The following is a 144,179-nucleotide window of genomic DNA, read 5'->3' on the forward strand; positions in this document are numbered from 1 at the left end:
CCCGGATTACACGATCAGATTTAGACTGCTAACTTGATCACTTAAGGTGAGCACAACATAAACATAGCAGGCTAAATACTTCCTCCCAAGTCAGATGGACAACCCATCAACCATATCTCAGTCTTGTCTGGATTAAGCTTCATCTTTTTATTGGATTTCATCTAGTTACTAATTTAGCACATCCACAACTTCCTATGAATCTGATGAAAAAGAGAAGTAGAATTGGGTATCAATAGCATACTGATGACATCTCATTCTAAATTCCCAGGTGATGTCACTTGGCACCCTCATGTAGAATGATGGACAGAACAGTGCCATGCAGAATCCCATAGCATAATTGCCATTGGATAAACCAATAGTCCCCAATATCACTTTCTGAAGTACTTAGGTAAGAGTGGAACCACCACAATGAAGTGCCTCAAATTCCCATCCCAGACCATTGCTTCAGAAAAATCCCATGGATGAATAGTACTGAAAACCACTGAAAGGTCCAGAAGTAATAAAAAGATCCCACTGACTTCTGACCTTCTCCTGCACCCACCAGGGCAACCAATATTGTTTCACTGCCAAAACCAGGCATGAAACCAGATTGAATGGATCCAGATAATCACTGAGATCCAAAGAAAACTTTAAGGAGTGGCTGCATGACCATCTCCTTCAAGACAGCCAGGGCTACCATTTATTACCTTTAGGATACAACTGGTCAACCCCTTTCCTGCTAGATGTTAAAAGCTAAGATGGGTAAGGGTAGAAAAAACAGGTGACAAGCTCCACTCCTACAAGCACCTTGTCCACAACCAGGACCCTTCAATAACTGAAATCCATCCAATAACATTTGACAAGTCATTTGAAGATCATGTACCACAGTGTATATCCATGCATACACAGAAAGACTCCATTCTAGCTCTAGCTAAGAGGCTTGCATGTGAGTAGTGACCACTGTGTCACAATGGAGTAAGTGTTGCTTGTCTGGACTATGTTTATATAAGGGCTAAATGGACCCACAATCACTTATGAAGTATTTTCATCTCAACCATTACAATAGCTAATGTGTTTGCTTAATATACACCCTGAACTAATTTATTCAGCAGAAATGAAATGATCTGGAAGCCTTCCAAGATTTAAGACTATATCTGTGTTTTATGAACACTGTATTGATCATCTTGATATACTGTATTTCTTCGATTCTAAGACACACTTTTTTCTCCATATAAACATCTCTAAAAACGGGGTGCGTCTTAGAATCGCGGGTGTGTTTATTATTTCTTGGAATCAAAGCTTTTTTTCTGTTGATGGTACTGAAATTAGTGTGCGTCTTACAATCAATGGCGTCTTAGAATCGAAGAAATACGGTATATCAAAGACATATCCAGGACTTTATCATGGCTACATAAAAGAACTTTTAAAAAATTGGCATCATTTTAGTGACCTAATGAGTTTTCTAAAGTACCAATTTAATATGTTTTGACTGCAAGCACTGAAATAAAACAATGAACATGTCGTCAAAACCCCTAGAAGCAACCACTCCTAACAATAAGATGTGCTACACAAGGCCTGCAGTAGTTTGCCTCCCTCTGCCACCCGTGCACTTTTACAATCCCCCCTGGTCCCCTGAAATGTTTTATGTTACAAAGGAAGTGTGCATACTCAAGATCACAAAATAGGCAAGACATAAATAATCTGTGTGGTGTGATCCTGAGAAAGCATTCTGGTTTAAGAACACCAGGGTCAGCTCCAGGTCTTCAGGGCCCTTTGACAAGATATCCTCAATGGGCCCACTCCCTCAGTAAGTCTATCTTCTCACCACCATTGTCAACACTAGCTGCTCCTGCTTCTCATTCTGTCTCATCACTGCTGCCACTTGCTTGCTTGACAGGCAAAGAGCCAGTGGGCAAGTAGGCAGTGGCATTTGATGCTCCTTCATCTCACCACCATTGTTGTCTGGCCAGAAGAAGAGGCAGGTGGACAAGATGGTTCAAGTGATGAAGAGAAGGAGTAATTCCAGGGGGCAGTTGCCTGTGGGCCCTGCTAGGGTGTGAGCCCTTGGCATGAGCCCAACATACCTAACCTTGGCATCAGTCATAAACATAACAATTGCTTTGGTAGATCCACTTATGGTCCAACCTAGTCCAGCACACTTTGCATGATTCCCAGCAACTACGAGGATGAATGTGGTCCATCAGAAACTGGTCCACCAGTAGACCACAATTGACCCTCTGCAGGAACTTGGACTAAGTAATGGCATTTAATACCTGTTTATTTTCAACAAAACAAAAAGAACCAGACACAACACTAGTACCTTTGCATTCTTACTTCATGTTATATGTGTATAAATAAGAAAAGCCCAATCCCTGATATTCTTACGGATTTGGAAGAGAAGGTACCATGTGTGACCTTATGCACATGTGTATGCGTAATGATTTCTAGGAAAAGCAGCTGTTTAGGTTCTCTTCCATGCATCTGTGTTGCAATACATAGTTATGGCTCTTTAGAAGCAGCTCTTGGAAAGGGAGTAGAGAGCACTCATTGATGGATGGATGGGGAATGCTGGGAGTTGTAGGAGTTTTTTTCTGACTAAACATGCATAGGATTGCATTCTAAATTAAATAAAATGTGTGCACATTTTTCAAACTCCCAGTGAAGACAGTGCTATTTACGAACCAGTTTGAACTCTTGAGATTGTATACACATGTGCACGCATGCACACACACACACACACCCAAAGCATGAAAGAGCTCTAGGCACTAGCTTTGAATGTTTAAATGCTGGCTGAAAAACACCAATATGCATGAGCCTGCAGCCCTTATTGCATTTTTCAACAGAAACAGATGATCACCGTACACTTGCCATTTTAATATGTCCCTTGGGCACATTTTGGCCATCTGTCGATGTTGCAGCAGTGCAGTAATGTTCAAAGCAGTGTATGGCCGGAACCTACCAACAACTGGCTCTCCATGAGGCAAGAACCACCATACAGGACATGATGCTAGGCAGCCATAACTATTACTAGAGGAAAACAGAAGGCAAAGCACTCATCAGAAACAATTAGGGACGAAACATGTAATGAAATATAAGCTCTTCCAGCTGCCCCACTTTTTTTTCTTTCAGTGACAAGTTGATATGAAAACGAGCTGCAGCAGATATAACTAAGGTGACCATATGAAACGGAGGACAGGGCTCCTGTATTTTTAACAATTGTATTGAAAAGGGAATTTCAGCAGGTGTCATTTGTATATATGGAGAACCTGGTGAAATTCCCTCTTCATCACCACAGTTAAAGCTGCAGGAGCTGTACTAGAGAGACCAGATACAAAAGAGGGCGGGGCTCATGTAGCTTTAACTGTTGTGATGTAGAGGAAATTCCACCAGGTTCCCCATATATACAAATGACACCTGCTGAAATTCCCTTTTCAATACAACTGTTAAAGATACAGGAGCCCTGTCCTTTTCATATGGTCACCCTAATATAACCCTGGTGCCAAAGAAGCTGGGACCAGATATGTTCCCAGATTCAATCAGACTTGCTCATGTGCTTGCATCAAGGCATTTGGCAATATGTATTGCCATTTAATGGATTTGAATATATACATCACTTTATATTGTGCTATTCATAACCAGTGTGAATTGCTGTGTACACATGCACAAAGGCATGTCACCCCTTAAAAAATGGCCATTTCCTGACATCCCTTTTTGTTTCAGAATGTACGAGGGCTCCCACTGTCAAATTAATTCAGGCACTGCCCATGAAACTTAAAAGCTACATCCACTATAATAAATAATATATGTGTGATAAAATATTTAGAGGCCAAAGTTGATATTTACATGAAAGCAGGCTGATTTGTGGAAACAGTGTTTTCTTTCAACATTGTTCTCTAAATTTTTCATAGAATAATAATCAATGTAGATAAATACAGAGGCATGAGTAAAGAAGAGGGCATCCAACCAATAAGGTTTTCAAAAGAGCTGAGGTAATTCTCATCAGCTTTACTCCTTGTACATCCTCATGAAACAGAATCTCTTAAAAAAAAATTCAAGAGAAAGTATAAATTATGCTCTTGTTTTAAGGCTGCCTTAACCACGGGGAAAGTTTGTGTATTATCTGAACAAAAATAAATAAGCAAATTAAAACAATAACTTTTATCAAATCATGTCTTCAGATAAATAATCAAGAAACGAAGTGTTTCCCCACACAATCATTTTTTTCAGTACAATAAAGACATAATTATTACTCATTTGTTCTGACAGATTCAAACATCTTCCATCAAGGTATCATGGCACCTCAGCTGTAGAGTTATCACATGTTTTGACTATTTACAGCATAATATTCTGTACTTAGGAAAATGTCAGTGCCAGTGTGGTGCACTGATTAGGCTTCAACAAAGGGTAGGCAATCTGGTGCCCTCCAGATGTTTTGGATAGAATTCACATCAGCTAAGCCAGCATGGCCAATGGCCAGGGATTATGGGAGTCTTGGACACTGACCAGGGAAATCTTGGTTCAAATACCTCCTAAACCAGGAAACTCATTGGGACATGGGTTATCTCTCAGGGTTGCCAGAGAATAAAATGGGTTAACCTCCTAAGCTCCTTGGAGGTACAGCCTTATAACCACTGCCATTGTTATCGTAACTGTAGTGTGGAATCAAAATGTCACAGGACAGCACACTTTTATCTGATTCTATCCTTTGCACTGCTGCATAGGCGAAAAGAACCCTGACGACCCACTTGGGGGATGTTCACAAATGCAGTGCCATCGGTGACTGGGTTCTCTTTGATTGCCCTTCCCCTGAGTCTTCTGGCATGTGGAAAGGGCTAGCCTCACACTTCATGCCAGGCTGGGAGATTGCAAATGCATGTTGCTTCTCCATACACATCGGTTCATAATCCTCCATTCCTCTAACCTTGGTTAAAATGTGGTTTATGCGCTAGGCCAGGGGCGACTTTAGGCTTATGGGATTTAGTTTTATTTTCCCTAGAAGCCCAAGGTCCACTAACTGGAGCTTCATGCAAAATAGTGTCTCAAGCAGACATACCTAGAATTGGTGCTTCTCAGTATATGCTCAGCCCAGAAATTTGTTTTCACTACCAAAACTGGAGCTTGCACAAACATCCTTTTATGCGCAAATTTACTCCTATTTTCCCCACACTTTCTTGATTTCAGCAGCCTATTTTAGCAGTGGGGGAAGGGGGGTTGCTATTGTTAAACCATTAGGAGTTGGAAACTTCTGCTGACCTACTGCAAATGATCTAGAAATCTACCAGTAGATCCCAATCTGTCTACCCCCTGCTCTAGTCATCCCCAACCTTGACTACCACCTTTTTCTTCTTTTGGGGGGGGGGGCTTTCCCTGCCACATCTCAGCACTCTCACCTCTATTCGAAACTCTATTGCCACAGCCTTTCACTAGTCTCTACAGTCAGACTCCATGACATTTCCACATCAGATCCCATCACTTATCTTTCAAGTTTGTTGTGTTCAGTTCAGTTAGGTCTTTGTAAGGGGCGGAGGGGGGGGGGAGAGAATACCATATCCACCTACTGCGACCCCTTGGCTCCTTCGAACATTACCTTTCCTGCCCTTCACCCTACCTGCCCCAATGGGCACCAGCCATCAGTGGACAGACACTTAATTTTGCTTATGAAATTCTATAAAACCTCTTACATAAACTAAAAGAATAAATAAGAACACAAAACAAAACAGGATAATTTCCATTCCCAGGAGTGTAGAAATCTTGTCAAATTTTAGGTACCTAGGCAATGGGAATTATTGCCCAAGTATCCTAGCTGCCATAGCAGTTTTTGATGAAATTGTAAAAAACGTGTTCTATTGCCAGATGACTGAAGATTAAATTTTTTGGTTATGACCGCCAGAAGATTTTTCACCCCTGAGGACAAATGCAATATAAGATAAGATTGGAACATCAGTTCAGAGAACTTTTTAAGCTCTGCATAGGATTAATTTCTTTACCCAGAAAAATATTTTCTGTTACCTTAAATGACTCCTTATTTCTGATGCAAGCAATTCACAGTATTCCATTAATATTAGTGAAGGCAGAATCATGTGCAAGACAAGTTAATTTCATAGCTGGGTGACTGAGGTTTTTAACTTTTATTTTAATGAGCAAGGTTTGGTATTAGAATATGTGAAATATGTTGGAAATAAATTTATCTAAACAATAACTGCTGACACTGGAGGTTTTAAACAGAAATTTGCCTAATTTAGGCTGCAATCCTGTACAAAAGTACCAGAGAGTAAGCAGTCTGAATTCAGTGGGACTTACTTCTGAGTAGACATTCATAGGATTGTATTTTAGATGTAAAGGTGTATGGTTCTTGATTTTGAAGCAATTGTCTACAAAGATAACTACTGATGGAGATGAAACAAAGGAAGGACACGAACATTTAATTTATTACATTTCTATAGTAGCCAATAGCCAAAGCTCTCTTGTGGCCTATCTACACCAAGCAGGATATTGCACTATGAAAGTGGTATATAAAAGACAGGCGCCACACCAAGCAGGATAAAGCGGTATATGGTATGTGTCAATGGGTCCCACAGTTGTCAGTGCACTTCAATACCGCTATAAATCAGTAGTGTGGCTCCTGCCTCTTATATACCACTTTCATAGTGCAATATCCTGCTTGGTGTAGATTAGGCCTCGGTGGTTCACAAAATAGATCTTAAAATTACAAAATAAAAGAACATAATAAAACAAAACACAAAAACACCTAAAATAATTAAGAACAGCTACAGAATAAAATCTGAATAAAAGAAAGTTAACATGCTTTGGCCCAGTTCCAAGAGGCTAAAAACATCAGACTGATTCTTTCCAAATGTTGGAAGATACTGCGATGAAAAAAGTTTGCCCAACTTGCGAGAACAGTGAGGTTTCTATGGTGCATTCATTAGCAGGTTGTCGTTATGGCATGGGGGTTTACACTTCAAAGAAGAGTTTGGTTTGGTTTTTTTAAAAAAATCCCACTGGTTTATAACATAGGGAAAGCAGGCTGGGATAAAAATATTAGCCCATTACTCCAGGAGTGGACGACTTGTAAGCCAAAACCTGTAGACCAAAACATTTTATTTATTTATAGTATTTATATATCTAAAACAGATTCCGGAATGAAGCACATAGGACAACATGGCCAGGATTAAGGTTTTGGTACTAGTAAAAAGCCCTTCTCCCTTACCAGCCTTCCTGGTCACTGAGGTCATGCTCCTGGTGGTTCCACATGGACCTCTGGCCCGATTAGAGTCCACCAGAAGAAGAGCCTTTAGTGTCCTGGCCTCTTCACCATGGAATTCCCTGCCTCTGGAGGTCAGGCAGGCACCAACACTAGGGTGCTTCCAGAGCCTCTGGAAAACAACTCTATTCCAGAAAGCCTTCCTCAACTGATCAGCCAGTGTTTTTATTGGTCCTTTGTTTTAAATTGAACAATTTTAATTTGCTGTTTTTAACCTTCTTTCTTTTTACTGTTTTATTCCTACGTGCACTGCTCCGAAATCTACTTTACATATAGAGTGGTATATAAATAGTGTAAATAAATAAATAAATAATAATAATGATGATGTTGGTATTCTCATAATTTTCCCAGAAAGGCAATTATTAACATCTCCATATTGCAGATGAGGGGAGGAGAAGTTAGGGAAAGTGGCTTGTGTGTAGTCCAACACATCTGGATGGTGCCAGGTTGGCAAAAGCTGTTCTACTCAAACAGATGTGTCCGGGAAGTCCCCCAGACATGGCATGAAGTCAAGAGCTCTACCCCCATGGAGGATGACCTATCCATGGAGGATAATCTATCAATGCCTAACATCCCTTTAAAGCCATCTGTGTTAGTAGCCACCATCACACCTAGTGTCAGTGAATTCCAGATATTACAGGTTGTGTGAAGATGTACTTTCTTTTGCCTGCCCTGAATCTATTGCCCATCAATTTCACTGAGTGACAAATAGCGTTATGAGAGGATTCAACCCAACCTGGATGCTTCCCAGCTCCTGTCAGCTCCTGCACCAGCGCAGTCTGGTTCCATTCTGCTTCAAGTGGAGCCTGTCCCTTTTGTACAAGTCGTCATGTTCCAAAACATTCCCCAGTGCCTGACAAATCTAAAAACCATCTCACTACACCACCATCTCATCCACACAATGAGGCTCCACAGCTTGTCTTGTCTGGCTAACTGTGCATGGAGCAGGTAGCATTTCACACAACCTGCAATATCTGGAATTCACTGACAGCAGGTGTGATGATGGACACTAACTTAGATGGCTTTAAAGGGATGTTAGACAAATCCATCGAGGACAGATCTAACAACCGGTATTGGGCATCTTCACAGGCAGTATACCAGTGAATATCAGTGACTGGAAGTAGGGGTTCCATCTCCGAGCTTCTTTCTGTGCTGGCTGTGAAGGGGGGTAGGTAGGCTGGAGATCCGATTTCCCGCCCTCTGAGGTCGGAGTGGTGACTCTGATCTGAGATCGAGGAATCCAAAATATCCTATGGCCCCTCAGACATTGTCTAGGGGCCATAGGATTGCTCCGTTATGCAATGCCTTCTACCATTCTACACATCTGGGCTCAATGTGAAGCTAAAAGAACTGTAATTTTCCAGATCCACTCTGAATCCCTCTTTAAAAATTGGTGGTAACATTGGCTACATCCCAATCCTCTGGTCAGAAGTGAAAGTTCCATCTTTTTGTTAGAAAATCAAACATTTCACATTCAAATACGTTAGCAATACTCAGGTGTGTGCCATCTAAACCTGGTAACATTTTTTTAATTTGTTGACATGCCATTTCTCTTCATCTAAACATGTCCATTTCACTTAGTTCTTTTCAAAATCCTCCAACCCCCAAAAAACAATTCAGTCATGGGAACCATTGCTGAGTTGAACTAGAAGACCTTCCTTCCATGAACATTTCATATACTGAAGACAGGTTGCAAACAATCCCCCTGCAGTCTATCTTACCTCATTTCTCCTTTCATACCTTTATAGTATAATGGCCTAATAACCTACCTACCCAGTAGGAAATTAGGCCACACTGAAAGATGTTATTGTCTGTCAATGTTTTTAGCAATATGCTCCCCAGTTTTCAAAACCTTACTTGAAGTCTACATTTTTCCATAGTTTGTACTCCTTTTTATTCTCATTTGGCCAAACTTTCTATTAAAGCAGCGGTTTTCAACCTGTGGGTCGGGACCCCTTTGGGGGTCGAATGACCCTTTCACAGGGGTCGCCTAAGACCATCGGAAAACACATATTTCCGATGGTCTTAGGAAACTGTATTGACTGAACTATGTCATGTATCATCTTTTGTATTATTAAAGCTATTGTTATGTATTATTTTCACTAGCAAACCATCCCATGACAATGGATCGTGTAGAGAAGAACAAAAATAATTTTATGGTTGGGGTCACCACAACATGAGGAACTGTATTGAGAACTACTGTATTAAAGGAACTCTTCTTGCATTTGCTGCTTTCCTCTATGCTGAATAACCATTCTGGGATCCTCATGGAATTGTTTTCTAACATACAGTAGGGTATATTATTATTATTATTATTATTTATTTATATAGCACCATCAATGTACATGGTGCTGTATACACTCAATCTAATCTTCCATTACTATGTTTTAAAATAGCTTCCAAGCACCAGGCTGTCCTGAGTGTGGTGCCAAAAATTCTAATTTTCAAAAGAACTTAGAAAATAATTCATGTGGTTTATAAAGGCTTTTTCACACATTCTGAAAAGGTCTTTAAATAACCTCTCTATTGTTGTCTACTGTCACGTATTTGTCTTCCAGGATGCCAAATGTGATATCACGAGCAAACAGGCTTGGTCCCCTCCTCCATTTTATCCATATTGTCCTTAAATTTGCTTTAGGAAAAGGAAAACAAACTTCCCACTAATAAAAGCAACAATACTTTGCTCAAGTTCAACATAACTCAAATTGCTCCATTTTCTCTGGAATAAAGTTGGATAGGCTTTGGAACCATCATATCTTAGAGATCAGCAAATCAGTCTCTTTTTGTTCTGTGTCAGTTTAACACATTCAACTGTAAGTCTCTTCTATCCAATTTCCACTTCAGTCTTTTTTTTTTAGACTTCATGAAATTTTTCATTTGTGTTAATATGCAATTTCTCCAAATATATGCAGTTTTATGCCAAACTTTCCCTATTATACTTATTTCTGTATGCAATGTTTGAGCTGTGAGATGTATCACAAAATTCAAAAAGGTGCATAGACTGAAACTGTGTTCCACTCCCCATATTAAGTCCAGGAAGCATGAATTAGATTGGTTTGAGGAGCAAAGTTTTCCCCCTTCCCAAATCTGAGTTTTAATGGCTCCATTACAGCGCAATCCTATGTATGTTTAGACAGAAAAAAGGACTACAACTCCCAACCTCCCCCTTCCAGCCAGCCATGCTGGCTGAGCTATACTAAGAATTGCATTACTTTTATCTGTCTAAATATGCATAGGATTGCACCCTAAGTCAGTTGGTTACATGTCTCACAGGGACACTAGCTTCCTTAGGCTGCAATCATATTTGTTTCTAATCAGAAGTAAACCCCATCAGGTTCAATAGGACTTACTCCCAGGTAAGCATGGATAGGACTCCAGCCTTAAGCATTTAATGATAGAGCCATAATTTCAGTAGGGCAGCAGCAACTCCTTGAGCCTCTTGTCCAAGAACAACAGAATTAAGACTGCTTATGTGTTCTGTTCAGTTAGGACTATGGTGCCTCAAGGCTTTAGTAATGAGTGTCTGAAGAAGTCCAATATTATGCTAACATCAGCTACTCCTGATTTCAATCATTAAAAATACAGGTTCACAACAGAGCTTCAAGCACCAAGCCTTACGTACTTAATGTGGGAGCATTTACAATGCAAAGCTGATTCTAGAATCAAGTCTGAAACACGGCCACATTTTTGGGTATGCTACTGCCAGGCAGGGTAGAAATTACACATTTTCTTGCTCAACAGACTATGCCAAAAAAACCACCAACACACCCCAGTGAGCTCATAGATTTTGTCAGTCACTGAAGGGGTTTGGACATACACTAGCCATTATGTTCTAGATGCAATCATGAATTTGCTGAGCTTACCAGATATCACCTACTACCTATAGCATAACCTTCCAGCTCCTGACCTATTTCCCCTCTAAAATGCACTGAATATCTGAATAGTTGAGAGAAAGAGAGAGAGAAGCCCACAGTGAATTAAAAATAAATTCTGATTAGAAATTAAAACTATTATTTGCCATTAGAAAACGTAGACAGATGTGCAGAAGCCAGTACTACATCTTTGCAAATTAGATCACCAATGATGCATCACAGATCACCCGATGCGTAAGTTCCTTGTTGGATGTGTCATTCACTATATATATTTGGGTCCATGCCAAATAAGAGCACAAGAGCAGTTTTTAATTTAAAGTCCAGCATTTCTGCTGACATACAATGCTAAAATAAAAATCCAGGTAGAGAGAAAATGTAACATAAAATGATGCACAACGCATTTTTGAGCTGCAGAAGATTCAAAGCCTTTTCCCCTTCCCTGCTTAAACAACACCACTCCACCCTTCAAACCAGAGGCATCTTCCATGAGTAAAGGAAGATATTTTCCTTTCCATGGTTTCAGGAGAATTGTGAAGGAAAGTCTAGTCACAATCTGCCAAAGGAGCCACTTTCATATCAGCTTTAAAGTATAGCAGCTGCTGCTCTAGGGGAGCTATTAAATCCCATACTGGGGAGAGAGGAGCAACCGGAGGGCTAATTCACATCCCCAAGAGACAAGAAAGCCGCTTCATTAAACACACAGTAGCCGAGACCCTTTCCCCAGCAACACTATCCATAAATAACAAGCAGCACATGCACGTCTAGGGCGCTCCTCTGGGAAAAGGGGGAGAGACTGCAAGATTTAAAGGCACAGAACGAAGGGAATCTACCAACTGGGGAATCAGCAATAGACAGGTGCAGCTTTAGAGGCCAAAAGGATGGTGTTGATGCAACCGATGAGGGCACATACAAACAAGGTGGCAATTAAATAAGATGAAACTAATGGTGTAGCTAACCAAGGAAGGGATGGGATTCTCGCGGTGGAGAGGGAAGCAGAAGGCAATGTTGGGTGGGGATACGGTTTGGGCAGGCGCACCGATTCCTCCCACTGCAACTGTACCCTTGTTTTCCTGGGGAGAAAACACGGCCCGTTTGCTTTCTCCCGATCCATAACCATCATTTCGCCCTTTTGGCGCATGCCAAATGTGTTTCACCACTCATCCGAGACGGGTCTGATAGTAAAAGTCGGGAAAGAGAGTGATGCGGCTGGCGGCGGAGGGAGGGAGGGAGGAAGCCGATCTGGGTTTGCTGCAAACTCTGCGAGAAAAACAAGGCGAACGTGGACATAATTCGGAGCAATGCACCGGTGCAATTCTTGAGCCTTCCGAGAGAAACGGAGGGCTCTCTCGCTGCAATTCATTCATTCATTCATTCATTCTGCTGCGACAAACCTCCCGAGAGCTCAAAAGGTGGCAACAAGCCATCGAAGCGAGGCGATAACGATGTTGAACGAAAGAGGCGAGCAAGCGGGGCTACTCCCGATGACTACAGAGGGACGAGCGTTGCTAAGTCATAAACCTGAAGGAAACAGGAGCGACTTCTTGACGAGCAGGAATAAGGGGTTGGGGTCAGGGGGTGCGCTGCAAGCGCCGTGGCGGGCATCTAAGCCAACCTGAGCCCTACTTAAAGTAGACCCATTGAAATGAATGGGGGCTGAAGTTAGATTAACATGGCATGCCACCCTACGGCGGGAGAAAAGTAGGTGCGTTGCAATAGGAAAGGCATCGGTGCGTTGCAATAGGAAAGGTTCCGAGAGGGCGCATTTGGGTCTAAGCTGCAACTGTTTGCACGTCGTGCGGAGCGGAGGGAGGCGACGTACCTGGAGTAGCCACGGAGGAGGAGGAGGAGGAGGGAAGAGAAGCCCCCGGCGGTGCGGCTCGCTGCTGCTGCTGCGGAGCCCGCCTGCCTGGGCTCAGGTCCGCTGCGGTGCCCGGCCAGCTCTTCAGCAACAGTAATAGCAACAACCCAAGCCGCCCTGCGAGCGAGGAGGACGGCGGCAAGCGCCCGCAAAGCCCCGCCATGGCGACCAGCCAGAGGGCAGCGGAGGCATATTGCGGGCGAGGAAGAGCGGCCGAGAGGAGGCAGCACGCGGGCTCCCAGCCGACGCTGAGGAGCCGCCGCCCGCCGCCGCGAGAGCGGGTCTCTGTGATGCCCACACCCGGGCGCGCGCGCAAGCTCTCCCGCCCATCGCGGGGCAGGAGGAGGCGACTCCCCTGCGCCCACGTGACGGAGAGGGGGCGGAGGAAGGAGGAGTCGGGGGAGCCGCGCGACCTAAGGGCTTCCCTCGCGACCCTCCCCCTGGCGCGCGCAGCCGAAGTGGCCTCCCCGCCGCGGCTCTTTCCTCTTGGAATGAATGGGGCCGTGCCCAGCAAGGCTGCCCTTCTCCGTCCTCCCTCTCCCGGGTGTTTGTTTCCAAAGCGCGCTCTGGGCTTGTCCCAAGAGGCAACTTGCCCCGAGTTCTCCTCGCCTTGGCAAAGGAGCTGGCGACGACTTCCAGGCCCGGGGGACTGCCTTCTCATCTGGCAGGGCTCCTGCGCGTTTGTTTGTTTATGGCTTTTCATTCTAAAATAATCCCCATGAGGGATACAAGCGATCCCCCTCAAAGCAGGGTGGAGAAGAAGAGAGAGGTCTTTGGCATCTTAGGACGCAAGGCTTGCTAACTTAGACAGAAAAAAAGTCCTATAACACCCAGCCTGCGAGAATAGTTGTTTTTAAATGAATATTGTCTGTTTTTATGGTTTTAAATTATGCATATTTGTTTTTAATGTTCAGTTTTTAAGCTTTGTAAACCACCTAGAGAGCTTCGGCTACGGGGCGGTATATAAATGTAATAAACAAGGGAGAGGGCCTTTTCAGTGGTGGCCCCCCAATTGTGGAATGATCTTCCTGACGAGCCTCACCTGGCACCAACATTGTTATCTTTTCCGCGCCAGCAGTTAACAACATATGCTGAGATTTTAACTGACCCCAGAATAGTTGTTTTAAATGGATATTGTTTTTATGCTTTTGATGGTTTTAAAATTTTGTATATTTGTTTTTAATGTTCACTGTTTTTAACCTTTGTTAACTGCCCAGAGAGCTTCGGCTATGGGGGTGGTATATAAATGTAATAAATAAATAATAAATAAATGAATAAATAAATAATAATTATCTGGGGAATACTAGGAGTTGTAGGGCGTGCACACTGCAGGAGCACCTTCAGAAAATAAACCCTGGTGAGGAAAGCCCTTAGGGGCCCCCACACTCTATTAAAGAGGCCACCATCTTTCCACCTTGTCCTGTGGCAAAACGAAGAATAGACTTACCAGTTCCACTAGCTATTAAGACTGTTGCTTTGAAATGCTTGGACCAGGATCCTGAACTTTGGAATGTCACTCCCAGGTATTTGTAGCTGCCAGCGATATTAGTTTTGTCATAGTTGACCTGAAGGGCTTCCCTAGTACAATATGAGCTTAAAGCCCTTAGGAGCCTACACATCCCCACCTAAGTGTATGACAGGAGTAAAGCATCATCTGCATATAGTAACACAGAGATGCTAACTTTTCTGTCCTTGCATGCATGACACCCAAAATCAGTTGTCCCACTATGCCTAAAAGTATTTGTATCATCCAAATGTTTGTATTACCCCAATATGGATTTTGGAATTTCCCGCCAGCTGTCTGTTGCAACAAAACCAGCAGTTTTGTCTTTAAGATGCCACAAGACTCTTTATGGAGTTTGGAATATTTGTTGTAGACTTAGCTGCATTATGTGTTATCATGCATCTAAGGAATATCCCACACAAAGCGGGGTGGAGAAGAAGAGGTCTTTGGCATCTTAGTCCACAAAGCTTATGCCACAATAATTTTGCTAGTCTTTAAGGTGCTTTAAGATTGTGTACAGACATGCATGTGAGTATTTTGCTGTAAGAGACTAATGATGATTATGCCTTAACTGTGAGGTAAACAGAAATTTGTCAGGTGAAGGTTTTCTTAGCATGGAGTGTTCAACATAGGAATGTTACATTGGTTGGCCATCAAACAAATGATTTCCTGGTGGTTTTGTTTGTTTTTGTTTTTGTGGTCAAATTATTATTATTATAATGGTGGAAGTCAATCAGAACACAGGCTGGAGGGATTCAATAAGTGATGCTTTAGCAGTTCTCTTTTGTAGCCACACTGAGAAACATTTGTCTTATTAAATTATTAAGGATTAATTCTGTTATTTGTTAGATCCTTTCAGTATAGCTGGTTCCACTTGATACATAGCGTTTGGTCAATTTCAAGTGAAAATGAAAAAAATGCTTTTGATGCCATTCTAATATTTAATAATAATAATAATAACCCCTTCCCCCGTGATTGTTCTATTCACTCTCCCCACTAGCATTGAGATTGCACCACAGCAAGGCTGCTCAACCCTGCTGGTAGGTGTTAAGGTAATCTTATCCAGTGATATTTAAACTGATCCATGGACTATTGGTGGGTAGCATGGAGAGAAAACTAAGAGAAGAATGAAGAGATGGAGGTTTCTTTGAAGTATCAGCCACAGCCACAAGCAGTAATGAAAACTGAATTTAAACTTCACTTCAGCTTTCCATTGCAGCTGTAGTAACATAGTGGGGTGAGAAGAAAGGGTGTTTCTAGGTCGCACATGCTCCAGTTCACGGAGATAAAGCACTGTAATTCATGTCTAGTTCCTGTATTTTGGCTACCATGTGGAAGCATCTTGAAAGGGTTCTGTGTGACAGCTGCTCCATATGGTCACCTTAATGTGTGAGAACTATTTACTATCTCAGCAGTTTACATGGTAATGTCTCAACTGAAAAATGCCGTCTTTGTTTTATTATTTATTTAAAACAATACATCTAGAGATACAAAATAAATTATCATTGATTTATCTGATACATAGATCCAAACCAATTAAAATAAAGTGTATGTATCGCTGAATACCATCCTGGAATTTATCATGTTTCCAAAATGTGACTTCATTTCGCAAGAAATCTGCATTCAAGCATTTGTTTCTCTCTTGCCTTTATGTAATAAACCAATTTCATCATAACAGAAACATCCCATATCCTAAACAAACAATCAGACAAAGGAAGGAAACTACTCTCAGTACAAGTTTTAAGTTTTGGAGGGTCCTTGGGCATCTATTCTTCCAGGTTTCCATGATGAGGTAGGTATATTAACTTCAGATATATTCTCGTCGAGGCCAAAGTTCTGAAGCCACAGCCACAAAAAAGAAAACAGACCTTAGTAGCTCCCATCCTTCTTCCCTTCTGAAGTGGCACTTTCAAAGTGACGGGCGCCCTCCATGTTGGGGCACTGCATCCCAGACTAGAGTAGATCTTTAAACTGGTCATGGCAAGGTCCCGTGCACTTCCAAAGAAGTCTAGAGAAGCAGCAGCAGCAAAACACATCTCTGCTGAGGTCCAGGTGAGGCAGTGATTTGCCTGGAGAGGCAAACTAGAGAGAGGGTCAGGTATTCTCTATGAGACTACAAGTCAATAGTGGTGACTTCTCTTCCACCTGCTCTTCCCTCTGGCAGAAAAATGCCTTTGGCACAAGGCAAGTGCAGACTTAAAAACACCAGACCTACTAACAACTTATCCTTCTCTCTGCACCTTATGTTCATTGTTTTGACTGGTACTATAGACTGGTACTTAGAGTGCAAAAGACGATGAGCTTTAATGCAGAAGCTTTTCAAACAACCTTCCAACACCAGGGTATATATAAGGAAATGTAGAATGCAAAGAAGCAAACCAGACTTTATCTGACTTTATACTGTTAGTTTTACCCTACCCAGTGCCTGTTTACCCTGTGCCTGTTTGCATTCTCTTCCCCTCCTTATTGTTTTATTATGGTTTTATTAGAATGTAAGTCTATGCGGCAGGGTCTCGCTATTTACTGTTTTACTCTGTACAGCACCATGTACATTGATGGTGCTATATAAATAAATAATAATAATAATAATACAGAGCAGCTGTATGCCATATGACATACATTGTACATCTACTCCAACCTTCTGCTCAGAAGCCTGAACATCCCAAGCAATTCTGAAATAATATTTGTTCAAGATTATTACTGATGTTACACCTCACAAAACAATCTAAGCAATCAAGGCTTAGCTCAGCCTTCCCCAACCTGGTATCCTCTAGCTGCGTTGTACCACAACATTTATCCCCAACCATGCTGGCTGGGAATGATGAGCATTATAGTACAACACATTTAGAGGGCACCAGGTTGAGGAAGACTGGCCTAGACCATATTGAGACTTCAGTGTGTCTGTACCAGAATCCACTTGACATTGATGGAATGATGGCATGAGCACTTAAATTGCTCAATCCTTTTTGCCCAGCACTTAGTGGTTAGGATGCTCTGAGCCTAAGAATGAATCCTTTAAACTTTCAGGCTATTAGACACTAATGGCCCTATGACCCGGGCATTTCCTTAAGCATTTCGAACCATGTTTTCCCCTACAGAATTTGGTGATTAGAGCTTCTCAAACATGCCATTTTAAGATGAAAGAGGCAACAAAATGATCCCTCAAAGCAGGCACAGTTGTTTTAAGCTTCAGGCACAGAAGCAAATCGAAAAGGAAGACAGTACAGTCTGACAGTTTTAGGACACCAGGATTTTGAAAAGATGCAAATGATAGCATGCGCACAGCCTAGAGCTCTGCACATCTGCATCATCCTGACAAACTGAGTAATTTTTTACTATATGTCCCCTATCTGATAAAAGTTCTCCTTGCTCCTATAGGGCAATACTGAAAACAACTAGCTTAGCAAGGGGCTATATGCGTACTGTGCTTATTACATTTACTGTATTTCTTCGATTGTAAGACGCACACTAATTTCAGTACCACCAACAGAAAAAAAGCTTTGATTCTAAGAAATAATAAATGCACCCGCGATTCTAAGACATACCCCGTTTTTTGAGATGTTTATAAGTCAAGGTGGCCTACATGGTTCTCTCCCATTTTATTCCTGCCGCAACCCTGTGAGGTAGGGAGTGAATGGCCAAAAGTCATTCTGTGAGCTTCATGACTGAGGTGGATTTGACCCTGGATCCCCCGGTCCTAATCCGAGACTCTACTCCCTTTCTACTCTTTAACTTACTGTAGAAAGTTACCACTCAGTAAATGGTTACCTGTAGGTCATCCCTCTATCCACCAATCACCACCTCCACACACACAAATTTGAAAGAATCTTACTTCAGTATAATGATCTGTGACAAGAGGCAATTGATTCCACCAACAGCAGACAACGATATAACTAGGATTGGACCTTGGGACCAAAGTCCGGCACCCCTCAGCCTCCCCTACCCCAAACAATCAGACAGTGGCAGCTGTTGAGGGCATCAGTACCGCAGAAACAAACACCATTTTTATTCCTGTAGTCATGGTGGTGGTAATTATTTAAGCGAGTTTAGAATGCAAAACTACACGTACTCAGTTTTTAAAAAAATATATATATCAAAGTTTGCAAACGGATGTAGAAGCCGTTTCAGAATATGGAATAGTGGTTGGAAGTGGGAAGAGAAAGATTAGTTGTGTGCTTTCTTCACAACTGAAGAAATAAATGCATGTAGCCATCTAAAGCCCACTGCACCCCCATAAGGCCATACATCTTGAGTCTACAATTACCTAGCTGCACCACTGACTGCAGAGCAGAGGGCAGATGACCTTACTTCATTTAGTTCCCTGCAAAACTACATTCACTCATGTTCTCGTTACATCAATGGTGGGTTACAAATTTCAGGTGGAGGCATGAATTACGTCCCATTTGGACACACCACTGACACAATTGCCCTGCCCGTATTTTCCTTTCTCTTTTCTGAGAGAGGCTCGGAATTCCATGCTTCCCTCAGCATGGACAAAGGGACTCAGCTAGTGCTGTGAATTCATCATCCACATAGAAGTTTACATACATCACTCTCATGGGGATGGAGCGGTGGACTATGTTGGAATTGGGCCATAATGTTTGAACTCAACATACATAGGCCAGCATGATAGTTGCACAGTGAGCACCTCATTCTCTCCCCCCCCCCCACCAGCTACTTATCAGTCTGAGCTTCTAAAATAGTTTCATTTAATTTTCTCTGGGCATTCCCACATTTAACAGATCCAAGGCTAGTTTTAACTTGGGTAAAAATACAAAGCATCATTGTGAGCTTGAAGGCATACCCTGAAACTTTGTGCTTTGCAATATAGAGACACATTAAATAATTCCAAATAACAGAGTGTGAGAGGTATTTTATTCACTATTTGAAAACATCAGTTAAGGTACTATTTACAAGAACAAATGGTTAATTGATTTATGTGAACAATTAAAAAATATATCTGATTTTCTTTTCCAACACTAATAAAAGTTTTAACATCAATGGATTTGTGGGATTAAGGAAAGACCAATTTGGAAATACAAGTAATAAAGTTTATCTGCCATAGGCTATTTTGACCGCAGTTGTGTGCTACAACATAGATTTTTATTATTTGTTATCCATAGTTAAAAACTATCCATTCACACAGCTTTATAAAAGGCATTAAGTGCTGGTTGATTTTGCTTATTGTTTCTTCTATAATGTTTATTCCAGAGCATTACCAGTGTGACCATGCTGTTCAGACTAAATCAAACCCCAGTGAACATATCTGAGGTCTCAGAATATTGATCCTTACATATCCTTTTAATTTCTAAAAAATTGAGGATATAAAGTGCATTGAAGATTTCGCAGCCAAAACAAGTGAACACAAAATGTTTTTGGATGTATCTGCTACAGACTTAAACTGGGTTAACAGTCATTCTGTCTTCTCAGGGAACTATGGAAACTGGAGGGAGGTTTTGTAGGGGAAGAACTAGGGATTTGTAAGATCATTCTCAGTACCCTAAATAAACACATACATAAATAATAACCATTCCCAGAGTTCTTTAGGGCAGTCATGACAGTTAAATTGGCATAACTAAAAGCAGGTTTTCAGTGTAGAAGTATCCTTTCAGTTCATAAACTGTACAATCTTGCATATTGAAATAGTATGGGAGACATATGAAATGTTTGGATAAACCCAAGGATGTATTATTGTACACATCACACAGTCATAAGCAGACACAGGTTAATCAGGAAATTCATATTATCAATGTATGTCCATCATATGAATGACAGGGGGTGGAGGTCCAGCAAAGAGTTCTACAAATGTAGAGCAGTTACTTTGTCACAATTACCAGCTTGTCTAATCAATGCTATAGATGTTTAAGCACTACCTATGCATAAAAATGAATATTAGGAAATGATAAAATAAAATATGCTTACTAAAAATCAAGATCACTAATTTAGGCTGGAATCTAAAGATTTCTTTTGGACTAGCTTGTACTCACCCATTTGGATTTTTTTAACTTTTATTTTTGAGCTACAGACACCCCACCCCCATGGTATATCATAAGAAGCTTTTTGCTACTCATTGAAGAATTTGTCAGGGTTACAAGAAAGTCCCTCTCTCCTTCCTCTTTATATCTAGGTAAACACAATACACTGATGTGTTGTCATTGCAGTGTGTTGTCACATAACTGGCTATTGGCCAGCCACAGAGAGGCAATGCATGGCACAATAAATTATTGTATCATTACAAGGAAGAAGGGAAAGAGGGACATTGAACTCCAACAGCTCTATATTGTAATGACTAATTAATCCCCAAGTTTGAAAAGTCTTTTACAGTGCAGCATGGGCAACTGGTTTAAAAAGTCCAAAGCAAACATACTTAGGCATACAGAACTACTTGAGCAAATATTTGGATTCAGCCCATAGAAAAGGCCACTATTAGTGTTACACAATAGTGTTAACGTTAAATAAAACTTTCCTTGCTGTTTTAAATCACGGGCTAATTTATGCTGAAATGACATTGAACATCATTTTACAGAGACAATACATTTAGATGAATATTTATTTGACACAAGAGTAGCACTGCTGGTCAGCTTAGTTACTTTACAGTCACGAGTCCACTTGCAAACATGTGCAAACTAAATCGTAACACTGGCAACTAGCAAACTTTATAACATACATGGTGCCTTACCCAATGTGGGCAATCAGAACACTTTCTGGAACAATTACATAGACACACAGGTTGCAATCCTAAGCACTCTTACTAGTAAGTTCCACTGAAATCAATCAGATTTACTTCCGAGTAAACCTGCTTAGGCTTACACTGTCTCTTTAGTTATTTTCTCTCTCTGCCTAACAGGTCTTGACCTCTGGGAGACATATATGCTACAAACATTTCAAGCCAACCCGAATAGGCTGTACCACATTTTATGCTTTTCCTGGGCTTGGCTTTGGCATCGTATGTCACACTGGTACCGATTCATAAGGCGAGACTCTTGCACTCTGCTAGTACAGCATGTACTATGGCAGGGAGACATAGGGAAAGGGCAAGTGGAGGAGATTGATCTACAATCAAAAGGGTTGTATCAGGTCTCCAGGAAGCCCATGAGGGGCGTTAAAGTGCAGTCACCTCCTTTCTGGGACCCTGGAACTCTTTATGCTCGCAAAAAAACCATTCGTAGAGTGAATTCACATATGCATGTTCAACATCAGTGATGATTTGCATGAACAAAAGAGGTACCACATAATGAATAATTAAAAAATGGAGCTTTCTTCACAGAATTGTTAATAATCAACACTACACAGCAATTTTCATCTGAGGCATTTCACACATTCAGGATGTAGTTCCTACATTTAGCATACACGTGTGTGTTTATTGGGTACATTCACACATGGATACATTCCACATCAAGTTCAAACCTGTAACATTAATATTGAATTGTGACTTGATATTGCCTTTGGAATTGCCATCACAGCTTGAACAGGATAAAGGTTTTCATATGCCCTCAGACACAATGTTTTTAATGATTGCCCTATGGCACTGAACAGTGAACCTGCATGCATGAATCACCTTTTAAGTGACTGGAGATTATTCGTAACAGCTGCCTCCATAGGAAAGAGTATGCCAGTAGAATTATAGGATCAGTTTATTGGTTTTTTGGGCCTGAGAGTGTTGATGATAATTTGTCAAGTAGTTAATTAAAACCAGTTATAAAAGATGTCTTGCACGTGTTTGTTTGTTTTAAATCAGGGAAAGAATGCCCCTCCCCCTCCCATTCAATTTCAATAGCATTAAATTTTGGTGACATCAAAGGGAATTGAATTAACTCCATACTTTAAGATTATGCTATGAAGATGAAGTAATTGTGCACCAACATTATAGAATAAACTCAGTATCAAGAAAGAGATACTACTCCATCTACAAAATTAAGACAGTATTTTAAGGAGACTGGTTAGTGTTGATTACTGGAGTTTTTTTATGAAGAGATACATTTGTTCTGGGGCAGTCCAAATAGCTCTGTACAGATTATAGTTTATTAGAAATTTGAAGGGGGCATCATAGAACCACAGCTGCCCACAGAACACATACTTTCATTTTTCCACCCATCCTGCTGTTGTTTCTGGTCAAACAGATTTTTCATATTTTTATAGTGCTTCAGAAGCCAACAAAACTTGATTAACCATAGTTGACACCAGGACAAAAATAATGATTACAAGTAGCAGAGCAAGAACAGCTGTCATACTGTTTGTCTTTGAATAACTAACCCCTGTAGATAGTTCATCTGAGCATTAGGGAGTCCCTTATTAGCATCATGTATATCTTAGTACAGAGCACTGAATTTACAAAATAATACCTTTCAAAATGCAAAACCTCTCTCACGCCTCACATTAACATTGAAAACATTGTTCAGTCATGTTTGCTACCTAACCTTAATTTCTTTAATGCACTTTTGTTGGCTTCCTAAATCTTGCCGTTTTCGGGGATTTAAATGGAAAGTGTGAACATTTCAAAGTGTGAATACCCCAAACCTATTGGGTTATAGCTCTTAAGTACTACTAATAGATAGCCATGAGAATTCATGCCACATGAACTTCCCTCATGCATTGGGAGCATGCATGATGGGCTCACACTGTTGCACCAGCTAGCCCCACTCTGGCTACTATTAGCGAGCTGTGCTTCACTGCCAGCTGCACATTTGGCAGCTGTGTGAAGTTGCACCTTGCACATACCCTCCATGTGAAGAGGAATCCTGGACCAATCATTGGACAAAACAGGGCTTACTTCTGAGTAGACATGCATAGGGCTGTACTGTTGAGAGGGCGTACTGACAGCTATCTTTAAATACAGGGCAAAATAATATTTTGCATTTGGAAGGGTCCTGCTCTTTGTACCTTTTGATGGATTGGGTTCTACTTTGTACAAGATATATATTCTTTACGAGAAAATGTTAACTGTAAAAGACTTATCACTATAAAGGGACGTTTTATTTTGCCTACTTTTGTGACCTTTTTTCCCTTTAAAAATATTTACATAAAGTACAAGCTCATTCCCCTGAATGGCCTGGGAGATATCCAAGAAAGAGGGCCTTTAGGTAAACTAGACTGCTATTTACATAGAATTACAGTGTGAATGTGGCAGACCAAAAGTATTAAATAACTCAAAACAGAAAGTGATAGGGTCACTGCATTTTGCAAATGAGGATTATGCCTACAAAATAAGATCCTTTTTCAATAGAGGTATCTGTAAGATGGGTTACTTTGAGCCAGAACAGTTCGTCTCATTGTCTTGAAGCTGTTCATACATGCATGTTCATCGCTTGATATACTACAGTGTCAAGTGAGGACTTGCCTCTGTGAAAGGGGCATGACAAGTCTGACACTGCAGATAAAATATCATCTCTTCACTCCACTTCAGATCCAATGTTTTCCAGTGCCAGTTCATACTAGTTATCAAGTATATAAAAATACACAGTAATCAGTAGCAGAAAAATCAAGTGATGTACGTGCATGTGTGAATTAGGCCCAAGAACAACGTTGGAATTCAGTACCTGAATAATTTTCCTGTTACACAAAATACAGAAGACTATTAGGAAACCAGGTAGAATTTCTAAGTGATTCAGAATCACATACCTTTGATAAATGGCCTTTGATAACTGTGGCAGTTATCAATAGTTGTTTATTTCTATACAAAGGCATATCCTTATAATTTCCCAGTAAATTGCCTTATGACACTTGGAAGAAAAAAACAAACTTAAGAACTCAGCTTTATAGTCAACTTTTTGTACTTGGCCTTCTCAGTAAAAGCTCTTCGTGAGAGCTCTTGAATTCCTGGTCAAACTTTCTCCCCTAAGTTTTAGATCTCCTTGCATAGAGCAAATCCTGGCAAAAATCCCAGAAAATTTAAGATTACGCTCCATGGTCTCTGAAGTCCATGGCAATACACTCATTATAAATCAGCCTTTAAGGCTCTTTGTCGCTAAAAGTCAAATGGGTAACATACCCATACATTTCCTACAAGCTATTCTGGAGGAAAGCTCTTGCCCTTCGTTACTCCGTTGCTTTCAGCTACTGTGGGTTTTTAAAATGAACTGCATTTTTTTCCTGAATTTTACCGCTTGGTGATGGCAGTTAGAAACTGGCAAATCTCCTAGTATAAAAGCCATGGAGCGGGATTCCTGTGAGGTCACAAAGTCCAAGAGAAGCTCCAACATAGACAGTATCCCTTCATGTCCCCCACTGGGTAACAGTTAGGACTGTGTGATCACTACCATCACCTGACTACTCCCTTTTTGCCTTAGTTCTAGACTGGGATTTATTTTTGCATATCTGAGAATGCATAATCCAGGATCTGGTACAGTATCTGTCCTCTTCAGCTTTATTTTGAAGGAGGAAGAGGTTTCTACTCCTATGGTTGTGGAGAAGAACAGGAAATTGTGGGGCATGTCTGATATGGGGCAGAGCTGGGTGTATAGTGGTACAGGGGTGTTCCTTTACTGCTCTGCACAGATTCCTAACACTTTCCATAACTACAATTACATCTCATTCAAGCATCTTCTTCTTCCCTCCCCCTATTCCCCTCTTGCTTGTCTTCTAATAAACCTAGTTTTGCTAAAAACCTGGATTTTGAAAAGCAGAATTAAGTTATGCAAAGTAAAAACAAAGCAAATATATAATTTGCATAATTTATTCTGAATGCAGAATTTAGGTTTGGGTTTGAGTTTTCTTAAGTGCAGAAACTATAAGGAACACTAGAAAAGGTATCAGAAGATTGTTGCATGAATCAATCAATTCCCTGATGCTACATAGAACTGGTATATTAGTGCCTAGAAAAGGAGCTAATGATCTCCCATAAAAAACTGGAAGCCAAAGTATATCTTCCCTATGAAAGACTCTACGAAGCGGACAGCAACTCCTTGAATGGATACCATACTACAGAGACAGCATAGTCCTCTTCTATGACAGGCTCATCGACAGAGACAATTGAAGCAGATCTGTGCAGCAGTCCATTGTGTGTTTTGTATAGTTAGATATTTCTAGTTTGAAAATGTAGTTCCAGATAAGTATTTCAAAGAGCAGGTAAGTACCTTGGGAAAGTCCAGCTGGGAAAGTTCATCAGCAGGTCATCAATTAGTGTCCAGGTAGTTCATTAAACAGATGTAGTAGCTGCAGGCCTGCAAACTCTGTAGCAGTTCAAGTTGTACCAATCAATACACATTTTTTTTAAAAAAAACCCAAACTTTTGCTTTCTGGAGCTGGATAAGCAAAATTGCGGCACTAAAATATGCTCATCAGTGCACATGTATTAGTCACATATGTGAACGTGATTAATATGAGGGAAGCTAAAATATATTGCTCTCATTTTGCAGTTACCTTTAGACTATTGTCAATGCCAAAAGACATTTGCAGTGCAGTTCTGGACTGTCTGTCCCTCAAGGCGAAAGTACACATTTTAAAAGGAAAATGTTGATCACACTAAACCTTTTGGTAAATGACACGGCTAAAACACTGCTTAAGCCTCTGATATCCCTTCTCCATTTTCATGGGGTTGCAGCTGTTCCCTTTCTTGTTCTTCCTGAGGTGGCCGCACACGTTTGAAGAAACCCATCTGTAATGTAGAGAACATAAAGTGCAGATTGGGAACAATATAACATTTTCAAAAGCATAATAATAGAAAATCTCAATGTGCAAAACCATTTTTTTCATTTGATCTCTAACATGAACAAAAAATGGAACCAAAGATGGAGCTGTGAAGTTGAAAGGATTGTCCCTTTTACTAGCCATAGAATCACAGAATAGTAGAGTTGGAAGGGGCCTATAAGGCCATCAAGTCCAACCCCCTGCTCAATGCAGGAATCCATCTTAAAGCATCCTTGACAGATGGCTGTCCAGCTGCATGTTGAAGGCCTCTAGCCAGTTCTGGTGTTGGAAGCTGCAGCAATGACTTAACGATTTTAATACCTCCATTAGTCAGTCAGCGAGTTTGTGAGGCCCTAGGATATTTATGTAAAGAGATATTTAACTTTTGATTTAGTATTGTATCAGAACTGTGGCTAAAGGAACATGAACTGTGGCTAAAAGAATATTCATTAAATACACCACTTACCTTGTGCATTATAAAGACTAGAAGGCCCAAAAGTAACAATCCTGCTAGGACAGCCAGTGCAATTACCCATGCTTGCACTGGCATGGGTGCTGGCTGAATACCCCACAAAATATTTGTGGTAACCTAAAGGACAAAAAACAAAACAAAAAAAACTGTCAACATATTTTGCAGAGAAACTATGTAGAACTGTATCAGCAATATGCTTTGGAAATTCATCATGATCCAATGCAAAATTTGTCAATCACATGGAATATAATATTGGTAGCCTGAAGAGCAGGGAAGGAGGGTTTACAGGTCTATGAGTGAGACTGCTTAAATGCTTGGATTCTGCAGGAGCAGAATCTGTTATTGTCTGCAGAATTCAAATTTCTGAGAATCTCAGTAAAGAAAAAAGAGCAAGTTACTAGTCCCTGTGGCAGCCTGTGGACTACGCCTGCTGGTTGAACATGTTAGAAACTTTGCACACTATCCAATGTTAGTCCTACTTAGAGTAGACCAGACTTATTATTATTTTACTCCAGGGCACCAATAAGTCTATTACTGAGCAAGTGGCCAAGTTTCTGAATCTGGCTATTCTCATTAGACCACTCATGGATGTTTGATCATTTCTTTAAATCTATTGATCAGCATTTTTACAAATTTTGTATCCTTCCTTTTCACCATCATGTATTTTTTTAATGTGTGTGAACTTACATGCTATAATAATGGTCTGTTGACTGCAAATAAAGGTTGACTGATTAAGTAGATCTGCTGAAATAAATGGATCTTAAGTTAGTGCCATCCATTTCAAGGGGTCTACTGTAAGTAGAATTAACATTGGATACTACCAGTTGACACGTTCTGGGTAAATAATAGCTTGATCATTGCCTGGTACAGTGCAATCCCATGCATGTCTATTCAAAAGTAAATCCCAATGGGAGTTAGGTGCGCATAGGACTGAAGCATAAAAAGCTTATTTACATAGCATAGTACTATAGACGACGCAGTCAAGTTGGCCCATCAGAGGCTGGAATACCATAATTATAATCCTAACATTTCTTCAGACTTGCATTAGGATATGGTGGCATTTGCCTGATGCAAATCATTACACAGTGTATCCTGGTATGCATGGCCCTATTCCACTTGTCTGTATGCTGCCCTGAGTTCCTTGTGATATAGGGCGGGATACAAATGTTGTTGTTGTTGTTATTCTGTAGGTACATCAGCCTGGATCCTGAGTTTGCTCCTGCCTATAGACTCTTGTGTTCTAGAGGATTGGGGGACCTTCTGGAATGGGGAGTGGGGAATCAGCAAAAAATGTTGCCTGTGGGGTCCTCCGCTTGACTGAAAGCTGCTACACTGAGAGCCTCCCATCAATGACAGGAGCTCTTCCTTTTGCAGAAGATTGTATTAAGAGCTAAGCCATTGGCATGAATGAGGGCCATCCAGAGACTGCTTAAGATGTCACATTTTCAAGTTTGGGCCCATTGACTTTGACGGAACTAAATTTGCTAAAGTACATGATTGCCAGTTCAAAGCTGCATTCCTATCTACATTTATCTGGGAATTAACATAACTAGATGGTCTTCTGAGTAAACGTGAATAGAATCGTGCTGCATGTGATTGGTAGATTGCACTGCCCGGCTACCACAGTCCTGTGCTAATGTTAATTTCTATGTCAATGCCAGTCCTACTGAAACAACAGAGTCCGATGTAATGCAGCAGTGTGAAGACTACATCTAAAGCTTTTAATTGAAGGCTAAAATTTAATTAAAAGCTTAAGCAGCATGCAATCAAATTGAATAAGCTGAACAATCAACTATTTAATATTGCCTAGTAAAAACGACGGAAGCTGTTCGGATGTGCGTTTCATTTTGCCTACTCTGTTCAGCTTAATTATGCTGTCCTGGGTCAAGCTCATTTTAAATATCAAGCAGCTTACTATTGTAGAATTGTGGACATCTTCAGGAAAGGGAAGATTCTTGTAGGGGAACTCGATAACGCTGAAAGAAGCAGATGACTTGAGAGAATAGGAATGGTTCTGATTTTCTTTCTGTGATGGGAAAAATGAAGAAGAAATGTCAGACCAGAGCCTATATCTGACAGGGACAGGCAGAAGTTGTGGAAATAGTAACAGATGCTCACGTTCATGAAAGTCTGAGCCCAGAGGCGAGATTTTAAATACAGGATTGCAGTCTTCCCCCTCTCCAGACGACCAACTTGGCAGAGTATCTTTAAACATTCTGCATTTCCACACCCCTAAAATTAAGAAGAGACAGGGGTAGTGTGGGGGAAAGGGGGAGAGGATGAGTCAGCCTAAACTTCCACATTTTATTTTCCAACAAAACTGATAACACACATTTATCCACACTTCCAGCACTTCTGGATTTATTGCTTATGTCTATGGGGATTAAGATAGCTACATATTTAAGCTATGAATTTCTTACAAAAAGTGTAGGCTTCAAGTTCACGAAATGAAATAACAGCAACAATAGTAACATGATAATAGCTCATTTCTCTTGCAATTAAGGCCACCAAATGAATTCATGGTTGTGGTGAGTTCTAAACCAGGGATTTGCCTGGCTCATGGTGTACCATCTAAGCCACTAAACATGCCCTTAGCTGTCATCTTGGTAGCTGCTTATAATGCCAAAGTTCCTACAGTGGTGACTCAACATGTTCTCTGGCATTTTGCTGGTGTAAGTGTTCAAACACACCACTTATATACAGGTTAAGCAAGTCATGGAATATTCAGACTAAAATGTTGAGGTCTGGGTGGATAGATGAAGTGTGAATTAAAAGTAGGAGCATTAATTCAGGAGTACTAGCAGAGTCTAGAAAGGACCAGGACCAGTTTTAGCAATGAGATCTCTCTCTGAGTATAGGACATTTACCTATACTTCCACTGTAGCATTCATTAAAATGTCTGGGAACATAGTCAACTTCATTTTACAATGACGCAGAAAATTTCATTTTACAAAGACAAGCAAGCTACCATCAAATAACATTTTGACCTGGAGTTTTTCTGCTTTTTCTGCTCCAACTTTATTGGATAGAGAACAGACTTTCAGAGCTACTCTGATGTTTCAACGAAGCAGCGAGAAAAGACATGTGTTACTTGGGCCACCTCTTTCCATGTTTCCAGGTCTTATCTGTAGATGCATAGTCTGTCAATGCAAGGGAAGAACGCACTCTCCCAACTTTGGATGAGACATGAACACATGGGAAAAAGCAGCTCAAATCACTCCTGCTTTCAAAAACCCGCTTCACATAACACAGCAGGTTATCATGGGTTAAATAATCTACAGTGAGCTGCAGTGTGCTGCTGTTTTGAATTGACAACCCCTCATCAGGGCGATGGGGGGTTGCACCGTGTGATGCAAACCTAGCCACCAGGGATATTGGATTAAACAACCTTCGTATAACCCTCAATTAGTAGTAGGGTTATGGGAAGACTGTTTAACCCGTGGATAACCCAGAGTCAGGTTCACATAACTCAGTGCATGATCAGGGATTGCATATTCAAACTAATGGCAACACATGACCAGCTGTGTTGTCAGAACTGGCCCAAAGCATCTCACGGTATAGAATGGAACTGTTTTTGTAAGGGACACTGTGGAAGTTCAGAATGCAGATGAGTTTTGTCCATTTTTCATCCTTGAAATTCTGTGTAATCTTACGCATGTAACATGACAAGGAGAGAAGAGCAAGGGTGCCTCTTTTCCATGCTTTTCCCTTTCATCTCAACTACAACAATGATGCCTTTTTTTTTTAAACACAGGAGACATCACACTTGAAAGGAGAGAGCGCAAGGTAGAAAGATAAGCCATCAGCACATTCTTTTAGAATCCCAGTGTCCTTGGCTTTACAATTCCTGGAAATGCTTGGAACAATTAGTTATTTGTCAAGCCAGCAAATCAATTGTAGTGGCTTGCACATCATACATCACAGGCTTCTGAAGTGTAATAAACAAGCCGCATTAAATAATTTCTAGCAAGGGCCATTACAGTCCAGTACTTGCTACCTTACAGTTGCAGAAGTAATGCTGTGCTTCCTCCATTTCCTCTGATCATGGAAAAAAGATTGAGGTGGTTGCAGATACGCATGTTGCATTTCAAATTGCCATTAAGATACAGAGGAGAAGGAGGACTTGCCAGTATCGAAGGAAATATTATGAACTGGATGTGACAGAAGTGTGTCACTTGTGTGTGTCCTGTGTTAGGATTTTGTTGTTCTTGTTGAGGCAAGTCATATGTATGCTGAAACTCATACTGTGCAAAGTCTGTACACACATGTAAGCTTCCGAGTTACACCCATGTATTCGGAGAACCCAGAAGTGTCTTTGCATGCTCCTTCTGACTCACATGGAGTAGTGATTATTAATCATCCATCGTAAGGGTTTTCTTGGGTCACAGGAATCATGAGTGGAGCACCTTAGGGAACTAGAACTGCAATACTCAGGACCTAAGGGTTTTTGAACTGCAGAAAAGTAGTACAATAAGCAATATATGCTATGCCAGCATCACTGTAAAATGCCCTCAAAAATCTTTCAGAGAATCTTACAGCTAATACAGTCCCAACTAGCCATTTGCTTCGACCCTTGGCAAATACCGCTGACAACTTCCTGCACTGCTGGTTGGGCGATTTAGGACAAAAGCAAAAGCAGGGACAGCAAAAGAAGGGGTGCATAGTTGCTGGCTGCTTTCCTCAACAATTTGGACTGCGTCCCCCACCTTGCTGATCCCACTAATTCACTGAGCTGCCATTCAGAATGGGAGTTTACTAGTTCTCTGTGTAATTCGCAGGTTTCAGGAGTGCTCAAATATCACAACCTGGCACCACACATCCAGAAGCACCTGAAGGCAGAGTTATCTGTACTTCATATGTCTTCCTGACAGGGGGACTTTTCATGTCAATTATCTAAGGAAGGGGGCTATAGGATTTTCTGCTACATGCAAAACACACACACACACACACACACACAGCACAGGAAGCTGGGTTGGCCAAAAGAAAAAATCTAAAAAGAAAACGTTCCAAATCCAATATCACTACGATACCTTTATTAGACCAACTCAAAGGTCACAAAGTACTGTGCAAGCTTTCGAGTCCTCCAGAATTCTTTGTTAAGCAAATTGGTAAACAAAGCATGGGGGTGAGTGAAAAAAAGAAAGAGAAAAGGAGGGGGAACACAAACTCAGAATCAAATGTGGGGGTCCCCAACCACCTTGGATAGGTGGTCACATCTGTAATTTTTAGTGTTGTGGGTGCTCTCACAAAATGGCACAGAAGACAACTAGTAAGTCTAGAAGGAAACTAACTTGCCCAAAAACCTCAGCACAAGGCAGAGGTGGGATCTGAACTCCAAGACACAAAACAATTCTTTTGAACCCAAATAAAGATGGCGCTGGGGCTCAGCACTTCACTTGGGAGCATGTTAGCCTCCTAATTAAAAAATAATTAAAGAATCTTAAGAAATAAAATAAAAATTAGGAGGAGCAAAGAGCCTGGTGGGGCCCAAGGGCGGTGTCTCAGGAACATTAGTGCTATCTACATTGGAGACTCCATCCTCCTTGCATTCTTCAAGCAATGGTGCATGTTCTTAGCTGCTACTGGAAGCCCACCACCCAAGCTCAAATCCAAGTGTGATTTAAGGACCATTTAGAAACATGCTTCCATGTCCCATTTTGAAGTCTTTTATTAGTCAAAAGGCATTGACCTACAGGTGTACCAAAATTTCAGAACTCTACTAATTGGAAAGCATCCAAGCCATGTCAGTCTCCTGTGACTGAGTGAGTCCTTCAATGGGACCCAGGCATCTTATCTGTATGTACAAGAGACAGACCAAGACAAAGAAAAGCTTCAGCAGCGATTCTAGCAGTTTGGTCAGCAACGGCCATCTCACCATTTTTCTTATTCCTAGCCCCATCTATCCCTCAAGGTGAACCAGGCCAACACATCTATAACAGTATTTGCTTTATAGAACAATTCCTTATGCTGCAGTAAATGTTTCTGAAATTCTCAATCGTTTCCTAAAACAGTGGCAAGCAACCCATTGCAAAGAAACTGGAATAAAGACATTTACCAATGTTTGCACATCTTCCTCGGCAGCACTTAGATCCCTTCGGTGGATATTGTGAGCACGGTTATCTTCTCCATTAACTGTTTCATTCTTTTCATCTTCTTGCGATGACATCTATAGCATCAAGAACGGTTCAGTTATTGGTACAGCTCTTGAAGCATCCCTAAACACTTTGTGAATTGATGAACAACAATCATTGAAACTTCCAAGATAAAACAAGATCCAAATGTCTGTGAACATGGTTTATCATGACAAGAATGAGTAGGCAAGCCTCAGGCCCAAGCGATCCCTGCTCTCATTTTCCCCCCAGCATGGCTGAGGAGCAGGAGTTCAGAAGCTTTTGCTTCTATTTCTGATTAACTGCAGCTTGTCATGTCATCCAAATCTGACAAACTGTGGTTAATCTTTAAAATGTAGTTTGCTTGAAACAAGCCAACTTCAAACTATGTGTTATAAAGCTGGTTTGTTTCAGCAAACCATATTTAAAATTAATCACAGTTTAGGGTTCAGATGAAATGCTAAACTATGGTTAATTTAAAGCAGAAGTGGAAGCTTTTGATCCTTGCAGACATACTGGAAGGGAGGTAAAGAGGGAGTGTGCAAGGCTAGGTTTATATCTGTCATGATAAACCATAGTTTATCGTGACATTATTATTATTATTATTATTTATTATTATTTATCATACTTATACCCCACTCCTCAGCCAAAAAAGGCTCTCGGCGCGGCTTACAATTAGCAAAAAAGACATCCAAATGCAGTCATTGGATTGTATCCAATGTTAGTCCTTCTTAATGAAGGCAACCCATGATGGCATGCTAGACCATAGAGGCTGCAGGGCAGAAGCCTAGGATCACAAACAGCTTCAGACATCAGCATCTGCAGCATGCAGCCCTACTGTTTCCACATAGGATCCTCCATTGAATCTCAGGGGATGCTGGAGTGCACCTTTCCAACGATGCACTGAAGCTGCTTCAGATAGATCTGTGCACATATCAACATGATCAGTTACATTTATCAACACAGTGCTGGAGTTCTGCAAACTGACGTCCGATTAAAATGCCTGATTTCCCCTCCCCCCCAATGAAGTTTAATATTCTTTATCTTCATAATCATCCATAATCAACCTTAAGATGTATAAGGCAGATTGCTCAGTATCTAGAGACTTTCATCTTACCTTAATTTTTAGCGGGTTAATCACCATATCAGAAGTGCAGTTCATAGGCCCATCGATTTCATATTTCATAATGTACAAAAGGGTGTCATTGTTGTACTTATAAGGCCACTGAAGACTGAGCATCACCTTGCTGAAGGCACTTGGGCCATTGTTTCTGAGCTGGTGAGAAAAAGAAAAAGGAAATGATTGTGAAGAACTCTGGCCTTTTCAGCCTTGAAATGCTATCCTACCTCTTCTGGTGGTCATTATATACCCACACACCCAAGAACTTGCCTATATGCATACCTAGACACATCTACACCTTTTAACTCTTAAAGTGAGGGCAGGCACTCTTGCTATAGCTCAGTCTTCTCCAACCTGGTGCCTTCCAGATGTGTTGGACTAACTCCCACAACTGGATACTGCCAGGTTGGGGAAGGCTGAGCTATAAGTCCTAACTATCTCAAAGCTCTGTAGCATTAGTGAGGAATTATGCTGTCTCATTCCTACAAGCTTTAGAATGGTGCACTCCTGTGCACCACTTTTACTGTGTGAAATTCCCTCTGGATCAAGGGCTGCAAGTGTATTAATTCATGGCATGAGATTAGGCATGCCACTAAAATATACCAGTAGTCTGTGCTATGTTGCACAAAGCTGATAAAGATGAGTTCTTAATGGTCCATTAAGGCAGACATCGCCAATGTGGTGTTCTCCCGATGTTTTGGACTACAAGGACAACTCCCATTAGCTCCAGGAAGCCTGGCCAATGAACAGGACTGTTGGGAGACACCATGTTGAGGAAGGGGCTAGTGCTGTAAGGGCTTGTGCATTTGAGGAACTTGACTGGAATGAAAAGATGGACCTGATACATCTGAAATATTTCTCCTTTTTAATGTAACCAGAATTTGAATCACCATCATGATTTAAGAGATATGAATTATGCTTCACAATAGCAAAACCTAAAGGATTATTTTTTTTAAAAAAAAAAGCAAAGTAATAGTTGGTTTTTAAACACAGACACCTGCTGTTAGTGATGCTTTTTGTATATCCTGTGAGCCAGCGTGGTGTGAGAGCCAGCGTGGTGTAGTGGCTAAAGTGTTGGACTGGGAGTCAGGAGATCCTGGGTTTGAGTCCCAACTTGGCCATGGAAACCCACTGGGTGACTTTGGGCCAGTCACCAACTCTCAGCCCAGCCTACCTCACAGGGTTGTTGTTGTGAGGATAAAATGGAGAGGAGGAGGATTACGTATCTCAAAGGCAAGACACACTCTCAATGGAGCCCCTCTTTTCAGTGAGTCTATCTTCTCACCATCATTGTTACCAGCTGATCCTGCTCCTCATGCTGTCCTCATTGCTGCCACTTGCTCCCTTGACAGGCACAGAGTCAGTAAGCAAGTAGGCAGTGGCACCTCCTTCTCACCACTAACATTGTCTGGCCAGAATGAGACGCATGTAAACAAGCAGGTTGCAATGGTGAAGAGGGCAAGCAATTCCACGTGATTCTTGCCAGTGGGCCCCTGTTTGGGGGTGGACCTCAACAGGTGCCCACCTATGATGCTGGCCCTGGGCAGAAGGGTTGTTTTGATGCATGAGGACACCAGGATGCAAGATCACTACGAACAGGATTCAAAGAGTAGATATCTCAGCCTTCCTCGACCTGATGCTCTTCAGATGTGTTGAACTGCATCTTCTCTGGAAGGCACCAGGTTGGGGAAGGCTGCGGTCCTGGTGAAATGAGTCTGTGTGGTGGACATGGCTCTGCTTAGCCTTTGAAAGCAGGTTTGTTGCCCACAAGGTCACCAGTTAGCTCAGTGTTGCTCCAAGAGAAAAGGAAAAATGCTTCTGCATTTCCGGCATGCCTGATGCCTTGGTCCCAGTCTTGAGCACCAGCTTACCTCGTAGATGTGTTGAACCAGAGGCCCTATGTCATCTTCTGTTTCTGGATTCTCCTTGGATTGCCAGTTGGGAATTGGGAGAAAGATGTGATCAGGAGAAGAGACCCTAAATTGTGCAAGGAAGACACAAAGGTGATTGGACGTCGAGTATGCGGAGCAAACCATGCAACGATAATGAAAGACGGTGGCTGAATTAATGTCAGGCTCAGCCAGCACTCACCCCCTGATTTCAACAGCTGCTAGGATGGCCAGGTCTGCCTGATACGATGCCACTGGGCTTAGGTTGTTGAACAAGTTCGAGCTGTAAAACAACGCAATTGCACAGCGAGGGTCAAGGCATAAGAACATAATAATCCACGCTGGATCAGACCAAGGGTCCATCTAGTCTAGCACTCTGTTCACACAGTGGGCAACCAACCATCAGCCAGGGACCAACAAAGCAGGACATGGTGCAACAGCACCCTCCCACCCATGTTCCTCAGCAACTGGGGCACACAGGCTTACTGCCTCGAATACTGGAGATAGCACACAACCATCAGGGCTAGTAACCATTGATAGCCTTCGCACTGTTTCTCCCCCCACTCCCCCCTCTCCTCTACCCCTTTGCATTGCTATTTCACCCTGCCTCCCAGCCTCTAGCCTCACTATTTCCTTTTCCCCACAATCACCACCTCTTCAGCTCGCTTTTAACTAGCCAGGCCCTCTAATGTAGCCATTAGGAGACTAGTTGCATCCGCCATGGGAGGCATTTTGTGCTGGTGGCCACAGGGGTTCCTCAAATTTCCAAATGTAACAACAAAACCAAAAAGGCTGGGGACCCCTGGGTTGGAGTGTTGGACAGGGACTCAGGAGACCCTGGTTCAAGTACCCACTCGGCCATTAACTTTACTGGATTACTTTGGGCCAGTCACTGATCCTAAACTTAACCTAACTCACTGGGTTCTTGTAAGAATACAATGAAGAGGAAGAGGATTGTGTATGCCTCCTTGGGCTCCTTGAAGCAAGGTAGTATATAAACATAATAAATAAAATATTTAAGAAAACAAATAAATAAATCAGCCTCCATGTGTCAGAAAAAGAGCCATCCCTACTGTCAGGCAGAGGACATAATGGCATAAAAAAATACCCCTGGAAGCCAGCAAGCAAGATGTGAAGGAAATAGCCCTCCCTGCTGATGGCTCCTCATCAAATGACCAAGAGTCATGCCTTTGAACCTGGACATTGCTTATAGCCATCATGGCTCATAACCATTGACAGATTTCACTGAGAATGAACCTCTCTCTCTTACACACTCCACCCTCGGAGAGGGAGATTTGAAAAATCCTATGCCCCCTCGACCAAGGGATTATGTGCTTGGTGACTATATTGCAGGGAGCATCATTTGGAGATTTTGCTTCAGGCACCAAAATGTGTTAGACTGTCTCTGGCCAGATGTTTCATTTTCATTGGACTTAAGACAATAATTCAATCCATTACACACACACACACACACACACCCCACTCCCTCCCTCTATATAGCTCCCATTTTGGAGCTGTGCAAATCAATACCTTCCTTTTACAGTGTATGTGGACAGAGATGTTGAACATCTAAATCTTTGTGGTTAAAAATAATGTATTAGGCACACAGGCCTGACTGATGTTACACATGGTACAAGTTTTAGAACAGAGATAGTGGCTAATCCCTTTAAATATAAAGACTATCAAAGGCCACCAGCACAAGAAAAACATATTCCATTTATGACACTAATTAAAGTGGAAATATATGATTATTAAAGTGGAAATATACGAGTCTAATCTTAGTCATACTTGGAGTCATACTCAGGCATTTCACAGCACATAAGGTCAGCAGTCTTTATCAGGTGCTGTATCTTACTGAGATGATTTTAGCTGTTTCAGTTGTTTAAATTCTGTAAGTTAAAAAGTTTATACTATGGTTTTATTATCTTGTGTTTATGGTTTGCAGTTGTTGTGAACTGCCCAGAAACCTTTGACTGTTGGGTGGTAGAGAAATCAACATCATCATCATCATCATCATCATCATCAATACAAAAATATGTTAGTGTAAAGCTTATCACTAGAGATCTAACAGACCAATTTTGCTCATTTAAAAACAACAACAACTTTAAAACTTCGAAAAAGTTCAGAGCTCAAAGTTTAATAGCAAAACAGTATATTTATTTGATCGGCACCAAACAATCCCTTATTGCTCTATGGTTCAGTGCCATTTTATTTGCTTTACCCCAAACAGTAGCTCATCTGACATCATGTGCTTTCAACCTGAAACTTAAAGAACATCTTTTTGTAGATGTTTTCACCTTTGAGAAATGGCCAAGCATATTTTCATCCAATCATTCTCAGAGTTCTAGCACCCGTGTTGACGCGGGATTTACAACAACAACAATAACGATGTTTTTGCCTCTTTGTCAACCCACCTCAGTAACACCTAGACCTACTAGGCTGGTAAGAAATTACACACAATATAAATGCCTCTTACCTACGGATCTGCAGGTCAAACTTCACGAAGGTGTCCATCTCAGATTCCTGATGAACGCTAAAATGAAGACCAGCTGAAAGCTTTAACACAAAAGAAGATGTACAGGGATTAATACACAACAGACACAGAGAGAGGTTGGCTCAAACTCACTGTGTGATTTATCTAACTAACCAATGTCAAAATATGATGCAGCCTCTTTATAGATACTGTCCTCAATCCAGCAGACCCCTTTGTATGTACAGACTTTCTTTTGTTTTGTTAACAACAACAAGCAAGTAATTCACTCGTTCTTACTTTTGTTCCTGCTTTCATAGGATTTCCAAGGTCACAGACAACCAGCCGAGTCTGATTCTCAGTTTTAAATGCACATGAAAGTCTTGCTAAAGCCTGCAGTGAAACAAAGTGGAACATTTTCAAAGGACAGCACAATACTTTCATTCCCACAAAAGAAGTTCACAAAAGTCTGTACACAGTTTTCCAATCTTGTTAAGTTTGGATTCAAAAAGATCTTCACCGGCATGTATAAGGTGGTAGAAGATATTATTATTATTATTATTTATTAATATTATTATTATTATTATTAATTTTCATGTATGCCATTATTTCCGAAATTCCACATATATTTTAAGATAGTAATGGGGTCTGTCATTTACTCTAAAATAAATCCTGAATATGTTGTGGCAGAATTTAGAGGTAAATTCATTGAATTTTACAAATGTAATTATTGTCATATTAGGGAGAGAGTACTGACAGCTCGACACTGGTGCTGGTCTCTTGGGATTGCTCTGTTCATTTCCCAAGCTCTAAGAGGATGAGCCTGAATTAATTTAATTACCAAACGTGTGGCTTGAAGCATCTCAACAGAAATAGCTTTGTCTTAGCAGCCTGGCTTGGTCTATGCAGACTGTGCATTCTTGCCAGACAGACACCTCTTGCCCAGTTTAGGGTGAGGATCATCCAGCTTTAGAGTTCCAGCTGGCCAGAGCACCATATGATTAACTAAAGGGATGAAATAAAATAGCTGTGACAGTTAACGGCAGAACCAGCGACGCTCTAACGGAAGGGCATTAGCTCACTTTGTCTAATAGTTTCCTTACTTAAATGCTTTGTAGGCAAAAAATAATAAAAGGGAAAATATTATTTTATTCATATGTTTGACTGTCATGAAGACACAGGACTCAAAGCGTTGGGATGTCAATATGTGGGTTGCTTGAAAACATTATTGTCATGGTGTCCTTCTTGAAAGGTATGGGATACCCTGAACCAGCACTTAATGTGAATGTGTGACAAGGTGGGCAGAGCACTGGATTTGCACATGGAAGACCCAGGTTCAAATCCCTACTTCAAAGCCTGTAGTTCACTAAGGGTGCACTCCTTTGCATGTTTAGACAGAAAGAAGCCCTACAACTCCCAGAATGCTCCAGCCAGCCATGCTGGGAGTTGTAGGACTTTTTTCCTGCCTAAATATAGCATGTACCCTTAAGTGGCCTTGTCAAAAGCCCATTCTTGCCATTCCATATCCCCACCCTAAAAGAGGGCAACATGCAGATATGTGCTAGTCACATGTTTGAACTGGGGCTTTATTTGTAAATTAGTCCTGCCATTTTATACATGAGGAATTGAGGCAAACACATATTGATACACCCAGTGGATCCAGAGTTGAGCAGGGGCTTGTATCCAGATCCTCCCTGCACAAGTCTGTCTCCTGGACCTGTCTTGCTACCATAGGCAACATGATTATAAGTCATCAGACCAACTCATCCCTTTCATGATATTATTTTTGTCAACCAGACTCCCAATATCAAAAACTCAAGGAGGTTGCAATAAACAGAAGCATACTCTGAATTTGGTTTGATAGTACAGGGCTGATTTTACAATAACTGCCCTGCCGAATGGCTACAATAATGTTACTCACACGTGTTCGCTAGTCTTACCTCATTGTTGCGAACTATGCCGATGAAGTCGGCTTGAAGTGGGATGGTTACGAAGAGTTCAGCTTCATAGGCTCCCTCTCCTAGGTTCTCGGCATTGACAATCAGGGTTAAAGGATTGTCATCTCCAATATAGATTTGCTTCTGATCACTGCAAAAGACCAATATGGGACAAAAGTAAGACCAACATGGAGCAAAATGAGCCCTCTAGATCAGAAGTGGGCAATCCTTCCAGGGTCAAGGGGGCATATTAGTCCCTGCAGAACCCTTTGGGGGCTGCATGAATGGGTGGAGTTTAGTGGGGCAACACAACTCCCAGCCCTCTCATACACACATTGTCCCCCACAACAGCAAACTTGATGAGGACCATTGATGGGGTGGAGGAGAGACACAGTCTCCCATTGCCCAGTGATCCTACTAAAGATCCTCAGGATCTTTTGGGGGAGGTTAAAGCCTCCTGCTAAAGATTGCCGTCTTCCTGTTCATAGCACCATGGAAACAGTAAGCTGTTCCCTGTAACCCAGCTGATCAGCTAGGCAACAGGGAACCCAGGCTCTGTGTGCTGCACAGAGAGCAGTCAATGGCCAATGGGTTGTCCACATATCCCCTAGATCAATGAATGCATTTTCTTGGTTATGTTAAGCCCTTAGTATAGCATAACTCTAGCACTGCACTTCCTAGATCAGCAGAGTTCCTTTCAGGAGTATATTGAAGCTCAGAAGCAGAATGGATGTTCCCCAACCACAAATACAAACATCACAGACAGGGATCCACTCAGTGCCATATGCTGTCCTTGAAAGGCCCATTCTTCATGACACACAAATTCCATTTCTCTGACATCCGAGCATTACCTACCACAGCACATTGTCCTGGTGAAAGGCAAAAGCCTAAGCATGTAGTATTTGAATAAACTGTGGCACATCCTCCCTAGATGTTCACAGAAATAGCTTCACTTGCAAACTAAAGGAATGTTTATACAAGCAGATACAAAAACAATTTAGGGATCAAAATATAGCACAGGACAGAGCTCCTGCACACCAGCCTATCTCCTCTACCTTTCCGCTTCTACCAGCAGACAGATGCTTCTGAAAGCTGTCAAGCACAGCATAGATATTGTGGTCTTCATTGCCTCTTCTCCACAATGAAGACCACCACATGTATGTGTAGTTTGTCAAAGGTGTAAGTCCTCTTGACTTCTATTGTATCTGGTCACTCTACTTTATTCTATTTATAAAGAGCTAGGCCTTGGAAAGCATACATATACAAACAGTGCTGCCCTCTGCTGGATAAAGCTAACAAGGCCATCCCTGTAGTTAGTGGGAAGTAATGAAGATGTAACCGAAGGGGATAATTACACATCACATGCAAATGTATGGTGGAGTGTCCGAATGCTTAAAGCAAAGGCACTTCAGGATAAGTAAATTTAATCTGGAGAAATGGCCAAGGACGAATCTTTCAGATGCCTGCTCCAAATTCTGCCCCCTCCCCCTACTAGTTCTTACCCCTACAGGGTTCAAGATTCATGGTTCTGGTGGTAAATGTGCATTTGAAACCTTTCCAGAGGAAAAGCTACATGAGCAACAATTTGTAGAATAAATATAGCAGGTGGTTAAAGGGTTAAGCATCCGTCGCTTTACTTGCCATTTCTTTGTGCTAAATTGCCCCTCTTTCAAAATGTTTTCCCCCATTTAAATAAATGCATAAAAAATACAGGAGAATTTTGTACATATTAGCATGCAGTGTATAGTTTATCCCTAACACTACAACACTGGAGCTGAATATCCCAAATTCACTTTTCTCTTGCATCAGAACAGGCTTAGCTAACACTCCACCACAATGGCTGCATTCAGATGATCCTATCTCAGCTTAATATGCCAAGAAATGAATAAGCCTTTTACCCACACAAGCAGCTCCTTTGCTCTAGCAAGCCTCTAAATTAACCATTGCTTTTGGTTTCATCTGAACCGGGAAACCATGGTTACTAGCTTCAGAACAAGCCAGGATATTAAACCATGATATGGAGTTGGTTTGATATCCTGCCTTGCTGTTAAGCTGGTATCTGCGGTTTCCTGGTTCAGACAAAATGGGGAACTATGCCTAATTAGAGGTTTCTTGGTTTCATTGCTTATGCCATGAAGGGAGGAACAAGGGGGCTTGCACGCACAGGCAAAAGCCTCCATTTATTCCTCAGCTTATTAAGACCAGGTCAATGATCTTTACAATCATAACTGTTAAGACTTTACCTGTCAACTCTCACTTTCAGATTTGGCCGGCAGATATTGTCCTCACCACAGTCCAGAAGAATATGAGCCTAAAATTGGCAGGGAGAAAGTGAAATAATTCAGGCTTTATTTGTTCAGGCTCTGACAAAGGATTTATGGGTGACATATCCTCACCACCCCGCTTTTTACCCTAAGTACTAAAATAATTAATAACATGAAAGCCTTTCCATGTGGGAATGAACTTAAGCCTTAGCTAGACCTAAGGTTTATCCCAGGATTGTCCCGGGGTCATCCCTGTTCATGTAAATGACACACAGGATATCCCTGGAGCAGGCAGGGATGACCCCGGGACGATCCCAGGATAAACCTTAGGTCTAGCTAAGGCCTTAGTGGTAATGGGGAATAGCGAGATGCGATTCATTGCTTGCTTGTTTGCTTTTTTAACCAAAGAACAGTGTACATGTGGAAGGTACATATACACTTTTCAGCACTCAAAAGCTGAGAACCTTTTTTTATTCCTTTTAAAATGTATGATAGAGTGAAGAATCTATACCACACTCCCTCCAAGGAAGTCAGGGAAGCAAACATGTTTTTTTATAAGTTGATATGCCTTGTTAGCTGCCCAGAAATTTGGGGGGAAGGTTGCTGTGATTTGTTAAGGATCACTTTCTTCTCAAGTGAACTGTCCAGAAAGCCTCAGCTGATGGGCAGTAAATAAATAAATAAGTGTGGAAATTGGACTACTTCAATCTCCATTTCAATACCACCTCCAAGGAACAAAAGAACCTGTATTGGTCAGGTCATTTAAACATACGTCTATTTCAAAGAAGTATCACAAGGATTAAGTTCAGGAGAACTTGCTGGTGCAGTAGTGCATTCGGTCATTACATCACTCAGCATTGTACCTGTCTGCTAATGTTTGCAGGAGTAAATTGATTGAGGATTGGCTGTAAACCAGTAGTATCCGAAGATGTTCTATAATCCAGCTGATATTCCATGAATATGGTGATTGGAGTAAGCTTGTCCCTAAATTCAGATTCATCCTAAAAGGGAACAAAAAGGGAGGTTGCTTTGGCATGACAAAAATTTATATTTTAAATTTGTATTTTTGCATTGCTGCTGTTTTTATCTTGGTTGTGCTTTTATACTGTATTTTATATTATGGTTTTATACTGTTGTTTTATACTTTTGAATTGTCTTAATTTTGTAAACCGCTCAGAGAGCTTCAGCTATTGGACGGTATAGAAATGCAATAAATAAATAAATAAATAAATAAATAAAAATAATAACCAGGACTGAAAAAATTATACCTACATCTAGCGAATATGAATTCTATCAAATATCTACCAGGAAGGTTTGTGACTATCCACAATTTTAATGGAAACTGTATAGGAATGAAAATCAGTATTTCAGCGGATGATATTCCACCTTTCTATAATTGAAATTCCTGGAAACAGCCATCAAGTTTTAGAAACGTAGGGGTGGGGGTGGGGTGGGGAAACTTTCCATGGTAAAAATAGGCTGGTAATTGCCTGTCCCTCATTCGAGATACCCCAAAGTTTAAAACCATGTATAGGAAGAAGGCAATGCGGTGCAAGGAATCAGGTGTGCATTCTTACCCTTAAAAAAGCCTGAAGTTCTTCACAGCTCATTCGACCCCCTTTTGCGACAGTCATGTTCTTGGAGTGAGTCGGTTGTCTGCTGTGGAGAAACAGGGCTCTCCGGATGGCGCCTTTTTGTTTAAGTTTGTCCAAAAGCAGCTCCACATGGAAAGCTGTCACCAGATACAAAAGCATGTTCGTTAGGCAGCCTTGAGGTCTATGTGGCCCTGCAGAAGCAGCTGGTGAGGCGGTGCGCTGGAGGCCAGAGGTGCCGCTGCTGAGCAGCAACCAAAATGGACCCAACACTCTTATGTGTATGTTGGGCAGGAGATGCAGAAGAGATGAGATTCACCACCATCCAGGTCTGTGGCTGCCAACATCTGCACCCGTATATCCACTCAAGTGCTCCTAGGCAAACAGCAGCTGCACACATGCATGGTTCAGACTCCAGCTTCCAGTGCTGCCTCACACCTCCCAGCTTAACTGCCACTCAGCGGACATGGCCTCTTCTTAGGTCCTCTCTCCCAGCGCACCATTTCCCTGCTCACCGCTTTTGCTATATGTGTTAAGATGCCTCCATCATTTTCTTATTGTGAACCGCCCGGAGAGCTTTTTGTGAACCGCCCAGAGAGCTCCGGCTATTGGGCGGTATAGAAATGTAATAAATAAATAAATAAATAAATACTCTTAGGCCTTGTTCTCACAATGGCAAGGTATGTTCTTGCCTAGCTCCAACATGGTAGTTTTCTGTTATGCAAGGATTTTTTTGTCGATGGAAGAACATTTAATCACATAAGGTCTCCACTGCAGCCTAAAGGGATGCATCCCAGAAACACATTTACTACTTCAACTGCTTATTGTGACAGCAATATGTGCCCCTTCCGACCCTGTAGAAGAGAAGTAGGCAACTTTGGGGGTTGCAGAGACCATTCTGCCCCACCCCGAACAGCCCCCACGAACCATTTTTTTGGGGTACCTGAAAAGAATCACCTGTCTCGTTGCCCAATTTCGGCGGCAAACCACAACAGCATGCAAATTTAGCTTGTACTTGAAGCTAAATTTGACCCTTTTAACATTCCCTAGGAGCTCCAGACCACCAATTTCTTAAAAACAACAACACACCAAACCTTTTTTGCCACTGCTGAATTTGGCGGGGCTTTGCCCACTCTTTGCTGTAGAAGCTACAACCAGCAGCTACACATTATATTCCTTAGTCTTCTTCAACTAAACTTGCTCTCCTTACCTCCTCCTGCTGAGCCCCAACCTGTTTTCACACCTTTTTCCAGCCAGCAGCCTATTGCTTGAAGGACCCCAACAACCCAATACCAACACATTTGAGCCCAGATGGACTCCACCATCTAGCATTCTCTTGCTGATTCTCAAAGGAGGAGATTTTTCTAGCCAGGGGAGCAGCAAAAAGCGGTCTCCCATCCTCTGAGGACAACTTTGGCGTGACTTTCTGAACTGGAAGATTTAACCACGTACATTCAGGTTTTGCGTATGTCCGATATCCGTGAAGCTCTGAGCACCCAAAAACATTTAACAATTAAATTATTGCCACTTGAATGTCTGCTGATGCCATGAGAAAATCTTAAGTGTAGAGTAAGGAAATTGACAGAACTTACTGAGTTCACTGGGAAGATTTCCTTTGCCATCAGCTTTTAAGCAGAATTTCACTTTAAAACTGTTAGGTGAAAAATAAAGAATGATCAAAACATGACACAATTTAGTGAACACAGGCCAAGCTGCAACTACCAGATACCTCAAGCACAAAGGGAATTATGCTGCTGCTGGAGATGGAATAATGTACTCCTAAATCTAGCTTCCCTATTGATAAGACTCAATTGCATGTGCAAGTTCCTGGGGCAGTGTTATTGAGTGTAAAGAAACTTTTAAAAAGAATTTCTTCCCACTTCTTCAATTTCCAGTTATTTAATATGTTTCTCTAAGAGATTAATTGATCTTTGCAGCAAGTATCTACTCTGATTTTTGAGCAGTGCTTATTAAGGCAAAATGGAGACAAAGAAGAAATGGCAAGAAAGGAAGCAGAATTAGCTCACCCAATTTGGCTATTGGGTGGTATAGAAATGCAATAAATAAGTAAATAAATAACCTCACACTTCCTTCCCACATGTCTAGTTCAAGTCCTTTCTAGGCTGGCCCAAGGGTGGGGAGGGGGACAACTAAATCATGTCTTCCCAGTTGGAGTGGGTAGTTTTCCCCAATTCTGTTTGGTACTGGTTCTGTGGGTTGGCTCTGCCCCATGTCCTGCTCCACCTATCATCCAGAGACTGTTTAGAATATGGACTAGTGAAGCTAGTCAGGATTTAAATGGGACTTCACCCTGGGCACAATGAAATCCACTTCTTTTTTCATCTGGAGCAGCCTTATAATGATTTTATAAAAGAAAAGAAGGGTTTCTGCATATGCTTGCTGCCTCGGAGGTAGGGAAATTCAGAAGCAAATCTTCTCCCAATGTAAGCATATCTCCAAGGGGGGAAATAATGCGTTGTGCTCCTTTGGATAAGACCAGGGAGTATGGAGAGAGGACAGAAACATACCTTGTTCTTCCCCTCCCGTCCTTACTTTGGACCAACTGACGAAGCTCCCGGTCCATTACTTAGCCTTTCAATATTAATTTTAAACATTTAACACAGAAGCGTATCATCTTACCAAGAAACTTTCTGGCCATTCTCTTCACAGGCTTTGTTCTCTGGATTTAGAATGGTTGGGGTAACTTCTAGTCCAGCATTTACAGTAATGACTGGCCGTGCCCTTTTAAAAGAAACAAACGGTAAGCAAAACATATCACCTCCATGAAACCTCACCTTCACCTATATAGCATATCTCAAAATACTCCAGTCACTTAAAGCAGGAAGACTAAAGGTTATTAAAAATGGTGGAGAAAGGAATTAGGGGGGAGAAAGTAGAAATCAAAAGGGAAGAAATTTGGGGCACAAATCTAACCTTATAAGGGAGTAAGTCTATGAAATCCAATTGCACTTCTATCTGAATATACCTGTGTACAACCAGGCTGTTAAAAGCTTTCTCAGATTTCCTTAAGCTGACCAGTCTCTTTGACAAAATGTGGTAAGCTCAAAGAAGCACATCCACTCTTTCCCAGTACCGCAATGCTCAGAGCTTTGCTATCAAAAAACAAACCCAAGCCTTGTAAGTAAGGCCTGGTTGCTGTGATTACACGTCAGTGTGGTAGTACTGGCTGCTCCTCTAGCTGCTGGCTTGAGAATACATGCAAGGAGGCAGTTATGTGCAAGATAGAGGAGATAACAGAGGATCCAGAGACACTTTGCCTCCCTCACCTGCTGCTGGCTGCAATATTGTTGTGACAGAGAGAGCAAGAAAAGAGACATTTCCCACCATGATATTCCAGCCAGGGCCACAAACAAGCAAAACACCCTGACAGAGCACATCTAACTTGCCCTGGCAAAGCCCACAATATCATTTATATTTAATAACCCTGAGCTTTTCCAGTTATCTCTCTCTCTCTCTCTCTTTCTTTCTTTCTTTTTTCCTTCCTTCCTTCCTTCCTTCCTTCCTTCGCACTTACCTGTATAAGGCAACTTTGTCAACACCAAAAGCTCCTACAATCAGGTCTGGAAATAGAATAAAATAATGTGGATTTTAGATCTGATACTTGTTTCAAATTTAAAGTTCACCATACTGATCATCAACATCTCTCCACTGTATGTATTAGAACGGATCCCTTTGCAGGTAATCACAATTTAATCTTGGATCAGGGATGCTGATCGAATCTACATTTTCTGGATTATGTCCTGGATTTTGAGGATCTTTTTTACTGGACTAGCAGAGTGGAACTGAAAACACTGAAATTCATTATTACTCTGGTGGTATATTTTCACACTTTTGCAAGCTGAGCAAATGGGATACATTTGCTCACCTTGCCAAACACATATCAAAAGTAAATGAAATCAAAAGTTGAAAAGATACTTTCCCCACAAAGACTTCTTAAATCTTTGTTCATTTGTATTTATCTTTTGTTCAATCATGCAGTTGCAAAATTTTATGTGTTGGGATTTGTCTGTTTAAATGTTTCTTAATTAAAAGTTAATTAACTTTTAAAAACTGGAAAGATTATTGTGTTTCAGTTTTCTTTCTACATGAGATGAAGTGCAAACAGTGGGAGATTTTGCAAAATCCATAAGTAACATTGTGAAGTCTAGAATTCTTGCCAGAATTCAAATGGAGTAGAACCCAAAAGCTATCAAAATGTCAGAACAATAACCAAGTGGACTTGAGAGAATCTGCTCATCCCTAGTGAAGATTCAAACACCATGGACATGGCTAGACAAGAGGGTTGGAGGGCGACGATCTCACAATTTTATGATCGTGAGATCGTTGCTCTCATCTATATGCGGTGCACGGCATCGCGGCTGCCATTTTGTTTTTAAAAAGAGAAGGAGCGCGCAAGCGGAAATCATAAGTGCTGTTTTTTTTTTAAAAAAAAAAACCTCGCTCTCCCCCCACTGCATCCCCGATGGGCACAGAGCTCCTGAGGAGCTCTGTGCCCGGGTCCCAGCTCCTAGCGACAACCCGAGATGCCCGGCCACACATTCCGTGGTCTCGAGACTGTGGAAAAAGGACAGGGCGATATCCCGGGATCCCTCCCTGCTCCTGGGATGCCCTGTGCGTCATGTTGATGTGCAGGGATGATCCCGGGGTGATCACCAGGATTTCGCCTGGTCTAGCCATGGCCAATGAAATTTCTCCTTTCCTATGCAGTGGGTTAAATGCTGTATTAGTTTGTAAAACATATAGGAACATGGATTGCCATTACTGAGGCATCACCTGGATAGCCATTTTTGTCCACGTCAGTATCTCCTTTCAGTGAGTATCCAAAGCTCGGTGGCATGGTGTTAGAGACCCACTGTCCTTCAAGGACCTGAGATGGCACTCCATTCAAACCTGTTGCTCTCCCGTTATAGATGTAAACCAGCCCTTTCTTGTCTTCCCCACCATAAGGAGCAGCAACTGCGATGTCTGCAAGCCAAAAAGAAAATCTTTGGAGTCTCTAAATATAAACACAGATGTTTTATGAAAGCAAATATATGTGTGGAACATGGAACAGGTTACACTGACAAAATGTAAACTCCGAGTGGTTCTTTACCAACCCATTTGACTCAGTAGGATGCTTTACATGCAATTAAATCAATGGACTTCCTCCACTGACTGTGGAGAGCTGCCAACTCAGTTTGTAACAAATGTTGTCAACTGGGTTATGAGAGAAAGATATAAAAGATATGAGAGAAAATGTTCAAGTCCATTCGAGTTTGAGCTTCCACAATAAGTCTCAGCAAGACCTGGGCCCCCATCATGAAAATACAATATGCTTCAAAGGAGGTTGTATTTCAAGTGTAAAGAGTTTCAGCAATAGCTCTGTCAATTAATGGTTAAGATATCCTTAAACCAAAACAAGAGTCTGAATAGTCAGGTATAGCAAGCCCATTGCTCATTCGGTGTTTATCATCAAGGATGCCTTGCTATCCAAAGGGTATTGTAACTGATGAGCATAAAACTGTCTGGGAGATAGGCTCATTGCCAGTTCTGGATGGGGTTACACTCCCTCTGAAAAATCAGGTTCGTAGTTTGGGGGTACTCTTAGATCCATCTCTGTCACTGGAGGCTCAAGTGGCCATGGCGGCTTGGAGTGCCTTTTACCATCTTCAGCTGGTTCACCAACTACAACCTCTCCTGGACAGGGATAGCTTGGCCACGGTGGTACAAGCATTGGTAACCTCAAGATTAGTTTACTGCAATGTGCTCTATGTGGGGCTGTCTTTAAAGCTGCTCCAGAAGCTGGAGCTAGTGCAGAATGCTGCAGCTCGGCTGTTGTCTGAAGCTGCCCCTTTCCAGCATGTAACTCCTCAGTTGAGGAAACTGCACTGGCTGCCTATTCGCTACCGGGCCAGGTATAAGGTTCTTGTACTTGTGACAACTTGGGACCAGGATACCTGAGAGAGCACTACCAACCTGCCCAGTCACTGAGGTCATCCGAGGGTCTTCTCCTGGTGGTTCCACATAGACCCATCCTCTGATTGGGGTCCACCAGGGGAAGAGCCTTCAGTGTGGTGGCACCCTCCTGTGGAATTCCCTGCCTCTGGAGGTCAGGCAGGCACCAACTTTGTATTCCTTTGGGTGCCTCCTAAAAACGTTATTGTTCAAGGAAGCCTTTACTTAATGACCAGGCCACAGTTCACCTTTCATTTTGCTTTTAAAAATCTATTTTAAGGTGTTTTTATTGAATTGTATCTTGTACACCACTCCGAAATTTTGAATGGGGAGCAGTATATAAATATTGTAAATAAATAAATAAATAAATAAATAAATAAAATTGGTTTTCAAAATGTTGGTATGACGTGGCTACAAGCATTATAAAAGAAGCGTTAATTAAGAACAGTCTTTATTTATTTACTTGACTTGTACCCTGCCTTTCCACAAAGAAAATGGTGCTCTGGGTTGCCTTGCAAGGTCCTTCTAATCTGGCATTCTGCTTACAAGAGCAACCAGCCTAAACAGAACTCAATGTCTAATCAAGAAATAACTAAAGGAAAACAGCTTCACAGCATTGCGCCCTATGACGCTTAAATTTTCTACAACAGTGGCAAATAATTAAATCAATGCAAAAATAATGACTTAAGACTTTACCATTGAAGCCATCCTGGTCAAGGTCTCCCAAAGGTGCAATGGAGCTGCTGAATCTTGCAAAGACCTCAAAGCCAGTCAATTTCATGACCTGAGTCTGAAAGCCTCCAGAGGTTTGTTGAAGATAAACAGATACCTGGCCCACTTCTAGAAGTTTGCCATCAGAACCACGATCCATAAAGAGTGGGGCTCCTATAAATAAATCTGCATAACTGAAAGAAGAGAAGGGGAGGGAAGCTTTTTCAAATCACTGCAGAAACTCCTGTTTTTAGAACCACAGGTTTACATTACTGATAGCCACAATCCAGCCAAAGTAAACATTTTAAGTTCTGTAGGTTTCCATGGAAGAGTTCAGCAGGCACTTAGCTTTCCCACTGAAAACTATGAGACTTACAAATGCCTAACTTTGAGTGAGTCATACCCACTGTTGCAAAGTACATTTTTGTTTTATTCCTGAAGACAGACTATGTTAGCTGGAATGTTAGAAGAACATGTTAAAATCTCAGAGCTATAATGTGTTAATGATATACATTCAGTGAACATTCACTTATTTATTAATTATAAAAGCAAAGATCCCAAATGTTCCATATGCATGCGTAAAATGTTTCCACCCACTACCCACAGGTAAGGGGTGTCTGAGTTTTATCAGTTGCTTCCCCCAGGAGCAGATCCATGTGCTTCATGGAGAGCCACTCCGGAGGATCTTCAGGGGTGGGCAAGGGGTAAGGAGCAAAAAAGCCCAGTATTTTATTATTTATTTATTATTGCATTTATATCTCGCCTTTTTTCCTCCAAGGAACTCAAGGCAGCATACATAATCCTCCTCCTCTTCTCTATTTTATCCTCACAACAACAACCCTCTGAGGTAGGTTGGGCTGAGAGTCTGTGACTGGCCCATAGTCACCCAGTGGGTTTCCATGGCCAAGTGGGGACTAGAACATGGATCTCCCGACTCCCAGTCCAACACTTTAGCCACTACACCACATTGGCTCTGCATGCATGCAGTACAGTGCACGTGGCCCTTTAGACTCCAGAGTGGACAGTTCCACAGTTTCCATTGCATAAATGTATGCACCTGTATGCCGATGATACACAATTATATCTTTCATCTCCGGAACTTTCTCCAGATGTTCACGATCGTATCTCGGCATGTCTTTCAGATATCTCAGCCTGGCTGCTTCATCGTCGTTTGAAACTTAACATGGCAAAGACTGAACTGCTAGTTTTTCCTCCTAAACCTTCTCCTCACCTCTCATTCTCCCTTACTGTCAACGATGTCACGCTTACTCCGGTCAAGGAAGCTCGTAGTCTTGGCTTTATATTTGACTCCTCGCTCTCCTTTACTCCTCACATCGAGGCAGTAGCTAAATCCTGTCGTTTCTTCCTGTATAATATTGCCAGGATTCGACCATTTTTGTCTGTCTCTTCTGCCAAGACTCTCGTTCACGCACTGGTTATCTCTCGGTTGGACTACTGCAATCTTCTTCTCTCTGGCCTTCCTTCGTCTCACATCAGTCCGCTGGTCTCTGTCCACCACTCTGCCGCTAAGATCATCTTCTTGGCCCGCCGCTCTGACCATGTCACTCCACTTCTGAAATCTCTTCATTGGCTTCCAATTCACTTCAGAATCCAATATAAACTTCTCCTACTGACCTTCAAAGCTCTTCACTGCCTAGCTCCTGCCTAGCTCTCCTCTCTCATCTCACACTATCGCCCCGCTCGGGCTCTCCGCTCCTCCGATGCCATGCTTCTCGCCTGCCCAAGGACCTCCACTTCCCTTACTCGGCTTCGTCCTTTTTCTTCTGCTGCCCCTTACGCCTGGAACGCTCTTCCAGAACACTTGAGAACTACAAACTCAATCACTGCTTTTAAGACTCAGCTCAAAACTTTTCTTTTCCCTATAGCCTTCAAATATTGAGTTTGTTCTGACTTTACACTGTTGGTTTTGCCCTACCCTGTGTCTGTTTACACTTCCCTGTGCCTGTTTGCATTCTCCTTCCCTCTTTATTGTTTACTACAACTTATTAGATTGTAAGCCTATGCGGCAGGGTCTTGCTATTTACTGTGTTATCTGTACAGCACCATGTACATTGATGGTGCTATATAAATAAATAAATAATAATAATAATAATAATAATAATAATAATAATAAATGGTGCCCACCACTTGTGCAATGGAGATCTAGTGTTTTGGGGGGCAACCTGAAACAAGCTGAAATGTTTGTTTCTGAAATGTGGCAGGTTGGCGGAGTTCACGTAATTTCAGGGCTCATTTCAGGGCTTGCCCCCAGAAGCACTAAATCTCCATTGCACAAGCGGTGGAATCAGCAGGGCTGTCCGCTTGCGGAACAGAAGCAGTGGTGCGCCCAACTTGCGGATGGGCAATGTTGGATGCTGACCAGTATTTCTTAGTTCCATTCTATGCCCACAGGAAGTTGAAGCAATTACAAAGCCATAAAAGCAATTAAGACTGCAATCCTAAACAAACTTGTAAGAATGCAAGAACTGTGCTTGGGAGTCCCTAGAAAAACCTTCACCAATTTGGTGCCCTCCATTTGTGTTGTACTACCACGCTCATCACTCCCAGGCAGCATGATGAGAGCTGAAGTCTATCACACCCTGAGGGTTGCATTAACAAACAAGCAGTGGGTTGAATCCAACATTTAGTCCTACTTGCCATGCATTTAAATAGGTCTCCTCTAAGTAGGACTAACATCGGATACCACTCAGTCTCTGCTTCCAAGGAGTTCATAGCTTTAGCCAAGCAAATCAGATAAGTTGTTGTGCACAGACTCTAGCAGAACAAGCCAGAAAAGAAAATAGACATATGCATCTGGTTGTTGCTCAATTGCTTTTTAAATGTTTCTATTTTTATCCCACACAAGATTTTAAAAGATAAACAACTCTTTCCAGAAAGCATGACAAAAGCATAACTTACCCATCTCCATTGATATCTGTGGCAGCTACAGAATATCCAAAATAAGCAGCCATCTGAGAAGCAAGATTAAATAGAAAAGTCGTGGCATTAAATACAAATATGGCGAGAGCAATCCTATGTTCCCTGGAGAGTATCACAGGGACCACAGGATTCTTTGAAGTCACCCCACCAAGGCTGTAGGCACTTTTATGACCTCGGAAGGGTGGCTCTGGAATCTAATCCCTCCCCTGACCCATTGCAGCCACCCTGAAAAGGATCATGGTCACAAAAGCAGCCTTGGAGAGGCCTGAAAGGGAGGATTGGATTGATGTTTGTTGTATGTGGATCACTCTGTTTAAATTTTAAATGTACCTATTTGTTTTAAGATTAAAAATATTTTCTACTAACAATATGATTTTATTATAATAAGCATAGTTATACCTAAATTTGATATATTGTTTTTATCAGTTTCCTTAAACTTATTTTGCGTTCACTTTTGGTTTTGGTTTAAGGTAACACTTTTTTCACACCTTTCTTCCCAGGACTGTCTCATGCACTGGCCATGATACCTGAATTTGCTTATTTCTTTCTGGGGTAGATGGCTTATGGCCATGCTTTCCTATTCTGAAAAAAAAACTACCTTCCTACAATTTGCTCTAGGTTCCTCTATATTACCACCTACATTGGCCAAAGACAGATACATGCATATCAAAACATTGTCCTCTTATGCAGAGAAACCATACCTGTTCTCCAGTAAAGTTATACATGGATGCCATGGTTTCTCCATTATAAATGGACACCTGCACAAGAGATAAAAATTAAAGTTGTATTTTTCAGCTGCCGCTGGAAAAATATCTGCTACTACAGAACGTATCTTATTGAAGTTCCCTACCAGGCCCAACGTTTTTGCTGCTCTTGGGACACCAGACACAAAATCTGAAAATAAAAGTGAAAAGGTAGCTTTCAGTGACAATGTACAAATAGGAATCAAAGCCCTTCAGGACTTTTGCCATCTAGGCTATAGTCCTGCCATTAATTGTACATGGGTACATTGTGTTAATTTTATTCATCAGCCTTAACAAGATCTAAGCATGATCTTATCTAGAGACAAGGTTATATAGTTGCTATATAGAAGTCCAATAAGGCCTACCCAGAAGTCTAACAATTTACCAAAGATGCACACAACAAGGACGAAGGGAAAGGTCAGACACTGGCAATCAATAATAAAGATGGGACAGGGAGAATCTTGCCAAAGGAGGAACAAATAAGGAGAGGTGTAGGGTGCTTCAGGAAAGATTTTGTGAAATAAGTGCAACTGTGTGCACACTTCTAGAATTAATGCATCTAATCTATCCCTTTCATTCTTTTTAAAGTTTGAACCAGGATTGGTTCTAGTTTCATGGTTCCACTCAATGTCAGGAAAGTGGACTTGTGCTCAAGCAATCCTTCTTCTTCTTCATCAACATTATCATCTTCTTCTTCATTATCTTCTTCTTCATCATCATCTCCTCCTCCTCCAGTGTCCCACATGGCCCCTCCAAATCTGCTGTGAAGAGTCCCCCAAACCTCAAGAGCAGATTTCGGGGCAAAGGGGGTCTGCAGGGGGGGGGGGGAAGGTGAAATCCATTTTGCCAGCAGTGTCTCTTCTGCCGGCAGATAAACTCAGTTTAATAAAACCCTTAATTAGAGACAATACATAAACTACCAGAGTGTTGAGGTTGCCATTTTTCAGTGGCTGGATTCCATATCATTCTGATACTGTGGAATAGCAGAATCACATGGAACAGATAGATCACATCAGAAATTCTCAATCCATATAAGTGTCACTGTTCCCTAAATGGGTAACAGTGCTGATACAGGGATGCAGCAATAACGACAACTCAGTATCACATGAATCAAGGTGGATTTAGTATGTTCTCAAGCAACATCAACATCAGAAATTAATTCAGCTATGGCCCTGAATCCTAAATCTGCAATCCGAAGCATACGGACCAGGAAGTAAATCTCAGTAACCTCAGTGTGGCTTTCTTTACAGGAAATAATTATTTAGGACTAATTAACTACAACGAGTTTGCTACCCAGTCTTCTAATCCATACTATTATTTCTGGATATAAAAGCTTCGCTCTACACTGCACTGAAAGAGAGGGAGAAATTTTATCAGATGGTTACTCTTTAATAACTCCAGTAGTGAGTACAAAAGGGTAGGTGAAGTGAGTTGAGGCATAGGAATCCACATGAAGGTTGCAATCCTGCACCCACTTATGCACACAAAACCACTGAAAACATGCAAAACTGGGGAGAGGATTCCAGCCTAGGCAATCTTGATTATGTACTTCCTAAAATCTGCTTCCTGCCAATCAATAGCCATCATTCCTGGGCACCTTATACAAATATTAATGAGCCATACCTTCTATGCCATCTCCACTGAAATCTCCCACAGCTACCGAATAACCTGTTAAACATGAAAAGGTCCATCAGGATTTATCCATGCACATGAACTATCATAATCCTAAATAAATACTAGGAGACATTTTTCAGCATTTGTTCAGGTACATTTGCCTGGCTGCTTATATTTAAGCCACTCTAGTAGAGCTCATCTTACCATCCTGCTCTTGCTACTGGGGAGAGGGACACAGGCTGTTGGTAACAGTAGGGGGCTGCCATCTTACTATGCAGTGGGAGAGGACATGGGATACTCGATTGCCAGGTTAGACTTTTCTACCCAACACATTTTAGATAGAAAGGCAAGAAAGTTCAACAACAACAACAACAACAACAACAATAACAAAAAGAGCTGATCAGTTAAGAAGCTGTCTTATACAGATCATTGGTCCATCTATCCCAGTATTTAACACGGACTGGCAGCAATGGCTCTCCAGGATTTCAGGCAGGTGTTTTTACGCCCACATCTGGAGATACCAGGGTTTGAATCTCAAAGCTTCTGCATGCAAAACAGGTGCTCTACCACTGAGCTATAGCCCCTCCTGAAAAATCTGGAACGCTTCACAAATGTGCATCCCATCCTTGCACAGGGGCCATGTTAATCTTCTCCATATATTCCAATTTTAGTATATGTGCTGCTGAAGCAAGCACAGTGGACAATCAGCATACACCAATATCTGTCCCCAAAAAACCAAAATATACACCTACATTTAAGCAAGAATGAAAATATATACAACTAAGGCACACATAGAGCATTAACTTTTAGGCATTTCATTATATGTTGGTATGATTAGTTTGGTTGTGTAATTATTATTATTATTATTATTATTATTATTATTATTATTATTTATTTATTTATTTATTTATATAGCACCATCAATGTACATGGTAATAAGAACATAAGAAGAACCATGCTGGATGAGACGAAGGCTCTATCTAGTCCAACGTTCTATTCACACAGTAGCCAACCAGCTGCCCATGAGAAGCCCACAAGTAGGACATGAGTGCAACGGTACCCTCTCACCCATATTCCCCAGCAACTAGTGTACATAGGCATACTGCCTCTGATACTGGGGGTAGCATATAGCCATTAGTACTAGTAGTCTTCTCCTCCAGGTAGCGAATTCCATAGTTTAACTATGTGCTGAGTACTTCCTGTGTAAAAGTACTTCCATTTAGCTCTTCTAAATTTCTCGCCAATCAACTTCACGGGATGACCCCGGGTTCTAGTATTATGGGAGAGGGATAAAAATCTCTCCCTATTAACATTCTCAACACCATACATAATTTTGTACACCTCTATCTTATGTCCACTTACCATCCTTTTTTCCAAGCTAAACCGTCCCAGCTGTTGTAACCTTCCCTCATAGTGGTGATGTTCCAGCCCCATGATAGTTTTAGTTTCCCCTTTTCTGCACTTTTTTCAGCTCTACAATATCTTTTTTTAGGTACAGTAACCAGAACTGTACCCATAAAGTATCTAGGAAGGTGCTTTTCTTCTTTTTGAAACTAGTGAAAATTAAAATGCATTAACTGATTTCACTATACATGGGATGAGGAACTCTAACCTTGATCTTAACATGGGTACAAATTGCTACTCTTTTTTTACTTTCAAAGCAACCCACCCAAGTAGCTGTCATCGAAAGCAGCACTGGCCGACCGTGTTGCTAACTGGTTGTTATATTTGGTAATGTAGGATTTAGGGTTGTATTTCGACACAATCTCAGCCACTTGATCAGAAATTAGTTGGCCTGCGGAGAAGCAAAGGAGAGGACATAAAAACACTGATAAGAGTATCTGTAGGCTCCAAGAAAAACAAATTGACACTTAGGACTAGGAGTAAAATATAACCATGCAATACAGCTTCTTCATTATTGTGATTTTTTTAAAAGCTCCCAATACAGAGGCATTGGGCTAGGGTAAAAGCAAAGTTTCCAAAGCTTAAAGAAATACAGGAAAGTTATAGTTACTGAGCAGTAAGATTCTGGAGGTGGAGCCATGTTAATCTGTTGCAGAAAAATAACAGTCTTGTGGCACTGTAAAGACTGACATGTTTATTATGGCAGAAGCTTTCACAGGCATGAGTCGAATTCATCAGCTGTGTCAAGGCCTAGCTGCATATTACATGCAAATCCCAGCAGCTTTCTCCATCCACCAAGCCCAGAAAAAAACCCGCTTCAAGATTTTGTGCGGAGAAAAAGTGGAACATCAATGTGGAACATGTTCCCCACTCACCACTTCATCCTCCTCCCTGCCCCCAACCACCAACCACACTGATAGCTTTTCGGCCATGCAAGGTTCCAAATGCATGGTCAGGATTCAATGGGCTCTGCAGCCACGGCTGGTTGTGTTGAATCAGCAGAACCCATTGCTTGCACAACCGGAATTTAGTACTTTATAAAGGTATCCTAGAAATGAGCACAAATGCTTATGTCTGGATCATGACAGGTCAGCGGAATTCCCTTCTGCAAGCTTGCTGACCTGCCCTGTTCCAGGAATGGGGTGTTTCTCCTCATTTTGGGTTGCTTTCATAACTGCTAGCTTTCATAACGGCTAACCCACTGTGCTAGCAGTGGGTTCTGCTGATGTGCAGGGAGCATAGAATACTGCCCCATGTTTGCAAAGGGTTCTTAGGAGGGTTAAGAACCCCATGATGGACAAAAAGCAGTTGGAAAGGGGCTGTCTGGAGAAATTGCAGACAGGAAAAGGGTTAAGTATCCCCTGCCACTTCTCTGCCCTAAATTTTCCTCTCACAAACTAACTCGAACGGAAGAAAAGGTCATTATTTTTGCTTAACATGATGCTAGGCCCTAAGAGAACATTAGAATACTAATTGGGTCATCATTTTGACAACTTCATGCCTTTTCTCACCTTGCCAATAAAAACTTCCAGGTCCTCCAATAAGTACTCTATCTTCCTGGAGAGAGAGAGAGGGGGGCGGGGGGAAAGTAAGTTTGTTTGTTGCAATATTTTCTTGTTGAAACCATCAGGGTCTGCGGGTGCTCCTGGTTCTATTTTCGTGTTCCAGTAGGGTTCCTTCGCAGATATGGCCCCAATTTTATGGAATTCACTTTACAAAGAGTTTCTCTGAATTTTATTCAGGTGTACCAACAGCTACCTAGTCTATGTATCATTTTTCATTGCATTTATATTTCATTGTTTAACTTCCAACTTGCCAGTATTTTTTTTAAATAATGCATTTATGTCATATTTGATATGCGAGCAACCTTGATTTGTTTTTAGGAAAAGCTGGTTAAAAGACTTCAGTGTGTCTGTGTGCGTGCGTGTGTGCATAGCACAGTGCCTGAAAGACTGAATTACGAAGCAGGAAGTCCATGATTCATATCTTATCTCTGCTGTGAACTGAATAGGTTGCCTTACATGAGCTATTATCTCTCAGGCTCAGTCCTGTGTCTACAATACAGGGATCATAATTCTGAGCGACCTTACAGAGTGGTTTTGAAGATCGTTAACAGCGCAATACATGTATAGTCAGAAGTAAGCAGCACTGGGTTCAGTGGGACTTACTCCCAGGTAAATAAGACTAGGATTGTAGCCCAAGACAGTGGCCTCATTCAGACATTAACACTAGACCACAGTTCAACATTACGGAAATGAACACGCTCATGACTTAGGTTCAAGTGCTCCCCTCTTCCATCTCCTCCTTCAGTGCACACAAGAAGGGAAGATTGGAATCATCTTCTCTTTGGTGTAAACGAACTGTGGTTTTTCATTATTGCCGAACTGTCATTAGTTAGCCAGGAGCTCAAAGGGAACTGTTACCTCAGGTAAGATCTGGGAAGAGACTGAGGGCTTATACAATATACTGTCAGCTACCTCTCCTGTGGTTGCAGCTGGTTCTGGTTCTTCATTATCTGCAACTGGGACCTTCCCCTCCTCCAAAGTAGACCCTTCCTCCTGAGTAAAGCCTAGGCAAAAGGGTCTTCTGGAGGCCACATAGGCGCTCCGACAATGTCTCAGGATCCCCCACTTGGGTCTGCCATTGTCTGTGCTCTGAAGAGCCAGGGGACCAGGGACGAGAACTGAGAAGCAAGGTGGAGTTCAGGATGTGGTCGAAGAGATTTTGGGGGGAGCCTGGCAAAGCACACTGCCTGGGGAGTGGAATTTGCCGTGGAATCCCAATCCTCTTCCTCTGAAGGATCAGAGTTGGCCACGAGCCTGACATTAGCCTTCCCCAATCTGGTGTCCATCAAATAATTTTGGACTTCATCAATCCCAGCCCTCATGACCACTGATCCGGAAAGCTGGAAGTTGTAGCCCAAAACATCTGGAGATCACCAGATTAGAGAAGCCTGGTTTAAACTATGGTTCCTTGAAACAAGCCAAGATCAAAGTTCTTTTTATTTTCTCAGTATTTTAACACCTAATTTAACTTAAATTTAAACTTTGCTGTTTTAATTCCGTATTTTAATCTATATCAATTTCTGCTGTGTGGTTTCATCCTGGCTGTGCTTTTTATATTGTATTTTGTATTTGTGTTTTTAGACTGTTGTTCGTTTTATTATGCTTTTCATGGTTTTAATTTTTGTGAACCACCCAGAGAGCTTCGGCTATTGGGCGGTATAAAAATGTAATAAATAAACGAAGTTTCTAATCCTGGCTTGTTTCAATAAAGTATAGTTTATTCTAAATGCTGTTCATGTTTTGAACATACTGGGTGCATTTCAACAACACTATAAACCATGGTTAATCATTATAGAAACAAGTCTGTTGGGCCCATGTGTGCTCCCTCCCCTGTCCTGCTTTTGCCTCAATTTCTGATTAAGGCCTAATCTACACCAAGCAAGATATTGCACTATGAAAGTGGTATGAAAGCGGTATATAAAAGGCAGGAGCCACACTACGGCTTTATAGCAGTATTGAAGTGCAATGACTACTGTTGGGGCCCATTGACACATGTCATATACCACTTTCATAGTGCTATATCCTGCTTGGTGTGGCTCCTGCCTTTTATATACTGCTTTCATAGTGCAATATCCTGCTTAGTGTAAATTAGGCCCAACTGTGGTTAGCGTAGTGCCTGAACCCTAAACCGTGGTTAACGTTAACAGTCCTTTGTTGAAACAAACCAGCTTCATAACCCTCACTTTCAACAAATAATAGTTTATGTTTAACCACAGTTTGTTTGATTTGGAAAACACAACAAGCTATGGTTGATGAAAAATGGAAGCAAAACCTTCCAAACTCTTCCTCAAACCTCCACAGGAAGAGGAGTGGGAAGGGGGAGCACTTGAGGCCAGGCCTTGAGGAGAATTATTCCCATAATTCTAAATGATGGTTTAGTGTTTCATCCAAACAAAGCCATTTCATTTAAAAAATTTCAAACTCTTGAACACACACATCGTTATTATTAACCATTTCTGTAGTTAAGCGCCCATTCTCACCCATTCTTACACTGAATTCATAAAGATGGGGGGGGCGAAGCCAAGAAGCACAATACTGCTCATTTTATACAGGGTCATTATTTGATAAGAGGGCTAACATTTGCCTTGCTGGATCAAGCCACAATGCCATCAGGTCCAGCACTGTGCCTCCAACAATTGACCATTCAGATGACCTTGGGAAGCTATAATGGAAATATCCTTTCCCTGTTATTTTTCATCTCCAGCAATCAGAGGTACATTGCATATGGAGGATCCATTCTTAGCTCTCTCATAGTTAAGAATGTGCACATCTTGTGGCTGTCACATAACTACGAATGTATATGTTGGCCACAGCATTTAAAATTATGATTTTAGATTAAGGAGGCTTGTTAAAAGACAAAAGCAAATGCAATTCTTAAATAGTTTTTTTAAAATATTCTATAACAGGATTAACAAGATAGAAGAGATGATATCTCGTTTTTATTAATTTCTTTTCTTCCCCAATTTGCTCAGATGTCCTTTGAAATTCTGAACAGAATAAATTACTTCAGCATAGCAGCGACTTCCAGAAGCATAAATTTAAGACAATGGGAATGAAGTGATAAGAAGTCCCCTGTAAAGGTGCGCTGTCAGATATGCCTGTACAGAATTGATTTCTACAGACTCTTTCTCCTTTTGCTGTCAAGCACTGAAAAAGTGAGAGACACAGTAACAGCTTCCAATACCTGGGTAAAGTCAATGCTGAATCCACCTTGACAAAAGCCCTGTCCTTCAGCATCGCTGTCGGCTGTGGAAACAAGATACAATTGATTGTGAGGATGAACAACACAAGTTCCAGCGGAGTAGTATGGAGCCTTTGTGTGGGAATGACGGCCGAAACGGTGGGACCAATTGCAACTCTGGAGTAAGTCCGCCAGACCCCATCATTGCAGGGGATCCGCCAGGCCTCATCATTGCAGGCTTTTAAAAATGGCCTGAAGACTAACTTGTTTACTCTGGCTTCCCGATTATGTTTTATCAGACTGGGTTATAGCTGCAATTGTGTTTTTAGATCTGCCTCATGCCAACGTTTATTTTTAGTGGGGTTTTTTTTAGCTTATATTATTGCTGTACGCTAGGGTGACCATATGAAAAGGAGGACAGGGCTCCTGTATCTTTACCAGTTGCATAGAAAAGGGAATTTCAGCAGGTGTCATTTGTATATATGGAGAACCTGGTGAAATTCCCTCTTCATCACCACAGTTAAAGTGCAGGAGCTATACTAGAGTGACCAGATTTAAAAGAGGGCAGGGCACTTGCAGCTTTAACTGTTGTGATGAAGAGGAAATTTCACCAAGTTCTCCAGATATACAAAGGACACCTGCTGAAATTCCCTTTTCAGTACAACTGTTAAAGATACAGGAGCCCTGTCCTCCTTTCCATATGGTCACCCTAGGTACGTTGCCTTGGGAGGGCTTCTGCCCTGAAAGGTGGCCTGTAAACATTTAAATTAATTAATTAAAGCTGCTTTGAGGGATAGCTATGGGGTGCTTTTTCTTCTGGGCTGGGCTCCCTTAAGGGCAATGAGGAAAATATAACAATGGAAGCTTTGAAGGTTTTATCACTGTCACCAGATTATCAATCTGGAATACTTACCGTATTTCTTCGATTGTAAGATGCCATTGATTGTAAGACGCACACTAATTTCAGTACCATCAACAGAAAAAAAAACCCTAAGACACACCCGCGATTCTAAGACGCACCCCATTTTAAGAGACGTTTATATGGGGAAAAAAGTGTGTCTTAGAATTGAAGAAATAGGGTATACTATGCCCTAAACTTTCTCACTTTCAGAACATCTCATACTAGAGGGGGGAAATGCCAATTTTAGCCCTCTTTCTCTCACAGCAGCACCATAAGACACTTTACTTCAAGAAAATACCTCAGAGGATCACAGCTGTCACATTCTTCAGCAATTTCTCACAAGCAGCATCACCCCAGGCCATGTCCCTCATAGCAAGCTTAATTTAAGGGTGATGGAGGTTCCCCCCTTTTCCTGCTTTTTGGCAAAACACTTCACCGTTTCCATTCTACTTCATCATCTTCATCATTATCATCATATATTTATTTCTTACCCGCCTCTCCCTTTGGATTGAGGCAGGGGGGAAACATTAGAACAGGAATCAATACATCTTAAAAATTCTTGATTTCACATTGATCTGGATAGGCCTGCCGGAAAACAAGGATGAAGCAGTCTACAATTTAATCTAGCCTTTTACCTGAAGTGCCATTCTTCTATGCACAAGCTTCTTAATAATAATAATAATAATAATAATAATAATAATAATAATAATAATAATAGGCGTATTCAGTTAAGTTAGCCCTCACCTTTAAATCTGAAGCGGTACAGTTCAGAAATAGAATTACCACCTCACCTATTACTTGTGGCAAGGGTGTTGACCTCAGGCTCGCGTGGGGTGGGGGGGAATCCAACCCTCACAGAGTCCCAATCTGGTTTTCTGGGGTTCCTCAGACAGCTATGCCCACTTCCTCTGGTCTCACCCTCTTTCCCCCAACCAGTAACTGTTTAGCATTTTCCCTGCATTTGTGTATCCCCACCCTCCTGATTCTAAAAGCTTGCAATGCCTCTCCCCAGGCTTAGTTACTAGCATTAAGAGCTTTAAGACAAAATATACTGGTATTATTGGAAGTTTTGGTCCCGCCCCCTTTTGTCTTCAGCCCCGCCCACCATTGAAATGTGGCCCCCGAGAGCTCCTCTCAAGTAGAATTCAGCCCTCGGGTTGAAAGGTTCAACACCTCAAGTCTTGTGAAAACAAGGCCTCTGCATAACCCCATGCCAGGTCTATAGGCTGCCGGTGCTTATTACAGATGTGACAGGCTTTCATAACTTTAGACCTGCCAAAGTCAACATGGCCCACAAGCCATGTATTCTCACCTGCTATGTACTGGACAATTTCCCTATTTTGAAATCCCAATTCAGCAGCATAAAAGGTTTATTAGGAAGCCAGCAGACAGGCTTCATGTGGCTTTGCGGTTCTTATGTTCTTACAGGCCTGACCTGTGCGGAAACTATGCTGGTGAGAACAGAAGGTTCTGTTTTTTGTTTTTTAAATCATTTTTGTTATTAAATCAATAACATCATTGATTTAAAAGTATTGCCATTTTAGATTTCCTACTTGCATAAAAATTAGTGCTGTGCTGAAAATTCTGATTATTCCCTTTTCAGCACTTCATGAGGTGTGTGGGGTGTGGGAGGAAACAAAAACTGTGGCAAAAAAGGCTGGGAGAGGTGAAAATTTTGGAGAATTTTCTCCTCAGGGCAGGGGAGGCGTCTTCTTTCTATTTTTTGAAAAACACCCCTGGCACTTGCAGGAGTCCAGGAGTTCTTCCTGAATGCCTATTGGAGAGGGTGTGGTCACATGGTCTCCAAAGGCATTCATGAAGAACTGCTGGGCTCCTCCAAGTGTGGGGGTAGTTTTATAAAAAATAATAATAAAAAAGTTGAAGCCCCATAAACAACCAGCTACACTTTTAAAAGGTATGTGGAAATGCTGCCCTCTTCCCAAGGAGAAAAATTCTCAGAAATTCTCCCCCTTTTTATGAAAAAGGCAGAAAAAACAATGCCTCTTAAGCAGAGAGAGAGAAATTTCCTGAAAATGGGGGGGTGGCAGGATTTGGCACAGCACTAATAAAAATGGCAAGTATTTCTTTTCTGTTTCTATATTTACAGATCAGCTTTCTACACACAGCACTGAGATATCGCTTGTCTTTAGAACAGGAAAAAGAAAGGGAATTCCAGAGTTGATCCCTTGCATGCCATGAGTGCGTCCAAGGAGGCTTTTTATGATGTCGCTAATCCTCTGAATACAGAGCTTTGCAAGAGAAATGCTAACAGTCTCTTATCATTATCACTGACTGCAATGAAATGTTCATTTCACTTAGTGCATTTTTATGACCCTTTGATCCTGGGAATGATTTTGGAATGTGCTCCCTCTCTCTTGGTTTTACTATTCAAATAGTGGGTGGGGGAACAAGCCAATTGTTCCAAAATGGATATCTGACTTCATTTGATTTCACTAGGGATGGGGAAAATGTGTCTGTTCCAAATTCACAAATAATTTGGATTTGCCGGATTATTATTTTTTATAAAATCTGCCAGATGTTCAGCTTGCGGTTCCAGCTCAGTTTGAATAATGGTCCTATATAACCTGGAAAGGCACAGGGTTTATGGTACATGGGACAGAACAAACAGGATGCAGCTTGCACCCCAGCTCTTCAAGCGGCTCTCCGTTTTATCCATTGCTGAAACGTAGCACTGGATGCCGCCTTGTGTAACATATTTTCTCACACACACGCACACACACACACACACACACACACACACACACACACACGTACGTTAGGAAGATGTTTCTAGCTTAAACTTTTCTATGATCTGCTGGCTTTGAAACATGCAGGAAGAAAATTAGGGTTTTTTTAAGGCAGTATCTACATGGAGCTGGAGAGTCCCGGCAGTGTATTCAGATTTTTCTATCTGCTATGAAATCTGGATCCATACTGAGTATCAAAGCACTCAAGAAAGGATTCTGTCTTCTCTCTCTTTTCTTCTTCTCCAGAAGAGTACACACCTAAACCACTGTTGCAGAGATTGTTGGGGGCGGGGGGGGCGGGGGGAGAGTGAGTTATAAGACCCATTCCTACAAGTTATGCATAAAATATGACAGCACACAGAAAACAGATATGGGACTGTAATTACAACAGCAAGACATTCTCTACATACTTGACCTGCAGGGAGCATATTCAACAGTTTTAGACCCGTCACGAAGATAACATGTTCCCACAGGTTCCCTCTCCGCTTTCTGTATAGTTCTCCAGTGATACAATGGGGCACACGCCTACAGGAGAAGTGAAACATCAGCATTTAGCATGCTCTATTTATTTATTTGTAAGTCCAGCGCTACAGCTTTGGGGTAAAAAATTAACAGGAAATAATGGTTATGAAAAAACAACAGACAAAACGCTATGCCTACATCTTACTTATGTGTCCTGGGCAACTCTTATCCAGAACAGAGAGGAGAAACTCTGCTTTATAAGTAACCTAAACCAAGCTACTTAGTTTAGTGAAATCTCTAATAAATTATATACTTTGTAAAGTAATTAGGCTGGAGGTTAAAAGAAATTACCCTAGTCCAATTCCAAATATTAGCTGACTTCCAGTGAGCCATAGCTGTTAATTTTCTGGCACACACACACACACACCCCGCCAATGTAACTGGGGATCTCTGAACTTCTAAAGGTTGACTTCTATGTTCTCAGTCAGTGCTACTGATGTCAGGAATCCAGAATGAGAAGCAATGTGTTCAGCCAGGGATGACAGAAATTGGGTAAGGTGGTCAGTATACCTGAATGCAGTGCTCTATATCTGTGGACTGCAATTCATTTTAAAGAACGTGGTGGTAGAAGAGGGTGGGTGAGGGCCCCAAAACAGGCTACCACCAAAGCCATTCACCTTCTACAACCTTTTCTCACTTCTCTTGCCTCTAAATTGGCAAATTGGAGGAGGACTAGAGGGCTGGATTTGGGCCAGAGGCCTCCAATTCCTGATCCCTACTCTATAAGCTCCATCCGATGAGCGTTTTACTGCACGCTCATTACTGGGCACTCGCGGATTGCTCACATGACATCGTCTGCCTCTCGCATGTCTTCCACCCCTTCTGGCCTTTGTTGAGCTGCAAAATCCCCCAGAAAAAGTCTGGTTGCTGCTCTCTCCTACCGGACTGAATGGGCCTATTACTTCCTGTTTTCAGGAAGCGACTTCAGAGCGACGACAGAGAAGCAATGGGAGCCGCGCATTTCGACCTAGATGTGATGGGGCTTTAAATCCTCCAGATCGTACAAGCTCTGTAGGGACCTATCAGTTCTGTCACATTTGACGGTCTTATAGAACTTTGCTGATGTTGCAGAATTCAACAGAAAATGTCAGTAGTTCCAAAATTACTCCAGAATGAAGCACCTGCCCATTAATGATGATATGGCAGGAATATGTTATGGAAGTGGTTAAAGGAGGAGAAGGCTAGAAGGCTGCACCCACAATACTGTCAGGGGATTTTGCACCATTGTTTTTAGTGGTACACATTTCAACAGAATTTAAATACAAGACAGGGGACCTGCAACAAAATGTTGCAGTGTGGAATGTTGCTATTTGGGATTCCAGACACTCCATTCTATTCCCCTTTCCAGCCCCACCCCAACAGTCAATGACCATTCTATGCCCACTAAGCATGCTCAGTCCTCATTTGGCTGTCCTCCCCCTTCCTTTGCACTTTCTCCCCCAAAGGATTTTTGATACTTCTTCAAACTTTGGGGTTCCTGCCTCTTGTGTATAGATCGGCTCTATACAGAGAAGCACTTGGGAGAACTGAGCACACTGTTAGTGGATATCAGCCTTCCCCAACCAGGTGTCCTTCATGTTTTGGACTACAACTCCCAAAACTCCCAGTCACCATGGCCAGTGGTTGGGGATGATCGGAATTGTAGTCCAACAACATATGGTGAGCTCCAGGTTGGGAAAGGCTGGTATATATTGTGATGGTGCACTAGAAATATTAAAAATGAAGGCTTACCAAAATTTTATCATCCTTAGATCTCACCGATGCTCCAAACCATTGATTTGACTTGAATTCCAAAGGATCATTTGTAGTAAAATCTCTGTTGCCTAAAAGACAAACAATTCAGTCAGGGTACTGTAAAAATCTCTGTGGAATGTTTCAACCTCAATGAATGCTGTTATGACTGAAGTCTGTCGATCCCACGGAAAAAGAGATCTGGGGCTGATTAATACATTATGTGTATATTCACATAGCATCAGTAGTTTTCTCCTCTCTTGATTAAATGCACACTTGGTGACTTGCAAGCTGAGCGTGTGAACTGGTTCTATTGAAAGACACTGTGGTTGAGATGATATGAGATGACATGGAAGTTCTTTCTGTGGTGTCTGACTTGTGATGGCTCATTCATAAATGCAAAGCATGCGTTCATCAAAAGCGATGTTACCCATTCTAGCCCACTTGCCGGCAAAGACCTGAACCATCTATTTCATGAAAGAAGGTACCTTATAAAAACACTCTTATCTGCTCAGAGATAGAGCAACAAGTAGAGACTGCTCCAAGCTCTTTGGGACCACTGATAATGGTCAAGGGCCAAGCCCCACTGATTCTAAGTTTGACTAAATCTGGATCCCAACCAAGGGCTCTATGATGTGAAGAAAAGTTCCAGTATCAAGGTCTTCATAATCTTGGAGGAATTGATCCTTATAACATGCTCACTATGTTAGGAAGAAGCTGCTCAGATCAGATCAGACTATTTCTCCATAAGGGAACTATTATGTCTACATGAGAGATGCTCACTGTGTTAGGAACATAGGAAGCTGTCTCAGACCACAACAGACTAGTTCTCCATGAGGAGAACTATCCATGAGGGGAACTATTGTGTCTCCATGATAGATGCTTGCTATGTTAGGAACATAGAAAGCTGCCTCAGATCAGAGCACATTAGTTGTCCACTCAGCCCTCTATTTGGACTGCAAGTGGCTCTCTAGGGTCTTGGGCAGGGGTCTTTCCTGTCACCTGTCCCTTTTAACTGGAGATGCCAGCAACTGAATTTGGAACCCTCTGAGTGCAATTGCATATGCTCTAACATGGAGCCGGTATCTGCTGATAGGGGAGTATGTTCTGCCCAAATTATTTAGGGCCAGCCCTTCCATTAGGCATCACACATCTCCCGCCTCAGGCAACAGAATGAGAGAGGTGGCAAATCGTGTTCCCCTCCCTGCCATGAAGGGTCACCATTGCCTTGTTGGACTCACTTTCTCGATGCAAGGTACTAAAGAGCAGCCACCTGCTAAATCTCTTGCTCTGGACGAGTCCACTTGTGCAGGCAGTCTTCAGGGCCACCTTGTCTACCATGCTTCTCACTGAAGAAGGATCCCTCCTCAGCATGAGAGATGCAGAGGGGACAGTGCGCCAATGGGGACAGGCAGTGGCAGCATGCATCCTCCCGCCTCAGGTGGGGAGTGGCATCTTTTGCCACAGGTGAAATTATTAGACAGATTATGAGAGCTTTCTTCTCAATATGACTGGCGAATTGCTGCTGCGGAGGGAGAAGAAATGGCTCAAGAGGTAGTAGTGACCCTCCCTCCTTACTGGAAACCTATAGGGCCTTAAGGCCTGGTGGAACTCTGTACTCATTGGAACTCTGTATTTATTTATTTATTTATTTATTTATTACATTTCTATACCGCCCAATAGCCGGAGCTCTCTGGGCGGTTCACAAAAATCTGTATTCCTTTCAAGACACCACAAGACTCGAGAAATACCTTCAGAACCTTAGCCAAGGAGGAAGACGTCTGGATGACTCACCAATGACATCAGCTTGAATCTTGGTAAACTTGCTCAAAAGATTTGCTTCTCTTTTAAATGAGCTCGATTTGTTTAACAGCATCACTATATCGTGACTAATTGCAGCTCCACTTCATTCCTGACTAACAATGAGCATGCCTGCCTGTGCTGGCAAGTGGAATTATAAGTAGAATGATATTCTATGTATTTCTCGTATTAAAATATTGATATCCTTTTCTTTCTTTCTTTCTTTCTTTTTTTTTGCCTCTCCTCTCAGGGCAGGTCACAACATCAACCAAAGTAATATACAGCCCATGAAACAATAAGGACTGCACAGTAAAACAGCTGAAACCAGAAGCCAGATATTAAAAGCACAAGGTGGGGGGAAGTAAAACAAGTTGTGGTTTGGACAGCACAGCAAAATGCTACTGAAAGGGTCCAGGGAGGCAATTAGCTCTCCCGAGGTAGGGGGTACCACATCTCTTTTTAGAAAGTCAGCAGTATCCATGTAAGATCTTCATTTCAGCTCTAAACATCTATGCCTGGTAAACAAAATGAAGCTTGTATAAAATGCAATGTTTGGATAAAAACAGGCAGAGGTCTGTGCCGCGTCTATTATTAGATGCAGACTGACAAAAGATTCCTGATAACAAGTCTATATTATGGCTGCAAGCAAAGGTAAAATGTAGGGCAGGCAGAGAACCAGATGACAAAATTCCAGAAGCATCCTTCCTTTGTATTAAAGGAAATATATATGTAAAACTTGTCTTCAAAGGGCAAAGCTGTGCCTGGTAAACCTCTCATACGCACACCTTTCAGATCTCTTTCACCCCTCCTCCACTGCATGGCTCCTGGAGCAGGGTTGACACTGTCTTTCTGGGAGGACGCCTGTGCCTATATGGCAAGCAAGCAGAAATTCAACAGGTAAAGCTTCCTCTACTGCTACATTACCTTGCAGGGTGAAGCTCTGCCTACAGAGCAACCAGCCAAAATGTAAGAGCACTGCCAGAAAAGAATGTGACAAACTTCCCTTGGAGGGTTGCAGCAACTTCTTAGGGTAAATACAATTTCTCAGATTGCCCTTTGGTAATTAATTCAGCAACCACTTATTTTATTTATTTACAATATTTATATACCACTCCCCATTCAAAATATCGGAGCGATGTACAAGATAAAATAAAATAAAAACAGAATAAAACACCTTAAAATAGATTTATAAAGAAGGAAAATGAAAGGTGAAACGTGGCTCGTCATTAAGGAAAGGCTTCCTGGAACAATGACATTTTCAGGAGGTGCTGAAAGGAATACAAAGTTGGCGCCTGCCTGACCTCCAGAGGCAGGGAATTCCACAGGAGAGGGGCCACCACGCTGAAGGCTCTTCCCCTGGTGGACTCCAATCAGAGGATGGGTCTATATGAAACCACCAGGAGCATGCCCTCGGATGACCTCAGTGTCTGGGCAGGTTGGTAGGGGAGAAGGTTCTCTCTCAGGTATTGCATTCATTGATTGAGGTGCCTACCTACCGTATTTCTTCGATTCTAAGACATACCCCATTTTTAGAGATGTTTATATGGGGGGAAAAGTGCTTCTTAGAATCAAAGAAATACGGTAAGTAATACGGTAAGTTGTGAAATCCTGGAACAGATAGATACACATAAAGTCCTGGGGGTGGGAGTGGGGATTTAGTTAGATAATTAAGCACTTGTTAATTAAAATATTTCTAACTTGTCTTTCAGGGCATAGACTTCCTAAGGTGGCTTACAACATTTTATAGAAATTTGAAACAAATTAAAGACATATAAACAATAACTGAAAAACAGCAGCAGTTAAAAGAGAGAGTTCCAAAAGTTTGGGGTCACCACCAAAACGGCCCCATCTCTGGTACCTGCCCATCTGATCAACCTTGACAATGAGCCAGGAAGTAGCGCCTCTAAGGCCAATCCTAGGGCCTGGGCAGATTCATATGGATACAGATGGTCTTTCAAGTAACCTGATCCCAAATTGTTCATGGCATTACAGGTTAAGGGCAGCACTTTAAATTGCCAGAAATAAACAGGCAGCTAATGCAACTGATATGGTACTGAAATAATATACTCTGAACACCTGGCCTCTGCAAGCATCCTAGGAGCTGTATTCTGTATCACCATCTTTAAAGGCAACCTCATGCTGAGTGTGTTCCAGGTGTCTAGACAGAGTTCCAGTTGGCAAACCAGCCTAACCTGGTAAAAAGCACTTCTTCAACATCACCTGGGCTTCCACAGAGAGCACTAGGAGAACCCTGAGATTGCGTACTTGGTACTGTAGAAGTACAATCCTGTCCAAAACCTGCTGCAAATGTAGATCAGCAGGCTTCACAAGTTCTGACCACATCAACAAGTTTCACAAATCACAGAACTTCCATGTTACCTAGATTTAAGCTTTAGCTTGCTTGCCTTCATCCATCTCAAAATTGCCTCCAGTTTAGGATTTACCCTGCCTCTCTGTGAAAATAGAAAATGGAAAAGAAAGGCAGAGCCACATATCCTCTGCATGCTGATAATTGAGAGCAAGCTCTAAATGACATCTCCCAGTGGTTGTAGATGTTAGAAAGCTTGACAGCTTTTTTTTTTTTTAAAGCTTTTTGGCATGGGGGAAAGCATGTAGACATTGCCCATCATGTTGATGTTAAAAAGCATCGGGGAGAAAGATAGAACCTTGAAGCACCCCAAAAGCCAATGGCCAAGAGGTGGAACAGTAGTCCACCAAGACCACCATCTGAACCAATCTCTCTATAACAGGCCAGAGCTACCATAATTGATGACGACTCCAAGTTTAAACTTGGATAACTGGTCCAATTGGATATCACAGGCCAGATCTACACCAAGCAGGATATAGCACTATGAAAGCAGTACATAAGAGGCAGGAGCCATACCAATCAGGATATAGCACTATGAAAGAGGTACGAAAGCGGTATATGGTATGCGTCAGTTGTCAGTGCACTTCAATAGCGCTATAAAGCAGTAGTGTGGCTCCTGCCTCTTATATAATGCTTTCATACCACTTTCATAGTGCTATATCCTGCTTGATGTAGATCTTGCCATGGTTGAAGATTCCAAAAGCTGCTGAAAGATACAGGACTACCAACAGCATACCAATAGGCGTTGCACTCTCCCTTCCATGCCATGGAACCAAGGTCAACCAAGGCAGTTTATGCCCCAAAAGAATACAACAGATCTAAGTAACCTGTGGCCCTTTCTACACCATACCGGGATAGAGGGAGGGAGGGAAGGGGAGGATCACGCGAGATCCTGATCATGAGATCCTTCCTTTAGTCCATATGCGGGCACGACATCCCAGGAGGAAGGAGGATGTCGCGGCTGCATTTTTTATTTTTATTTTTAAAGGCGATGAGCACATGTGCATTCCAACTAAGCATAAGTGGGTGGGTTGTTGTTGTTGTTTTAAATGACCCTGCTCCCACCCCCACCCCTGATTCCTCCTGGCCCAGTTCCTTCCCTCTACTGATCCCCGCTACCCGCAGGGAGGAGGTAAGAAGCTGGGGCAGCCAGCCACACCTCCTACGGTCTTGGGATGATTCCAAGACGGCGGGGAAAATCAGGTTTTCCCAGTGAGTACTTATCCCTGGGAAAACCTGTTCTAGTCCCTCCTTCCTTCCAGGTGTTCCTGTGCATCATTTGAATGCACAGGGACTCGGCTGTGACCAGCCCAGATTTTTGGGGTGGTGTAGAAACGGCCAGTGTCACCCACAACTGCCTGGAGTTCAGAAGACTACAAAACCTTGTTCAATCATTGTATATCTGACACTGTTGTGTCAGCCAACCTCTGCTTATACCTCTCTAGATGCAAGCCAGTGAGCTCAGCGGGATATTCTCAAGTGAGTGAGCAGAGGACTGCAGCTTTATGTTATCTGCCTAGGAAGAGACTTCATGCAGAATGCAACAAAAGGCAAGGCCATCTCCAAAGATAATATAGGCATTGCTAAATACTGCTCTCACTATGCACAGAGAGCATTGATTAGAAGCATCTTCTCATGAGTCAGCAGCTCCGTTGTTACTCAGCATACTGCTTGCAGCTAATCTAAACTCCTTTGTACACTATCCACCTTGTAAGGAAATCTCTGCCTCTTTAGGCGTATTATTGCTTCCTGATGGGGAAATCCTGGAGAAACAGATTTCCTGTCTCTGCTGGCAGCCAAAACAAAGAACAGCTGGTTTAATATCTTACTAGGATTTTATGCCCACGTGGCATAGGGGTGCTTGAAGGTCTACCATTGTCATTTCTACAAACTTTCTAGAAGGGGGCTGCTAAGTCCCTGATAGACAGGATGCATGGCTGGCCATCTCATCAAATGCTGATTCTTTATTAACTGATAAGATGTTATTTTGAAATATACATAATTTGCAAGATAGGATACTAAAATTAGGAAACATTGTATAGATCTCGCAGTCCCACTGTTTCAAGCCTAGTGCTAGGTCAGAAAGGGCCCTGTGCAAGGTACTTCTGCTACCCCTTCCCCAAAATGCCACCCTAGCACCCGTTGACAGCCCCCACCCCCAGTGAGTTTACTAGGGAGTGGAGAGCAACAGGGAGAAGTTGCTGTAGTCACAGACCTGGGCCTGTAAAGAGAGAGAAAACTTGTGCCAGGTGCTTTAGCATCCATCTCACACCCAGAAAGATTGTTGAAGAGGCCACTGGCAAAAGGAACTGCCACTTCTGGTGACGCTCTTGCCAGCGTGGACTTTTTTTATAGTAGCCCTTTGGTTGTGTGGAGTGGCTACCGTGGCCTGATTGGCACCACAGTGCCTGCTGCAATATGTGGGCGCCTGAGCAAGAGACCACAATGTTATCCACATAACAGCGAGGGCTAAGTAAACCACGGTGCTCCGAGGGGGGTAACAGTCATGTGACGGGTGTGTGCACTGTGGTTTTCCTACCCCTCTCCACTCTGTGGATAATTTACCCCCCCCCTTCCCCTGTGCTAGTGTGAATGGGGGCGCTGACTCTTATGGAATCACAGTAGTTTCAGTTTAGTTTTCAGTTAGGTCAGATTTAAAGTGTATTCAGGTAGTGACAGTCTTAGTTGGTGGAGAAACAGGCAAGGTATCTCCTCCCTCATGCAGATAACACCGTGTATGATGCATCCATCACAGAGATACACCCCCCATTGATGTGATTCTGCTTTGTCAAAAAAAAAAAAAGAGGAAGGGGAGAATCAGGAAAAGGAACACTTGCATAACGTGATGTTGTGTCATGTTTTCTGGCCTTGTCTCCCACCCACCCATCCCTCTAGCTCAGAGGAGGACTCCAAGATGGAGGAGTCATCACTGAGCCATCATCTGTCACCCTGGGACCTTCCTGGCCAGAGGACTTGGCTTTACCATTCCCTGAGGGCACTGTCCCCAATGCAGCCCTCACCACCCACATGCTGGGGGAGCCAGCAGCTGCAGAATCAGGCACCGTCCTCTTAAGAGACAGATAGCTCCTCAGAGCAGATTGGGTTTAACAGTAGGCCCAGACCAGGCAGCCTTCATAACGCCTCAGAAAACCTCTGCATCTTGCTGAGACAACAGCTGTAGATCTGGCCAGGATCCTGTTTCATTGGATTTGTTTCTGCTTCACCCTTCTAGTAGGTGCAAATGCTTCAGATTGGTTTCCTTGGTAACCTTGAGCTGAGCTAGACAAGCACATTTTACGTGTGCTGGAGGGGAGGAATTATTCCTGCTCCTAACTACATAAAGCCCTGTGACTGACCAGATAAATACCTCAACGGGGCTTTAAAAAACACCCCTCTGGCACGCATGCCATCTCTCCATGAACTCCACTAATCAGTCTCTATGAACCTGTTCAAACAACATGCTAAGCCACAGCGGCTAAACATTTTGAGCTAAACATTATGGCTTAGCGTGTTGTGAAAATGATGACTTAGCACGTCGTATGAACCAATCCTAACCATGGTGGTTACATAACCGTGGATTAAACACGGTCACGAACCATTTACTGTAAAAGGGTCAGTGGCCTAACCATAGCTTAGCGTGTTGTTTGAATGGGCCTTATGTGTTGGTTTGTTATGTAGGCCCACAGTATGTCAAATGACATCGCAATGGCACATGAAATGCTCAGGGACCAGTCATGGCATTTCCTTCATAGAATAGTAGAGCTGGAAGGGGCCTGTAAGGCCATCGAGTCCAACTCCCTGTTCTCATGTGTAACATGTTGTTTCTAAGATCACCCATAGAAGCTCTCTATCCTGCTTGTTCCACTCCTATGTTTGGATGGAGTGAGGGAAAAGGTTTATGACTGAGCCTGGGTCCTAGATTTTGGAACACCCTGCCTAGGGAAGTCTGCTTGGCTCTCTCCTTGCTGGCTTTTCATTGCTGCATTAAGGCCTAACTTTTCAGGAAGGTTTTTTTTTTTTTGGCTTTTAAATATGTTATTGTACTGTTTGGCTGTCATATTTATTATATCATCCCCCTGGTAGACTGAATTACATTGCTCCCAGGATCGCCCTGATATTTTTTATTGCTGTTATCTCTCATTACTTGTACTTGCTGGCTTGTTATTACAGTAGGCTTTTTCTTTTATTTTTTGGTTGGCTTTTTATTGTACTTTACTATTCTTATTATTAATGCCTTGAACTGAAAAAGGAAAGGTGGGATATTCATATTTTAAATAAACAAGTATTTCTTTACTTCACAGTATCCTTTACGACTGTGGCTATGCCCTGAGCAGCAGATGGAAGCCAAAAGGGCTTTTGATAGTGCCACTCCCAACAGTGATCAGTTCCAGACACTTTTGAAGTTCGTAAGTAGAGATAGAAAGCATGAAAAGATTACCACTGCTTACTTCATAACGTAATTGTGACATTGAGTGAACCATTTTATTTATTCATCCCGCCTTTTTTCCTCCAAGGAACCCAAGGCAGTGTACATAATACTCCTCTCCATTTTATCCTTACAACAACAACCCTGTGAGGCAGGTTGGACTGAGAGTCTGTGTCTGGCCCAAAGTCACCCAGTGGCTTTGGGCCAAATGGGGACTAGAACCCAGATCTCCCGACTCCCAGTCCAATGCTTTAGCAACTACGCCACACTGGCCACATGCCATAAAAATATTTGGTTTCTCAAACACATGCTGCATGGATCTATTTCATAAACACACATACAACAGAGAACATTCTGAAGGCATATATAAATGCACCATACGTAGAGAGCAATCCTATGGTTCCTAGATAGCATCTGGGATGCCACAGGGTGCTGTGGATCTCTTCCTCCATGCCTGTAAACACAGCTATGAGGGCACAGGAAGAGATCCAATGGTGGACCTTCCTTCCCCAACCCAGTTGCCATGGAAATGCAGAACCTCAGGCCTGGGGGCTAAATCTGGCTCTCCTGGGATCTCAATCCAGTCCACTGGGGCTTCCCGTAAGGCCACACACCCATTTTCTGGCCGAACCCCCTTTCCCCATTCACTGATGGTTTGGTGGTTTCCAGCTGTTCTGCAGTTATTCCCCTATTCTAAAAGATTAAAATACTTCTCTGAAGGTTTATTTGCTGACAGTAAGAGCTGTAAACTAGAGTTTGATTGGCTTGTCAGCTTTTTGTAGCTTCAGACTGCAGTCCTATAACCACTTGCCTGGGAGTAAGGTCCCATTGAACTCAGTGGATTGTGCTGTTCATGTTGCAAACCCTTTTCATTGGGTTTGTATATTTTCTGGTTGAATTTAATGTTGGCTCCCACAAGAATCTTCGGGAGTCTGGTTGGCAGGACAACATTTTTAAAATAACCTATAAATAGGAGAAAGACCTTCTTGTGACCCCCCCCCCCCCAAGCACAGTCCTTTAACAATGACTCACTGGATTAGTTCAACCTCATTTTTTGCCAGCTTATTTCACTGTATGGTGTGCAGGCGGTGGTGAGAACCAATTTCCCCTTTCCCAGACCCCTGACACACATTTTCTGCATGACTTCTCCACGGCAGCAGCTCCTGAGCTGGAGAATGTTGAAAGGACAGAGCTGCACGAGGCTCTTGAAATATGCCGGATGCTAAATGGGTCACAGAAACGTCCATGCCTGACCGACAATGTAGTCTCTGGAACAAAGCTTTCTATTGTTGGCCCACCCACACAAGAATCAGGCGAGAACAAGGCTGTGTTGCCTGGTTAAGGAAATTCTTATTATTTTAAAACCCTGTTAACACAGATCAGAAATGGAATCTGAGCTGCAGTGTCTCCTTCTGGATATATCAATACCCCAATGAAAGGAAGTGGAACTAACTGGGCGTGTGCCACTCTGCATCCAACCAGCCTACATAATGTGTTTTGGAACTCTTGGGATCCAGCTGGATGCTTTGGAGGGCGGGAGCTTCTTTTGATTCCTTAGTAACAGTTTCTGTATACTAACTCTTTCCCAGTTTTAGGCGATATGAAAAGGAAGTGGTTCGACAAAGCTCTTCCCCACGCCCCAGCGAAATGGAATGAAAACCTGATTCTAGCCAGAGAAACAGTCCACAGCTTGTCCTCAGCTTATTTCTCTGGTTTCTTGGGGAAAGAATAAGCCAGGTTTGCACATAACACTAACTAAACCACAGACAGTCCATGATTTGTTTAGCCATTCCTACCCACATGTTTGTGTGTTTGGTTTTTAAATCAAGGTTATTGTGATGTGTGAACTGCTTCCTTTTCATATTGTCCAAAAAGAGGGAAGAATTGCAGAAGCACATCGCCTTGAACAGGATAATCCAGAATCTTAAAATATCCGGGGTTATCATGACGTGCAGACCGGGCTGCTGACTCAAAGGCTTAAGTTTAAAATCATCTACTTATTTTAAAAGTGGAAATGAGGGAATATTATAGAGCTACAGAGGCAGGCACCGATATGTGTACATAAAGAACTGTGCTATATTACCTCTGCTGGCCCAAAGTGGGTTGGGGCCCTGTGTTTGTTGAACAGCAGTTCCCCAAGCCACATGGCATAACACTTTTGAAACTCTTGGCAGTTTCAAAAGTAATGTATAATGGGCCTGTTCAGACAACATGCTAAGCCATGGTTAGGCCGCTAACCCTTTTATTATTATTTATTATTATTTATTTATTTATATAGCAAATGATTAGTGAGCGCGTTTAAAGCATTGTTATGTAGCCACCATGGTTAGGAATGGTTCACACGACATGTCATGGTTCACATGACACGCTAAGCCATAATGTTTAGCTCAAAATGCTTAACTACCGTGACTTAGCGTGTTATTTGAACAGGGTCCTAGTGACCGGGGGGGGGCGGGGGGGGAGGCAGAGGAGGATATTTTTAAAAGAAAAACTTCCCAAAACCACCAGAAATACTGCTGCCCCTATGGTACTTAAAATAGCTCTTTGAATCCCTGCCATTTAGGCCTGTTTTGGCTATATGCTTGACAGAAAGGAGAAGAGCCATTGCACTGAGGTATTTGACATAACTTGACACTGTTGCTTTAAGAGCTTCAGCAGGGAAGAGCACCTGATATCAAGATGATTCAAAGGAGCTTCAATTTTGGGGTGAATGGAGTGCATTTTGCAAGTAATCTGATCAATAATGTACTGTTTCTAGTCACATGCGCAGAAAGAAGTTCAAAAACACGAATTCACAAAAACACGAATTCATAAAAACACAATATCAAATGCCTCACGATTAGCTAAGGCACAGCAATCTACTCTGAATACAACCAGACACAGGGCGAGTTGTACAATCACAGAAGGAAAAAAAGCCACAATGGCTTATTCTTCCTCCTTGCGCGTGCTGGTCGTGAGCCGCTTCATTGGCATAATTACCCTTGCCAGGCGCTGGTTGTCATGATGTCCGAACCTGGCAAGGGTCAGTGTTTAGTTTGTTCTAGGGTTGCTCGGTGTTCACAAACCACCCAGGAATCCTAGAACAAGCCATGTGTTTCACGGTGGTCTGTGAACCACCCCAGCCACCCATCCTCGCCAGGTTCAGACGTCACAACAACCCATGCGCAGCAAAGCTAATTAGGCAGCTCACAACCAGCACATGCTGGGAAGGAAAATAAACCACTGTGACGATCGTGCAAACATGATCACTGTCTGACATTGCATGAAGCCATTCTCTCCTCTTTTGTTTGTTTTTTGTCTCAGTTTGACACAGATCTATTTTCTTTGATCCCTTTGTCTGAACCCAAGAAAAACTAAGGGCTTCAAGCCTTCAGTATGCATGATCAAAACAGCCCACTGTGGATTGCTTAAGCCACAGTAAACTGTAGCGCATGCTGGTGTGTTGGCTGGCATTTTGGAAATTCAATCCTTGTCCGTGTGTTGTCATGTCATGCCTGGCTAGCAGGGTGTATGCAAAGGTTGATGTTCTAGTACCTGCAGCTGGCCTACTGAATTCACTTGGGTCCCTGGCCTTATTAGCCTAGATAAGGCTTTAGTTGGCCACTTGCTGAGGTCACATTCTCCTATTGTCCTAGTATGAGAGAGTTCAGCCAACAGGACCAGTTTGGAACTATCCAGGGTCCTACCTTCTTCCTGTCTTGAACCACATTCCTGCCTTGAACTTGCTTCCACTGTGAGCCTCAAGGGACTCTGGAATGGGACAGACACTGAATTTATTGGCCATCTGACACAATAATAATTCCAAATCACCCATACTCCCTTGGCATCTGTGGGCCAACCATAAAATGTGTCCCAGGCAGGATGGTGGTGGGGAGAATCAATGACCTTTTTTTTAAAAAAAAAAAAATGTAAACATTCGTTTCTCTCTCTCTCTCTCTCTCTCTCGTGATATATATCAGATTTTTTAATTTTTTAATAAATAAATAAAATGCTAAATTTCTCTCTCATTTAGAAAATAATATAGTTACAATTAAATCCCAACAAAAACATGATATACTTACACTTACAGTATCATAAACTGAATTAATGGCTCTGACACACTCACAGGCCTTGGTAGGAAATTCAGTCAAACATAGGCATTCACTGCAGTTTTTCATCTTGTGAAAATGGCTCTATCTTCCTGGCTGACTAACTAAATAAAATAACTGCCAGTTCTTGTCTCTTGAAAGTTCTGGGCTTTCAGTTTCTGTTTCTCTAACAAAAGTTAGGATAGGAACATTGTTGGTAGCTGCTTATATGTTGGTTGAGTCGGGCCAAGCAAGGCAGAGGAGTTAGTTAAGACAAAAAAATAATATAACACGGTGGATAAAATTTGAATCGTATTTTTAAAAATACATAAATATTAAGTTCCTCTTAAATACTAACTAGATTAACATTAAATAATTTGGAGAGTAGCATGTTATCAATACTGTTAAAATGAATCAACATTTCTACCATACACATTGAGTTAAAGGAAGCATTTCCATCCAATGAAGAACCATTCTGACCATTTCTCAAATATGAAAAGTTTATACTCTACCCAAACATTGGCGTTTCATTTTCACCTGATGGAAATAAACTGTTCTGGTCTGCCCAGTAATTATCCAATTTTGCTTTGAACTACTAGGCATTTCATTTTTGTTTGCTACTTTGCTTTTTGCAAGGGCAAGTCTAGGCCAAGACAGAGCGGAGCAGAAAGAAGCAATACTGGAAAGAAAAAGAGAAGGCAAAATTGTCTGGTGTGCCTCTTCTTGTATTCCCATACTTAGGCTGCAATCCTATAAATGCTAGCCTGGGAGTAAACCCTGTTGAACTCAATGGAAAATATTTCTGAATAGACATGTATAGGATTGCACTGTGAACTCCGAACTTTCATGAGTGCTGGGAACAAGAAAATCTCTATATTGGAATATTGTAAGGTCATTCCTTCTATAGGTTCAAAAGGAAAGCATGCAAATATATACAATGAAACAAAAAGATGTGAAGCCTGTTTTTAAGAATGAAACTGTAAATAATATTCTATCTAGATGCTAATTAACATGATGAAGTGGTTAGATTTGCACCATTGTTCAGGAAAAATATGAAAAAGTTTAAACGGGAAACTTGCTTTAAAGCAGTAATTTAAATCAACTTTTTTTTCTTGCCAATTTAAATCACTCATTTAAACCAATCCGCCCTTCATAAACATATAAAGGACCTTGACCAGGAGAGGCATGTCTGTTATGAATGTCGATGCCAGGAGGAAACCTGGGGGCCTCCAGATGTTTTGAACTGTAACTCCCTTCAGCCAATTGTGAGGAATATGGGAGATGTAGTCCAAAACGTTTGGAGTGCACTGAGTTCCCTAGCCCTGGTTTATGCCATAAAGACAGCCCAACACAGTGTGCCTTGCTCATGATAGTCTATATCGACTTACTTTCACCTTTGCAATTCATTCCCATCCCACTGGAAGCAAGCCCATTGTGATATCAGACGTTACCTGTATCATCAAATATGATAGGCTCGCAGTCTCTTCTGTTGGAGTTCCAGTTACACTTGAGCACCTGGCCTCCTTGTATAATCCCTGGCTGGGTTGTGTTTGCCTTTGGAGCACCCACAAGGAGAAACATCCTGCAAGAAATAAACAACAGCTAAGTTCCAGAGTGCCCATTAATTTGTCGAAGGCAGCTGATTAAACACACAAACTGTGGAATTGGATAAATCAATATAAGGGACTGGATCCAGTTTTAAGCTGGATCAACTGCACCAGCAGAAGTGGACTTCCTTCCGCCTTCCTTGCCATGACAGCCCCCTGAAAATGCTACCAAAAAAAATTATAACGCTGAGAAGAACAAGAAAACAAAAACACAATAAAGTTTACAATGCTGATAAGAAAAAGAAAACAACAAACATAACCTTGAATTATAAACATAGTTTAAAAGGTTACTATATTGATGTCATCACCAGCACTGTACTGAATCTATAAACTGTGACTGTGGTTTCAATTTATGTACATCATGCATTAGAAATTATTCATTATAAAAATGTGGAGATGATTGTATTAGGAGTAATTTTCATGTACAGTTTTGTTAGGCCACCAGCAGTTTGCCATTGATGGCCGTGTCATTTTGCCATGCAGGGGATGCATCAGTTATATCCATCATATCTGTGAATAAACAAGTTTAATTATCACTGTCCATCCTTTAATGGATATCTTGTAGTTGTGTGCTTTGGGCACTCTGTATATATTAGATCATTCAACTACTGCCTTCTTGTTTTTGAATGACTCTACAGAGTTGGGCTGCAAGACCAAAACAAGAAGAGACACAAAGCAGAACTCTACATGACAGCTGGATCTTCTGGAAACTCAGATATTTCCATGAGCCACATTTGAGTAACCAGCAGCAGATGAGGGTTAGTAACTTCCTAACTTTGCAGGAATTATTCTTTACATTCCATTTCATTCAACATATTACAAAGCTATTCCGGCCTTCAACTCCTCACCCAGCAAAGACAATTGAATGCAAACAAATCTATGCCAAAAATAAAATAAATGGCTCCTTGCACTCATTACCTAATATCATATTCCCAATACTAAGGGAATTTCTCTCCTGCCCCACCCCTTTCAAGTGTTATGCTTCTGTAAATCCTAAGGCACATTTCCCTTCCTTTACAACATCACTGCTCCATTAAACTCCATGAAACTGATACTCCTGCTGTTCAGTCTCCCTTAGTTTTGATGTTTGGATTTGATCAATCCTGGCCGTGACAGGATTTAAATGACAGTTTAAAAGAGAACAGAAAACAGTTGAACCAACACACACACACAGACATACCATAATATCCCAATTCTAATACTTGCCTACGCCAGCAAATAAATGCAAAACACATGGCGTAGGAACTGCTCTACCCAACACAGCGTCTCGTATCACAACGTTTTGCCAGGGACATTCATGCCGGCCAACACAAATGTTTAGGATTGGACACGTTCATCCTACAGATATAAGCAGCTGAAATGGTAAGCCACAGAGTGTGGAGAGTGTACCAACACAACATGATTATATTCCAACAGAAATGTAGTGGCTGTCTCTCTCTCGGGGAGTCTGAGGAAGACAGGAGTTCTACAGGCACCGTTTTGTCCCCTAAATAAATAGTGAATTTGCAAAATTGAAACAATGGCTTTTGTGTTCAGCAGGAATTGGGAACATGTGACCCTCCAGATGTTTTGGCCTACTACTTCCATCATTCCTTACCAATGGGTAGGGCTGATGGGAACTGCAGCCCAGCAACATCTGGAGGGCCACATGTTTCCCATCTCTGATCTTCTGCAATGGAAAATACTCTTGGGGCTCCTCTAAACAAGTGATTTATTGCACGCTTGTGATTGACCACTCATGGAAGTTTCTGGGCCGATTTCATGATATCGCCAACAACCAGGATGTCTCCTGTGGAATCCCCCGAAGATCCTGGGATAAAAATAACCACTATTAAAGTGGCAATGGCCAGGAAACAGCAGGATCTTCTGCCACTAGATGGTGCAGTTTCAACAGAACTCAATGGAATGGAACGGTGGAGAAGTATTCAATTCCAACCCCTTGTTGCCCCCCTCCTCCTGTATAATGCAGCCCATAACGATCATGCCAAAGAACCAGGAAGCACAAAATCCCCAGGTAAACAACACAATTTCCCTTAATGTAGAGACGCTCTTGGGGGTGGATATCCAACAGGTTTTCAGCTGGGGGCACACATTGCTTTTGGGGATTGTTGCCTTAAACTCCACTATTCCTTTCTCCACCTTGGAACTGAAAATACTATAGTCATCATTGGAGGAACACCACTTCCCCATTGCAGATAAAGCAGCTTTTTTGTTTTGTTAATCCCTCTATTTCTGATGTTCAAGTGATAAGTGTCATTGCTAATCTAGCTAAATACACCATCCTTATAAGAGAGAGATATCAGCAAGGAACCCCAAGGCAGAATCCCAAGGATGCAAAAGTACAAAAAAAAAATCTTTAGGAAAAACCTCTAAAGAAAGGAGGGGAATCGTTCCCTCCAATAGCCCCAAAACTCTAAAGCGGTGGCACGGGGGATGAAAAGCTGGAAGGCAGGAAATCCTAAAGAGAACCACAAAATTTTGCAGATCTAACTTGTATTGGTATAAACCAGAAATTAGAAGGTCAAGAGACCTTCACTAGTTCTTTTCATTTTATTTATGTATCTATTTTAGTGTTGCAAAGTATAATCAATGTATCTAATCAATTAAAGCACCCGAAAGGGGCAGCCATTATATAATGAAAATTGCAGGTGACAACTGCACCATCTTAAAAGAGGCATTCTTCATTCTCTCTCATACAGAGGAGACACCTCTTCTAAGATGGTGCTTGTGGTGATGCACGTGTGCATAGAGTGACCAACTGTCAGGATTTCCCCACATTTGTCCAGGTTTTTGTTCTATACTGGGTGTTGGGGGGGGGGGGTTTCTGTAATTTTCTATAATGTCTGAGAATGACACACTTTTCCCTTTAAGGCCGCCATTAGCATGGTGGTGGAGAATGACACGTTTTCCAAAGGCCCCAGAAAGTGTAGTTTCCTGGCGCCCCCCACCCCACTGTTCCAATCGAGGCCTTAAAGGCCTTGATTGGAGCAGTGGGACAGGGATGGAAATGACACGCTTTCCCCTCCTCCGCCATTAGCATGGTGGGGGGGGGGAATGACATGCTTTCTGGAGGTCCCAGAAAGTGCACTTTCCCATCGCCGCCGCCCCCCCCCCCACTGGGCATCCTCTTTTTTGGTTTCCCAAATATGGTCCCCCTATGTGTGCATCATCGGAGAACTGAGGAGATGTATGCCTTGCTTCAGTAATGCTATTCTTATCAGCCTGCAAATTTAACTTAACAGATTAAATCAATAAAACTCATATGATTACTCAATTAACATTTCTTTAATGCTAGGGTTGCAGGCCCAATTTATTTTATATATTTGTTTTCCTTTATCCAGGCAACAAACAACAATAAAACCAAATATATCACCAAACATAAATGCAAATAAATAAAATAAAATGTTCAGGTTATTGCCAAATATCCCATGAAGAGAGAATGTGCTTCAAGCTGAACAACTTGCCAAAGTGGGAGAAGTGTCTGTTTTACAGATGCCAGCATCCTATTTGATGTTGTCCTCCTGAGGCAAGGTGAGGTGGCCCCCTCAGGCGATGAAGCTTTGATGCCATTGTGGGGCAGCAGCGTGAGAGATAGGCCGATTTGACTGACTCACAAGAGAAAAGCCATCAGGGAGTTCAACTGCACATGCCCTTTTGGAATGAACCAGAGTTGTGCAAGAACACAGTGATGTTAATTACTCACGTAAATTAGAGACAGGGAGTGCTATTTCCATCAATAATGCCTTGGCTCCAATGGCAGTAATGAATCCTTAGAACTAGCTTCTGGGCAGGCTCAGTGAATCTTTGACATGAACCGGCCACTTTTTTTGGCATATCGCAAACCTCTTTTGAAACCCCCCCCCTAGATTTTAGAAGTGGTGTGCCGTGTGTCATGGAAAACTGCAGTTCGATACATACATGTCCAAAGCCCCCACACCTTCAGCATGTGGAAGTAGTTGCATGGTTCATTGGATCCAGGACCATCGGATCCAGACAGTCAATTATTTCAACCAAACTTACTTCCAAGTCTTTTTTTTTTTTTTTCGTGGCATCAGAATCCAGAGAAACCATCTATAATATGAGCAAAGTTGTACTAAAAAAAATTATGGGAAGTATCAACAGTCTAAGAGCATTGATTGGGTTTACCTGGATGCAAAATAATCAATCTAAAGAATGACACAGCTAAAGGGAGAACCAACATCTATAAATAGGAAACACCTATTTATTGCGTCAGCTGCAGATTTCATAGAGGCTTTCTCCAGCCCTCCATCTAAGGCCACAGCTAGACCTAAGGTTTATCCTGGGATCATCCAGGGCTCGCCCCTGCCTGAGCACTGGATCCCCTGTGTGTCACCTAGATGAACAGGTTTGACCCCTGGACGATCCAGGGATAAACCTTAGGTCTAGCTATGGCCTAAGTCTCTGATAAAAATGTCGAAGTGCACTGGGCCACTGTCCTGCGGCATCCCACTGAAAACATCCCTCCAGTTCAATGAGGACTACTGATGAATATTCTCTGAGTATGGTTTTCCAACCAGCTGAGAATCCACACAATGGTGCTACCCGTTTTCTAGCCAAAATATATTGTCTCTTGAAATCAAGATAAACTATGTCCCCAGTATTCCCACAATCCATTAAGGTAGTAACACTTTTATTTTTTAAAGCAGTATTAATGTGGCAGGTTTTATTCACAACAAATCCATGCTGGCTTATACTAATCAGGGCATTGTTACCAAAAGGCTTACAAATTGATTCCCTTTTCATCTGTTTTAACATGTTCACTGGCATCTTAGTCAAACTGATTAGTCTGTAATTTGACAGATCTTTCTTTACCCCTTTTTGAAAACTGGGCTAATGTTTGCCTGTCTCCAGTCCTGTGGCACCTCACCCATTCTCAAGGATTTCTCAAAGATGATACACAGAGGTTCTGAGAACACCTCAGCAACTCCCTTGAGAGCCCGAGCGTAACGAATTTCACGTCACAAAAAATGGCATGGGAATTTCCCAAATCCATTTTTAACCCTCATGCAAAATAGCTCAACATAGGCCACAGCTAGACCTAAGGTTTATCCTGGGATCATCCAGGGTTCGCCCCTGCCTGAGCACTGGATCCCCTGTGTGTCACCTAGATGAACAGGTTTGACACCTGGACGATCCAGGGATAAAACTTAGGTCTAGCTATGGCCTGAGTTTCTGCATAACAATCTACTGTGGCATAACCTGTTCCTTCCTTGTTTTCCTTTTAATACACCCTTGTTTTGGGAAATTGACATCACTTTCCTGCATGCATTCCTATACATATTTGTATAATGTACATATTGGTATTTTACAAACGCAAGCACATCTTCAATCTTATGTAAACATTACAGGTTAGATCCAGACTTAGCCATGACTAATTTATGTTCAGTGGATCTAATGTAGTCATGATTAAGTCTGGATCTAAACTATTATTGAGCAGAGTGTGATTGTGGTAAAAACGGGGGCAGCATAAAATCGTATCGCCACAGTAAACACAGGAAAATTACACCACAAAAGAGACACAGTCACATTTCCAATTTTTGCAAGAGTGTTATGCTTAGTAATATTCAACTGAAACCATGCTGCAACATTAGCTTTTTTCATTTTAGATATCTTTATAATGTGGACTACGACATAAATTTATATGCCACTCAGGTGACTTTAGTTATGGGGCAGCACAGAAATATTGCAAATAAATAAATAAATAAATATACATCACGGTCCTATGCAAGTCTACTAGGAAGTTAGTCCCACTGTGTTCAATCCCTAACTAAATCTGCACAGGACTGCCTTTTTAGGTTGTAATCCTAAACACACTAATTACAGAGTAATCCCAACCCGCCAGGTGAAGACCTTTTTATTCTCCCAGCATTTTAACAGTCTATAAACAATTTTTAACTTGGTGTTTTAAATTTGTAATTTTGCATTGCTGCTGTTTTTATCTGGTTGAGCTTTTATATTGTATTTTATAGTATGGTTTTATACTGTTGTTTTATACTTTGAATGTTTTTAATTTTTGTGAACCGCCCAGAGAGCTCCGGCTATTGGGCGGTATAGAAATGTAATAAATAAATAAATAAACTGAATGCAAGGAGACTAACTCCCAGGTAAGTGCATCTAGGAATGCAGCCTTAAATGATCAATCAAAATTCATGTTCCTTTCCAAATCTCACATCTTATTAACAGGAGCAGGAATCATTCCTTCTATCAATGGGCAATACTTAAGGTCACCAAAACATCTAACTGACAAAATAAACCTATTCTTTTATTTTATAATGAGAGATAGTAGTGTACCATTACTAAGAAAAGTAATATTTATTATGCTACCCTTTATGCTTCTCATACTGATGGAAGATAGACTTGTTGTTTATGCGTTCAGTCGTTTCCGACTCTTCGTGACTTCATGGACCAGCCCACGCCAGAGCTTTCTGTCGGCTGACGCCACTCCCAGCTCCCCCAAGGTCAAGTCTGTCACCTCCAGAATATCATCCATCCATCTTGCCCTTGGTCGGCCCCTCTTCTTTTTACCTTCCACTTTCCCTAGCATCAGCCTCTTCTCCAGGGTATCCTGGCTTCCAAATCGTGATTGGATATTTACTGGTTCAGAATTAAAAGTTCTGGAATCATTTGTAACTGCCTCCAGGGTCTTTGGGCTCACTGATATCTCCGATTTGGAAGGGCAGTTAATACAATCTGATTACAGCGAGGTTACAGCCCTCCACTGATCTGGTTTGCAGAAAACCCTAACTCGTGGTTATTTATTTTAATCCATGGTTTGATTGGCAGACAATCAAACAAACCGTATTTTCTCAAACACTGAGTTGTTTGTTTCCCTCCTTCATTCACTCTCTCCCTGTTACCCAAATGCCTTTACAGTGCTGTAGTATCTAAAGCATGTAGAGCATATAGGTGTTGTTGTTTTTGACCACTCTTGCCTGCCTTGTCTATAGCCTGGCAAAGCAACCCATGAAAAATCCAATTCAGGATTCAAATGTAATGACAACACCTCATTCCTCATACCAGACTGGCAATTGAATCTTCAGTACTGGTAATGGGATAGCATTCTCCAATGCACCTGAGAGCAGCAGAGTAACTCAGGGGACAGAGGACAGGCTATGAGGCACAAAGCTCTTTTCTCCAGCACTCCCAGCATCTGTTGCCTGAGACAACCACTTCACTCTGCCTAATGGGTAGAACCAGCCCTGGTTGGTGGTGCTATTTAGACTTATCCTCTCAGGCACCAAAGCATCATTGGCCATCTCTGAACAAAGGCCTGGATGTGACGGGCCTTGGATTTGACCCATTAAGGACATTAAGCCTTTCTTGCTTAAGACAATCATCAGATGGGGTGGGGGATCACATTTCCTTACCATGGACTCTCTTTCTAGTTCTCTTCCGCATTTGAAATGAACACTTTTCATGGAAAAGAGACCAGCAACCACGTGGCCTGTGTCGTGGCCTGTGTCGAGGAAATGAGTGAATGGGCTGTTTTATCTGTGCCCACCATTTTCTGTAAGCTCCTTCTATTAGAAATTAAGTTCTGCAGCAATTTGATCCAAGCTGTAACCGAAAATACACTGAGTAACACTTGCTCAACCAACAAGAAGTGTTGACACATTAGTCAAGAGTGTGAGCCTCCCAGCGAGGACAAGAAGAGTAGTAATCACAAGGAACAGATATTCCAGGATTGCAATACCCATCAACGTTTTGTTTTTCCGATCCTTAGAACTCTGCACATGCATATCAATCCTTGCCTATCATTGGTTGAAAAGCTAACCTATTTCTATATTATGACTGGTTTATTATATGAGGAGGTTCTGTTGTTGTTTCTGAGGATGTTACCCTATAAGTATGTTAGCTTTGCCTGCAACTAGTGGGCAGTCCTTCAGATCCTCTAGGGGTTGCCACCTTGCAGCACTGCTCGTAATAAACTTTTTCTAAAATGAGAAAAACCGTGTCCTAGAGTGTTTGGCCACCACTCAACGAATCCCAATTAGAGGGAACCTCCCTTTTCAGGGTTTCTCCACACCTGTAGATTTCAACTAGGACATCACCCTCTAGTGGGCATTTTATAGTGCAACCTCAGAAGAGTCAGATTAAAAGAGGTTTACTTTGTAAAGCTAAAATTGAGAAAAGGAGCAAGAGATGCACAGGAGATAGACAGTGTCATCAAAAGGACCCTCAAACATCTGTGAGTGGCCATTATTGAACGTGCTATAAAACACTGGTCTGATGATGCTCCATGTGACATTTTCAATTTGAATAGTTTCCTTTTCTTAAGTTTCAAAGGATTTAGGGGAAATAAAGTAGCCTTACAGAGCAATCCTAAGTACGTTTAACCAAAAATGAGGCCCTTTGGACCCTGTGAGGCTTCCTTCCTAATAAGCATGCTTAGAAATGCAGCCCTAGGACCTGCTCCAAGGGAAAAAGGTGGCCACCCTACCATATTACCTCACCGGCAAATCCAGCCATTGTATAGAGCAGCTCCATTCAAAATGTTGCGTCAGAGTTATATTGTCTATCATAAATACTTAACTAGGAAGAAAGTCCCATTTTAGTTTTAACCATTTTAAGTTTAACTATTAAAGAAGCAAGCAGGACTGAGGCTAAGGTCCTCTCATTGATGGATGGATTTCCCCTCTTTCTCTGTATGAGACTTTAAAGAGAGATCTTTTAAACAAAGATCCTAATGATTTCCTTCCTCCAGAATCAAACTGAAAAGTTGTCATAGCAAATTAGAACTTGTTAGACCAGCGGTTCTCAACCTGTGGGTTGGGACCCCTTTGGGGGTTGAACGACCCTTTCACAGGGGTCACCTAAGACCATTGGAAAACACATATTTCCAATGGTCTTAGGAAACTGTATTGACTGAACTATGTCATGTATCATCTTTTGTATTATTAAAGCTATTGTTATGTATTATTTTCATTAGCAAACCGTCCCATGACAATGGATCGTGTAGAGAAGAATGAAAATAATTTTATGGTTGGGGGTCACCACAACATGAGGAACTGTATTAAAGGGTCGCGGCATTAGGAAGGTTGAGAACCACTGTGTTAGACAGAAGTGCTTTCGACTGCATCGATGTCAATATGTGAATCACACACAACGGCACTGGCTGAAAATATTCTCTGACATAATTTGTGTCACTCCATAGCATCATAGCATCATAGAATAGCAGAGTTGGAAGGGGCCTACAAGGCCATCGAGTCCAACCCCTTGCTCAATGCAGGAATCCACCCTAAAGCATCCCTGACAGATGCTTGTCCAGCTTAATTTTGGAAGAGTAGTAATACTAGTCTGCTGCAAGAAAACAAAGATTCTTGGGGTATGGCACAGTTTACAAAGGGAGCACACCAAATATTCCCATACTACTACTTCAGGTTCAGGACCTATATAAGCCCCTCTCCTACACTAAAGGATGCAACCTCCCCTCTCTCATTCACCCAACTGCTAGAACACAGTTCTACTGCACCTACACTGCTAGTACCAGAGCTAGACCCCATGTTATTATACATTTTCTTAATCCTCATTAAAAATTGCAACTTTTTTGTTCTTGAGACATTGCTGAGGATATATTCAATTTATGAGTGTATTGTTTGTGCTTTAACAGCACAATCCTACACATGTCTACTCAAAAGTAAGTCCCACTGAGTTCAATGTGACATACTCCCAGGTAAGTGTGTATGGGATGATAGCCTAGGAGATACTAGCACCTATTGACTTAACGTTTTCTATTTAGGACTTTTATGGATTTTATTATACAACTGTAACATGTAGCATTTAATATTATTCTATTTATATAATATGCTGGGGGGTATCTTATCTAATTACAATACCCTATTCTTAGATATATGCATCCTTCAAAAATCATTAAAAATAAATAACTGTATGCTCATTTAGCTTTTCCCTAGAAATAAATTGAACCTTAATTATTATGTTACATTGTATTATTTATTTATTATTGCATTTATATCCCGCCTTTTTTCCTCCAAGGAACCCAAGGCGGCATGCATAATCCTCCTCCTCTCCATTTTATCCTCACAACAACAACCCTGTGAGGTAGTTTGGGCTGAGAGTCTGTGACTGGCCCAAAGTCACCCAGTGGGTTTCCATGGCCGAGCGGGGACTAGAACCCGGATCTCCCGACTCCCAGTCCAACACTTTAGCCCCTACACCATATTATATAGTGCATTATATTATATGGATTTTATATCTTAATTATTGGGGGCAGGATGCAAATAAATATATTGCTAGCCAGTTTGAACTCCTCTGAGGAAAGCAAACAAATTACATTACCAATAATGTAATTGCTTTATTCACCTTGGTTAAAGCTGTGGTTTAAAGTGTCTTCTGAACACAACCCGGCTTTCTGGCTTAACCACCATGTATCTTCTGAATGGGGCCAAAGTTTTCTCCTGCCCTCTTCCACTTTTCCTCTGCTCTGCTTTACAGCCTCAAACTGCCTCACCACCTGGCATCATTATTTCCCCTCGGTATAAAGTGTCCTTATGGATTTGTATGGGCAGGATAAGAAGAGGCAATCTTGTCTTAATTCAGTGAGAGAGTTGGGAGGAATGTAAGTTAAGCCTTCTCTCTACAAACTGGAGCACTTGGATTTTAGCCAAATCCTCTTATCAGCATGTATCACTCAAGGATTTCAATAGGATTTCCTCCCCCTGACCCTCAAACTCAGGCTGCAAAAGTCGAGGCACGCTGACTCGGGAGTAAGTCCCACTGACATCGGAGTGGCTTACTTTGGAGCGAACAGGGTGTAATATCCCTTGTTAGTCCTACATAGAGGAGACCCATTGAAATGAACGAGATTTAAGTTAAGCACGACTGGCTTAAGTTCCATTCATTTCAATGGGTCTCCTCTACGCAGGACTAACGTTGGATACTACCCAAAATCGGATCTTGGCTGCACGTCTCCTTAAGTGTGTTCCCCTGAGAAATCAGTGGGATTTGGGCATGGATCTGTTTGGCTGAAACTGAAGAATAACCCAGCTAGGCGAGGAGTTTAACTGACTGGGATCCAGCAGCAGCGGGGGAAACCTGCATCCCAATTCCAGACACACATTTGCTCGGAAGCCCAGTTCCATTCATTTCCATGAAGCTGACTTCCAAAGCGGGGGGGCTGTGCTCAGAAGGAGAGATCAGGAACGGGCGCATTTCGGCGTCTCTTCCAGAGCTCCATCGGGAACTTTCCTGGGACTCGTCCAAGCGTCCCTGGCGTCTATTCCTGCCCCTTTTCGGAACCAGCGGGGAGGCTGCCTGCGACGATTCCGGGCGCCGAGCGCGGCGCTTCTCGCGCTCGGCGGGCAAAGGATACTTACGAGGAGCGATCGGGGGCGAAGAAATCCACCGCGAAGCCGAAGTAACTCCCCAGTGGGCCGGTGTAAACAGTCGGGCTCTCCACATCCAGATTGAAAGGGCTGCTCGGCGCCAGCAGGCGGCTCACGAGGAAGAAGAAGGCGAGGAAGGAGCGACCAGCCATGGTCCGCGCAATGCGCCAAGCGGTGCCCGGCAGCTGATGCCCCAGAAAGGCGCCGCTTTCAGAGTCCCCCCTCGGACTTTGGGACCGCCGCCTCCTCCGCCGTCCTCAGCCCAACCTGATGCCCGCAGCCAAGCAAGCGTGATCCCAAGCAGGACAGCGAGGGGGAGAAGGCTCCGCAGCCGGCGGGGCTCAGCACTTCCTTTCCGTTTTGTTCTCTGTTTTCCCTGGGACGGGGATTGGGACGTGGGCGGAGAAAGCAGCAGCAGCAGCAGCGCCGCCGTCGCCGCCACCAGCCCAGCGCCATGGGACCGCCCCCATCGCTGGCTGGCTGCGGGGCTGGGGAGGCGGAGAGAGCCCGAGAAAGGCGGATCAGCATCATGTGGCTGCCCAAAGAGGAGGAGGAGGAGCGTTGGCCTGAGCCGAACAGAAAGGAGAGCCGGGCGCCCTTGGGAGCTGCTTTTCTTGATCCCGGGGCGGGGGGAGCCTCGGCTTTGGCTATTCGCCTCGGAAGGCTGCGTGGAGGGAACAGCCACGCAGCCAGCATCGTATGTGAGCCCCCCTCCAGGCCTTAAATGAATAGGGACGGGTTGTTTGGAGCTGCGGGGAGACCAACATTCCCCATCGCGGTTCAAGCGTACGCTGGGTGGCTTCAGTTGCCCATCTGTAAAAGGGGGCTACTGGTGATTGCAGGTGATAGTGGACCCTCAGCAATAAGTCTTTTGAAGCAGCGTACCCCCTCCTCGCCCCCAGTCAACTCTGTACACCCCACCGCATCATGGAGAGGGCAAGTAAGTGGACCTAGGTAGCATCTCTCTCTCTCTCTCCCTCCTCTCATCTACACCAAGGAGGATATAGCGGTATGAAAGTGGCATATGGTCTGTGTCAATGGGCCCCAACATTTGTCAGTACACTTTCATACCGCTATAAAGCAGTAGTGTGGCTCCTGCCACTTATATACCACTTTCATAGTGGTATATACACTCCTGCTTAGTGTAAATCTCTCTCTGCAGCATAGTAGGAAGGGGTAGGTCCCGGGGCACTGTCCAGGGAGAGAGATGCGGCTTCACCCGTTTACATGCTCTCTCGGATTGAGTGCAAGCGGCAAAACTGGCTGGCCCTTCAAGGAACTTCACCTCAGCCTTCTCTTTTGCTCCCTAATGTTTGTCGACTTTCAGTGGCTCAAGTGCTCAGGGTTCAATCTAGGCCTTTGTCCAATTCAAGTGTGTATCTTTATAGGGAGCGTGACTCATAGGAGCAATTCTCTGTAGAAGAAGCTTAAATATTTACCAAAGCCAACACAACTACATGCATGTCCAAAAATGGTATCAGAAATTACCAAGTAACTTATTATAACGCCCCCTTCCCTTGTACTTTTTCTTGACTACCTAATTGTCATGTAGAGGTTGCCATGGGTGGTTGCTTCAGAGGTGCGTCTTAGATTTATTTATTTGGTGGAGCATCTTCTTATAACTATTTTTAATTCCACGCTGAAGGTGAAAGTGGGTTAGAAAAGAAAAGTGGCAGATATATACTCCGGAAGATCAAAGAGCTACCAGACGCGCCCTTCGTAGGTTACTTGCATGAAAGGGCCCACACATAGAAAGGGGCAGTAGGGCTGTGCTGCTGGCCCAGACCCTGCCACCATCTCAGCCCCTGCCACCATCTCAGCCCCTGCCACCATCTCAGCCCCTGGACTGTGGTTTGGCAACCCTGTGATAGAACCTGACTTGAATGTCTGAAGCCTCCTCTCACTTTCCGTCTTCGATTGTGTGGGTAGAATCCAACATAAATCCTACTTAGAGTAGACCCATTGAAACAAATGGGACTTATGTTAGTCATGACTAACTTAAGTTTCATTTATTTCAATGGGGCTCCTCTAAGAAGGGCTTCATGTTGGATTTTACCCCATAGCTTAAATATCAGCCACTTCCCCTCTTCCACCCCTATGCTATATTTATTATTTTGCACAACAAAGAGTTCTGGAGAACTTGAACTTTTGTGACCTGAGTTGACCTAATAATAAAGGCATTACAGGGATACGGATTTTAGAAATGTTCTTTTGCAATGAGAACAAGAAAGGGGGACTGCTTCCCCCCCTCCTTCCCTTACCACCCTTTTTTCCTTGTGTGATGTGCCTTAGATTATAAGCCTTTGGGAAGGGACTGCTTTATTTAACTGATCATTAGCTGCTCTGGGAGCCTTTTTGGTTAAGGAGCAGGATACAAATACTTTAAAAAAATGAAATAAATGCATTTAAGGTTGGTCACATATCCTGGTTTGGAAGAAGCTGTTAAACCACAGTTTCCTGGTTTGGATGACATAGCAAACCGTGGCTTAAGGAACCAGGATGTCTTTTCCAAAGCTGGATGCATGATAGAAAAGGCCAGCGGGAAACACATGGGCACACTGCTCTTTCTGTATCACCCATATCAGCCGGCCTGTACTTTAAGATCAGAAAGAGAGGCCTTTCTCATTTGCCCACCTGTGAGAGCTATTAGGTGGGTTAAAATTGGAGGCCTTTTCTGTGGTGGCCCCAAACCTCTGGAAAAAATCCCCATTGGAGGTCCACCATGCACCATTCTTGCAGGCTCTCAAGAAGGCCTTAAAAACATTTTATTTTACCATGGCCTTCCCATGATGAATACTGTTATTGCTGCTATTGTTCCTGCTAGTTTTATTGTTGGTTTTATTGTTTGAATTGCTATTTTATTGTGATCATGTTTTTATTGCTTTAACATTTTAATATTTTATTTCTTTTAATATGTTATGTATTTTATTGTTGTAAGCCACCTTGTGTGAGCTTCTGCCCTGAAAGGTAGCCAGGACATGTTTTAAATAAATAAAAAAGATAAATTTCCAGGTCCAAAAATCCACGGTTTATTCTCCCGAGATTGTTATTTCTGAGCCAAGCCATAGTGCTGTGGAATGCTCCTGGGTTTCTTTAGATCTGCATCTGGACGCATGGGAAGGCTGCATTTCGAAGAATCTGCTTTCAATTTTAACTAGTTTTTTCCCTTGAAGTCGTTGTTTAGGTGCCATTCTTAAAATGTTAATTGAGCTGAAAACATACCAGCCTTGAGGGCAACGAAGATGGTGGATTGTACTGACTTTATGCACTCAAATCCCCCCTTTCTCAAATCCCCCCCTTCGTAGTTTAGTATTTTCAATGAAGTTTCTTCCCTAACTCCCCCAACCTCCACTCATGGTTTGATTTGTGTCAGAAGAAAAGCACTCGGGCTAATTAAGGCAGTCCTTTTGCTGAGTCAGCACACGGCCTCCCACACGTCTCCAAACACGTTTAGTCACCACGTCAGGGAAACCGAAGTCACAGAGTCATTGCTCCATGGTCTTCAGTCACTGCACACTTGGAAAACAAAAACAAAAATCCCCTCTAGTAGTCTAGACGTATTCAGGGTGTAGCCTCAGATCATTATGTGGATATGTGCCCCCTCCCCGCTCCGCCCCCTGCAACCAAACTAAAAAAATAAAATCTCCATAGAGGGCTAGAGTTAAGCCAGGTAAGTTCTCTGCTAGTGTAATAACAAAGAAGGATGGTCCTAGGTCAACAGGATCACTGTTTTTCTCTCCTTGCAAAACAGTGAATCCTAGACATTTGCTATTTGGAACAAATAACTAAATCTGACAGATCAGTGGCTGGTGGAGGATTACGAATACTAATTTTAGGCTGAATAGGCAAGAATGACTTGTGGTTAAGTGCCGTTCTTGCAAGCGAAATGCTTATATCGCTTGAGAGCGGTAGAAAAGAATGCCTTTCTGATTCCGTTTGCTCGGCATGGCTGCCAAAAATGAATGGGCAAAGTCTCTAGGATGAGGTTCCAGACAGTAAACAAAATGTGATGAGATGTTTACATTTGCTCTCCTCGTTAGTGTGAAGCTTAGCTGCCCCAACTGAAAGTGGCAATTAAGGAGATCCAGCTCCCATTTATGTGTGCTGAGGAGATAGATCAAGCTCCCGTGTATGTTGTCAGAACAATAAAAAAGGAACAACTTTCAGAGAAGTAATTGTGTTAGAAAAAAAAGGAAAGAGAGGCTGCAATCCTATACCCACTTACCTGAGAGTAAACCCCACTAAACTCAACTTCTGAGCAGACATGTGTAGGGTTGCGATGAAAGCGTCTCGAATCTTTAAAACTCCAGAGCTATAGCCAAACCTCTGCAGACCAGATGGGGAACCTCTGTGGATCTGACCTGCATACCAGAGCTTCCCCATCCTTTCTGTAGGGGTTACGTCCAACATTGCATGAGTGGCCTTCCGCTAGCATGGCCTTCCCCAGCTTGAGAAGGTAAGAGTCATAATCCAACACAAATCAAGGGGATCTGGTTCAGGAAGGCTGCTCTAACGTAACGTGGCCTTCCCTTCCTCTCCTCCTCCTTGAGAACTGTTCCAGTGGCTCCCCCAACTCTGCAGAACAGATTTTGATGGGAGGTGGGTAGGCTACAGGAGTGGAGGGGGGATTTTTTAATTATTATTATTTATTTATATAGCACCATTAATGTACATGGTGCTGTACAAACAATAAATAGCAAGACCCTGCCGCATAGGCTTACATTCTAATAAAATCATAATAAAGCAATAAGGAGGGTAAGAGAATGCACCAAACAGGCGGTATAAAAGTCAGAACAATTCAAGTTTTAAAAGCTTATTTTTTATCCTTTCCACTAGTGGACAAACACAAGACACAACCCAATTACTGCGATTTAAATAGAACCGGAATTCATGTTTATCTGGTTTGTAAGAAGAAGCTGGGATTAGAGAAAACAGGCAAGGGTGCTATTTAGGGAGGGCAGCTCCTTTCTCTTTGGGGCTGTTCACACAACACACTAATGCACAGTCAGTGTTGGGTGTGAGTTGTTTTGAACTGTGGGTTGTTTGTTGAATAGTGGGTTATTGTGTTGTCTGAACACAGCCAGGGTGGCTTGTTAACTATGCAGTGTGACTTCTTCACCACCCTGAACAACCCAACAACAAATCATGGGTTCTCAAGGTGACATTTTGAGAAAATAAGCCACACTGCATGGTTAACAAGCCACCTTTGCTGCATTCAGACAACACGCGAACCCATGGCTTAACAAACAACCCATGTTGAACTCAACTTATACTCAACCACAGACTGTGGGTTAGCATGTTGTGTGTTCAGCTCCTTTCTGCCTCCCCCCACAGATCACATGTGAATATTTATCAAGAGTACCATTATCTCTATCCATCTCACTGGTTTTACACTGAATGGTTATTGGAATGAAAATAAAGGAATTATATGGGTCTATGCAGTAGATATGTATACGAAAGGCACAACTCCCTTTGCTTTAAAAAACAAGTGTGATTTTGACCTGTAGTGATGATATTATCATAATTATGTGGTATATAAAATACAAATACTCTTAAAATACACTTTCATTTTTTTGCAATTTAAATGTTAAATCTATCGAAGAATGGGCCTTTGTCAGCCAGTTTCAGTATTCACTTCCCTACTATTGAAATCCTTCCTCCCCCACCCTGCCCCAAATCTAAAATGTTGCTGATTTTTTAGAATACATGTTATGTCCTACAGCAATGTTGCAGGCAAACAATGAGGAAATGAAGCCTATATGGTTGTGACCAAGCCTATATATTTGTTTAAATAGATATCTTATATGAGATGGAAGGTATATGAGAGAGAGAGAGAGAGGTCCTTTTATACCTTCACTTTCCATATGAACTAAAAAAATTGATATGAATATACCCATAATTGCTCCATATTTTCCCTTTACTGCTATCTATTTAAATAGAATATAGTAACTTCATTAGTTTTTTTTAAAGATCTATTGGTTGCTACATCTCACTGCAGCTAGTGCCATTTCCTGTGTCACTGGTTGCTGTTATTCCCATTTGATGGATGGAGGCATAACAGCCATTTCTGGTTTCAGTAGGAAGAAGCGGGGAAGCAAAGAGATTTCATTGAAAGGTAGCAAGATTCACAGCTTGTGTTCAATGCCTGCTTTTCAACAAATCCAAATTATTAATAATAATAAAAGAAAGGTGCATTTTAAGACTAAAATGTACTTTTTATAACTTGTTTTTAAAAAGCACACACTCAGACGTGCTCAAAAGGAATAACCCAGGTGACTAAACCATTAGTGACTGGGTGCAATTGCCATCCCTTTGTTCTTCCTGAATGGCCTAAAGTTAAATAGTCACTATGCCTGTGCCTCCTATAACTCCATTTTTAGGCAACTATTTAATACAGGGTTATTCCCCTTTCTTTCTTTCTCTCTCTCCCTCTCTCACTGGCTCTCAACGACACTTGAGATGTTGAACTATCTCCTCTATTTCCCTAGAAAATATTTCCTTCCGCATAGTACGGTCAGAAAAGGCATGGTTGTAATCTCCACAAAAAGAACAAGCTGCAGAGACTGATCTCGATTCCCAGCATGTTTCAAAACATCTGAGGGGAAAATTCATATATGTACTCCTTAGAAAAGGGTTTACTAAGATGTAAAAATATTTTTGAAACTTTAGAAATAAAATACCCACCTTTTCCTGATTTTTTTTAACAAGCTGGTTTTAATCCCCCATTGTTGTGTATGAACATATTCAACCACTGATTAATACACTCAAGTATACTCTTCAAAAATCAGGAGTGGGGATTACTTTCTGGGACAGCCCCTGGGGACCAGATGTGTCCCACCCTTCCTGCAAATCCTTATGTTCTGATGACATTGGACTCTTTTCTCCATGCAGAGAGGCATGGAGTAATGCGTCCATAACTCTCTTTTGCTCTTATCTCCATCAGAGATAATTGTAGGGCTTCCTTGCTCAGCATTAGAGAAAGGTTACTATCTATAATGTTGAGCATTGGGAGAGGCCTGGGAGAGAATCTAGCAGACTGTATGGGGAACCCTTAAAGTCCAGATCCACCCCCTGGGGCAGAAGTTTCCCATTCCTGTTTCAAAGAAAGTATAACTTCTTTGAGACCTCCTTGACGCAAAAGAGGCACTTTTTCAGAACTACTCACATTTGACCTACCTCTAAAGCACCAACCTAAAAGATGACTGCGGGAAGGTCTGAAGAAACAGGATTGCTTCTCAAGTCATATAAAGCATACCATCAAAGTGTTATGGCCTAGAAGGCACAATTAGCCAACTATTTTTATGGACCAGCAAACCGGTAGGTCACAAACATGGAGTGGTAGGGGATATTACGGCAGAGAGTACAGTCTGTGCAGGTTTGTCATGGGATTTGCTCTCTGACTTTATATCTGGATTCAGACAAGACCATTTGGAGTAAGGACATGCCTTGGCAAATGCATTGATTTGGATTTTCTTCTTGACACTTGAACTGCCTTAATTTGTTTTATTGTACAAGTGCCTTGGGAGCTGTTGTTGCTGACAGGCCATCTATAAATGTAGTCAGTAAATAAAAGCAAGTACCTCCTGCCAAACCTTGAGTTCCCTATGCGGCGGCCCTGAGCCCTGGGCAAAGATTAGCACAGAAGTTTAACAGGTGTGAGAGAAAAACTTGTTCGTAGAAGTACGAATTCTGAGTGCCATTTAAAGCGGGGATGCAGAACCTTGGGGTCAAGGCCAGACCTCATGGGTTTCCCTAGGTGGCCCCACCCCCTTTTCCCCAACCACCTCTCCTAACGCTTAGTTGTTGACAGTAAGGGCTTTCAGTAACAATAGGCAATAATATGCTGGCCCCCTTGGCCTTTGGTCCAGCTCACAACAGGAATGAGCCCCCTGAGAGGTTCTCCAAAATAGAATTCAGTTCCCTTAGGCTGGAAGAGGTTCTGCAGGCATGAGGTAAAGGGAAGATATTTTATTTTTATATCCTGCCATTTTTTCTTCCTTGAGGAACCCAAGGGGGCATACATAATCCTCCTCTTCCTCCATTTTATCCTCACAACCACAACCCTATGAGGTAGGGTTGGGCTGAAAGATTGTGACTGGCCCAAAGTCACCCAGTGAGCTTCCATGGCCGAGTGAGGACTAGAACCCAGATCCCCCGACTCCCAGTCCAACACTGTAGCCATTACACAACACTGGCTCTCATAATGAACATTTGTTTTATATTCAGAGGTTGTTCAAGCCCCATATTCTTATATGACGACAGCTTGTGGTGGGTTCAGTCTTTTCGACTGCAGTTTGAAACCACTCTTTTTCCTCAGGAAGGAAGAGGTTCTGAATGGTTGGCAAGTCCTGAGTCATGCCAAGATAGGCTTCAGGGTTAATCAAGCAGCGAGGAGTCACTGAGACGGGAGATTATAGTGAGAACCTAAACCATTATGCTGTTAGTTTGAGGACGTCATGGTTCTTGGTAATTTGGTAACTCATAGTTCCTTTTCAAAGCCAACAGACTGATTCATAGATGGCAGAGTCATTGGGAAATAGTCAGAATTCATGCATGAAAAGCAATAGACCAGGGGTTTTCTAGCCATTTGTTCCTAGATGCCCTGACTGAACCTTCTCCAAACTGGTGTCCTCCAGACGTCTTGGACTAAGACTACCATAATCATTTGGCCATGGTGGATGTTGTAGTCCACCAGGTTGGAGAACCCAACCCAAACTATTTATTTCTTTATTACAGTTGTAACTAGGGGTGTCTCAAGAAAGGGCCCATGTTTGCATGGCTGCCAACAGTATTGAGATGAACAGGGCCCTGCCCACATCAATACTGTGAGAGTTGCCACCAGTTCTTTCCCCAGAGCCCAGTAAAGGCAAAGGAAGGAGGCAGGCAGCAGCAGGCAGTTTGAGAGTTCCCAGGGCTCTGGCAAAGCATTTTCTCTTGTTGATGATGGAACTGGTAAGCCCCAGTCCAAGAACGCCTGGCAGTGAAATGAGTCCCATCGGTGGTGCGAGAAGCTGTTTCATCCAGAGCTCTGGGGTTACCTCTCTCTGCCACTTCTGTAGATACATTCCTGGCACCCCGGCAGAGGCATGGGAAGGGGCAGTGTAAGCGGCCTTCAAGCCCTTTGCAAATAGCTCAAATTGGGCACTCACAAAAACTCAACCCATTTCAGGTTTAACACTAGGATGGATGCTTATCCATCCCATAATTGGAAACTGGCCTTCCTTCCAAGGAAGTCACGCACTAGGGCTGCTGTTATTCGCAGTGGCTGCATCTGGTATCTTTGTCAATGCACTGGTTGATCAACAACTCCCTCTCCTAAGGTTGTAAAGTGCATGAATTGGGCTTAAGAATTAGAGATTTGCTATGTTCATAGCTCTAGCTGATCTAAGAAGGGAAACAACTCACTAGCAAGCACAGCCACTTCATTAGTTACTTTCAGCATTCACGATGGCGGGGTTATGGAATCCCAAATCTGGATTAATCCATAAAATGAAGACAAATGTATTGTTTATGAACACCAAATAAAGCAGGAGTAGGCAATTTGGGGCCTCTCCCCCAGATGTTTTAGGTTACCACTCCCATAAATCCCAGCCACTATGGCCCGATGATCAGGCATTATGGGAGCTGTAGTTCAAAAAAACCCAAAGGCATCAGGTCGCATACCCCTGAAATAAAGTCTTCACATGTGTAGGTTACTAGAATTGTGATCACTCTCTAGCCATCCAAGTGATAATGGTCCAAGATAAAGCCCAAGAAGGCCTAAGATATAATTTATCAAAGCAGAAAGGTCAGCTTTGAATCCTGTTTGCTCATTACATTGATAAGAAACAATATCTTGCCCTTCCTCATCCTGTGATTCCTCCTTATTTCTTTTAATTCCGATAAGAATAAATGATTCACCTAAACTTCATCACCAGCAGGGCTGGGAACGGTCAGACTCACGTACAATTCCATTGGCTTCCAAAATAGAACAGTGACTCTGCTCAACGGTGTTAGAGTTGTATCACCAAAACTCATTTCCCTTAATGCACTACTTCTCTCCACCCACTCACCCGAGGAACTGTCCTCTAGATATCCAAAACCGCATAGTCTACATTTAGACATTTTCCTTCGCTTGTCAAAAAAGTAGCAACAAACCGGTATCAGTTAACCACTCGCTAGAGGGAAAACATTAACTGAGAACTTTGCTATATTGGGAACTCCTGACTGCTTACAGAAAACTACCAATTTACAGCAAGCTTATATATTTGTGTTTTTATTGAGTCTGGATTAAAATGTGGCATACGCCATCTGCTATTTTTAGTTTTCCTTGTAAAAACAGTAACACAGAATGTGATGACTATGACAAGCAGGGATGCCATAATGTTTGAGCCAAAACATATTTTTACTATGAGTAGGAGATCTCTTATGGGCCTATTTTATACTGAAACAGCTTGCTTTTTGTGTGTGGGAAGTCATGATAACTAGGGGTCATGGCTAACTATGGCCTATGTTTGTTCCTTGAAGCATTAATATTGGTATAAGAAATCAGTTATCTTTTCCAAGAACAACAAAGACAGACTTCCTGAAACATGTTGAGGGCTTAGTATGTCTGGCATGCAAATTTCAAAACTGAAAAAAAACACCTCTTTGTGTTTCTTTTATATTATATCTGTCTTCCCCCTTAGATATTTAACTGCTAATGCTGTTTTCCAAAACAGGTCTAAAACTTTGTCACCAATCTGATCAACAGTGTTGTTTCCCTTCAGTTTCCTGCTGAAATATTTGTAGAAGATCTATTATAATAACTATACCTTAAGCAGGATTATCTTGCTTATCTCATTGCTTTGCAGGGCTATAATGTTACATGAGGAGATAACTCACAGACTTCATAAGAACTTATTCATTCACCGCAAGATTAAACCCGGGTTCTTACCCAGAGCCACTTAAGAAGCCTTTTGTGATTCAGCAACAAGGTAGCTGTTCCAATGTTTTTTGACTTTTTTATTTAAAAAAATAGTGATTATATATTGTTAATTTATGTGTTAAAGCTATGCTGAGAGGGTTTGACCCTTAAAGATGCCCTACAACTTTTTTAATATATATAAAAATAATTATTTCTGTCATATGCAGGTAGGACAGGGAAATATGTGTTTGAAATGCTGGATAGTGGCTCTGAAGTGTTGAACAGAGATAGGGAACATGGAACTCTCCAGATGTTGGATTGCAACTCCCAGGGAACCAGCAAGAGGGAAAGATACTGCAACTCCCATTATCATGTACCATTGGCCATGCTGGCCAGGGCTGATGGGAGTGGCAGTCCAACAACCTCTGGAGGACCATATGTTCCCCACTACTGGTGTACACTATACTGAGCTTGACGGACCAGTGCTCTGACTTGGTGAATTCTGAAACACCAGTGCTTTTCTACTGCCGAATAAGTGCTACCTCTTCACTAAAGTCATCTGAGAATGCTAAAGCCATCACTCTTAAGCCCACAAACGGCCAGCATTTGGGGAACCAGAAAAGGATCTTTTTTTACATAAATGCTCGGATTTAGGCTGCACATAAATTGCTGAAAGTACATCATCATTCGCTACATTTCATGAAACGACATGATGTAAACTGAAATTTTCATGTTTAGAAATTTCCCATCAAGCATTTACATAGCCTTTTCATTTGTCTTTTGCGTGCCAATTGGGCAGTGTGGACCTCATAACAGTGCAGCTGTTCTGTATCAGAGTAAGTTATTGCAAATGACGTTTTCTTTGAGAATCTGCTCTATGTGAGGAGGTTCAAAGAGGTCTCATTCTGTACTGCAGACTGCTTTTGAAACTCCTCCATTTCCCAAAGAGGTTGCCAAGTTACAGGGTAGTAGGAGAGGGAAGCCTGCTGTTTTGAGAAACAAGTCCATACTTTCCAAGCTTCACAAGACCTTCAATCCAGGTCTTCCTATGTACATGGGGTCCACTTCCATAAACAGCTTCAATGGGTAAGTGCATGATATCACTGCATGATAACAGAAGTCCTGGCCTTCCTCCCACTTTTGATAGCAAAATAACTTGACTGATAAGAAGAGGAAACCTAAAGGTCTGTGAGCATTCAAGACCAGTACTTTGTTAATAGCTCACAACATTCACAGCACCAGCAGCATCTGAGGGACGAAACAACATGTTTACATTTTTTACATTCCAGCACAATGACCCAACAGCTAATAATTAACCAGAAGAAAAAAATTACAAACTACCGCATGCATCCTAGCGAGTTGGCAACTGAAGGAAAACCAACAGGACAAGAGTAGTTGTGATCCATCTCTTATTTTTTTCTTCTTCTAAAGTTACTGTTATGTGGTGGGGGGGAAGGGGAGGGGAGATCCTTGGAAACCTTGGGGGTGGGGAATGTAAGACCTCCTTGGTATATCTTGTTGACATTGGATGGCTCCTTTTTGCTGTTGTTGCTAATACAGCACATGCTACAAGCAAGCTCTGTAACAGAGCTTAAGCTAGTTCAGGCCCTTGGAGGTGCAGCAAAAAATGAATCAGGGTTTGATCGAAAGCATAGCAACATGAGAAGACTTACACCCTGTCCTATTTGACGCCTTCGGGCCAGCATATACACTGTAGCGTTGAGGTGAGGCTGCTCTGAAATTGCTCCATGTAACGGCTGTTAACACAGGTGAGCTGTTCAGGTGCATCACAACTGCTTTTCATGATCGCGGTGGTGTGGCACAAGCCACATAATCCATGCAAGTGAGCTGCCGAACAGTTCAACATGAAGCAACAGACATCATTACATGGTGTGTTTTAAAGCAACCTCTATGTGCAGATCTCACGCAAGGTTCACCTCCAGCTTTATCTCTGTGGGAAAACACATTACCTTGAAAGAGAACTGCCGCTTGTTTTCATAGGTAACACTGTAATACATTAGCCAGTGTGGTATAGTAGCTAAGGTGTTGGACTGGGAGTCGGGAGATCCGGGTGCTGGTCCCCACTCGGCCATGGAAACCCACTGGGTGACTTTGGGCTAGTCACAGACTCTCAGCCCAACCTACCTCACATGGTTGTTGTTGTGAGGATAACATGGACAGGAAGAGGATTATGTACGCCGCCTTGGGTTCCTTGGAGGAAAAAAGGCGGGATATAAATTAAATAAATAAATCTTATGTAAAAAGAAAAAAGACTAAGACAGTGTTGTAATTTTACTGAACCAAATACTATTAGTGTTACCATCAAGGGCTCATGAATTTCCAGTTCAACTAATTTTATGTATACCATCATCGTCCATCAGTACAACCGAACAGTGAACTGGGAAACAAAGGAAGAGTCAGTGTGTCAGAGAATGATTGGATACAACCAGACATGGGGAAAAATGGAACATAACAGAAGCTCAGGGGAGCACTTCAGCAGCAGATTTTTCAATAAAGATTACCTGGGCTTGATTCCCTTGCTGAAGAGTAAATCTCATCGATTGCATTTACATCCAAGTCATATTAAAATCCAATGCATGCATACCTTTGAATAAACACCGTTGAACAGAGAGAGACTTACTTCTGAGTAAACACATATAGAACTGACTTTTAATAGTGTGGCCACTCCAAAGCTTTTGTTTTAAAGCCTAAAACAGCAAACGGGAAAGAAGTGCTCTGCAACCCTATGCTTACTTCTGAGGTCTTGTTTCTAAAAATCCTATAAAGACAAGGGATGAAGGGAATCTGCTTTAAATTTGGCATGGCTAAAGCCCTATTTAAGAGCTACCAGGGTGCCAAGTTTCATATTTTTATCTTTAAAACTGACGGAGATATGAGTGAAATATATAAAATATTGTTAGAGAAGGAGTTTAGAGAGAATACAGAGAAAATGGTTTGGGAATCAGATTTGAAGATACAAATAGGGCGACAGAGCTGGGAGGGACTATGGAAACAAAGAGTGTTGAGAAGTTTATCAGTAAGAATAAAGGAGAATTATTTTAAAATTTTATGGAGGTGGTACCTAACCCCGGTTAGATTGAATAAGATAAGTGATCAACATTCAGCAAATTGTTGGAGAGGTTGTGGGGAAAAAGGAACGTATTTACATATGTGGTGGCAATGCAAATATGTACAAAGATTATGGAAGATGGTGTTCTCAGAAATTGAAGAAATAGTGGGAATGAAAATAGAACAAACACCAAAAATAGCATTGCTGTCACTATTTGAAGATATAAAGTGTGGAAAAGGAACTATAGAGCTGATATCGAGTTTGTTGGTTGCAGCACGACTGATGGTAGCTAGGAACTGGAAGATTCAAGGGGAATATTCTATTGAGGAATGGTATAAAGAAGTATGGGACATAGCCATTAATGATAAACTGACATGTAATATTAAGTGGAGAAAAGGCGTAACTAAAATAAATGAGTTCGAAGGAATCTGGAAACAGTTCCTAGTGTTTGTGTTTACTAAGGGAAGTGGGAAACCACCAGCAGAAGAAACGATTAGATTTTGGACTCAAGAATGATCCCGAGGTGGGGGGTGCACTTTTATGTTAAGAACGAAGATGTTGTAGTATGATAAGGTATATGTAATAGTTTTTGATATTTGTACTCAACAATTATTCAATATGTATGTAGCAGATGTTTGAAGTTTTTTTTCCTATTGTGTTTGTTTCAGTTATATTTTGGAATGTTTTTTTATGTTTATATAGTGTTGAAAATGAATAATAATAATAAAAAAACTGACGGAGATGTATGCATCTTTGTTAATTCCCATTGACGATAAAAGCGCAATTCTCTAAAAAATGGAGTGGTTTCCTGATGAGTAATCCAGTTGTGCAGAGATGGACCCCCTCCAAAAATCAGAGTGAAGACTCCGCTCAACAGAGCTCTGCCCCAAAATTCAGGCAGAGAAGACCCACTCTGCACATCCCTGCTATGCAATGTTGGATGGAGTCATTTGTTTTTCCTCTAAGCAGCCTTTTATAGCTGCCTGACAGAGCTACAGCACAATCCTATACATACCTCCTCATAAACAAGTCCCACTATCACACTTATTCCGAGTTAAGCATGCAAACAATTGCTGCCTTAGACCACTAGAAATATGATTTCGGTAGGAGACACAGTAATTCTCAAATAATCTTGATTAATCAGTAGCTGCTCACTGCTGGATTTCTTTTCTAGCATTCCACAGTAATGAATTATGCTAGGCAGTACACAAACTACAATTCTGATATCAAGCAAGATGTACAGAAGCAGGGGATTTTTTCACTCACTTTTACAATAGTAAAATGTGGGCCAAGCATTCCTTCTTTAAAGATTTTATATAGATGCCAAATGATGCTGGTCAACGTCTGAATGGATGCATGATCATGAACAAAGGCAGCATTTTTCAAACTTTTTGAACTCTACCACCCTTCTAAGTATACACTTGGCCACATACCCCCAAGTATCTTCCATATGAGCCTTCAGAGAACTTATAAACAGCTGCAGGTTACGACTAAGTGCAACTGAGTGTTAACTCAACACTGGCATTGGAAGAGGACGTCTGTAAACCTCTTCTGAAACTACGTACAGGGGAACATCATAAAAACAGAGGAAGATAGAGAGCCAAGAAATCTAATGTGGATCGATCAAGCTTCTCTGCCAGATGGATTCAAACTATCCAGGGTCTTAGATGATGGGTAATGCTACACTTGGCTAAGAACTGCATCTCACCCCCCTCCCCCTAGACACACAATGTGGGAGCTATCACACTGGCTCAAAATACTTCACTGGGTTTGAAACATCTCTATGCATTATTATAAATCTATCAGTTTTTCAGAATGGGTGGGTAACATCTGGCCTGCAATGGCAATTTACTGTATGCACCCCCACCCCAGTTGCTGCCATCGCTGAAATCACAACATTTCTGTTGTGAAACAAGGAGCACAGGAATGAAGCACCTTGGAAGCCCATTTATCCTCAGAAACAGCAGCCCACCAAATAGCTGTTGGGAGTGCATTCCAGCTTGGAAATGGGACACAGGAAGATAAAGGACACTGCACCACCTGATTAGATGACTTTACATTCTCTGTATCTTACAAGTTTGGAAGTACCTCAATAGATGCGGTATTACAGTGGCTTCCAAATTATGTTTCAGGGAATTTTGAGGGTTTCTCAGGGATTTGTCAATTAAAACATGAGCTGGGGCAAACTACTTCACAGCTGCAATGCACACTTGCAGAGCAGTGGATATATTTTAGGCCACCCTCAATTCAAGTCGAGTAACTAACACAAAGGTCTACATGAAAATTTGAAAATCATTGCTTATTAATGTATGTTTACAGATTTAGAGCATTATCAAATGTAGTGATTTACCCGTTACTATTTTTCTGTCTTATTACTAGGTAAGAATTTTAGAAGTCATTGTTGAACCAAGCCTATTGATAGTTTGCTATTTGATAAAATCTTGCCATATACAAAAATGTTGATAATTTGTTGACAAAAATGCTGATATATATATACAAACAAATGTGGCTGAAGTGCATATTTAGTCAAGAAACATTTTATAGTTCTGGACAAGAACATTTCATTACACATATTACATGTGAAAATCAGGAACCAAAAAGCCCCTGCCCTACATTAATTCCCATGTTACGCAATCCAGATGCAGCTTCATTTTCCACGTGGTTCACGATACACTGCATAAAGCATCTTAAGATGACTCAATACCAACATGATCTTGTCTTTTCCTCTGCCATCATTGAAATTGAATACAAAGTTCTTCAATGTGTTTTGAAAAAACAGGACAAGTATAAACACAATCAGCCACTACAATCCAAAGGCCCAAATCACTTGCAGGAAAAATAACACACATCAGTGGAACCATTTTTTATGTCATTCAGGTTTGTTTGGCATAGCAATAAATGTTAAAAAAACACTACAATGCTTCAAAAATAAGTTGAACCATCACATCTTAAACTTGCCACAAATGAAGTGGTTGGCCTGCTGCTGAACTTAAATTTTAGAGATGCAAGGTTTTTCCAAACTTTATTTGAAAAAGGAGAGTGACGTCAAGTTGCCCAACAGCTTCATACTTCCTTTACCCTTGAAACTAAGCATGCTGCTGCACTGCTTAAAAACACACACTTTTTTTCCTTTTTAAAAGCAGCATGTACAATAGACTTAAATCCATAATTCTGTTTTGTTCTGGGGAAAAATTAAGGCAAAGAAGCAAGATATGCAATCCAAAAGAGTTTCAACTCCTTTGCAAGGAGGGGTGTAGGATGAAAAATGAGTGACAAAGGAGAGAAGTGAAAAATACTTCATACATAAAAATCAACCCTGGAAATCCTTACATCAACATTTTCTATTTTAATCCAGCCAGAATCTAGTAGAATTCCAGGAAAGATGTTGATGACTGGCTGAATTCTACATATCTATCTTTTACACAGTAAGCTTATGTAGCATTATGTTTTAAACCATGTGTGGAAAACTTTCAGCCCTGCAGATATTGGTCTTCAACTCCTCTCTTCATCAGCTATAGCTAATGAGAGTTGTAGGCCAACATCTGGAGGGTTACGTGCTGCCATTTTAAACACATTTGTATGTGCTGGATGACCTGTTGCCTTTCACCAACTGGACTGACCAGGCAAGGCATTTCTAATTCCTGGTGCTCACAATCCTCACCTCCAAATAACGTTTGACAAATCATTGGGTCCATTCAGAAGACACTTTAAACAGAAGACACCACACTGGTTAAGCCAGAAAGCTAGGTCATGTTCAGAAGACACCTTAAACCATGGCTTTAACCACAGCGAATAAGGCTTTTTGCTTTATTCACCATGGTTAAAGCTGTGGTTTAAGGTGTCTTCTGAACACAGCCTGGCTTTCTGGCTTAACCATTGTAGTTAAAGCCATGGTTTAAGGTTTCTTCTGAACGGGGTCAATCCAGAGCAGGGATGGGGAAAGTATTGCCCTCCAGATATTGTCTGAGTGAAACTACAATCACCCCTCATCCTTAGCTATGCTATCTAGGAGTTGCAGTCCAACCAAATTTGGAGAGCCACACATTTCTCATCCTTGATACAGAATTTCTGGATTTGATGCAGTATATCCTGCTCATCCCAAACTGTGGGGGTAAAAGCATTTCTGAAATTAAGATATGATCTTCACATTCTAAGCCAAAGGTCTAGGGCACATGGAAGTTAACATTACTCTGAGAGCAATCCCCACTTGACTGCTTTGCAATCTATTCTGCCTGGAAAACCTCTCAGCTTTGCTACAAAACAAATGCAAATCATCTGCTTTATTTATTGTTGATTCAACTGGCTGACACATTATCTTAAATACAACTGCAATATGCAATTCATCTTTCTACTAGATGATTAAAGTTGCATCCCTTTGCCTCTAGATACTAAAGAATGTAGGAGAACCCTGCTCTAAAAGATTTTTTAAAGCAGAATTCCAAAATCTCAAATGTTACACTATATACAAGTGCATACACATGAAATACGCATGAGTAGGGAAATTAATCTAGAAAGAATGATGAAGTCATGGCAGGTAACATTTGCAATATATTGGGATTTTTCAGTAGGTAGAAGGAAGGAATGTCTTTTCACACCGAGTGGCAATCCAGAGATTGCAGCATAACCTGTAACGACTAATTAATACCTGCATAATTGCTTTTGTTTAGGTCTACTGCATATTTGCAAAACATGCATGTACACTAGAACCAACATGTTTTTCAATCAGATAGTCTTTATTTACACCTTTGTATGTTAAGTGTAAAGTTTAGAAGCAGGGCCCCATAGTTGAATTTCACTTTATTGATCTCTACTTTGAGCATCTGTTTGTTTTGACCAATTTCAGCACTTGAAAGACCATACCCAGTTCAATCAGTTATCACTTCGATTTTACCACACTGAGCTAAACGTTAAATCAGTCGAATATATCTCAAATGCTGAAGGATTTCACTTAGACTTTCTCACGGACCTGATAACAACATTTTCCTTCACACATCCTGGAAAAGTAGTTAGAATTTCTACTTCTGGCTGGAATTTCTTTACAATGTCATTGTATGTCCTCTCAGTGTACTATCTGGGTGGCTTATTATGAAGCTGGTTAAGACTGAATCAGGAAAAAAATGGGCGGGGGGGAGAGGAATATTTCTGCTGAATGCTCTTTCCAGAATCACATGAAGAACCACGAACACTCCATTTAAGAATTCTAGATAAAACAGATGGAGCCAGTATTCACTTTGTCAAATAGATTTAAATTCACATTTGAATCTGCTTGTTCATTCCTCTAAATCAAGCGTATTTAGTTCTTCTTCTAGTTCTTCCAAGTCCTCACCAGTAAAAAGATTTTCATCAACTGGTACTGCATCGATTTCTCCATTTTCCTGGGTGCCTTCCATGTCACTGTCAGCTTCCAAATCACTTTGCTCTCCATTTTCTAGTCTGCCTCCTGAAGCTTCACTCAGCTTGTTATCTGAAAGTTAAAACAATTCAAACCATGTACCATTTTTTCCTCTGATGTCATTATTAGATGTGGTTCACATGATCAAAATAAGCTACTGTGGCTTATCACCCGGGCATGGCTTGTCTTGTTGTTCAAACCCAGGCACCATGGCTTGTTGGGGGGGTGGGGGGAAGCAACCCTCCAATAACCCATGGGCTATTGTATAGTTATTGAAGGGTTGTTGCACCTACAGCAAGGAGAAACGAAGAGAGAACGGGGACAGTAGGACACTCTCCATTGGTTTGTTTGAGATTAGCTGCCATTTGGCTCTTCCTCTCCCTGAAGAGCTTCCATCTTTTTAAGAACTATGTGACTAAAGAATTGGTGCTTGAGTTTACCTGTTTTCCCTTTTCGACCCCCAGACATTTCCTTGCATGTCATGTCTTTCAGATTGTATACCTGTAGACAGGGACTATCTTTTTAATCCATGTACAGTGGTTAGTACATTTTAGCTGCTTTAAGAATAGTAAATAGATAAGTTCAGGATTCAACTGTTCTGCAACCATGTAAAAAAAAAAAAGAAAGAGAGCTAAAGTAGGGATATACAATTTGATGCCCTTTCCTCTAGTTTTCAGAGCGTCGAAATGATGGCGGGGAAAAGAATCAATGCCCTAATCCTAAATTCCAACTGAGAAATTTACTTTTTGTGCTGATAACTGATATAATTCATATCCTATTGGACTAAATAAATTATTGGTATGGATCTAATATATGCAACAGTGTACCCATTTACATATGCCCCAGCCTTGCACATCTTGCACACACAGAACAGTTGCCAAGCAATACTAAAAAAAAAAAAAAAGTATAACCTACCCCAATTAGTGTTTTTCAAAGTCTATTCTCTACAAACTTCCCAGAAAAATTATAAATTTAGCAGGAGTCATATTTTGGCACTAAAAGTTAAAATATAGGATAACTTTCAAAATCTAAAAACTACCCATTTCTTCACCAAATAGCAAAAAGAAAAAGAAAAGAAAAAAAGGTCAAAATCCAACATCAGGTGAGTAAACGTCCACTCATTTTCCAAGACTTTTATTCTCCAAAGCCTTACCATCTTTTTCAGCTGAAGCGTATGTGCTAAATCGTTCCATACTAGCTACAGTGATTCCAGTCTCATCCACGTCTTTTGGAACGTACAGGTTCAAGTCCACATCATTTACACGCACAAGTTCATCAACCTGAAAGGGGGGGGGGGAGAGGGAGAAGACACCTTCTTGTAAAACAGCCTTTCTAATTTTGTTCATAGCAGAACACTCAGAAGTTAAGACCTCCTGCAGCCTTAACCTACTGAGTCCAAAAGAGCAAGGAATCAGGTACATAACATTCCCAAATAATGGTACATTATATAATTATGAGGCTCTTGGACTGTGGAAGAACCTTATTCCTTGCCAATTTCTGAGCAAAAACACACAGTCCTTGAAGCTGTTTTACCTCATCTTCTTCGCACGTTCCTTGAATATAACGAGTGTCATCTGCTTCTTCATCATCCGCATCAACCAGTTCTGGCCGGAACTCAAACACTTCACGCCCACTGATCTAGCCAGAGAGAGTGAGCACAGCTTTAAACAGAAATACTGTGAAGGCAGATAAAGTATCCTACTTCATAGAAAATGACTGCCACTGTCTTGTTATATTAAGTAAATGTATAGATCATGCTATACATCAGAACAGAGCTTACCACCAATGCTTTGCCAGCCTTAAAGTCTGCTTTCCTTCTTTCCATATCTTGCTCTGCCTTATCAATCTTTTCTTGTCTTTTCCTTTTTTTCCATGCAAGAAAAGACTCTAAAGTAATTTTAGTAACGTTTGGTCCTAAGGCAGCTCGCTGTAAGATAAAAAACAACAGCATTAAGTCACAGAGCAGGCTTTTAGAAGGCTAGCTTTTTTCCTCCAGTGCATTAAGAAAAAGCCCCACAGCTTTTAAATCTAGTCCTTCTGCAGAGGTTTCAAGTTATAAATCCCTTCAGCAATAAGGGCTGCAACACTGCCATTGCAGATATGTCAACCCCTTTCCTGAGACTTGGTTGAACTGAGAGTCTCCATTCTTTTTATCATAATTTTCTGAGTCTACAAGGAACTATAAATTAAACAAAAACCAGTTGGTTACTCACAACCAGTTAGCGGAGAAAAATTAAATCTAACAAAAGGTTTAACTAAACTCTGACTGGGTTACTTTTAACTGTAGGTATCTCTTAATCCATTCATGTTTGTTTACAGGCCATATGTTACTGGCATATCATTGTACTTTCGCCTGTACCTGTGTTTATAAAGGTGTACAGAGTCTTTTGTATTCATATTAGTTTTGCTCCAATTTGCAATTAATTATGGTTGTTTAACTATACTTGACATCTTTTTAATATTAAAAATAAACGTTCTAGTATGTATGCAGCTTTAATATAATTAAATATCTGAGTAAACGTTTTCAAATATCTGATTAAACATTTTCAAACCAAATTCAATAAGACTAAGATATTCAGTTATATTCATTTTTGAATATGTGAACAGATTTTTTGTTTTTACCATTAAGCGTGGGTGCCCCCTGGAGTCAGGAATTCAGTATTTCTGCAGAAATTGAAACCCTAGTGGGGTGTTGTTTTTTTTAAAAAAAACACAAATCCAATCCACTAGAGTATTACAAAGAAGTGTATTGTGATCTGCTGTAATCCTACTAATCTATTCCAATTAAGGCTCTTCTGTATAGAAAACCAGATAAAGAATATTTTACTGCTACAATCACCACCAAGTACTGCACTCTCCCACTTACTACATTTAAGTGACAAACCACTTTATACAGCAACCGACTACAGCATTACCTCTTTTTCTATTAGATCTTCTAAAGAAATTTCTTCTTCTTTTTCTTCCTTTTTTTTGTCCTTTTTGAGAACGAAGCCAGGAGGAAGTGCGTGGCGGTACATACAGTTGTCTCCTCCACCAGGGCAGACCCAAAACCATCCATATTTATTGTTTTCAATAGCATCAAGGAAATACTTGCAGACCTGCATTAAACACTTAGCATCAAATTCTGTTTTTCCATTCTGTATTTTATATTCATGATATAATGCATCTTAATTTCTGGTGACCTTATCGAAATTAAAACTAAGAATTTGCCTGTAGTTATACCAAACCAGCTTTAAGAAACAGTCTACCTTACCCGTTTTGCCTCAATAGAACAAATTTTAAAACCCCAATATAAAAATCATGTAAGTGCCAAGTTGAAGTTTAGGGCGGAAAAGGTTTTAAGACGGAAACAGGGAGGAATCTCTTTTGAGCCAGGAGTCAGACTGCCCAAGTCCAAACCTGGTGGATTGGGTCAAGGAGACGGAGCTCCACCTGAAGCCCCTCCCTTGCTGTCATCAGCACCTTGTCACTCACTTTTTATTCCTGTGCAGAGAGAAGCACAGAGCTCTTCGCCTCTCTTTGCATAAAAAGAAACTTGGCCAGTGCATGCAGGAGCTTCTTCCCGCCCCACTCGTGTCCTGATTGGGGCAGGAAGGAGAAGTTAAAGGGATTCCCTTTGCACAGCTCACCCTCTAATAGAGGATGAATGGCACAAAGGGGAATCCCTTTGTAATCTCTGATTGGACAGCATGGAGATTCCTCTCCCCTAGGGGCGGGTCTTGGGAAGGGAAGGGCCCAAGACACACAGATGGTAGTCTAGACCTGTTGTCTAGATTGGGCTGCAAAACAACCTGAATTAGGCCCATAGGCAGGAGGTGCCTGTCCCATTATAAAGGTTTGGTATCACACCCTTCAGATGAAACTATTATGCCACCTTAACTCATTCTCCATTCATGCTGTCATAATCACTCAGTCATTGTACCTATTTTTAAAACTACTCGATACCTAAATGAGTAAATATAACATGATTGAATGCAGTCAACTGAACATAATAAAACACAGAGGCAAAATCTTGAGATGATAGTACATCTCACAGTGGCCACAAATTCAGGCAAACTATATAATGAGTCTGAATGCCCAGCATGGCTTTAAACTTATTTCCCAAATAAGGCCCCTCCATACCACTTTCTGGCTATATGACAAACTCTTTAACACTTCAAGGAGTTTAACAACTTGCATAGGAGAGCTCTACCTCCATTCCAGTCTGGATTCAGGCCTGGTTTTGGGACAGAATTGGCCTTGGTCACCCTGATGGATGACCTTCTTCGGAAGAGAGATGGTGGAGCGTGACCCTGTTACTTCGTCTCAATCTCTCAGCAGCTTTTGATACTGTTGACCATAGTATCCTCCTGAACCACCTCTGTGAGTTGCGAGTTGGAGGCACTGTTTTACAGTGGTTTGACTGCTACTTCCAAGGTCGGTCCCAGAGAATAGCATTGGGTGACTATACTTCAGCCTCATGGCAGCTGAACTGTGGCATGCCGCAGGGCACCATCTTGTCCCCAATGTTATTAAATATCTATATGAAGCCATTGGGAGTAGTCATCAAGAGATCTGGGGAAAGGTGTCATCAGTATGTTGAAGACATTCAGCTCTATTCCTCTAACATTTGTGTCAGTGGTTAGTGTGTGGTTAAGGAAACCAGAAACCAGACAGGGTTAATGGTGTTGTGTGGGAGCATACGGCTTGTGGTTAATGCTAACCACAGAGCCCTCAACGTTGTCTGAATGGGCCCGTTGATAAGTATCATTTCTATGATACTGAGTCGTGTTTTTTTTAAAAAAAAAACAAACTAATCTCATGTCTAAATCTTTTTTGAGGATTACAATTAATATCTAGTTTAAAATAAGTCCGAGTTGGACACATAGGTATTAAACATAACTACATGAAATACTCTCATTCTAAAGATTGGATTAGGTATTATTCATTGCATCTTAATATCTTCATATATTGTCATTGAGTGATCCCTGAGCTATTCTGTCCAATTTAAGACAAAACACCATACTTGGGATCATGAAAGTAATAAAAAATTTCAGCTATTGCCAACACTAGGTTTTTATAGTGCAATGACTGTTTTTCATCATAGCTTATTTATAGACACAAATCACATACATATGATGTTCACACTATGACTTTATAAATGCCTTTTTCTACTACAAGAGAGTCTACATATTGTGATAGTAAAAATGCACAAATCCTACATATAATAAGAAAATTTGCTAAAAGTTCTTAACTAGATACTGCAATACAAAGCAAGAGAAAGACATACTATTTGCGTTTTGGGTTTTTTCTTTTCAGCCTCACCATGCTTCTTGTTCACTACCTCCTCCAGTTTCTTTTCATCCCAGTTATCCATTGTGTCTAGATATAACAAAAGAATTCACTAAACAGAAGGAGGAAAAACCAGACTCCTCAAGACCACCAGCAACCTCTCCTATATATACATACATAAAAATAAAGAGTTGGATTCCATCTTTCTGTTTATGGAGTAGAAAAGATATAAAGAAATACAAGCCAAAGGAGATTGACTTTACCTTTTAACCCTGCCTTTGGTAGTATCAAACACAAATGGGAAATATTGTAGTATAACCATGTTAGCTTTCTCTTTGCAAATTCAAGGTGTAAGATTGGTATGATGCAAGAATCACTGAATTCTATGGGAGATCTACATTATCTCAAAAAAGAGTTCTTTGATTTGAATACGTTACCAAAGACACCAATACTTTCCATGCTGTTTTCCAATATGAGTACACAACATCCAAATCTCTTCTCAAAACCCACTTCTTCCACAAAGCTTGTGGCACAATCTCTCTGTCTTCATTCCCTGCCAAACCTAAGCCTAAGTATGTGTACCTAAGGCTTGTGTGTAGATTTTAGTTTTAAAAGAGTCAACAGTGCACTGCATATTGTTAGATTTGGAAAAAGGAACTCATTTCAGACAGTGAATTTGTTACATCAATACATTACAATTTCAGTTCTTCATCTATGCAACAGAAAACCAGTGTTGGGCAACTCTGAACATAAAAAGTTGTACAAAACGAGGGCAGTATATTAATAATATAGTCAATACTTCATAGTGGAGGTCGGACTAGAAGTAGGATTGGAGAACATATGTCAATTCGTGTAACAAGCTGAACAATGAACCTATTAAAATAATGCTTTGGGGTTAACCATTTCACAATACATGTATCATAGAGAGAGTTATTTTCATGTATGCATATTTGCCTTGCAATATAGTAGAGCAATTGGGTTGTATGTATGTATATTTCCCTTGTTCAGATGCAACACTAAACTATGATTTTGTGTTATGAGAACGACTCTGGGCAAGACTTGGGCTCACATGATCCCCATTCCTTTCGTCTTCTCATACAGCTGCGATTCTGAAAGCTTTTGCTTCCATTTTTAACTAACCATATTTTACCATGTCTAAACTTGGACAATGTATCCGAAACTATGGTTTAATGAAACAAGCCAGTTTTGTGGTTTGAAGTTGGCTTGTTCCAGTATCCATAGTTAAGACTAACTACAGTTTGGGTATGGACATAACACTATACTGCAATTAATTAAAAACAGAAGTGAAAGTCTCGGATCTTGTCCTTGCAGCAACTTTGGAGAGAAAGACAGAGCACCAAAGCCTGAGGCTCATTCGTGTGGCACTAAACAATTACAGTATTAAAGCTAAATAAGGCCATTGATAACAGCTTTCCCCCCCCTTCGTGTTATACTTATAATATAATATGGCCCACTAATCTGATTGATCTGTAAACTTCTAATCTTATGTTTGTTACCTCACAGTAAAAAAAACAGAAAAGCACCACGAGGTGTGGTTATCTGGCAATTCCTTTTCTTGATTTTAAGTAATGGGTTTGTCACCATCAGGTAACAAAATTGCAACAACCATCTTGGGTTGGATCCAACATTTGCCTTCCTTGAGAGGAAGGACTCCACATGTGGAAGGTCCAACTGCCTGCTTTTTGCAGCTCCCCATTATCACCATAGCTCACACCATTTCAGTTTGGTCTCTTCACCCTGTGTAGCATTTTCAGTGGGTTGGAGGTGCTGCTATGGGAAGGACAGGGCAGGCAAGTCTACTTCCACCAACATAATTGTTCCAGCTTAAATCTGGATCCAACCCATGGTTAAACTGCTTTAAAAACTGACTGTATAAACTACAATGATTATGAAAACACAATTACATGTAATTTGTCCTTCTACATAATCATCTATAGAAATTGAAGAGAACCCTCTTCAGCTACCCTATTTCTTCAATTCTAAGACACACTTTTTTTCTCATATAAACTTCTCCAAAAATGGGATGCGTCTTAGAATCGCGGGTGTGTCTTAGGGTTTTTTTTTCTGTTGGTGGTACTGAAATTAGTGTGCGTCTTACAATCAATAGCGTCTTACAATCGAAGAAATACGGTAAGTCTTTCACTTATATGTCCACAAAGGCATAATTTGCTCTAAAAACCACAAGACAAATCTATATATATTTGTTCAATTTATTCAAAATAATTATGCCATTTCCAGAAGTAACGTACCTTTTTCAAGATCTTCATCTCTTGCATCAATATAAACGCTTCTCTTTTCACACTTTCTCTCCAAAGTCAAGTCATGAGAAAATTTGCACTTGTCTCCTTTCGTGCATTGCCCTTGCTTAAAGAAAGCACAGACTACTGATTTTGGATCTGCACCTGTAACATATGCGGCTTATTTAACATCTTTCCAGATCAAATAAAAAACAAATCTGAGATACGCAAGGTAAGAAAATGCAAGTCAGCGAATGAAAGGTTACCTTTACTGATTTTCTGTGCAGCAACCACAGGTTTGAAAAGCTCATTCAGCTCTTGTAATTCTTTCTTCTTATCATCTTTCTTTAATTTCTTGTCACCATCTGTTTGAACAGCCTATAAGGAAATACCATTTTATTATTAGTAATAGATAATTACAAGACTAGCAAAAGTGCACAACTGCATATTACAGCTTTCAAGATGCAGCATTTTATATAGAATCTATAAGCACTATCCAGAATAACCCAGTTCAAATGTAACAACGAACTATGATTAGCATTATGTGACTAAGCCTGAGTAAACCTTGGGTCCGTGCTCTCAGCTCTCCTCTGGCATGGCTGCAAGAAGCTTGGAAGCATTCACTTCCATTTTTAGCTAACCACAGTATTTCAACCCAATCTAGATAAATTGTGGTACATCTTAACTATGCTTTACTGAAAGAAGCCAATCTCAAACCTTGGCTTTTGAAGCGGTCTTATTTTAAAAAACAAACAAACCATAGTAAAGATTGATTTAACCACAGTTAAAGGCAGAACCTAAGTTAAGTGTCTATTACCTCCTTCCATATTCCATATTAAGACTCTATGGTTTCAATAGCAACCAGCATTTTTCATCCGACACCCACCCAGCCACCATCTTAGGCCATAGCTAGACCTAAGGTTTATCCCTGGATCGTCCAGGGGTCAAACCTGTTCATCTAGGTGACACACAGGGGATCCAGTGCTCAGGCAGGGGTGAACCCTGGATGATCCCAGGATAAACCTTAGGTCTAGCTGTGGCCTTAGTCTGATGAAGAGTTCTGGAGACTCAAAAGCTTGCACACTATTTTGTGACATTTTGGTTGGCCGAATAAAAGTATTGCCCTAATATGGATTTTGGAATTACCTAACTGTTTAATTATGTGCATTCTAAGTCGTTTTAAATCTGTTCTCCAGAAACAAGCTGCCATTAGAAACTGCTTATCTGAAAAATACATTTGTTTCAAATTTTACCAAAGTATTCAACTTAGGGCAAGGCACCAAGGTGCCAAACTGCTTTCCTACAGCCCACCACTGTCTCATTTGCTGGGAGCTACACCCAATATCACAGAGCATTATCCCTGCCAAGAACGTGGATTACTCTTACCGATAACATATATTCAGTGAGCAAGGACCTATAAGGCTCATCAGTAACATAATTATCCCATCTTCTGAAAAATCCCTAGTCTAATTATGCAACATAATACAACAAACAATTGCATCATGATATATGCAAAGAGGTAAGAGCAAAGACAAATAAATATTTGCTTACCTGCCGTGGGTTTTGCTGACCAAATTTAACTTGGTGGGTCACAGCCTTGATAAACTTTTGCTGCTTTGCTCCTTTCTTATTCTTTAAGCCAAACGTTTTGTCCTACATTGGAAAGATTTGTTAGAATGTTACTAACATTAAATAGTTCAATGTTCATCCACTTACAGCCTTATAAGTAAAAGTGGGCTGCAGCCTGTAGTTAACAAGGAATTTAACTGCCCAAAGAATTATAAGATTTTTTTTAAAAAAAAATGTTTCCAAATTTAAGAACTTGAAGAAACATCAACCCAGGATAACAAGTTAAGATGACTGATTAAAACCAAAGTATTGTGATGCAGAGGATATTTAAAAAAGAACCAAAAAAAATGACATGTGATTGAATTGTGTCCAAGAATCCCAGACCCTAAGGTCAGAGGAAGCTGCCTTATATCAAGTCAGACCACTGGCCCACCTAGGCCAATATTGCTGACACTGACTGGCAGCGGCTTTCCAGGGTCTCAGGCAGGAATTGTTCCTAGCTCTAACTGGAAATGTTGGGGATTGAACCTGGGACGTCCTGCACACAAAGCACTGAGCTACAGTCCGATCCCATCATGTCATTTGAGATTTTTTAAAGCCATGTATGAATAGTGAGGCATCCAAATGAGGTGAGACAGGTGGCAATGAGAGACAGACTTTTCGATGGTGATCCTTTTTACTCTCCCAGGCATTTGAAGAACTGTTCTTTTGTGCTTTTAGCTCTTCACACTTTCAGTTTGCTGCTAGATTTGCTTAGATTTTATGTGCTACGTTGCTTTTAACTTTTACTGCTGGTTTATTTTGGGGGTTTTATGCGCTGTTTGTTCCAGCAACAGTGATCCATGCCTTGGTTACATCAAGGTTAGACTACTGCAATACATTCTACGTAGACCTAAAAAGCTTTCAGAAGTTTCAACTGGTGCTATATACAGCAGCTAGATTGCCAATTGGAGCATGGTATTGTGGTCATATTGCCCCTATATTGCTTTCTAGGCTCAATTCAAGGAGTTGGACTTAAACTTTAAAGCGCCAAATAGTTTAGGCCTGAATATCTGAGGGACCCTCTGTCTCATTATGAACGTGTCCAGTTATTGGGAACTATTTTGGATACCCGTACTTGCAGAGGCCCACTTGTCAGGCACATGTGTAAGAATTTTAATTTGGCTTTTGAAATTCTGAATAGTGGTTTTAATGTTGCTTTAATATTTTAATATGGTTTTGCATATTATTTTTTTATTCATATTGCTGTACACCACCTTGATGACATTTGAGAAAAGGCAGAAAATAAATATTATAAATAAATAAGATTATCACTGTTCACATTCTATGCTTTTAATTTACCAGTACACCACTCAGAGAGCTCTGATTGTTGGGCAGTCTGAAAGTACAATAAACAAACATACTACCCATACTCAATTTCTAATGCAATAGCAATAAAGTGGATGGATCTCAAACCTTCTACCACTTTAATCTTGCTCAGTATAATCGGGTCTATAGTTTAAAATATACCTCACCTTTCATCCCTTGGATTTTTCTCTATTAACTATAGCTAGGCATACAGAAGTATTAAACCTGAAAAACTATTTTTTAAAAGTATATGCCTTGTATCCTGATGTAGACTCACTGCTTTTGAAACTCTCATTGCTCCAAGATGAAATGATTTACATAATAAACACCAACTGTAGTATTTGTCTTTATACCTACATTCCTGGTCAAGAACTATTTTTCCCCAAAGGGCTCTTTTGAGGTAGAAGTGGAGGGCAGAAGGCTAGCATCTTACCATCCACTCCCCTAAAGTAGCCTTCCAGAGACTGATACTGTTAGATGTATCATTTTCTTAAGCAAAAAGCCATAAATTAATCTTCATTGAACAGTATTCTGGATTAATGTCCAGAAGCTGCCAAAAGACCTCCAATCCCCCTGGGAGAAGTATTTCATTTCATATAGAAAACGTATCAGCTCATTTAGGAATTCATAGTATTTGCCAGTTCCTTTTATTTCCCACTTCACAGCATGTTTTACTGTGACTGTGATTTCTATTTACAGCCTTCAATACATATGCATCATTATGAAAGATAACTGCATAAGATTCCCTGCTGCACACAACTAGAGAAAATCATTGTCACCTAACCTACAGCACAACTGTATACAAGTTCTCAGAAGCAATTTGAAGATGCTTCGAAGCTGTACAGGAGTGCAGTCTAAGCAGCCTTCCTATTAAGTAAAGCACACTGAATTTGTGGGATTTACTTCCAACAACACATGCATGGGGACTGGTTTGTTAAAGACATTTAAGCAGACTCAACATTAAAACTGGTCATTTTTTCTGCAGCATCTGAGGAACAGTTCTAGTCCTTTTCCTTTCTGTCAAAGGAGATGCTGGGGCTCTTGTCTGCCTGGAAATACTGCCCCTGATTAGGAAACCCTTCAATTAATCCATGACGTGTAGAAATTTTACCACCCCAGCTCATTCTCATACTAATTTTTATTTATTTATTACTTTTCTATACTGCCCAAAGCCGAAGCTCTCTCTCTTTGATCCAAAGTTCAACCCCCAGCATTTCCAGGTAGGGCTAGGAAAGATTCCTGTTTGAAAACCCTAACAGCAACTACCACAAAATATAGATCAGCCTTCCCCAACTTGACAACTTCCAGCATTCCTGAATGTTGATGTGTCCAAGAACATATTCACATGTTTTCTGTGTAGCCCAAAGGCACACTCTGGCATTGTAACAGATGCTTGTCTTTCCATGGCTCTTTATTCATAACCATGCCAGGCTTCAAAATAGCACATGCAACAAGTGTGACCTCTGTTTCTCCAATAATAAGTACACAGTCCTGTCTATTATTATTATTATTATTATTATTATTCTTATTATTATTATTATTATTATTATTATTATCCCGCTTTTTGCCCAATGCTGGGCCTCAAGGCGGCCTTACAAAGTTTAAAACATACCTGGGGGAGACGGACATAAATGTTTAAAATACACAACAAAATTATAAGACATTAACATAGATGGAGGGCCAGATTATTCTCCAAAGGCCTGCTGGAACAAAAAAGTTTTAGCCTGCTTCCAAAAGCCCATCAAGGAGGGAGCCAGCCTAGCTTCCCCAGGAAGAGTTCCAAAGCACTGGAGCAGCCACCGAGAAGGCCCTCTCCCTTGTTCCCACCAAGCTCGCCTGTGAAGATGGCAGGACTGAAAGAAGGGCTTCTCCAGAAGATCTCAAAGCACGGGCAGGCTCATAAGGGAGAATACATTCTTTCAAATAACCTGGACCCGAGCCATATAGGGCTTTATAGGTCATAACCAGCACTTTGAATTGAGCCTGGAAACAGACTGGAAGCCAGTGGAGCTGTTTTAACAGGGGAGTTGTATGCTCCCTGTCTATTGCTCCAGTTGCTGTTTTTAAGGACCTAGTTTCTTTTAAAAACTCAATAATCAATAATAAACATAAGCAGAGAAAATATAAATGGGAACTGCAATAGTAAGTATACTAAGCCATTCCTACTGGCTAAAGATTTTGGACCAAAGTCAGCAGCAACAGCCTCCTAAAGCTTCATTCTCCGACGTTTCCTCGGGCAAGAGTGGGCTAAGTCAGCCTCAGCCACCACCACCACCCAGCTCCGGGGTCCTCCAGGATTTCAGGTCTAAAACTCCCAGCATTCCTGACTGCTGGCCATGCGGGGCAGAGGTTTCTGGGAGTTGGAGTCCAAAACATCTGGTCGGGCCTAAGTTCTCACCGAAGCGGCCAACCTGGGTCTGGATCACACCATTTCAGTCTGCATAGGGGGTGGGGGTGGGGTGGGTTCCCATGACTGAATGCTCCTCCGCATAGAAAGCTGGGGGACACCCAGGGAAAAGGCCAGGAGAACTCCTTCCTCGAAGATAACTCCTTTGTAACACTACCTATAGATAGATCTGGTGAAGCCGTGTGAACCCTCCACCTGCGCTCCGAAGTGGTTCAGCCCGTACAGAGCTCGATGCCGATCCCGGATCCCCACAACCCCACCCGGTGGGCAATTCCAAGGCTCACCTCGATTATCTTCTCCTTCTTCTTCTGATCCGCCTTTTTATTGCCCCCCGCCGCGGCGGCCGGGGCGGGCTGTTTCTTGGGGGGCATTTCGGGGGAAGAGGAGAAAAGGAAGGAAGGAAGGAAGAAGGGGGAGAGGAGGGGAGAGGAAAGGAAAGGAGGCGCCGCTGAGGCCCAGAAGGCGCCGTTCGCCTTTCCTTAACGGCCAAGCGAGGCAGTGGGGGGGGGGTGAGGAGAGAAACGGGGGGGGGATAAGTTGTGAAGGAAGAGTAATAGAAGCGAAGGGCGGCCGAACGAGTGCCCCGCGTTTACGACAAGCCGTCAGTGACGGAAGTAGCAGAGCATTATGGGACGGGGAAGGAAAGACAATTCTACGGAAGCGAGCAGAGAGACACGCGCGCGTGCGGCGGCGGTAGCAACGCCGGCTGGCCTGACTTCGGTCCCACAGTGCATTGCGCGAGCTACAGGCTGTCGGGTGGAATCGCGGGGCGGGGCTAAAAAAGGAGCCCTGAGAGTTCGCCCCGTGGGTGATGACGTCATGGAGTTCTAGTCCTTATATGACCGTAGAGGGAAGCTGGGAAGGGAGCAGCCGGGGGAGGCATGAGGGCCCTGGTCAGTTCGCCAGCTGTTCTCTAATTATCAACTAAGGGCTCAATGCTACACATATTTATTTATTACATTTATATCCCACCTTTTTTTCCTCCAAGGAACCCAAGGCAGCGTACATAATCCTCCTCTCCATGTTATCCTCATAACAACAACCCTGTGAGGTGGGTTGGGCTGCGGGTCTGTGACTGGCCCAAAGTCACCCAGTGGGTTTCATGACAGAGTGGGGACTAGAACCCGGATCTCCTGACTCCAAGACCAACACTTTAGCCACTACACCACACTGGCTCATACAGAAAAGCTTGTACAGTGGCTGGCTGGGACATGCTTGGAGTTGTATGACTTTTTTTTCCCCTGTCCAAGCATGCATAGCATGGTTCCCCAACTCTAATTTATGTGCACTTCCTTCATTAGGACCAACAAAGCCACAATATTTGGGAATATCTTTTCTTACGCTGCAATCCTATACCCACTTACCTGGGAGTGAACTCAGTGGGACTTATGCCTGAGTAGATATGTATAGGATTGCTAAATTAATGACCTTAGCACAACACTAAATGCTACAGAAAACAAGACAACCACAAAAGCCAGGAGACGTTTTAAAGGAAAGTGCTCTGTTTTGTTAGAGAAAATTAATACTTTGGAGAGAATTGTACACACAATGCAAAGATCACTTTGCAATTCTGGGTATATCCACTTAGGGAATCCAGACAATTCACTTGTAGCACAATATTAAAGTCCATCACATAGGGGTTAACATGCTCCCTACCTCCGCTTCTCCGCCTGTGTTTTTGTTCCTCACTTACTTCCTCTTTCAAAATGGCGCTGCTTCTCTTGCAGACTGCAGGAGAGAGCAGCAATTCCAAGTTTAAAAATACATTGGCCTTAACCAGGTTTTTTTTTTTTTTTGTCGCAAAAGGAAGGCCAGAAGGAGCGCAGGAGGCAGACAACATCATGTGAGGGACCTGAGCAAACTCTGAGTGCCCAGTAATGAGCATGCAATAAAATGCTCGTCGGATGGAGCTTATAATGCATACATCCACCCAGAGAACATTAGTTATTGGGTGGATTAAAAATTTAATAAATATTCGGAAGTAAGCCCTAATGGCCCCATTCCAAAGACACCTTAAACTATGGCTTTAACCACGGTGAATACAGCCTTTTGCTTTATTTACTGTAGTTAAAGCCATGGTTAAAGGTGTCTTCTGAACGCAGCCTGGCTTTCCGGCTTAACGACCATAGTTAAAACCGTGGTTTAAGGTGTCTTTGGAATGGGGCCAATGGGATGTTCTCCCAGCTCAGTGTTCATAGGATTGTTGGCTTGAGTGAGAGTATATTTTCACTTCACAAACATAATCTTGCTCTATTGTAATCTTGCTCTCTTGGGCCTAAGCCCTGTTTAACTCACTGCTAAGTAAACAGGTTGCACATGTTTCTCTTTCTGCTAGAGAATAATGCAGATTGTCCTTTTAATAATACAAGAGTTGACACCTTGTCAGTGAGTACTTTGCTTTGAAGCAGTATCATGCTATGCTCCAAAGAGTGTGGCCAAGTGATTAGGGTCCTAACTGTTAGGCCGTATAGTTGCATGTGAGAGAGTGTCCTAGTTGATGCATTTTAGAACTTTTCTTCTCAAAAAAGTGTCAGGTTTTTGTTTGTCACGGAAACAACTCAACATATGATATGTTTGTGTGAGAGGATCTACATGTGCACAAATCTACAGGCGCTTCTAGACAGGGCTGCTAGCACTACCAAGTAGAAAGCATTGTGCAACTGTTCTGTAGTTTCTTCCTTGGCAGAGTTGTAGGGTATTTTTCTGTCTACACATGTATAGGAATATGCCTTTAATGCATTTTCTGCTGTAAAAATAAAACAAAACATGGACAAACTAGTAGGAAAACACAGAAGGGTTACAAATTGAACATGGTCTCACTGGACCTCGCTGAAAGTGAACGATGCAGGACGATGGCACAATAAAATCCTCGTCCCAGTCCAGCATTCTAACCATTGCACCACACTGGCTCTCCTTTATATTTACAGTGTCGTTTTTTGTTTTATTTAGCTTTTTTAAAAATAACAATCCCCCAAACCATTCAATTTCCTTAGATTCTGGGCCTATTAGAAAACCTGTTGTAAGCTACTTAGAGCCCATGGGATAGAGCAGGTATAAATCCAACCGTGTTGACCCTGTTTCTTATAATGGCAGCCTTATGCAGGGAGGAGTCAAAGCCTCCTTTGTGGCCCAAGACGTTTCACGTTACCACTGTGGTGTGAGAAGAACCCATGTTGGGTTGGGCAATACACCCCCAGTGTAGCAGTTAAAGGTGAGTAGTGAAGTGTAGAATGTGGTGGTATATTTCTGGACTCTACCCTTCACATGAAAAAAACTGCATGTAGTAAATTAGTGCATCAACAAGAGGACTAAAGCTTTCTTTTTGATGTACTAGTTTATTACATGCAAGGAGGTTGGGAGTTGGGGGGGAGGGTTGTATTGTACGGAAGCATTCATCTTTATAAGGTACCCTGAGAACCTTTTGGGGGGCTGAAAAATGCTGTAAAAATGCTATAAATAAACCAATAATATGCATATAATATGGCCCACCCACCCCACCTGGAGTCAGAAGTGTCCAGAATTCTACCACAACAGTCAATTATCTCTTTTGACATTGCATAATGCGTTAATTCACTCTCTCACCTTGTTGAGAAGGCCACTCTATCTAGAGATGTGAAGGCCCTGAAAAAAAGAGGAAAAGGTGTGGTGGGGGAACCAGAAAAATTAATGGGATGAAACTGTTGCCCCCTGATCCCAGTTTCCCCAGAATCCTTGCCTTCACATCTCTAATTTGGTCTAGCTGTAGGCAAAGCAATTTTCAAGGATCTCAGTAGATGGCAGTGCTCACCTGCTCATAGCTACAATCCTGTAGAAAGCTGGTAATTATGTCCTTGATGTTTCATTTTAATTCGCTTTATTTCAATAACCTAAGGATGCAGCAATGTTCAGATAACTAAACTAGTGCTTAAACATGCAGAATGGAAGGCATATACCTCAAATATTTATTGAGAACTGTTTTTTTAAAATAATGTTTTCTTTTTCACTGTATGGGCCAGGGGGGTTAAGGACATTAGAGCGTCATCAGACAAGTGTTTTATTTCACGCTCTTTACTGGCCAGTCCTTTTCTCAGTTTTAGAGGCTCATCAGAGTGACATAAAAACTGTTTTAATCAAACTCTTCTGAGGTTACACTATAAATTGCCCACTAAAGGGCGCTGCCCCCATTGAAATCCATTGAAATTTACAGGCCACACAGTCGCGGGTCTCTTAGCTGTGAAAAGTGCTCATTTTGAAAGTGGAAGAGAAACAGCAAGACACGATTTCCCATGGTTTTCCACCTGTCTGATGAGCCCCTTATTTACTTTGCAGTTTGGGCTCACAGTCATTGCTAAGAATAAAAGCAGCTGTACTGAAAATCTTTCAAGACTTTCATTTCTTTAAAATATCTAAAAATACAGCAATGAAGTAATCTTTCTTTCTTTTTTAATACATTGGCATCAATGTAATAGTTTGTATGATAAAAGACTTGTGTGCATCTTGCTGTAGGCACATGCTTATTTCATTCAACACTAGCAGTTCAGTAAGCAAAGACTTTGTCACCTTACTGAAACTGTGATCCCCTTGCTGTTGGTCCTGAGGCTGACATGCTTCACACATGGTTTTGTTGTGGCCCAAACATTACGAAGATGCTTCTTGCTTGTTTACCAAAATGGAAATTCTAGCTGTCCACAACTTTCCTGCAGCAGAGCTGTTACCAAGGCGACTAGGGGAAAAGGGGATCTGTCTTAGCGGCTAGGGGAAAAGAGGAAGTCCTGTTGGCTCTCTAGGTTTGCATAAGTGAGATACAGGTGGTTGTGTGTGTGTGGGAAATCTTCTGAGACAGACAATTTTTAAAAGCTGCTGCTCAGCTATTTAGCAATGGCCAATGTCTGACTTTTCCATTTAGATTAATCAGATTGATCAAATATGGCTTCGCTTATGCTAAGATAAAGCTCATAGCCATCACACTTTACAGTTCACAAACAGCAGGAGTAGGCTTGTGGCCTCCAGATTTATTTATTTATTTTTAGACTACAATTCCCATGAGCCCTAATTAGCACAGCCAATGGTGAGGCATGGTGGGAGTTGTGGGGCAAAAAAAAATCTGGAGGGCAGCAAGTTGCTCGTCACTGACATATAGCCTGAGTGTATAAGATGTATGTTCAACAGAGTACAGGATTAAAACTTGGCTTGTGTACCTTTCCTTTTACTGTGTACAGAACGTTTAGTGCGAGTCAGGACCTATGCAAGTAGATTTCTACAAAAGTAGGCCCTTCTCATACAATCCAAGCAAAAAGGATGTATAGATTGCATGAGTGGAGCAGTTTTTATACTCATAGGCCCCAGTTCTTAAGAAAGGTGTGTGTGTGTGTGTGTGTGTGTAGGTAAGTTCAGACATGCAAGTTCAGTTTTTGTTTCTACACCTTGGCTTGGATACTGGCTGCACATAATTTGAATTACTGTGATTCTCTCTATGTGAGGTTGCCATTGAAGACAACTGTAGCGATACCCACCTTTCTGTCCCTTAGGTATATCTGAGTTTATATGTCTAGTGCAGTGGTTCTCAACCTTCCTAATGCTGCGACCCTTTAATACAGTTCCTCATGTTGTGGTGACCCCCAACCATAAAATTATTTTCATTCTTCTCTACACGATCCATTGTCATGGGATGGTTTGCTAATGAAAATAATACATAACAATAGCTTTAATAATACAAAAGATGATACATGACATAGTTCAGTCAATACAGTTTCCTAAGACCATCGGAAATATATGTTTTCCGATAGTCTTAGGTGACCCCTGTGAAAGGGTCATTCGACCCCCAAAGGGGTCCCGACCCACAGGTTGAGAACCGCTGGTCTAGTGAGTGCTGAATGTTTAACTGAGTGGGTTTGGCTAGTGATGTGGTGAGAAAGGGGGAGGGAGGAGTATAAATAATTTGTCTGAGGGGATTGTGTAGTTTAGTTTGAGGTTTGGTTTTAGTCTGGCTTGTGCTTCATAAGAGGGTGTATGGTGTGTGAGGAGTGAGAAGAGATAGGATTTTAAGGGACTTGGGATTATTGTTTTAAATATAAAAATAAGCAGGTTTGATCTAAATTGAAATACCAAAGATCTGTTAAATTTCAATAAACTTTACTTTGTGTTCTGTTACCACAAACCACGTGTCAGCTTGGATTTATTACCTGCTATATTACACAGTGTAAAAACATCTAACCATACACCTGCAGTTCAGTACCTCAACAATAGAACCTATTTTTCAAAACCCTTTACCTTGTACCTTCACATATAGGGGAAAGGTTGTGTTGTTTTTACTCTTTCCTCAGGCTTTTCAAGAGGTGGCGCTTGGCTTGAGAAGAGTGTGCTAGGCAAGGCCTTCTGTGTGAGGTCGGTGTCGTCGTAACAACCCAAAACTTCAGTTAATCAAAAATAGTGCGGCCAGATTGGTAGCAGAGACTAATAGAATGGACCACATTATACCAGTTTTATGTCAACTCCACTGGCTCCCAGTTTGTTTCTCTGCTCAGTTCAGGGTTCTGACATCATCTGTTAAAGCAGGGATGGGGAACTTTGGACAGTCTAAGAACCAATTTCTACTCTTTGGACCTCCCCCCGCCCATCTCGCACTCCACTGCACACTATATAGACACAAAAGGACCATATTGAACTTGAAAATCAGCTAAAGTGGGCACACATTTGAATCTCTAGCAATTTGTTGTTGAAATTTGGTGGCAAACCACCATTTAAAAAATAAATAAATCGCTGCTGCCAAACTTCAGCAGCACTGGGGTATAGAGTGGGGGCGGAACTCGAAGCAATGGGGGCCGCATGTCACACACTCTTGTTTTAAAAGAGGAATGGGCAGAATTTAGATCTAGATCCCTGCATGGTTTACACTAGATCTCCAAGGGTTTCAGACTTTAAGGAGAGCAAGGGGATATATATATATATATATATATAGAGAGAGAGAGAGAGAGAGAGAGAGAGAGAGAGAGAGAGAGATAGATCATAGAATCATAGAACAGCAGAGTTGGAAGGGGCCTACAAGGCCATCGAGTCCAACCCCCTGCTCAATGCAGGAATTCACCCTAAAGCATCCCTGACAGATGGTTGTCCAGCTGCCTCTTGAATGCCTCTAGTGTGGGAGAGCCCACAACCTCCGTAGGTAACTGATTCCATTGTCGTACTGCTCTAACAGTCAGGAAGTTTTTCCTGATGTCCAGCTGGAATAATAAACTCTGCAATGCCTGGCCTTGTACTAATTGCTTATCTCTCACCCTCAGTTTTCCTCATCTGTAAAATAGAAATACTAATAACTAATTGTTGTCTTTGTTCAGCTCTGCTGGGAAGTTTAAGAGTAATGGATAGAATCTGTGATCTCTGATAATTCACAATATGCAGATATGTATATGGAGGCCCTTCTCATTTGCTACTGGCAAGGGCAGTTATTTATTGATTTATTGATTTATTATAGCACCTTTATTCCGCCCTTTAGCCAAACACTTTCAAGGCGGCTTAGAAAAATATTTAAGACAGTCCCTGTCCATAAGCTTACAATCTTAAAAAAATGACACAAAAGGAAGGGGATTGGGAGGGAGGAGGGGAAAAGCAAGCAAATTCAGGCACTAGATTCTTAGCTGCAAAGTTCAGCAGCTGCTTCCTTTCCCTCTCCCTCTAATAGCCTCATATAGATCATGGCATTGTGGAGGGATGCCTGGCTGCTTCCTTTCACTCTGTAGGCCTCAGCAGTGACAGTTGGTAGGAGGAGGGAGGGGTCTCTCAGATGGATCTGGACCCAGGCACGATGGAGAGGTTAGGCTGGTGAATACAAGGAAGACGTCCTCCTCAGTGGTGGTCCCACACCTCTAGAATCAACTTCAAGGATTTGGCAGTTCCCTTCTTTGTAGGTCTTAAGGAAGGCCCTGAAGACCCACCTGTTTTTGCTGGCCTTCCCCTCATCTGTGCTCTCCAGACTTTACTGGTAATCTGTTATTATATGGTTTTATAGTATTTTTCTATTGCTTATATGTATACCTTTATATGTGTGTGTTTTAATCTTGCACACACCCTTGAGAGGTTTCTACAGTTAAAGGTGGCCTAAAAATAATTTTAAATAAATGAATATGAGTATATCATAGTGTGTGGTTCTTGGGATGCAGCAGATAACTGATGCTGCCTGAGTCACCATTTTGTGCCTGGCTCTTGTTGATAGAGCTCAGCCTTCTGGTCAAAAACAAAATACACCCCAGAAGCTTGAAGTCTGGCCACCTCTGCAATAAATGTTGGGATCCAGAAGGCATCCTCCCAAATGAATCTACTCAAGAACATTGCACAGCTTCTGACGCCTTTTTTCTTGCCCCCACCTCTGACAGATCTTCAGTGATGGGGATGAAGGAAAATACCATTTTCATTGTGGCACCCAGATTGTGACATCCTCTCCCCAGAGACGCTTCTCTGCCTCCACATCACTATGCGCAGGTATAGAACTGGGCATTTCTTAGGCAGGATCTACACTACTGCTTTAAAACGGTTTATAACAGTAATGACAACTGTTGGGGCCCAGGACACAGTTTTCAAACTGTTTTCAAAGTGCCATACCTTGCTTGGTGTAGATCTGGCCTTAGTTAACTGCCTTCTGTACTATTTTATTTTTACACTTTCCTCTCTGCCGTTTTGTTGTTGCTGGTGTATTGTTGATTATATTTTACCTTGTTTTATTGTATGATGTTGTAAGCCACCTTGAGTGGGCATTTTGCCTAGAAAGGCAGAATATAAATTTTGTTATAAATAAATATAAATATGTGAGACTAAGAGACCAAAAAACCAAACAAAACCCACTGTTGTGTGTGGGGGTGGGGAATATAAGGGAAAGAAAATCCAAGCACCAGCCAAGATCACCACTGTACTTCAGATAATAAATTAATAACAACAAAAAACCTGTCATGTAGAAAAATATATATTACAAAAGCCTTGGGATTCTCAGCCATTATAATATATATTTTACACCTGAGAGATTTTGGGCAGTGATTTATTATTATGTAGTGCTGATCTTGTATAATATCATGGCTTTGTGAGAACCAGCCCAGTGTATCACATTTGGTTAACTATGTAGAAAATGTTTAGCAAGATGATGAAGAAGTATAGGTCACCAACCTTGTTTCCTGGTTACTGACCAGATGGGAGTTCTCCTGACCTGTCCCTTGAGAAACACCTCTCACATATTTATTTATTTATTTATCATATTTATACCCCGCTCCACAGCCAAAAGAGGCTCTCGGAGCGGCTTACACTTAGCAAAAAAGACAGTCCCTGCCCTCAGGCTTACAGTCTAATAAAGACATGACACACAAGGAACAGGAGTCCAGGAGGGAAGAGGTAAAGAGAGAGAGAGAAATTAAGTGGATTGGGAACAGGGCTGATGGGATTGTCCTGCTCCCAAAGGAGGGGAGTCCAACTGGAGCAGGCCATGATGTTTCTTCCTCCTGCTCTTGTCCTCCTGCACTTTCTTGTTCCTCACAGGGCCAAGATGACAGTTTGCCCTGTGGGGGTGGGGGAAGAGTCCAACAGGAGCAGGCCGTGATGTTTCTTCCGCCTGCTCCTGTCCTCTTGCACATGGGCTTGGTTTGTTTCACCTTCAATGTCTCTCTTCTTGAAACCTGAAGTGTTTGATCTGTGAATCCGCCTGCTGTTGCTACGTATTTCATAGAATGTGAATTTGTGTTTGCTGCAGATTATGTATCTTCCTCATCAAAAGCCCACAATGCCTGTTGGCTTCAACTGACCCTCATGGACTTTTCTATGCCTGGACCCATGTAGGGTAGAGATCATGAAATGGAAGCTGTGACCATCAAAATCTCTCTGCCTCTTCTTACTCTTGAACCTATAATCAGCGCCAATGTAGAAAGGAAGATTTAAAGGTTGGGCTTAATCTCTGCATGTGTGGATGTATTTAAGGTGACCATATGACCGGATCTGCCCAGATTTGTCCGAGTTTTTGATGACAAATCCAGGAGGGGGAGGGGAAATCCGGATTTTTCCAAAGAGCAGCTCTAATGGGAATTAACTAAAATGCTTATAACTCCGTCATTTTTTAAGATAAAGACATGAAACTTGGCACAATGGTAGCTCTTAGGAAGGGCTTTAGTCATACCAAATTTGAAACAAATCCGTTTATCCATTGATTTTTTAGGAATTTTTAAAAAATTGAGGTTTTAAAATTATTATTTTTAAAATCTTCATTTTTAAAGATAAAGAGATGAAACTTTGCATCATGAAAAGATTTAGGTAGAGTTTTAGCCACACCAAATTTGAAACAGATACGTTCATCCATTGATTTTTTAGGATTTTTTTTAAAATTGAGGTTTTAAAATTATTATTTTTAAAATTGTCATTTTTAAAGATAAAGAGATGAAACTTTGTACCACGATAGGATTTAGGTAGAGCTTTAGCCACACCAAATTTGAAACAGATCTGTTCATCCATTGATTTTTTAGGATTTTTTTTAAAAAATGAGGTTTTAAAATTATTTTTAAACAGTCATTTTTAAAGATAAAGAGCTGAAAGTTGGCACCATGATAGCTTTTTGGTAGAGCTTTAGCCATACCAAATTTGAAACAGATCTGGGGGCAGTAGCAACCCCTGTTAACAACAATAGCAGCTTGCAATGAGTCAGAAAAAATATTTGAGGGAAGGGGAGAATGTAACACACAGACTATAGCAAAAGCTTCAAAGTACAGCAAAACCTACAAAAGTAGGAGTGAGTGAAGTTAATTTCAGATACATTGAATCTCTCACTTGTTCTTTATTTCAGTGATTTTAACATTAAGATTTGTCTTAAATGTGTGCTGTAAAATCAGACATGTGACCAAGACTATGTTCGGGTGGGCACGCCCCCTTGGTACTGGACACGCCCCCTTGGGGGCGACCATGTTGTCCTCCTTTTTGGTTTCCAAAATATGGTCACCCTAGATGTATTTAGGTCTTTTTCTGGAGTGCTGGTCTTTGATAGCCTGGGCTGGCTAACAATAAGGCCCTTTCTACACCTAAGGATTATCCCAGGAAAATGGAGGGATCGTCCCTGCCTGCTCCTGGGACCCCCTGTGTGTGTGTGCACAGGGATGATCCCTGGAAAAAAAGCAGGTGTAGAAACAGCCTAAGAGTTCTCACAATTTCTGGTGTTCGGTGTTAGCTTGGCAGGATTAGCTGGTGCAAAGAGATGGGCCCAGGACATAACACATTTTTGGGGTGGAAAAACAGTTTCAAAATGTATCAATTGAATCAAATAAAACTAAAATTAATGATTCAGAATAGATGGGATAAATTCTGTATGGCAATCAAATAATCTGGACTTGATACATAACAAGTATCGCTTTCTCCCGTACAATCTACCCCACACACTCAGGTCCTCTGGGAAGAATCTACTTCAGTCAGCAAAGACTAGGCTGACAACCATTACCCAGAGGACTTTTTCTTATGGGCCAAATCTACACGTCGTACTGAAGGCGCTTGGGTGCGCCCCCAAAACGATTGTGTAGATCCTGGCAGAAGAGACGGAGGAAGAGGCGGAGGAGGAGGCGCCTGGGGAATCCGGTCGTGTCCTTGCAGCTGCCACCGCAGCCGCCCACCTCTCCACTGGCGAAAGAGCCACCCTGGTTGCTCCGAGGGGTGGTGTGGTGTCGCTCTGCCGCTGCCTGCTGCTCAGGAACAGACCTTGGACGCGCAGAACCCAGCGCTGGCTGTTCAGCAGTAAGTGGCAGCGTGTGAGGCGGCAGCGCCCTGCTCTCCCCCATGCAGTGCGAAGAAAATAAATTCGTTATGCGCGGGCTCCTCGCCTCCTCCCTCTCCTCTTCTCCGTTCTCCTCCTGCCTTTCTGCTGCCCTCGATACTCTTGGCTAGGGCCGGTTCCAGTGTGTGTAAACTTGCCCTCAGCGGGGGCGCCATCCTTTTCCTCCCCGTCTCAAATCCGCAGGATCTACACAGTCGTTTTGGGGGCACACTGGAGGCGCACGCAAGCGCCTTCAGTACGACGTGTAGATTTGGCCCTGCTGCTCCCAGGCTGTGGAATAGCCTGCCGGAGGAGACTCATCAGCTTGACAATCTTTTAGCATTCAAGAAAGCTATCAAGACTGATCTCTTCCTGCAGGCCTACCCAGTAGAATTTTAGGATATTTTAGGATGCTTTTAGGATGTTTTTAAACAGTGTATACCATGTTTTTAACCTGCCTTGATCCAGTCGGAGAGGCGAGTAAGAAATAAATTCTTATTATTATAAGTACGCATCCAAAAACTAAAATGACAAGGCAAAAAAAGAAATGAGAAAGAGTAATCCAGCTAATCCATGCTGTGAGTTCTAGTCTTGCTACACTCCAAGGGACCACAGCAGCCAGGATTAAACACAGTTCATAAGTGACTGCTCTGGTCCCATGGATCTCAGCTGCCTCCCCCATCTCTCCTCCAAAGGCAGATGGGATTTAAATAGTATTGCTACCCCCATTTAGCAGCATTTACCACAGTTAAAACAGAAGCAAAGCAGAATGGGATTTTTACCAGCCCACAGGCACACACAAATCTATCATAGAAAAACAAAACACGCTTCTTTTGGTAAAGGTAAATAAATGGTTTACTCATGAGTATTCTTCTATTTACAATATGTAGGGCAGCATCCGTTTGATCAGGAACAGTTGGGGATCCACTTGCGGTAGATGGTCCACCCTGGATGGTGTCTGAAGATGGGTATTGCCAGTGAGGCACGTCCACAGCCCGGGCAGGATCCACTCGGTCTGATCCAGGTAGAGACCCCCTTGAGGGGGATGATGGGCCAGGCTGCACTGAGTCCTCCTCCTTTGTTGAGGACTCCTCCGTGAATTCCTCGGCCCCCTGTCTGGGTGAACTCACTGGTGCTGACTTGGTGGGTCACTGCGCGTGGAAGCGGTGCAAAAAATGTGGCAAAAAAGACGGGGAACTAAGCTTATCGTGCATATCTCTCTGAAGTTAGTGCAATGCACAAGCCCACATGAACCAGTGATATCTGTTATGCATCAGATATAACTTGGGAGTCCAGACTCTTGAAGACAGGAGGGATGTTGGGAGGCAGTGGACTGAGAGCATTGGCCCTATTTGAACGTGATCTCACCTTGACCCTGGAGCCCACAGGGGTCAAGGTGTGGCCTTTTCCCGATTCAGTATGGGCTGGCATCTTGGCTGGGCAGAGACTAGCGAAATGTCCCTTCTGCTCACAGTATAAACAGAGGCCCAGGTGCTGTCGTTGCTGCTTTTCTCCTGGTGAAAGATGAGAGCAGGCTCCACCCAACTACATGCGTTCCTCAGGTGAGAGTGGGCAGCCAGCACTAGGAACTCCCAGAGTCCATGGCTTTGGGATAGAACATCATGGCCTCATGGCCTGCTTTAGACGAGTGGCCTCGTCTGGATTCCAACCTCCCCTCAATCCTGAGACAGAGCTGAATCATTTGTTGCAGTGTTTGAGGTCTGTCCACATATCCCCCCTGAGAGTCCTTCCTGGAACTGGTCCAAAACCACTGCCTCATTCCAATCAAGGTCCTGCTGTAGCAGGCGAAAGTCCGTTACACACTCAAGTGAGCGTCCGCCTTGTTACAACCTTCGAATGTGATGGTTAGCAGTCGACCCGGGTCGCTCTTACCCAGGCAGCAGGAGGCCGGTGGGGAGGCGGCGGCGGTGGCAAGGACATGCCCGGATTCCCCAGCCGCCTCCTCCTCCGTCTCTTCTGGCTGTAGTGCACACTATCGTTTTGGGGTCGTACTTGGGGCGCATGCATGCGCCTTCAGTACGGCGTGTGGAAGGACCCTTTCTTGTGCTAATTGCTCCATAATGAAAACAAACTCACGGTCTTTCTGCTGTTTCCTTTTGAAGAGTCTGGAAGCAAACTGTCGTACCTCGAGAAGCAGGGAGGAACGTGAACAAACTGTCCGTGGTCGAAAGCCGAAGTATCTGTCAGAAGTCAGGTTGAACAACACCGGAATCAGAAAAGCGTCAAAGAGTAATCAGGGTCCGATCCAAGGTTAGGATAGCTCCAGGCAAGATCAAGGAGCTGGTATGCAAGCAACGAAGACAAGGCACCAAGAACAACAGTTGCTTCCAGCATCGCTTCTGAGTTCTGGCAAGTCTTTGATGGGGAGTGTGGTGATACCGGAATTGTTGTCAGCTACTTGGGCCTTCAGCTAGCTTCTGCCTGTTCTCATGAAGGGCCACTCCCCAAACACGCCCAGGATCAGCTGTTTCTCCTTTCTGTTCCCTCATACTGAAGCACCACAATAATTGAGGACCTGGAAAGGCAGCTCAGTCCAAGTCCTCTATTATAATGACATCTGAAAGGAAAAGAAGAAAAGTGAGAGTAGCTTTATAACGTTAGGGCAGGGGACCCATTAAAGGTCACATTTGAAAGGTGCACTACTTGGGGGTGGTTAAGTTATGACATATTTCTTGGATCATTGAAAATAGGGCTGTGCAAGCCTTGACTCGGAAGTACAAAGCACGGAGGCCATTTTATGGTGGATCCACCGTTTTCATGCACAGATCTAGGCTGGTAGCCCCCATGCAGCCTACAACTCCCAGCATCCAGGGCCTTGCCACCACCATTGCCTCCTCTTCGCTTCCACCATCGATGCCTCCTCTTCGCCAGCGCGATCGCCAGCTTCTGCGAGAGATCTCGCGGGGAAGCCGGTGATCGCGTGCAGCAGCTGGCGCTCGCACCGAGGAGGAGAAGATTGCGCCGGCGAAGAGGAGGCGATCGATGGAGGCAGTGAAGAGGAGGCAATGGTGGTGGCAAGGCCCTGGATGCTGGGAGTTGTAGGCTGCATGGGGGCCTACCAGCCTAGGTCTGTGCAAGAAAATGGCAGATCCATCATAAAACGGCCTCCCTGCTTTGGACTTCTGAGTCCAAGTCCTGAGGGTTGAACAGCCCTAATTGACAGCAGTTCTTTAGTCCAATTGGGGTGATAGGAACCAAAAGACATTAATTCTCTTGGGACATGGAAGGCTATGAAAAAGGCTTCTTTCCTTCTTCTCCTCATGTAGCTCAGCAGAGAGCCTCCTTCACGCCAACCCCCAACTTCCTCTTCTTCATTCTTTCTAGCCGACTTACCCCTCTCGGGACAGAGCAGCTCCTGGTATAGGCGAAGAGCTTGATTTGCCTGCTTCTGGAGCTCCTCGCTGTCATCAAGGAGGAGCTCCCTAACTTGCTCCAGAAGCCGGCCAAGGACGGGATGGTCTCCAGATATCTAGGGGGAAAGCAAACAAGATAGTGTTTTCTTGGTTCGTCCCTCAATGGGCCTCCGTCCTGGAAAGTTGCCTGTATGACAGGCCTTCAGGGGGACTCCCATGGAGCCTGGCATTGGGACGGAGGGGCTGTAACGCTTTGCCCATCCTGGCAATGGCCCTGCTTTGGGTTCCTCCCCACCCCTGCTCATTATAGAGAGAGAAGAGCTCCCTTTCCCTCCAAGAGTAGCTCGGGTCCCCTTCTTTGGAGTCTGGGGTTCCAGGCATGCAAGCAGGTGGGGATACTCACATCCAATTCTCGTAGGTGGAGGGCAAACCCAAGGAGGTTCTTCGCTGCAACCAGTGCCCTCCACCTCTCCAGAAGATCTTTGGATCTCGTCCAGTAGTGGATGTGCTGTGGAGGGAAACAGAAGCTTAGACTCCATTCAGGATCCATGCAGGACCCTGCCGTGTGCCCATGAGTCAACCATTCCCCCCAACAAAGTCAATGGAGCAACATTGTTCTTTTGTGTTTAAGGTGGGGGAAAGCGCACCCTGCTGCAAAGTGGCTTGAATAAGCTCAGGCCACAGAAAAGCGAGAAGGTCTCCTCCCTCCAGCCCAGCCATGTTTTGGCCATCCACCCCTCTCCCCATCTTTATTTAGGTCAAAGGAATATTTATTTGGCAGGGAGGTAAAAAGAGATGAGAGCGTAAGATGTGCTTGCAGGCCTGGAAGCTTTGCCTCCCCCTGTCTCCAGGGCCAAAGAACCCCCCTTCTCCAAGGAACCCTCCTTCTGGAAACAGTTCCATGAGCTCTGCTGCAGCTGAGGAACGTGGACCACTTCCCTGCCTTCCCTGCGGCACAGACATCTGCCCCCACCCCTGAACACAAAGCTGATCTCCGCAACTTCAGTTCGGAAGGGATCAGGCACCACAGGCCCAGAACATGGTCCTTTCTCCAAGACCAATGCATGTGGCCAGGATTTACCTGATGCCGAGGGGCTGCTCCGATCCTGGGATTGCTGAATATCTCGTGGAGAGCCAACCTCAGAACCTCGGACTCCAGATCCCAGCTAAATGGGGGCTCGATGTGGCTGGTCGGAGAAAAGGGAAAGTATTCGTTTCAAGTGGGAGAGGGAGGAGCAGTTGTTCAACCCCCATCTAACTTAAACTATGGCCGGATCTACACTACTGCTTTAAAGCGCTTTATAACAGTTATAAAGCACTTTAACTGCTTTAAAGCGCTATAAAACTGTTAAAAAGCGCTTTAAAGCAATAGTGTAGATCCGGCATATGTATCCTATTCATGTTGAGACAGAGAAAAGACCTAAATCTCCCAGCGTTCCCCAGCCAGCCATGCTGGCAAATGTTACTGAATACAAATCTCCTCTCCCTCCTTTACAAAAGAAGCCATTGTGAGATTAAAGAGGGCAGTCGGGGCTGTGCACAGACACCCAACTCGCCTCTGAGTCTCTGAAATGGCCCCGATTCAACTTGAGGTGCATTGGGGAGTGCCCACCTCACCTCGGCACTGAAGCTGCGGTGAGATCCTCCCCGCCCCGAAAGGAGTCAGTCTTAAGGGTTCCTGAGTGCTTCCACCTAGGAAGGCTGATCAGGAATCCATTGGACTCCCGACTCCTCGCTTCCCCCTCACTCCCCCCCTTGCTGCCCCAATGCCCCATCCCGCCGCCACCCAGAACCTTCGACACCAGGACTTACTTGCAAATGCATCCTCTTCCTGAGAGCAAGGCTGCAGTTTAAAGTAACTGCAGGGGCTCTTTACTTTTTGTATATATATGGCCATAAACTACGGTGGCCATAAAGGGCCATTTCCCCTTTATGTCTGCTGTAAATCATGGCCTGGCTCTCCGGAGGAGGATGACTTTGCGGCAAAGTCCCCGTGGCAATGGGAGTCCGGGAGGGTAGGGAGAGAGAGGGAAGTGAGTCCAGTGTGCCCGATGGACTCTCCTGGGCTCACAGCTGGCCTTGCACTGGCTTTCCTGGGTGAGTGGGCATGGGGGAGCAAAACCATGCACCGCCCCGAGTTGGCCTGAGGCACCCAGAGGCTTTGGCGCTAATCTGCTTCAGGGCACATCCGGTTGACCCTGTGCCACTCCAGATTTGAGCTGCATCGCCTTGGATTTGGGAATTTGGCCTGAGGCAGTGCACAGCCTTAGAGGCCAGTTCATGAGCAAGTACGGATCCCGTAAGCCGCTGTAATACCTCAGAACATTGACCGCCTTCAGGGCACAGCTAAGGATGCCGGCTGGGAGAATTCCTCCGGGTTGGGTCTCCATTGTCACCTGGGAGAGGTCAACAGGGAAAAGGCAAAAGGTTAGAGTCAAAGCCCTCTCAAGCCCCAGCCTGCCCCAGGAGGGAGATTCGGGGCTCCTCACCCACCCTTACCACTGGATTGCAGGGGCTGCATCTCACTTACCACTATTGCCTCCATTAACTTGTCCTTGGAGCAGGGGAGTTTCGGCGCCCCCCCTGGCTCCTCCGGGTGGCCCTTGAACTGGAGATGATAGCCTGGAGGAAGGTGACCTTCTCCAGGCTATCAAAGGTCTAGAAATTTGCAAAAAAACCCACACAGGTTGTTAGTTAGGGAAGGACGTTTCTGGGCCTTCATGTCGGGGTGTCCCTCATATAGGCTGTGGGCTGCTGTCTTCTGCGGAATCCCACTGCATTCTGGGATTCACGGAGGAAGGGATTGTTAGGATGTTTCTGCCATTCCTACGCCACTTTTCACAATGTGCTTTGCAGGCACCTGGCACTTCATAGAGGATGGGGAATGAAGGAGATGTGACTCGCCACTGTCCCACTTGTCCCTCTGCCCCATCAGCCCCTGTAGCTACCACCCATCACTGTCACTAGGTAACATCTCCCAAGACTGTAACACATCCTTATTTCTAATCCATAGAGGGTAGTTCAAAGGCGAGGGAGCAATTGAGATTTACATAGGGTTTTCTTCTGTTTAGTGGAGATCCTTGCAATGAAGAGCCCTTTCTGGGGACATGGGGAAAATCAGCTCCCACATGCTGCCATGTGTAAGGGAAGCTCTTAGAGAACCCGGGAACTGGATTTCCCCTGGAGCAAAGAGCAATGGGCCTGGTCCTAAGCTGAAGGTGGGAGGCACTATGCTGGGGGACCTGGAAACCCAGGGTTTTGAGCC

At 42.2% G+C, this 144,179-nt stretch overlaps 2 protein-coding genes and 1 non-coding gene across 3 annotated transcripts; all 3 read right to left on the reverse strand.

Moving 5' to 3' along the window:
* Nucleotides 1-19,335: 19,335 nt before the first annotated feature.
* ITGAV (integrin subunit alpha V) lies at nt 19,336-93,895 on the reverse strand. The gene is made up of 30 exons (XM_063116285.1): nt 93,593-93,895; nt 82,083-82,213; nt 67,971-68,062; nt 66,128-66,242; nt 62,073-62,134; nt 58,835-58,880; nt 57,589-57,714; nt 55,929-55,973; nt 54,413-54,456; nt 54,264-54,320; nt 53,542-53,594; nt 50,608-50,816; nt 48,751-48,942; nt 47,492-47,537; nt 46,597-46,698; nt 45,549-45,607; nt 43,942-44,096; nt 43,228-43,365; nt 42,344-42,411; nt 40,104-40,251; nt 38,464-38,556; nt 38,170-38,249; nt 35,896-35,976; nt 35,676-35,781; nt 33,802-33,960; nt 32,630-32,740; nt 28,693-28,806; nt 28,490-28,600; nt 26,569-26,691; nt 19,336-26,070 (listed from the first exon to the last, which is right to left on the reverse strand). The coding sequence occupies exons 1-30, from the start codon at nt 93,751-93,753 to the stop codon at nt 25,975-25,977; spliced, it is 3,123 nt and encodes a 1,040-aa protein (XP_062972355.1). The 5' UTR covers nt 93,754-93,895; the 3' UTR covers nt 19,336-25,974.
* Nucleotides 56,509-56,614, reverse strand: LOC134393875 (U6 spliceosomal RNA). Its single transcript, XR_010025142.1, has one exon. It is a non-coding gene; the product is annotated as a U6 spliceosomal RNA (small nuclear RNA).
* Nucleotides 93,896-112,268: 18,373 nt separating the features above from the next.
* Nucleotides 112,269-126,331, reverse strand: ZC3H15 (zinc finger CCCH-type containing 15). Its single transcript, XM_063116286.1, has 10 exons — nt 126,085-126,331; nt 122,029-122,130; nt 120,744-120,855; nt 120,490-120,642; nt 118,218-118,309; nt 115,864-116,046; nt 114,729-114,875; nt 114,482-114,586; nt 114,102-114,228; nt 112,269-113,020 (listed from the first exon to the last, which is right to left on the reverse strand). Exons 1-10 carry the CDS (start codon nt 126,169-126,171, stop codon nt 112,827-112,829), a joined length of 1,302 nt encoding a protein of 433 aa, XP_062972356.1. The 5' UTR covers nt 126,172-126,331; the 3' UTR covers nt 112,269-112,826.
* Nucleotides 126,332-144,179: the final 17,848 nt, after the last annotated feature.

Source organism: Elgaria multicarinata, chromosome 2, assembly GCF_023053635.1.
Source record: "Elgaria multicarinata webbii isolate HBS135686 ecotype San Diego chromosome 2, rElgMul1.1.pri, whole genome shotgun sequence".
NCBI classification, from domain to species: domain Eukaryota; kingdom Metazoa; phylum Chordata; class Lepidosauria; order Squamata; family Anguidae; genus Elgaria; species Elgaria multicarinata.

Excerpts from the sequence above, each read along its gene's own strand:
- ITGAV (XM_063116285.1), bottom strand. The coding sequence starts at position 93,753 with ATGGCTGGTCGCTCCTTCCTCGCCTTCTTCTTCCTCGTGAGCCGCCTG. Across the intron at positions 54,457-55,928 it reads CAGTGGAGATGGCATAGAAG|ATTTTGTGTCTGGTGTCCCA; the intron begins GTATGGCTCATT and ends TTTTATTTTCAG. Across the intron at positions 32,741-33,801 it reads TTAACCCGCTAAAAATTAAG|ATGTCATCGCAAGAAGATGA; the intron begins GTAAGATGAAAG and ends TTGATGCTATAG.
- ZC3H15 (XM_063116286.1), bottom strand. The coding sequence starts at position 126,171 with ATGCCCCCCAAGAAACAGCCCGCCCCGGCCGCCGCGGCGGGGGGCAAT. Across the intron at positions 118,310-120,489 it reads AGATGAAGATCTTGAAAAAG|ACACAATGGATAACTGGGAT; the intron begins GTACGTTACTTC and ends TGTTATATCTAG. Across the intron at positions 114,229-114,481 it reads GAACGTGCGAAGAAGATGAG|GTTGATGAACTTGTGCGTGT; the intron begins GTAAAACAGCTT and ends CCCCCCTTTCAG.